This window comes from Malaclemys terrapin, chromosome 1 (genome assembly GCF_027887155.1).
Source record: "Malaclemys terrapin pileata isolate rMalTer1 chromosome 1, rMalTer1.hap1, whole genome shotgun sequence".
Lineage (NCBI taxonomy): Eukaryota > Metazoa > Chordata > Testudines > Emydidae > Malaclemys > Malaclemys terrapin.
The window spans coordinates 269,447,183-269,591,361 of record NC_071505.1 but is presented as its reverse complement, the minus strand read 5'-3'; positions in this window follow the sequence as shown (position 1 = coordinate 269,591,361).

Genomic DNA, 144,179 nt, shown 5'->3' with positions numbered 1-144,179 from the left:
TTTTGAAGATCTATTTTCCTGATTACATGTTCAACATCAAGGCCCATCTTTCCCTCTGTTGTCAGATGTTGTCAGATGTTTGGCTGTGTGTGTGTGTGTTCTTTGTGTGCTGTCCCAGCTCTGCGCAGATAGTTGGCACAGCAGACTTCAATCGAAATGCCCAATGACCACAAGACTTGGTTTAGTAGCGAAGGCGCCCGGCCAGATTTATTGTCAACGAAGCATGGTAATAGCAGCTGGCAGACTTTACGAGGATACTGAGATATGTATGCCCACGACAATGTACACAGCCCAGTCAGTGGTGGGACTTTCCATTGTCCCCTAGGCTGGATGAAGGGTTAAAGCAAGGTATTCCAACATTTATAGATGGAGACAAACAATCTAGGATAAACAGCTTATGTATCACTGTAAACATTTCATGGTATGTTTGTTACCTCTCCCCATACTTTCCTCCTGATGTTTCAGGCAAAACATTCCTATTCACCACCTGTCTTTGTACTTTCATTCTTGATGTTTCAGACAAAATATCACTATTCATCACTTTTGTGAAACCATTTTATTGTGTGCTAGGTTGGAGGTTCTTGTGCTGGCCTGCTGCAATGTGTTTACATATTCAGTGTGCTTTAGCAATGCTAGCAATACCGGTGCCGAGTTTGTGTACCAGACACTGGCTTGCAGGTAGACAGCTGCTTTTGACAGGGCCTGACTGTTGCTTATAGCATAATTTTTGCTGACTTTGGTTCAGGCTTCAGGCCTTGCACCAGGCCCATACTTCAGGCTCTTTCTTTCTATTACACCCTCCTACACCTCTTCCAACAACAGATGAGGGACAGACTGTCCTTTTGGAACTATATAACAGCTCAGAGGCCCCTTTCCTGCCCATCGGCTTGACCACTTGGTAGATGTCTGTCATTTATATCATATTTGTTCAACCTCACAGTGATTTTTTGATAGGAATTAGTTTATGTTTGGATCATAAACAATATTAAACGTTTTTTTTTCTTGTTTGGTATCGAAGGAAGGATCACACAGGTGCCCAAAACCTCCAACACTCTTTGGACCAATTCTGCTGTCCCTCCAGTATAAAGTAGGGACACATTAGGGGTACTGTTTGTGGCTTATTTTTAAATTACATCAAAGGTACCTAGAGCATAGCCATCTAAAGTACTTGTATGGTTTCCACTACCATAGTAGTGCCTCAGTCTTTACCTCTCTGAGACAGAGAAGTGCTATTATCCCCATTTTGTAGATGGGTAACTGAGGCCTAGAGGCCCAGATTTTTAAAGATATTGAGGAATTACTCCACTCAGTGTCAGAAAGCTTAATTGACTTAGGGGCCTAAGGACCAGGTTTTTAAAGGTATTTAGGTGCACAACTACCAATCTGGCCCTAAATCTCATTTTTAGAAGTGACTTATGCACTTAGAAGCCTAAATCTGATTGAACATCAATGGAAATTAATCTCCTAAATGCCTAAGTCATTTCGGAAATAGGTTCCTATGTTTGTTAGACATTGCAGCACTGAGCAAAATGATGCCTAAATATCTGGACCAGAGAGAGTGACTTACCCAAGTTACATAGGAAATCTGTAGCAGACAGGGAATTGAACTCATATGTCGTAAGTGCTAAGTTAGTGCCTTAAGCACTGGCCTACTCTTCCTCTCATATGAGTAGATATATTTTTTTTCTTTTTTAGTACAATTGTAAATAACTAAAATAAAACTATACAATTTTTTTTAAAAGCCAGCTCATTAACTGCTTTTGGAATAGTCTTCCAAATCTTATTTTGATACATGTGGCAGGAAAGGACATTTGTGATTGTTGAGACTCAGAAAATAATTTGTATGCTATCTTTTATGCTCCAGTGCAAAAACTGAGTATTAAAAAAATATTCTTCAGCACCCTTCAATTTAAAAAACTGTTGATAAGATAAAAGTGTTCAGGTAACTTGAGCTGGGGCTCTGATGGTGTGGTCGCCCTCACCTGCATACAAAAAGTCATGAATTAGCTGAAAATTTCCTCTACCTGTCACCCTTGATGGTAGGTATAAGGGGCTTGGTCTAACCTGAGATCATCTTACATGTGTCACATAGGATGTATTGTGCAGTTTCATAGACAGACGACGCCAAAGCAACACACCCTGACAGACCGATAATGGCCTCTCATATAGCAACCCCCCCTCAGAAAAAAAGCTTAAAAGCTTTTTTCTCCCTCCTGTCTCTTCCTGTCACTGAGGCATTTTCCTAAAAAACAATTCCTGACCAGTAAGTTTTTGTCAGCAAGTTTAATAGAAAGGAGTTAGTATATCAAAAAAATTTATGAAAGAAATGCAACTTTCCCCTCCAGCTCTAATTCATGACTCATTAGGTACTGTGCTCTTATCAGGGTGTCTATTTCAATTAGTCTCCTTCCTAAAGGAACTCATATCTTAATTTGTTTAGATTTTTTTTCTCTTTCCATTAATAATTTCCTAGGGACACCAAAATGGAGGCTGGTTTGTGTTAAAATGGCTTGCATAGTTTGAGCCTTCCCATTATCATAGTGTTGTGACTGCAGGTTTTCTGATCACTTTCACAGGCTGATAACAATTGGTTGCTGCCTCAAGGCACATATTTTTTGGCTGTAACAAAAAAAGAGGGGTATAGTGTTGCCAGAATCATGATAACACATTACTGAGAAAAATGCAAACATGAATTTCTAGCAACAATGAAAACTAAAGGGAGAAGAGTGAGATAAAAGACGTGGTGATATTTCGGTGGCATGCTCCACTGCAAGACTTTGAATGGATTGTGTGTTACTTCATAGGACAAAATTCAGATCCTAAGTAGAAATTAGAAACAGACTTTTCCCAACTATTTTCACAGTGCCAGGATAATAACAGATAGCGTCATATTGCCACAAACTGAAAGGAAGGGCTTTTTATTACTGTTTTTGTTAAGCATATTTAGTTTTGGATATGAAGCTGAATAAAATGTTGTATTCAGAATGTGAAAAAGGACATATGCATCTGCTAATCTGAGGTGAGTTTCTGCCACTCTTGTTCTGAGTAGTATGTGATCTAAGAAGAGATCCAGCTGGGCCATGTTGTGCAGCTATTTACCCTGGTGATCGGTTACTCACATGAGTAGTTCCATTAAAGTCAAAGGGAATAATTGAGTGAGTAAAAACTCCCTGGTGTAAATAAAGGCTCTGTCCTCTAGCCCACTGAAATCAGCAGGATCAGTCACAGAATAAGGTACTATTCAGTAGGGAGACAACATAAAGAAAAACGTCTGTGTTACTGCATATAATTAAGCTAGGCACAAAAGAAACTCAAACCAGTTTCACTGAACGACTATAATTTTAACAACAAAGAGTCTGGTGGCACCTTAAAGACTAACAGATTTATTTGGGCATAAGCTTTCGTGAGTAAAAACCTCACTTCTTCGGATGCATAGAGTGAAAGCTACAGATGCAGGCATTATATACAGACACATGGAGAGCAGGGAGTTACTTCACAAGTGGCGAACCAGTGTTGACAAGGCCAATTCAATCAGGGTGGATGTAGTCCACTCCCAATAATAGATGAGGAGGTGTCAATTCCAGGAGAGGAAAAGCTGCTTCTGTAGTGAGCCAGCCACTCCCAATCCCTATTCAAGCCCAGATTAATGGTGTTGAATTTGCAAATGAATTTTAGTTCTGCTGTTTCTCTTTGAAGTCTGTTTCTGAAGTTTTTTTGTTCAATGACAGTGACTTTTAAATCTGTGATAGAATGACCAGGGAGATTGAAGTGTTCACTTACTGGCTTGTGTATGTTACCATTCCTGATGTCCGATTTGTGTCCATTTATTCTTTTGCGGAGGGACTGTCCGGTTTGGCCAATGTACATGGCAGAGGGGCATTGCTGGCACATGATGGCATATATGACATTAGTGGATGTGCAGGTGAATGAGCCCCTGATGGTGTGGCTGATGTGGTTGGGTCCTCTGATGCTGTTGCCAGAGTAGATATGGGGACAGAGTAGGCAACGAGGTTTGCTACAGGGATAGGTTCCTGGGTTGGTGTTTCTGTGGTGTGGTGTGTAGTTGCTGGTGAGTATTTGCTTCAGGTTGGGGGGTTGTCTGTAAGCAAGGACTGGCCTGCCTCCCAAGGTCTGTGAGAGTGAGGGATCATTTTCCAGGATAGGTTGTAGGTCGTGGATAATGCGCTGGAGAGGTTTTAGCTGGGGGCTGTATGTGATGGCCAGTGGTGTTCTGTTATTGTCCTTGTTGGGCCTGTCCTGTAGTAGGTGATTTCTGGGTACCCGTCTTGCTCTGTCAATCTGTTTCCTCACTTCCCCAGGTGGGTATTGTAGTTTTACGAATGCTTGATAAAGATCTTGTAGGTGTTTGTCTCTGTCTGAGGGGTTGGAGCAAATTCGGTTGTATCTTAGGGCTTGGCTGTAGACAATGGATCGTATGATGTGTCTTGGATGGAAGCTGGAGGCATGTAGGTACGTATAGCGGTCAGTAGGTTTCCGGTATAGGGTGGTGTTTATGTGACCATCACTTATTTGTACTGTAGTGTCCAGGAAGTGGATCTATTGTGTGGACTGGTCCAGGCTGAGGTTGATGGTGGGGTGGAAATTGTTGAAGTCCAGGTGGAATTCTTCAAGGGCCTCCTTTCCGTGGGTCCATATGATGAAGATGTCATCAATGTAGCGCAAGTAGAGGAGGGGCACTAGGGGACGAGAGCTGAGGAAGCGTTGTTCTAAGTCAGCCATAAAAATGTTGGCATACTGTGGGGCCATGCGGGTACCCATAGCAGTGCCACTGACTTGAAGGTATAAGTTGTCCCCAAATCTGAAGTGGTTGTGGGTGAGGACAAAGTCACAAAGCTCAGCCACCAGGCTTGCTGTGGCCTCATCAGGGATACTGTTCCTGACAGCTTGTAGTCCATCCTCATGTGGAATATTGGTATAAAGTGCTTCTACATCCATGGTGGCCAGGATGGTGTTTTCAGGAAGAACGTCAATGCACTGTAGTTTCCTCAGGAAGTCGGTGGTGTCTCGAAGATAGCTGGGAGTGCTGGTAGCATAGGGTCTGAGGAGAGTGTCCAAATAGCCAGATAATCCTGCTGTCAGAGTACCAATGCCTGAGATGATGGGGCGTCCAGGGTTTCCGGGTTTATGGATCTTGGGTAGCAGATAGAATACCCCTGGTCGGGGTTCTGGGGGTGTGTCCATGTAGATTTGTTCCCGTACTGTAGCTGGGAGTTTCTTGAGCAGATGGTGTAGTTTCTTTTGGTATTCCTCAGTAGGATCAGAGGATAGTGGCCTGTAGAATGTGGTCTTGGAGAGTTGCCTGGCAGCCTCCTGTTCATAATCTGACCTGTTCATTATGACTACAGCACCTCCTTTGTCAGCCCCTTTGATGATAATGTCAGAGTTGTTTCTGAGGCTGTGGATGGCATTGCGTTCTGTACGGCTGAGGTTATGGGACAAGTGATGTTGTTTGTCCACAATTTCAGCCTGTGCACGTCTGCGGAAACACTCTATGTAGAGGTCCAGTCTGTCATTTCGACCATCAGGAGGAGTCCACGCAGAGTTCCTCTTCTTGTAGTGTTGGTAGGAAGGTTCCTGTGGGTCAGTGCACTGTTCAGTGGTGCGTTGAAAATATTCCTTGAGTCGGAGACGACGAAAGTAGGCTTCCAAATCACCGCAGAACTGTATCATGTTCGTGGGGATGGTGGGACAGAAAGAGAGTCCCCGAGATAGGACAGACTCTTCTGCTGGGCTAAGTGTGTGGTTGGAAAGATTGACAATGTTGTTAGATGAGTTGAGGGTACCATTGTTATAGCCCCCAGTGGCAGGTATTAGTTTAGATAGCTTACAGTCCTTTTTCCTCTGTAGAGAAGTGAAATGTGCATTGTAAATGGCTTGTCTCATTTTTGTAAAGTCCAGCCACGTTGAAGTTTGTGTAGAAGGCTGGTATTGTATGAGAGTCTCCAGTTCTGAGAGCTCATTCTTGATCTTCTCCTGTCTGCTGTACAGGATGCTGATCAGGTGGTTCCTCAGTTTCTTTGAGAGTGTGTGGCACAGTCTCTCACCATACTCAGTGTAGTATGTTGATTGCAATGGATTTTTTACCTTCAGTCCTTTTGGTATGATGTCCATCTGTTTGCATTTGGAGAGGAAGATGATGTCTGTCTGTATCTGTGCAAGTTTTTTGTTGAGGTTGATGGATTTCCACTCCATACGGCTAAATTTAGTGCCTTGCATGTTGTCAAGTATCAGGGGGTAGCCGTGTTAGTCTGTATCTACAGAAACAACAAAGAGTCTGGTGGCACCTTAAAGACTAACAGATTTATTTGGGCATAAGCTTATAATTTTAACAACATTTGGTTGTCACACAGGAGTAAAAAAGATGTTTTTTTTTTTACATGCAGTTATCGCACACTGTCCTGTAATGAAGCCAAGTCCTGGAATACACGTGAACACTGTGTGTGAGAGAAAATCATTTCCTGTGCTGTTTTGGCAGAAATAAAGATTTGTTTTGCTAGATTAGAAGTGATGTATGGTAAATTAAGTAATCTAAGGGTGACCCACTTCTCAAACATCTGGAGAGTTGCCTGCCCCAGTGATAGTTTCAAGCTTTATTCAACAGTGCATATTCTCATCATCATTATCATCAACATTCAGAACTTTATTTTCTGATTTAGGTATAACCTCATCAATCTGAATTATGTTTATGGTACATTAAACTTAAATGATAAAATAACTTCAGGTGTTTTTTTCTAATTTTTTTTTTAACCTTGCCTTTTTGAGCCTTCCTTGCTCCCCTTTTCCACAATGCTAACATAGCCTTTTCTTCCTGCCAGGGGTAGTAATTCATTTAATTTGGAAGGATGTGTTATATAGTTGCAGGAGTATGGGGACTAGGACTTCTCACTCTGAGACACTGGGCAAGTCTCTTAACATGTGGGAAGGTAACTGCAGGTTAAGAGAGATGAAGTGACTTGCCAGTTGAACCAGGCTGCCACTCAAATCTTACTTCTTAGATTAAATGTGTTATAAATTTGCAAGACTCCAAACAAACAAATGCTCTGTAATTGAAGAGCATTACTGATTTCACTTTTTTAAAGACAACAATAAGAAAATTGGCCCTCCTTTCCTTCCCCCATGTCCTGAGAAAAGAGCCACTCAGATTATCAACCATATTTACCAAGAAATTTTAGAAAATTATCACACAAGGTATATGATGATATTTGAATGGCATTTTATCCACCCACCGTGGAGGAGATCAATGTATTTAAGAAATAATAATTAATAATAAACAGTAATTTCAAACTTTCTCCTCTAAATATATGTGGTGTTGTAGCCATATTGGTCCTAGGATATTAGAGAGATAATGTGGGTGAGGTAGTATCTTTTATTGGACCAATCTCTGTTGGTGAAAAATGAGCTTTCAAAGAAGAGTTCTGTGTATTTCAAAAGTTTGTCTTTCACCAGCAGAAGTTGGTCCAATTAAAAGATATTACCTGCCTCATCTTGTCTCTCCTCTAAACATATCTATTTTCCTTCCATTCTGTTACTTTTTCTTCTTTTTTGTTTCGTTGCTGTTTTGGAGCTAATGCACATTGGATCCATCTTGTTTTCCTCAGTGCTTTGGTTTAGGATTCAAAACAATTTATATTGTTTGGCAGCAATTTTTTCAGCTATGTCAAAATGAATCATCATCCATTAATGTGAAAACTGACTTTGTCTGTAACAAGAATTTGATTTTTAGAAGCATGAAATATGTATATATGCTCCTCAGAATCACACCAGACTGAAAGAGAGTTTTATTGATGTTGGTGTTAAAGGAGAACAATATATACTGAGCCAGAAGCCAGTTATTCTCCTATCTCAGAATATATGTAGAGGGCCCCAATTATGCTGCTTTTACACACTCTGACAAATACTTTACTCCACAGATGTTTCCCTGTGACTTCAGTGGGACTGCTTGCAAATTGACAGACTGTGCAGTTGTGCTCTACAGGAACAGACCCTAAACTGAACTGTGCATCAGAGTCACAATTAGATCCCTTGTTACACCTTGCTCTATGGTGGAGGGGGTAAATAATCTGTGCCAAGTCTTTCTTAGCATTGCTTACTTCTACTTCCATGCCAGCTCAGCAGGCTAGTATGTTCTGGGTTTGGAACCAAGGCTCCACCCATTCCTCATGCCTGTCCACCCACCTCTAGGGAAGAGAGAAATAGCAGTTCCTTGGCAACTGGTTTCCCCTCAGCATTGTGACCTGCAATGCAGATAGCCACAGTGTTGCTGTATTTCCCTCAGGTCCACTCACTGCAAGACTCAGGGTAAAATACTACTCAAAAAGGGTCAGGGTGGCAGAACTGAGTCCTTAGTAGAGCTGGGTCCCACCTCAAGTCAGGATGAAAGGCTGAAACCTCAAAAATATTTGTGAACTGAAAATGACATTTTCCTCCATTTTGGGCCAATAAAATGCTTCCTTTTGATAATTTTGAGAGGTTTTGTTTTGATGTTGGCTTTTTTCAGTCTAATTAACTTAAATTTTGAAAGAAATAGTTGTTTTGACCCAGAAACCAATTTTTTTTCATTTAGAAAATCTTGAAATGATACATTGAAGATTTCAAAACCTTTTCACTCATCATTTTTTTGGAGTCAGGAAATGCGTCATATTTAACCCTGTTTCACAGACAGTTTAGATGTTGACAAATTGGCGTTTTTCAACAAAAAACTAGTTGTCAAAAAAAAAAAAATCCCAAACAGCACTAGTTCTCCCTCCTGTGCAGAAACCTTATACCTGTGTTTACAACAGGCTCCTTAATGCACCCAGAGGTTAGTCTGGCCATTTACAGTTAGGACTAGAATGTAGCTTTAGGCAGAGCCCCAAGCAAGGGATGGTACATAAAATGCAATATCCCAGATGTATCTTCAGGAGGCATTGTAGTGATTCAAAGGCTCACCCCATAATCTCAATTTCTCCCCACCTTCCTTCTTGCTCTGAGGGGGAGTAATACCCACTGCTAGCCTATACCAGCAGCAAATTATTACATCACCTGTTCCAGCTCAACTGCACTGATCGGTGAATGTGAGGCTGAAGCCAATTATCGGCCCTATCCCATTCCAGTATTTTAATTATAACACCATGCTGCTTTGCAATAACTTTCCATCAAGATTTACAAGACTTAGTCATTTTGGGGACAAAAATTCCAGGATACAAAATGGAAGTATTTGTGATACTGAGATAACACTTTGATTTTTCTGGGGTCCCAACAATATTGTCTACAGACAAGGATTATAAAGATGTACCATCATGAAAACTGAGGTCCTTATTTAATATGATTTTCGCAGAAATGCAGTGGCCCATTTTTGCAGAAATGCAGTTGATAGATTGTCCTATTCAAAACAGCTACCTTAGATTATGCTAAATAAATCCTTTAAATGATTAATAAATATTTCAAATAATTGGCTAAATCCTTTTCACTTTAAACATATTGACTTCATTGTTAGTAAGGCAAGCAGGATTTGACGCTACATGCAACTTTGGGATTCATGTCATTTATACAGATATGTCCCAGTGCCTGCCTTCAAAAATATGCTATAAATCTTTAGCAAGAATGTTAGTTTATATTATTCATTGAATTTAGAAGAACAATTTATTTATTTTTAAGAAACAACAACTTGATCAATATACCAGATATAGTGGGAGAGTGTCAATTCATTACATGGTTGATATACATAGTGACCATCTCCCTAACCACAGCAATGAAACAGTTTGAGTTGAAGATGTCACCCATTAAAAAAAAAAAAAAACAATTATAAGGCACATTTTCCAAAATGGATTCTGTTTTATAGACTGGATCATAAAATGGCTCAATTTAGGATATTCCCCTATAAATATGGAGACCATCTGTGTGAAAAAAAGTGTTTGGCCTGTCCCCAAATTGTTTAAAGATGTTAAGTAGTTTGGGTGTGCCAGTGCCAGTATGTTATTCTCCTCTCCTTAGGCCTAAAGACATGTAAAGGGAGAGCAGCAAGCATGAATCAGCCTCTGGCAACTGTGGAACAGGAGGTGAAGTAATATTGTTACAGCTACTAGGTGACCTTTGAAGTGAGAGCAGTGCTTATGATTGGATAGGCTAGTGGTTAGAGGGATTGAGTCACCCATTCCAGTTGTGAGTGAGATTAAGGCTTTAAAAAAATGCAGGCTTCCAGTGGCTGGTGAGATTAAGGCAGTTGGGAGATTTAAGACAGCTGATTTAGCCAGTGCAGGGAGGCAGGGATGTGTGTTGTTTTTTGTTTTCTTAACTTGCTGGTACTCTATAATGAAGAACCCTCCATGGGAGGAAAATGACACATTGCCAATACCACTGCTAGCTCTTTCTCTGCCTGCACCTGCCAGACAAGCATCCTGACCCTGAAGGCTTCCACCCTGCACCTAGCCTTGACTTCCTGGGAATGCAGCCTGCATATCCCCACTAATGAAAGCCAGGCAGGGGGAACCACCAGGTGTGAGAGGTGGCTGTTGATGAAGTCTTACAGAAGCAAGTAAGAGAGCAGTAGGAGGAGATGGCTCATCTGCATAGCATCTGGGAGCACAAGGATTTAATTGACAACATGGAAATATCTGGGCTGGAGGGTGCTAACTGACTACATATGATTACCACAGCACCAGAGGAGGAAGAAGAACTGGATGCTCTGTGAGGAGAAGACTGTCTACTGGCCCCCTTGAGCATTATATGGCACTCTTTCCTCCAATCAGGTCTCTTGTCCATCAGAAGAACAAGTATGCTGTACTGGCAACAGGAGATGAGGCGCAGACCTCAATGGCTGAGAAGGAGCCATTCGCCCCCAAGGCTGATAGGCTCCTGGCCACCGCACCTGAGAGGAAGAGATGTAGAGAGTGAGTGGTTGCAGATTCCCTTCTGAGGGGAATGGAAGCATCAACTGCTGACCTGACATGATGTCCCAGGAGGTGTGCTGCCTGCCTAAAGCCTGTGTCCAAGAATTACAGAAAGGTTGTCGAGGCTCCCCTTACCCTCTGATTATTATCCCATGTTGCTCATCTACATGGGCACTAATCATATTGCCAGGTCTGTCCCTGAGCAGCTCAGCAGTGACTATAGGGATCTGGAAACTAGGATGAAGGGGTAAGGGGTGCAGGTTGTGTTCTAATCCAACCTCCCTATGGAAGGTAAAGGCCCAGACAGGGATATACACCTCCTGCCGATGAATGCATGGCTGTGTAAATTATGTCAACGGAAGGATTTCAGCTTTCTTGACCATGGGATTCTGTTCTGGGAAGAAGGTGAGGTCCACCTGACCAAGAAGGGGAAGATCATCTTCATGCACTGATTCACCATCCTAGTTAGGAGGGCTTTAAACTAGTTTCAAATGGAACAGGTGACAAAAGACCATAGGTAAGTATATAAAAAAGGTGACTTTAACAGAGAGTTAGATATTGGGTGCGGAAATGGTAAATTACAATAGGGTCATACTAACAACAAGAGGGAAATCGGTGCGGGAATCTGCTTAACGTTTTAGATGTCTATGCACAAATGCAAGGAGTAAGGGGAATAAACATGAAGAACTGGAAGTATTAGTAATAAGCTAAATTATGACAATCGACATCGCAGAGACTTGGCAGAATAAGTCTCATGCTTCGAATATTGGCATGGGGGGTACAGATTGTTCAAGAAGGATGGTCAGGGTGAAAAGGGAGGAGACATTGCATTATACATCAAGAATGTATATATTTGTTTTGAGTTCCACAAAGAGGTTGGAAGCAGACCTGTTAAGTGTCATTGGGTAAAGATAAAAGGGATAGAAATAGGGCTTATGTCATGGTAGGGGTCTACTAAAGACAACCAAATGAAGAAGATGAGGTTGAGGAGTTTCTAGAATAAATAATAGACATATCCAAAACATGAGACCTGGTAGTAATGCGGGACTTTAACTACCCTGACATCTGTTATAAATGTACTATGGCAAAACAAAAAATTTCCAGTAAGTTCTTGGAATGTATTGGGAACAACTTTTTGTTCCAAAAAGTGGAGGAAGTAACCAGGGACAGCCATTTTTACTTGATTCTGACCAACAGGAAAGAATTTGTAGCGAATCTGACAGTGGAAGGCAATTTGGATAAAAGTGATCATAAAATGATAGATTTCATGTCTAAGGACAGGGTGGAGTAAGAGCAGCAGAATAAGGACAATGGACTTTTAAAAAAGCACACTTTCACAAACTCAGAGAACTGCTAGGCAAGGCCCTATTGGGGCGCGGGGGGGGGAAACTAAGGGGAAAAGGAGTTCAGGAGAATCACTAGCAATTACCTTTGAGAACTCCTAGAGGATGGATGAGTTCTCAGAAGACTGGGAAAGAGCAAAAATAGTACCTCTCTTTATGAAGAGGACCAAAAAGGACCCAGGGCTTTATAAACCATTCAGCCTAACTTTGATACCCGGAAAGACATTGAAACAAATTATTAAACAATGAATTTGTAAGCATCTGGAGTAAAATAGGGTTGTAAGAAATAGCCAGCAGGATTCTTTCCAAGAAGAAATCACACCAAACCAACAAATTTCTTTCTTGACAGGAGTTACTGGTCTCATTGATGTGGGGTGGGGGGGGGGACCAGTAGATGTGATATATTTTGATTCTTATAAGCAAACTAGGGAGATGCAGTCTAGATGGAATTACTATAACATGGGTGCACAATTATTTGAAAAAAACATACTCCAAGAGTTGTTGTCAATGTTTTGCTATCAAACTGAGAGGGAATATCTAGTGGGGACATGCAGGGGTCAGTCCTGGCCTGGTACTATTCAATATTTTCATTAAAGACTTGGACAATGGAGTGGAGAATATGCTTATAACATTTGTAGATTACACCAAGCTGGGAGGGGTGGCAAACAATTTGGAGGAAAGACTAGAATTCAAAATGACCTTGACAGATTGGAGAAATGGTGTGAATTCAACAAGATGAAATTCAATAAAGGTAAGTGCAAAGTCCTTTACTTAGGAAGAAAAAATCCAAAGTTCAAGTACAAAATGGGAATAATTGGCTAGGTGGTAACACTGCAGAAAAGGATCTGGGAATTATAATGCATCACAAATTGAATATGAGCCAACAATGTGATACAGCTGAGAAGAAGGCTAATCTCATTCTGGAGTATATTATCATATGTAAGACATGGGAAGTAATTGTCCGACTTGACACTGCTGAGGCCTCAGATGGATTCCTGTGTCCAATTGGGTTCTAAACTTAAGGAAAGATGTGGACAAATTTGAGAGAGTCTACAGGAGAGTAACAAAAATGATAAAAAGTTTAGAAAACCTGACCTAGGAGGAAAGGTTAAAAAAAACTGGACATGTTCAGTCTTGCGAAAAGACGACTGAGGGGAACCTGGTAATAGTCTTCAAATATGTTCAGGGCTGTTATAAAGAGGATGGTGAATAATTAGTCTCCATGTTTCCTGAAGGTAGGACAAGAAATCATGGGCTTAATCTGCAGCAAGGGAGATTTAGGTTAGATATTAAGAAAATCTTTCTAACTATAAGGGTAGTTGTGGAATCCCCATTATTGGAGGTTTTTAAAAACAGGTTGGACAAACACCTGTCGGGGATAGTCTAGGTTTACTTGGTCCTACCACAGTGCAGGAGGCTGGATTTGAAGACTTCTTGAGGTCTGTTCCAGCCACCCATTCCTATGTTTTTATGTGTGAAAACAGCCTGGGGAAGGAGCTGAGACAACTCAGAAGATGCAGGTGCTTCTCTTGCTACTTTGGACTGAGCAATACCTGAGATTCAGCACCTGCCTTTGGAGCTGAGACATGCCTCATGCTTCTCTCAATTTTTTACAATAGTACTTAAAAGGCAACCCATAATGTTAATCCTGGTGTGTTTCTGAGCCCAAAGACACGCACTAAGGAAGAGAAAATCCACTTCCATTGAATTAGAAGGGGACTGCTCTGCTCTCCCCTGTATTTCTCTAGGTGTACAGTCATGCATTTGGGTAGAAATAAAGGTAAAAATAAGTACCATTTAAATGACACTGAATTAGTTAATAAAGCAGAGGAAAAGGATCTGGATGGACCAATGAAACATTAGGCATTTGAATATTCTGTTCAATGTTTGCTGACAGTGAGAAAACCTAACAAGATACACCCGTCAAAATGTAAGGAGGTATTGGATACTGTATCACAAAAGAAAGTTATCATGTTACAGAGCCTGGTTATAGCACTGTGGCAACATATTCTAATCTTTGGCAACACAAAGTGTTCCAAACCCATGAGTCAGTCCCCTAAAAGAAATCACAAGCTCAGCTTAAAAATCATGAGATATTAAATAATAATAATATGTTTGATTCTTTTTGTCTTCTGACTTTTGAGCCTTTTTAAATGAAAACAAAATGAAAGCTGAGATTCTCATGCAGCATCTGGATTTCTGGATCTGGGGCTGTCAGAAAACCACCAAATATAAATGGACTTGTGATAAAATCACCAGAGTTAGCAACAGAAAGTTACTTGTACAACCATTCTTTTTTCAGTCAAGCTTAGACCACTTGGGGCTTTTCCTTGAGCAGATTCCAGAAGGGGGCTCAAACAAAGGATCAGCAGGACTTCTCTGAATAGCCCAGCAACAGTTATTATTATTTGTAGTATGGAAGAGACCAGGGAATCAATAAGGATCAGAATCTTGATACTGTAGCAGGGCCATAAGGGATGCTTTCGAAACTGGCTTTAAATTCATGAGCACTTTCAGGTAGGTGACCCAGCAGCAGTAGCAGGCTGCTCAGAACAGCTCATCATGTACTTACAGTGACGAGGAAAACTTTTAAAAATGCTTTAAAGTAATGAACCCATTAAGAGCTATGACAACTGACATGGTCCCACCCAAATTTACCATGCCATCACTCCTTATTTGAAGCTGGGGTGGAGAAAGAACTGTGTACAGCAATAAAAATCATTGATTGAATGGAGGAGACTCATGCATTATAAGAGAGGAGATTGATTAAATTGGGATTATTAGGTGATTATTTATAATTGACTATTGCAATCTTTAAACTAGCTAACAATTATGCTTGGAGATCTCTTTGAGTTTATTGGGCAAACTAGGACTAGCGGTGGTAGATACAATTAGGAAGAATACATATACAACAAGAATTCGAGAAGGTATTATTTTACAGACAGAATGGTGAATAGGTGGATATTACTACATAGGATGAATTGGAAGTTAAGTATTATTAACACTTTTTAAACAAAACCTTAAGGGCTATATGGAGTTTTTCAGATTGCTAGGCATTTTTGCATTTAGGAGTAGCCAAAAGTCATACTGATTGTTCACAAGGGAAGTTTTCACTGATTTTTGTTTTATCTCCAGATTTGATATTGGCTGTTTGCATAAAGTGATTTCCCCCCTCCTCTGGCACAATGAGGTAGAGATATATTCTCAGGACAGCATAGTTGTTATTGTTATTTAAATGTTTCACATACAATGAGACACTGGTCTGCTTCTGGTACATGACTGTGAACAGTCATTATATATTGTTCTGTATTTTTCTTTTTTTCAGAGCTTCACAAATTCTGTGATCAGGCTGATGTGGCAGAAATGCAATACCAGCATTTCATAAGATCACTGGGTGAAGTAGAGTAGTAGATGATATTACCATATTGAGGTGCTGATGGTTATTGAAGGCATGAGGAAGATAGCCATTCAAATGGGTTTAGACTTAGTATTAATTCTGAAATAGAAGCCATTCTTGTTAATTGAATTCCCACTGAAATAAATCTTAGAGAATCCAGAACCCTGTCTTCTGCAAACACAAACAGTAATAAAATAAATAAATGACTAACAAAGGTTGATGTTTTTAGGCTAACTTGGTGGCTAAATTAAAGTAGACTTTTCATGCCTTCCTAAGTGGTTTCAGATTTTCAACTAAATGCTGAGATCAGGCCTGAAACACTTAGCCTAAAACCACATAAGCCATGTCTGAGAGATTATACTATTTGGTAGATGTACTGCGTGAGAAGAGCACTTATATGGTACTTGAAGAAGACAATGTCAAACAGGAAGGCACTAATAGAAGTGTTCATCTCTTTCCAACAAAGTAGGTTAGGCACCCTGATTGTAAGCACATATTATCCAGATAGTATTGTATCATATATAAGAGAGGTTTATGTTATTCAACAAAAGACTTTTCCCTCAGGGCTATATTTTGAGGCAGAGTAAAGAGAGGCTTCTGTAGATATACTTTAGTTAACTTTTTCAGCCTTCCAAAACTTGTGTGTGTATATATATATATATATATACACACATTCCCAGCAATTTTTTCCTCAGAAGATGTTATTCAATTTTTTTTTTTAAATTTCAGGAACCATTCTGCGGAGCACTACTGTATTGAGCTGTCATAAGAGAGAGAAAGAGCATTTTACATGACAAGAATATGAATACTAGTCCATGTTATTAGATTTCTTTTATTTTATTATTTCATTTTTTGTATATAATAATGCTTAGTTCCTTATATATTTCTCATATTTCAGAACATTTCAGGGAGGGACATAAAGTATCATTGTCTCTGTTTCAGAGATAAGGCAAGTGAATGGAAGTAGGGCTGGGCAGAAAACAAGAATTCCATTTTGCAAAAGATGTCAAGGTTTTGAAATTTGTTTTTTTTCTACATGCCACCTTTCGATAATTTTTGTGTGTGAATAAACACTAGATAGAGCTCCCTGCCCAGGAATAGCCAATGTCCCATTGATTACGGCACTCACCGAAGGTGTAGGAGATCTGAGTCAAGTCTGTGCTCTGAATCAGACAGGGAATTGAACTGGATCACCCACATCCCAGTTGAGTGCCCTGCCCTGCCCTGTTCCCTAGTTTTGACCAGAAATTCCATACTACACCTGAAAAACCTGATACATTTCCACAAAAAGTTTTTGTTTGGCAAACTAGTATTTTCTGACAACAACAACAAAAAAGAATAATAATAAAAAAAACCCATTCCTGGTCAGATCTAAAAGGGAGTGACTTTCACATAGTCACACATCAAGCTCCTGGCAAAGATTTGAATTCAGATCCATTGCCTTCCAGTTCTGTTGACCTATCCAGCTGAGTACTCTGCCTTTTTTGTAGAATAACACCATACACATGTATGGAACTTTAGTGAGATTAAGGAAAAAATCTCTGCCCTGAGGTGTTTATAATTCAAGAGCCAGATCCTGCCTGTTTGACACAGCCCAGAGCAAGAGATGGTGAAGCCACACTGCCTAAGGGATGGCATAAAGTAAAATGCCTCTCTGAAGCTCAAAGAGAGCACAGCCATTAGTGTGTTCTCTTCTGGTATCCAGTCTGCTCTCCCCTGACTCCGCAGTACTGGGGCCATAGCTCCTCCTCCTCCACACTCCCTTTGGACACCCTGTGACCTGAAGGAGTAGGAACAGAGTATTTGCTGATCCATCCTGAGTATAGGAATTGCAATTTTGCCTAACCCTAATGTGGGCTAAGCAAGTGGGAAGGAAGGCTCTTTAAGGGACCTCCATAAGGTCCAGAAACAATCTGATCCAAAGTAAGATCCAACATAATTTAATACTGGGAAAGGCAGGAGGACAATAGATTTACATAAAATAAGCTTATGGCAAAGTTATCACACAACACAAATTGTATTGGTTCCTTATAGTTGTATTTCATTAGATCTTTTAAGTGTGTGTGTGTGTGTGTGTGTGTGTGTGTGTGTGTGTGTAAAGGCTCCAGTAAAAGAAGATTAAGGTTGCAAATTGAAGCACTCAAAGATTAAGTAGATTTTTACCAGCTAGACATTACTGTAAAATGAAGAGAATGATACTTGCCAGATTCCTAAGGTAGGCATATGAAGCTCTATTCAGTTAAGGCAGGGGTGGGGAACAATTTTTCTATCAGGGGCCATTGACCCACAGAAAAAATAGATCGCTGGCCACACATTGCTGCACGGTGGGGTGGGGTGGCTCCAGCCCTGCAGGGGATGGGGGGGCATGGGGCTTCAGGGTTGCCAACTTTCTAATTGCACAAAACCAAATACCCCTGCCCTGCCTCCTGCCCTGCCCCTTCCCCAATGCCCCGCCCTTCTCTGAGGCCCCACCCCCACTCACTCCAGCCCCCCTCCCTCATTCGTTCACTCTCCCCCACCCTCACTCACTTTCACTGGGCTGGAGCAGGGCTTGGAGTGTGGGAGGGGGTGAAGGCTCCAGCTGGGGGTGCGGGCTCTGGGCTGGGGCCAGAAATGAGGGGTTCAGGATGCGGGAGGGGGGTCCAGACTAGGGCAGGGGGTTGGGGTATGGGAGGGTGTGAGGGCTCTGAGGCAGGGCTTGGGATGAGGGGTTTGGGGTGCAGAAGGGAGCTCCAGGCTGTGGCAGAGTGTTGGAGTGCAGGAGCAGCTCAGTTCTGGGGCAGAGGGTTGGGGTGCCGGAGGGTTTTGGGATGCAGGATCCAGCTGGGCGGCACTTACCTCATGTGGTTCCCAGTCAGCTTCACAGCGAGGCTAAGGCAGGCTCCCTGCCTGCCTTGACTCCACACTGATCCCGGAAGTGGCCAGCATGTCCGGCTCCTAGGCAGAGACACGTCCAGGCATCTCTGCACGATGCTCGATGCCTGCAACCAATGGGAGCTGTGGAACTGGTGCTGGGGGCAGCATATGGAGCTTCCCTGATTGCCCCTGCTCCTAATGGCTGCAGGGACATGCCGGCCACTTCCAGGAGCTGTGCAGAGCCAGGGCAGGCAGGGAGCCTTCCTTAGCCCCACAGCGCTGCCAACTGGACTTTTAATGGCCCAGTCAGCAGTGCTAACTGGAGTTTCCAGGGTCCCTTTTCGACTGGGCCTTCTGGTTGAAAACTGGACACCAGGCAACCCCTGCAACCCCTGTGGAGGGATGTGGAGGATCATGGCTTCCTCCCAGGGCAGGTGCAAGGATGTTTCGTGCCCTAGGCGAAACTTCCACCTTGCGCCCCCCCTCGCCGAGCTCTGTGGCAGCTCTCTGCCTCCCCTGCAGCCCCCCCCCCTCCTCCACCCTGAGGCGCCCCCCTGCAGTAGCTCCCCCCCCCCGTCCTGAGGTGCCCCCCCCCAACGGCAGCTCTCCCTGGCCCGGGGAGCCGTGCGGTAGCTCCCTGCCCCAGCTCACCTCTGCTCCACTTCCTCCCTGAGCACGCCATCACCGCTCCACTTCTCCCGCCTCCCAGGCTTGCGGCACCAATCAGCTGTTTGGCACCGCAAGCCTGGGATGGAGAGAAGCAGAGCGGGGCGGCGTGCTCGGGGAGGAGGCGGAGCAGAGGTGAGCTGGGGCAGGGAGTTCCCCTGCGCGCTGCCCCCCGTGCCTTTACTTGCTGCAGGCAGCCCTCCCCGCGTCCCCCTTCCCCAGCTCCCTCCGCCTAAATGCCAACGATGACCGGGGCGGCCAAAGATCCGGCCGCCGCGGTCACTGCCGAAGGACCCGAAATGCCACCCCCCAAATGCTAGCGCCCTAGGCGACCGCCTAGATCGCCTAATGGGTTGCACTGGCCCTGCTTCCCTCTCCCCCCCCGCACAGCAGGGCAAGTCGGTGCTTGTGGCTCCAGCTGTGCGGGGAGATGTAGGGGGGTGCTGAGGCTAGGGGCTTCCAGCCTGTGGCGTGGAGACTTGCCATGGGCCAGTTGAAATTAAGCAAGGGGCCGGATCCAGCCCGTGGGCCGTAGGTTCCCCACCCCTGAGTTAAGGTCTATGAAGCACACAAAATTAACAGCATCAGTGGAAAAGCTAAGAGTAGAACTTATGCTTACCTCTTGACTCCCTGCGCAGTTTACTTTCTGGTAAGCCAAGGTGGGAGCTAGGTACAACTACTGCATTTCACCCATCTGAAATTCTAGTTCTCTCTCTAGCATGTATGAGGTTAAGTGAGGACTGGGACCATCTTCAGATCCATTGGCATTCCAGGAATTCTGTGCTGCTGGAGAATGCTGCATGCAGTTACCCCTTTTTCCAGTGACTTTCTAGTCTAGTAACTCTTTTCAGTGCAGGGTTGCCTTTTTATGGGAAACTTTTTCCCAGTCTGCTTTTCTGGCACTGTCCCTTTAAATTTAACAGAGTCAAGCAGCTTTAGACCTGAAGTGGCCATTTGTAACAGATACCTGCAGATGTTTGTTTTTTAGCTGGTAAGTACCTGCTATGTTTCCCCTTTCTTATGGCATGTAAATATCTTGCAACGCCAGCTACAATAGCGCCATGCGAATGCCTGCTCTCACTTTCAGATGACATTGTAAACAAGAAGCGGGCAGCATTAACTCCTGCAAATGTAAACAAACTTGTTTGTCTGAGCGATTGGCTGAACAAGAAGTAGGACTGAGTGCACTTGCAGGCTCTAAAATTTTACATTGTTTTATTTTTGAATGTAGTTTGTTTTTTACATAACTCTACATTTGTAAGTTCAACTTTCATGATAAAAAGATTGCACTACAGTACTTGTATTAGGTGAACTGAAAAATACAACATCTTTTGTTTTTTTTACAGTGCAAATACTTGTAATCAGAACTAAATATAAAGTGAGCACTGTACACTGTGTTTTAATTGAAATCAATATATTTGAAAATGTAGAAAACATCCAAAATATTTATATAAATGGTATTCTGTTATTGTTTAACAGTGTGATTAATCACATGATTAATCGCGATTAATTTTTTTAATCGCTTGTGCAGCCCTAAAAAAATCAGTTTCAGGAAAAAAAAAACAGAATAAAAAAAAAAAATCTAGGCTGGGGAGTCAGCTGTCTAACTGGTTCCCTAGCTCAGTGGTTCTCAAACTACGGCTGCTGCTTGTTCAGGGAAAGCCCCTGGCGGGCCAGGCCAGTTTGTTTACCTGCCGCGTCCACAGGTTCGGCCGATTGCGGCTCCCACTGGTCACAGTTCGCTGCTCCAGGCCAATGGGGGCTTCAGGAAGCAGCGCGGGCTGAGGGACATGCTGGCCACCCTTCCTGCAGCCCCCATTGGCCTGGAGTGGCGAACCACGGCGAGTGGGAGCCGTGATCGTCTGAACCTGTGGACGCGGCAGGTAAACAAACTGGCTTGGCCCACCAGTGGCTTTCCCTGAACAAGCAGTGGCCCTAGTTTGAGAACCACTGCCCTAGCTGACTGACTGGCTTGCCTACCAGGTGGGTTGCCTGGGGAGCTGACCAGTCAGAGAGCACTAGGAGCTTATGTACATGCATGTAAATATAGGCATGTATATAAGACTGTGCATAATCAGCAAGTTTTCTGTTGGGAGGTGAGAAGTGTCAGAGATTTAAAGAAACAGTGCTTAAGATATCAGATATGGGCACGAGGGAAGTGGGAGGAGGGGAGGAATCCCTGTAGGTTTTTTAAAGTTTGAATCACCTGTATTTCACAGATTTGATGCCACTGAAAAAATATAGCAAACTATAACGATCTGATTACACCATTTTGCTAGCTGGTAAGATGTGTGTAGCTGTATACATGAAATGTACTTTGAATGGAGCCTTGGGGTATTGCCATAATATACACAAATATATTATTAATTAAATCATATAAGATTTTAGTATCATGTTATATCCGATTAATTGGATCTTATTACCTTGGGATGTAGTGTAACATAGTAGTGTACAATAACTGAGCAACACATTAGCTGATAATTATCAAAGTATTGCCAGGGTGGGTTTAAACAACATCACTTGTATAATCCAGTTCTTATTTTTCCTGGTTTTTGGTAGAACCATCTTACCTATCATGCTTGTGAATGAGCTGACGACGTATTTCACCAATTGAAAAAGTGTTTGTACATAGATCTTAACCTTCTGCTATTTTGAAAATAGCTGAAATGAGCTATTCATTATCATTATTCATTATCTAAGGCATGTGAATATTATAGTAATGTGACTTGTTTAGAATTGTTAACCATATCAAATGCATTTACAAAAAATATCAGGAACTAATTGTGGAAGATAATCTATTTGTGTGTGTGCTGGAAACATACTTCTTCAATTCATCTGGTTTCTTTCTTTCTGCCCATAAACCTTTCTCTCTCCCTTTTCCCATGGACTACATAAGGCTGCCTCTTGATTCAGGAGCAACATATATCTTTTATCATTCTGTGGTGACCATTCAAATGACAAAAGTTAACAAACGTTAACACATGGGTTAGATCTGGGTGACATAGAATAGAAAATATTCCACATATCTCCGATTCCACTGTGTGGAAACAGTAGGTACGTATGGACTTTTAGTGTGTGACCACTGGAGTAGCAAAATTTAGATAAATCAGTCTATATCACAAAACTGCCAGTCCATGTCTATCCCAAATTCTCTCTCTGCATGAACCTATTCTGCTGTGTCATGCTAGTTTCTGATACTTCTATATGTCACATAATTTGACATCCATACTTGTTTGATATTTCATGGCTGCATCTTCTGTCATTATTTATAGCCAGCTATGGTAGCATTGTGTAATAGTTCAAAAAATGGCACTTGGATATTTTAAGATATATATATATATATATATATATAATTTCATCATCTAGAATTTAAGATGGTGTGTATTACATCAGAGTAATGGTAATGCTCTGACTCAGATTTGTTGAAATGTATTTTTTCTGTGAACTTGTTTAATGTAATTGCCCAGTTTACATTCCTGAGCAATAAATTTATTATGTGTTCTTACATGCACATACAGACACACAATAATATTTAGTTTATTATTCATTTATGTAGCAGCAAAAGGCTGAGAGGGCTTCAATTGCCCTCTTTTTTTGTAGTCAGCTTGTGACAGTAGATGCCCAAAATATTGACATTTGGCTATTATAACTATTGGTAAAATAAATTCTGATAGTGCTGGACTTCTGGTAAGTAAGCTCCAAATGCTTTTGAGAACTCCCATTCCCCACAGCATATACATCAAAGCCAACATTTTTTTTTTATTTTATTTTTTTGGCAGTACTTACAAGTTTTAGAAGGATTTCACTAACATGTAACAAACATATTTGTATTGTGTATATGTGATCTTTGTCGTTTGACTTTCATTTGCATGACAATGATCTTTTTCTCCCCACTGTTTTCTTTACTTATAACTTTCTCTTCAACTGTAAGAGGTATTGGTTCATTATTTGTGAAATGGAAAAGGCTCATTTGAAAAAAAATCCGTGTTGTGTCTTTAATTTAAAAACTGCCTCGGGGCCCTATGGGGTATATTAAATCTGTCTCATTGCCATATATCTTGGTGTACATTTTACTTGAAACCAGGTGTTTTGTATATTGAACTTTTTAACACTGCGGGGAGGTAAGTATTCACAGCTGGAGTTTTATGCTTCGCACATTTTCATGTTTCAGAACAAGAAGCAACCCCTAGGAAAAACTCCTCTAGCATGAAAAGACGCAGAACAAAGCGCTTCTGTATCTGGTGGCAGGACATGGATATGATGAAGTCACAGATATAGGACTTGCATATAAAATAGATGCTAGAAAAACTGAGACAAAAAGTTGCAAGCAATCAAAGTGTGTAGCTTTGCAGATCAATCACAACCTATGAGGTTGTCATTATAGAGTGGGATTCTAAATCTGAATCATAGGTACCAAAGAAGGGAGACAGCCTTTGTATTGTAGCCTAAGTTTTGAGTGTTTATATTCTTAAATAACATTGGAGGCTAGCCTGCATTAATTGTGAGTCACTGAGTTAATCTTTTACTAGTTAATATTGTAAAATGTTATTCACTCTCATATCATTTAAGGGAAACAAATAAGTTGATTTAAACAGAAAAAAAACACTCTTTTTTTCCAAATGTGAGAATTGTGTAAAAATTTTAAATAACAATTAACAATATAACAAAGATAACTGTCCCCCCTCTTTCCCCTCCCTCCCAAGCAGCAGTTTTATAGAATAGCACCATTTCTCCGCCTCAAATGCATAAATACATTAACTGTGTGGGTATGTTGAGATAGGTCTGTTTAAAAATCAAATAAATTATTCTTGATGGTGTTTTTGGTTTTGGTTTTGGTTTTGTTTCTGTGAAACTGGTATACTCAAATGAAAATGGATTCCCAACAGAAAATACATTCTACCAATAGTTAATGTCCTGATGGTAATATGACAGTTAAGGGAGAGGTTCTTAATTTTTGTTGGTCGGGGAGTGACTCCTGGGACCCAGTAACTGCTCAGTCAGTATTAGAATTAGTGAGCTCATTTCAGCAGTCTAAACATGGGGTGTTCTGTCCACCAAACTCAGGCAGTTTTTTCCTGTGTTTGTTATCAAATACATTTATAATGCATATCATTTTCTCATATCAAAGACCTAAGTAAATAACTTCATGCAAATTTTAACAGTGTCAGTGTCAACGAGATTTTTCTTTATCCACTGGAGTGGTAAAGGCTTCTGGTAGTGTGAAAATCAAATCTTACGAGCTTGAGTCAAATGATGGAATTCCACTCATCAGCTATAATAGTGTACTTACTGAGATTGTGAGAAGACTGCACCCCTTGTTAAAGTGTCTTGATTTGATACATGGAATAGCTGAACACTTCATGCCAGACATTAACAACAGACACTATTTGATTTCATGAAAAGAAAGCATAATAAACACTTCTTAAAGAACAGACGATCAAGTAAACATCAAGAATTAAATGTCAAGGTGCAAAAGTGATGTAGTGGCTGGTGATGGGGAATATGAGTGAGGACTGCAATGTTTGTCTTCATTTTTAATAATTTTATCAAACATTTGTCTCACAGATTCTGTGCTTGCATTTTCATTCAGAACCTGATCCAAAGCCCATTTAAGCCAAATGAGAGTTGGGTTAGGTCTCGGCTCTCAGGAGAAACTGACTTTTTATCAGTGCCAGCTCTTCTATGGAAATACCTCCAGTGGCAGTGATGCACAGCTTTGCTGCTGTCCCTGGATGTTGCAGGCACAGCAGGAAGTTGGCACAAGAGAGGGAGAGAGCAAACACAATGATAAATAGTTATGCGCGGTCAGTATTATTATTTCTGTCATGAAGTGATTTATTACCCAAAATATTTTACACAAATGGAACTTTTAAAAATAGAAATGGAGGATTTAAAATTAACAATTGGATCTTCTAATGCTAGAACAGAATTGAGTGCAACTCCACTGAGTACAATGGAGTTATACCAGAGATGAATTTGAATCCATGTATGAAAGACCCTGTTCTTCCTGCAATTCAAGTCAAAAGCAGAATTCTGTGTGTCTTGAGGTTCAAAAATAAGTGCAAGGGAAATGGACCCTGCTCCAATAAGGCACTGAAACACATGCTTAGATTTAATCACATGAGTAATCCCGTAGACTTCAATGGATACAATCTCAGTGTTTTTATTAGACGACATCTTCATACATAGGACTGTAAAAATAATAAGGAGAAATAAGAAGGTTACACAAGCATTTGGATTGATTAAAAATAACTTTTTTTGTATAACTCATAATGCCTGGATATGGTCTTAGTGTTTTGTTTTACTGTGTCTGGTTAGAGGATTTTATATCAGGATTCCCACAAATGCAAAATTTTATTAAAGATGAAAATTACCCAAGTGATAGACTCTCCATTAATATTTAACCTATGCAATTGTCTTGAAAGAGGCTTGGCAACAGTTCAGAATCAGTGGTCACTATTCCAGGCCATAGGCTGAAACAACAGCTGCAGCCTCCTTGCCTACTCTCACTGAATTATATGGAAGTTTTGCCTGCATAAGGACTATGGGATCAAGCCCAAGTTAACTTATAGTGAGTACTGAGGCAAGATAACAGCTCAGCTACACAGGTATAAATCTGGAATAATTGCATTTGCTTCAGCAGGGTTATTTCTGACTGATACCACTGAAAATGAGGGCAGAATTTGACCCACATACTTTTCTCATCACTATATTATCTGAAAGTGGCATATTTTGTAACAATTAAATGTCCTCTAGGAATAACTGAAGTCTGAGCCACAACCCATTCTAAGCTCTTTTTATAGATCACAATGATTTGTAAGGAAGTATAATGATAAGCCCAAATGTATTTGAAATTGCAGCAGACTTGTATTTGAGTGATTCTTATACACTAGACCCTTAGAGCAAAAGTACACATGGATAGGCACTTAACAAAATCCATAGCAGGAAATAAAATTGCTTCTTTCTGACATGGGTTCAGCTCATTAAATCTCCAGCAGTCTTGTTTCTGTAGCAGAGTGATATTTTATGTAAAAATTACCATCTCTACTTTGGTAAATATCATGGGTCTGTACAAAAGGACAGCTTCATCTGCATAAGACAATGGAATGTTTCCACAGCATCTGACCCAGAGAGCTCTGCATGTGGTTTTCTGAACAAACAAATGTTTGAACTGTCTGAGGAGCACCATTTATTAGACACTGAACATTCTCTGTTCAAATCTTCAGATATAAGAGCTTGTGCCAATCATTCACAACCAAGTACGATTTTACCAAGATAAGAGTCTAGAGTGCTAAAATTCTTTTTTTTTCAACTATTTTCACACATCTAAAGATGATTCCAGATCTGTCTGAAACTTGGATTCTTGCCATACATATGTTGCTTTTTTCACTGCCAACATCTTGGATTTTCTTTTAATTTGTTATGTATAATATATATCCACATCCACATATATATTAAAAATTAAAGGTAGGGCTAATAATAAAAAACAATCATGGGATCCTCATTGGGTGGGGTGCTTATATTGCTCTGATCATTTTTTACTTCAGATGGAAATCATTTGAATTTTAGCTGTAGGTTCTCAGTTTAACTGGATTTTTCATGCTTGCTTTCATTTCTGGGAAATCTGTGACATTTATAGTTCAGAGGGGCAGCCTGACCTTTTTGTATCATTGTGTCCCTTGAATTTAAGTTTTCCACTTCTTCAAAAAGGCATATTTTACCCCTGGTAAAATCTCTGTAGCTGAATGCTATCGCCTGGTAAAGTCCATAAAGATAGAATTTTAATAAGTACCAAATGGCACCTCCAAAATAACGTATTGTGAAGTTTTACATGTTTATGGTGTTGATTGCTCTATGTACAAATCTTTTTAAAACACTACAGACTGTAAACAATGTATGTAATCAGCTTGCTATCTTGTAGCTGGAGCACTTTTAAAAGGAAAAACAATTAAAATGTGCACAAGATGGGCTCTTCAACTTAATCTATTAACTACAATCTGTGCCAGACTTTGGTAGAAATGGAAGGTTCCCCAGTTAATTTCTTGACTTGGGTAAATGGGTCTGGGAACAGAGTTCATGACAACATAATGAAAGCCCGAGGGAGCTTTCCAAATAGTATATATTCCATACTGAATCTCTTTATTGTGGGCTAAAGGTCATCATTAAATATTTAGTATTGGATGCAAATGCCATCTTTTGGGGATGTGATGATTTCAACATTTCATAAATTGATTGGTGAAAGGACTGAGAAGCTATTTAATTTTTTTTAAAACACACTTTGTTTTTTAACACCAGAATAATATTTGCTTACATGGTATGTAGGAGACAAGGTGAGTGAGGTAATATCTTTTTATTGGACCAGCTTCAGTTGTTAAGAGAGACAAGGTTTCAAACTTACACTGAGCTCGTCTTCAAGTCTGGGAAATGTACACAGAATTCACTCTGAGTAGATTTCCCAGATCTGAAGATGAGCTCCATGTAAGCTTTAAAGCTTGTCTCTCTCACCAACTGAAGTTGGTTTGATTAATATATATATATATATTACCTCATCCACCTTGTCTCTCAAATATCCTGGGACCAACATGGTTACAACAAAATTGCATACATGCTATGTGATGTCTTACTGGTCCTGTAACTATACACATTGCAAAAAAGACTTCAGTTGAAATGTATTTTGAGAATCTCCATGGCTACAAATATGAAAATTCCCTAATTTAATACATTTTATGAGCTGAAAAGTCTGCTTCCCCCCTCCCCAATCTTGGAGTATGACATTGTGTTTGTTAACATGAGATATTTTCCCCCATAATGATGTGAAATCTAAAATGGGGAGCACCCACTGATTTAATCACATATCCTCTAACTTATCAATAATATAACAAAATAGGTTTGATTTGCTTCTTTCAGTACATTACACTGAATGACAGTCTGAACAACAAGAAACAACTGCTAGGGCTCTTTAAGGGAGACATTTAAAAATCTATGAAACCGAATTCTTAAATTATGGACCGGAAATAATTGTGTTTGATATGATACAATCTGTATTCTGGAGGTGGGGCACTCATGTGATCTTTCCCAATCTGAAAATGTACACTAATTTGTCCAGGTAGTTTAAGCTAATTTTGAAAATGCCTTTCACATTAAAAAAAAAAAAATCTTCTAAAGCAAAAGATTACAGGCTAAAACCTCAGTTGGTGTAAATCAGCATAGCTCTAGTGAAATCAACAAAGCTATATTGATTTATGATTCATGATCTGGTTCTATTTTGCTTATAACCATAGTTACAATATGCATCATTGTAATCATAACAGACAGTATTTATTCAGTTAAGCCAACAGCTGGTGCAAAGCACTGACTGGCAGTGGTAATTAACTCCCTTTTTTTATATTAGACTGCAGTGTGTCTTAAAAATACAGTGACAGGTTATGATGCTCTAAAGTAATTCACTGTCATTTACATTCTTAACAAGGATCAGTTAACTTCTTGTAATCATGGCTTGTTTTGCATTGGAATGACAAATATGTTAAGGTTCAATTCAGTAATGGGTTCAGCTGCCTTCCAACAAAGAGAACCTTGGTGGTGGGTTTCTGGTGGTAGAAAGACTTCCTGGAGATAAGGTGGTTGAAGGTTCCCACAACCCCTGCTCTGCTCAGTTGTTTTAGTACCAGTCAGTTCAGCACAGAAAGTAGGTGGAGCCCACCAGAGAGGAAACCTGGGTTGTGAACCTGGGAGATGTGCTATCAGTCTCCACAGGCAGACTCTCTCCATCTTTCTGTCCTTCTCTTCCACCACCACTTTACTTCAGCCCCCATCTTTCTTTCTCACCCATTTTGCCTACATGATCCCTGTCACAGTTCAGGGGACTTACATCAACACCCCCCCCCCCTTCGTGATTCAGCAAGGGTACCCACATTTAGGCTCTGGGCTCCTAATCCATCACACCTCTTAGGTGGGGACCTGAATCGATCTCCTCCTGAATGGAGGTATTCCAGGCTGCTAACCTCCACAGTTCCCTGCCTACACTTTGAGTTCCCCAGCAAGTCAGACTACAGATTGCTTTTTCTCCTCAGGGGCTATAATTACCTACAGTTATAAGGTACTGCAAAGCTTTCCTAAACAAGCATGTTTATTCTTAAGGTGAAAGCATTACAGAGAAACCATAAAAAACAATAAAAGAACCTACAGACATGCTAATAAGCTTACCAGAGATCCCCCCAACTCCAACAAGGGCTTGGATAGGAGGAATCAGTCCTTCAAACCCTACTGAGAGGTTTTTCCTGGGTTACAAGATTCTTAATTGCCTTGGCTCAGAACAAGAACACCCATGAACAGGAGAGTCTTTATACAGGTTGAGCCTCTGATCTTGTCTCATGTAAGAGGTGATCAGCAGAAATAGGTGGTCTCCTCCTCAGAGTGGAGCTTCAAAAAGCTGAGTTCTTAAATAATCAGAGGGGGGTACATTTGCCTATACATCCTCCTAGACATTTCCTTGGAAACCCACTTAATTTTAAAAGTTCATTTTTGTCTGGCATATTGTTTCAAATAGTCCTTTGGAGCTCATAACACTTCCCTGGGTTTATATTATTCAAGTCTACAGACATTACATATAATCCCATAATAACACATAAACATTTGCACTTTAAAAACAATAAACTTCTATGATACTTATACTGAATTCAGTAAGGTTTACCAGGATATTGCAGGAAATTGCCATGTCTGTCACAATCCCAGCTTTCTAAGGTCAGGTGTACACTACCACTTACTTCAGTATAATTTATGTTGCTAAGGGGTGTGAATAAGCCACTCCCCTGTATGATGTAAGTTACTCTGACCTGAGCACCATCATGGACAGCACTACGTCGGTGGGAGAGTTTCTCCCCCCGACATAGCTACTGCCTCTCACGGAGATGGATTTATTATGCTGATGGGAGAGCTCTCTCCTGTTGGCATAGAGTGTATTCACCAGATGCTCTATAGTGGCGCAGCTGCATCAGTGCAGCTGAGCCAATGTCTAGACTAGCCTTAATTCTCCATCTCTTTCCCTCCACGTGTCACAAAGATCCTCCCACACATTCCTCTCTCATTAGTTTCATGGCACGTTGGTGCGGTTCATTTTCTGCTCTTTCACCCACCCTCAACATCTCTTTCCCATCCCACTTTCAGGCATCCCAGCCTTGCCAGCATTCCCATTTTTTTTCTTACCATTCTTTCCCACTACCTTCTTGATAGACTGGATCTCTGCACTCCCTGTTTCCTGTGACATTTTTATCCTTGACTCCACTTTCATCAGAGCTGAATTGTCTGAGAAAGTAGGGGTTTCATTTAGAGAACTCTTCAGTACAGAAGGTCCTCAGCCGAGAAGGCAACGTAGAGACAATCCTAGCGATGGTGCTTGGTGTGATAGAGAGCATCACAGCCTGTCTTAAGCAGGTGGTTTGTGTTCAAAAATGGCTGTAACTACAGTCAGATTCCTTATTCTTTGAGTTTCAATCTTGTCTCCCTTGTTTACCAGGGGACACACCCTGTTTAAAATTCTAGTGGCTGAATAGTGTATTGTAAGTAAACATAGCAGTGAGTGATGACCCACAGAACAAAATTCAGAGTGAGGAGTTCTACTTCACTGTGGGTGGGACAGTGACTGAGAGAGTCCTTCATTTATTAGTGGTCCTCACAGTTATTGGTTGTGGGGGTCACCAAACAAGCACTGGCAAAAAATACCAACTTTTGTTAATAAAGATAGAAATCCTCACTGTCTCAATGAGAACATCCTCTCAGGTATACAGATTGTGGCAGATGTTTAACCAGTAAATTTCTCTCTGAAAAATGGGCCAGATTTGCCAGAATGCTGTAATTACTTTATGCTGCTGTACTACTGCAAAGCAAGCCTCCCATAAGCATAGTTTATGCTGCTTTGCCTCACCAGGGGGGCACAAAGCAGTTGGAGCATGGCACAGTAGCAACAGGATAAAAGTTCATTGTATACAGACATAACCCAATCAAATGATGACAATTGTTGTGAGAGCTGACAACTGCTGACTTCTTGGCAGAGCACATTTCATAGCTGTCCAAAGCATCAGTAGCCCATTTGACTGTAGAAATATTCACTAAGTTTGCTTGGTTGGTTATTCTAGAGTAATGAGAAAAGACTTTCTCTGAGTCTCTTTTAAAATATATATATAGTCAACAATGGTTATAAATGGCTTGAACTTTGGCTAAACAGCTATTTCTGCTGCAGCTATTGTGTTTGTTACTATAGCTGTAATCTCTTACACCATGGGCTATTCCAGAAACATTTGTATCTTTTCTTTCTGAGATGAACTTTGACTTTTAGTTGCTGGGAACAAAGGAGAAAGGAGACAAGGATGAGGATGATGGAATGTCCTCCCACACTTTTGTTTGTGATAAAATCTTTCTGACGATATATGTTCGCTCAGTGTAGAGTGTCAATTAGTAACTGAGGATGGCTGAGAAGTCTGGTTTTCTGCCAGAACAACTGAATCATTATGCAATTTTCTTGCTAGAGGTGTAAGTTCCAGATAAGTTGCAGCACAAGGCTCAGACAGTACTTGCATGCAAAGTACGATCAAGGAGAATCCGCTGTTCTCTTCCCATACATTCTCTGAAGTTGCTGGAAATAACATCTTGCTGAACAATGCTCTTGAGCCCTTGTTATCAGCCACCTTCAGGGTTGGGGGTTTGCTCTCTCAAGTGCTTCTCATTTTGCAAAGCATTCAGCATTTAGGCTGGAAAATTGTAATATTTTGTCCTGTCCTTCCTCTCCACCTCCCATGCATAGTTGCACTTAGTAGAGCCTATTCCTATGGGATAGTAGTTATGTATGGGGTTGCTCCTCCCCAGACACAAAAGTGACAGAGAGGGTGGTAAAGGAAACTTGAGATAGATTGAGGGAAGTAACTAGGCATAGGAAGGCTCTGAGGGCCAGAATTACATAGGTACTTAGGCACCTAAGTCCAATATTCAGATGCCACTGGCACATTTGCTCACCTAACCCACTAGGCACCTAAGTTTCTGCCAGGGGTATGTACTTAGCCACCTAAATCCTGACACCGCCCCACAACCAACAAGCAGCTTTGAGCCCTAGCACAAGCCAGAGCCCTAGCACCATTCTCAAACCATGTTCTCCAGTGTATTTTGCCAGTAGGGCCCAATGCAATAGGTGTGCCGAGGCCCCACATAGAAGACAGGTTAGGGTGTTTCCAGCTGTCTTCCAGAATACCCAATAGCACTGTGGTTTCAGGAACTGACCTAGCATGGGGGAAACCCAGTTTTGAATCCTTCCTCTTCCTTGATTTGGAGATTTTTTAGAAGCTATGTCTCCCCCATCTCAGCTGAGTGCTGTAACCACCACTCTATAGAGGCATTCTCCGTCTCTCTGGCCCAATGAATATTTAAGGGGGAAGACCTGAGTATAAGTCCCTGCTCCAGATTAGGTAGTCAAACCTGAGTGTTCCATCCCAGGTGAGCTCCCTAAATATTAGACTATTGAGCATAATGGATGTAGCATTCCTCCTCTTCCATGGTTTTATGAATGGCTCCTCAATGTTGGAGTTCTTTCTCTAAGTCCCCTTGAGGAACCAGCCCTTTGTTTCCAAATTTCTTTTGCATTTAGTGAAAGAAATAAAAGCTGATATGCCCAAAATGGAAATGAAATATTTCATTTTGGGTCAAATTAAATGTTTTATTTGATCCAAAACATTTTTTTCTGACTTCTCTGTTGTGGAAAATTCCAATTTTTTTCAGTTTCTGGTTGACCAGAAATATTTTGTTTTAATTTTTCAGAACTGCCAGCAAAAGAATCAATCATTTATACAGCTCTAGAGATCACTGCATCTCTTTCTTTAATTGATGTTTGGTTTCTACAGTATGCTGACATTTTGTGTAACTCTAAATTTAGGAACAGTTTGATTTTTTTTTTCTGGTGGTATCTGAAAACTGCTGTTTCTGGACATGATGCAGTATATATTTTCAGTACTTTCATTTCACTTTGGAAAACAATACTTACCAAATGAATGGAGCATGTATTAAAATACCTGGAGGTCGCTGAACTCATTTTCAGTTATAGCCAAATCTTCATTGATGTACTCTACTCCTCTTTCATTTCTAAAGGATAATTGTTCAGTAGTGTGGTCCAAATGTATTCTAATTCTTCCAGTAGGGAGATAGAATTCTCTGAACAAATAAAAAGAGCTGTCAAAAATGTGATTGCTCCCAATTTTACAGCCATATAATGGTTTGAATGAAAACATAAGTACCTGTCTATGTGAGTGGATTTTCTTTAGACACTAAAGCTGAGAGTTATTTTCTGATCATGCGAGTAATATCTCTAAGGAAGGTAATTGGCCATCAATTTCAACTTCCATAGGGAACTTTATCGACCCATTTAAGTTGTTTAAAACAAGCAGACATTTTATAAGAGTCATAGCTATAGTGCCAAAGTACATATGTGACATCTACTTACCTTAACCCTAATTTTAGAGTTAATGTGGTTATGGAGGAAACTCTTTATTTCAAATAGCACAACCTCAAAGAGACATTAGTGCAATTGGAGGTCTGCTCTCATAATGGCAGCTATCAAAAATTATCAGGAAAGGTGAACAAAGGAATCAACTGAACTTTTCATACCAGGGCAGAGAGCCACAGATGGAAAGCTCTGTCTGAAACTAGTTGGAGAAACAGAGCTACTGTACCTATGGTTTCCCTTTGCAAATCAATTTTCTTGTCAGGCACTTTTTCATTTAGTTTTTCGTATTTAGAAAGAACATTGATAGTTTACTTTTTATTTGTCCTTTGTTATCACTACATACTCAATTGACCTTATTATTCACCATTCCTGGCATTGAAAGGATGATCCTGTTATAGGACCAGATAATCCAGCTGTTTTAATACAACACATATACAAAACATTTAACTGACAATGAGGTTTTTTTCTTTTAATTAACTGTGCAATAAATCAGAAAATATATCTTGCTCTGCCTGACTGGGAATAGAACAAGAGGGCTTAATCCTGCCCTATCATTCTGAGGCAAAATTAACAATGACGTCAAAGTATTCTCACTGAGTAATGAGAATTGGAGCACCTGTGCTTTTGGGTAAAATTTGGTTTGTTTTTATGAAAAATATTATTTACAAGAACACGTTAATTCCATTGCCATAGGACTCAAACCCCTATATTATTTTAAGGGAAAATACGCCCATTGGCTGATTTTTATTCAACAGTGGATCAGAGAGGGAAGATTTAGTAGTGGTAAATATAATATACTGTATATCTTGTTTCAAATCATTTTGTTTAAGAAAGAATATAGTAATTGAAAAATAACAGGATTAATTAAAATCTACATATGTACATTTCTCTCATTGGGTTTCAGAATTGATTCCAATAGTAAACTGATTGCTTTTTTCATTGTTGTTGGGTTTTTTGTTGCTGTTGTTTTTGATGGAACAATGATATTTAAGTGAGAATATATTGATAGGAAAATCATACAGGTTGCTCTGAGGTCATGAATGTAACAAGAAAAAAACTCTTAAAATGTAAAGCAATGAAAACTGAAAAACAATAAAATCATCAGGTACATTACAAACATTAATTTATTCATGAATGAGTCAAGTGAGTTGCTCCTCGGGGCATAATTTGTGATGTCACTTTAATTCCAAAAAGCATGGAGAGAAAAGTTCAAGAAATTATGCACAGTATAACAGAAAACAAAGAATTCATTCAAAGGAAATGCTATGGGTGAAATTCATTCCAGAAGAAAGGGTTAGGACCCTGGTCAAGTATGGAATGCTCTACATACACACCAATGTTCTGTAACCAAAAATAAGTGGCTTCATGCTATATCAGAGTACTGGGGAAAGGAAACTTACTGAAAACTGAGAAGAAGGGTACATGCTGCAGGCATAAACCTCTTACCTTTAAATCTTTGTTTTCCCTACTCTTCACCGTTTACATTTTTTTTTTTTTTTTTGTATCTCCTTCCTGTCTCTGGTCTTCCATGGTTTTCTCTTCCATTCTCCACCTTGTTTTTCTTTTTCCATGTTCTGAATTGTATATTTTTACTATTTTTGTCATTTCCACTCTCACAGGTCTGTTGCCTTGTTCTCTTCCCTGTGGTGAATCTGCTCTTCTACTTGTAAATAATGATCCCGAGGAACTAAATCTAGAAACTATAGTTAAAAGGAGCAGGGCTGATTGGATCAGTGATGAGTCTCATGACCATAATTTCTCTAACTTCCTCTTAATTCCTGACTCCTGTCTCCTTTTCCAAATTTTTCATCTCTCTGAACCATACCAATAGTTATACTGTGATCTCTTCTCTTCTCCTGGCCCTTTTCCTCTTGTCAAATTTTTGCCTACACTGACCATTCCCCAGCTCTTCCTACATGCTCTCCAGAATCTATCAGCCTTCAGAATATTACCCTACCTGATACATCTTTCATCTTTATTACATTAGAGAATCAAGCTGGAGAGTATTTCTTGATCTTTACTCTGCTGCCCTATTCCCTCAAGATCCTTGTATTGACACCTACCATTTTTTCTTCTTGTCCCCCTTAGTTAATATTGCTTCCTGCATTTTAAGTTCCCCATATAAATCAGCTATGGATTCTTTATTTTGTATCTCACCAATTGTCCACCTATTTTTGCAAACTAATCGTAAAGCATCTCTCCACTTCCTATGCATATTTCCCCCATTTCTTTTTTCATTTTAACTTAAAACTGTTTACAGTTACAATGAAAGCCAGTACTCAAAATACAGTTGTATGGACTATTTTACCGAAGATACAAAATATCACTAAGTCCAATTGACTGCATAGAATTTGTGAGTTTTCAGCCACTCTGAAAATCATACTACTATTATATAATATTAAAATTGCTGCTGCACTAGCTGGCTGCAGATGTAGTATCCATTGCTTCAGTGTACCACAACCTAGTAGGAACGTTTCGGTATTCTGCATTGAAACTGTCTTCTCCATAAATTTGTTTGTATATTGCTTTTTTGCTATATCTCTTTTTCAGTGTTTCTTTTGTTATCTGTTGGAATATGGAAGGGTCATTTTCTTATAGTCCCTCTCAAATCGTTACTGACATATTATGTTGATTTCTGGAACTATTCTACCAAATATTATATTGCAGTGATAATGTAAAAGACTTAGGGTACATTTTTCCAGAGTGCCTACGTCCCATTCTCAAAAGAGATGTAGGCACTTAGCCCTAAGTCTCATTGAAGGTCACTGGGATTTAGGAGTTTAAGTGCCCAGACCACTTAAGCTGCTAACTCACTAAAGTGCTTTTGAAAATTTTACACTGAGTGATTTAATTGGAAATGTGAATATGCCATATGACAAAATCGGGGGTATTATGCTGATGATATATATAGACACTAATATAAAGAGGCCTAAAGGAAACAGAACATTTACTGTAGGCTGACAAACATCCAGCAATGAAAACACTATTTGATGACAGATTGCATATATTACCATGTTTCACCTTATAGCAGTAACAGATGTCATTTGTCATGCAATCTGAATCATTCTCAGTACCTTTTCCTGTCCAGGAAACAACAATTTATTACAAGATAAGCATCTGTATAATGGGTCTGATTCTTCTCTGATGCCAGTTTTACACTGATTTAGCTGCACTGATTTAAATGCTGTTGCTTTTGATTTTTACCATTGTGAATGAGAGGACAATCCGGTTTCATTATGTTTAAAATTACATTTATTTATTTCATCTCCACTATTTACAGTCTAACATAATGATGTTTGATTTTATCAGATAGGTACTATGCAATCTTTATTTAACTTGAATTTCACAATGGGAACAAAACCATATAGTGCCAGTATTTGTGGTCATGTTGACATAGTAATCCTCCAATAAGCCTCCCCTCTTGACCTAAAGTTTTTATTTTATTTTATTTTATTTTATTTTGTAAACCCTATTTGGAAAGAATTTCAAAGGGCAGATATAGCTCCAGGTCATTCCAATATAACCACATACTATGCATTTTATAGAAAATGTATCAGTTCAGATTTGCATTTATCATAAGACAATACATGTTTAAACAGAGCTAATCACATCCAACCCACATAAAAATACCGGTACACTTGCAATTCATTGATTCATTCATTTGACATCACAGCTTGGAATTAGGAGTTGCAGCTAATCACATCAAGCAGTTCTCAGACTGTTGTCAGTGCCTTATGCACACAGCATGGAGAGCTGCTTGGGAAACAGAAGGAGAAAGAGTTGTGAAGGTAGTACTTAAGAGGACAGACATTGGAAGTATTGGATGGCTCAGAGATATGAGAACAGGTTATAAAAATAGTGAATCTCAACTGCCCAGAACTAGTGTAGTCATTTATAGCAATGCAGAGGAAGAGTAAAATGGGTGTAAAATGCCACCATTTTGGTCTGGTAGCATTGTGCACCCACTTTACACAGGTGTAAATGACCACACAAAGTCCAAAGCAATAAAAAATGTGGCCCTCAGCCTGAGATGGATCACACATACTCATGGTGCTGTACAAATCATAGTTATAGTGAAATCTATCACCACTAGGTCACCAATATGAATTCAGTCTAGGAATATAGGGTCAATACTATCCCAAGAACTATGGTCTTAAATGGGATTCCATTCAGGGTGTCAGGGTGGCTATCCTCTCCCACCGCTCATGTCACTTTCTATTTTTACCATGCTATATGGATCAGAGCTAGCATGGGTATGTCTCCATGAGCTGAAAGTTCTAGTGTAGACATAGCCTCAGAGAGGTAAAAAATTCAATTATAGACAATGAATGATCCACCTTTTCAATCCCAGAAGAAAGAGCTTCTTCAGAAGTGGGGGGAGAGATAGCTCAGTGGTTTGAGCATTGGCCTGCTAAACCCAGGGTTGTGAGTTCAATCCTTGAGGGCCACTTGGAGATGTGGGGAAAAATCAGTACTTGGTCCTACTAGTGAAGGCAGGTGGCTGGACCTGATGACCTTTCAAGGTCCCTTCCAGTTCTAGGAGATGGGATATCTCCATTAATTAAAATAAAAGAACAAGGTTATGGGCATAGTGACATGAGAAGTTTATGCTGTTGGTGCCTCTGCTAAATCTATGGATGAGTTGGGGCCTTTGATGCATTATGCAGCACCTTTCTGAGTACTAAAATTCAATTTAAAAGTAAAAGCAGAAGCAGCATTTAATTAGGAAGGGAGGCTATTCTCAAGGGATTTGTCTAGATGAGAATTTTCCATCTTGTAACTTGAGTTAATTTACTGCCTAGGCTGAGCCATGACCAGGAACATATAAATAATTGTGTCCTGGAACAAATGTTAGTGGAGTGTCTAGAGAAGCATTTTAGTTAATTTGAGTTAATGGACAATCAATTAACTGTAATTATTATAAAGCTAAAAATGATAGACAAAGCCAAGAGGATTAAAACAGATTTGAACAGTAGTCATCATTTTTGCAGGAGGTATGGGGAGGCAGCAATTGTGAAAATAGGAATAGGAGACACTGGGAACCAACTTGAGACATACCTCTGGGGTTTACAGAACAGGATTATATAAAACTAAAAGTGCCAAAAGTGTAATTTGAAGACTCTCTAATTTTCGATTCTGGATTTTGATGATTGCATCAGAACCCTTCAGTGTAATGTTTGTACCATTATTTAGTGTTACTTATTGTTTGTGCTACAGAATTTGCTATTAAAATCTGGACAATTTTACCTTTTGCTTAATTAATGTTGCCTAAGTATGCTATGTGTAACAGCACAAATACTGTTTAATTAATTACTTGCAAACAACAATTATAAAGATTTTAATAGTAACACTGTTATCAGAAAGAGGGTCCACACAATTCACATTTAGCATAATAGATAATTTTGTAAAAATAATACTAATAATAGGTGTGTCATTTCACAATAGTACAAAAATAGAGCATAAGCAGCTATTTTATGTATCGGCCATTTGTGAGGCATTTCCTCATGGAATACAGTAAAATTAAATAAATCATAACTAATTTTAAATAAATCTTTTAGCATTATCTTTGTTGATGTCTTATTGAATTGGCAAAAAAAAAATTACCTTGTTACGATATCTGTCTTCAAATTAATGCTTAACTGCTTTGGGGTCTTGTTTTTCTTTTACCTTTGCTTTGTTTTTTGTTTGTTTGTTTGTGGTTTTTGTTGTTGTTGTTGTTATTTTGGGGTTTTCTTCCTATCTGTGTCATTTATATTTTCCTGTTAATCTCTAAGAAATGTAAGTGTTTCATGTTATTTTCTGTGTTTGTAAAATAATACTGTTTCAAGAAAGTGGTGAAATATAATCTTCCACACACAGGAAGATGATAGGCAAAATGGAAGAACTCAGTTTCTTTGTCTCAGTCATTTTGTTCTAGGTGTTAATTTGCCAAGGTATATCTAAATTACTTCTCATACTCTTAAGTATTGTATTCTGTTATTGGATAAGCATTTATGAAGAGCTTTAAAAATATCGCTAGTAAATGTTTACTCAGTGTTTCATGTTTGATCTTTTTTTGTACAATCTTTATACCAAAGCTGGAATCTATTTTCAATGACTACATATAAATGCAGCACACGCTCTGCGGCCTAACAGATGCCATCTGTAAAAGCATTTACTTTAAATTAGTGGAATAAGTAATCAAAAGGGCTTTGTACTTAATGCAGAACTTTTGGTGACTATTAAATGCTCATTAGAGGGTGTTTTTGCTGTATGACTGTCAAAATCAGCAGGACGTTTATGTTAGATTTCCTGAGTCGGTCAAGATTGAATATGATTTTACAACTTAAATAACATAAATGAATGCAGGTTATTTCAGCATATCCAGATGTTCTTTAAACTCCCTATCCCTAAAAGCAAAATTTACAGCCAATTTAAATTATGCTGCAATATTACAGTGCAGATTTTTGCTTCAAACATTTAACAACTCCCTTATAACGTTCTACTGGTTTGTACCTTGAACCATTCACAAATGAAGAAGATGAACAGTACTGTATAGTAGGCATGTTTCTTTTAAAACATATTAAAAATCTGATGGTTGAACTAATCCTGTCACAAAAAGGCTTCTGCCAGGTCTCTCTTGTTTTTTTACAGAAGCAGGGTGTCTGGCAACATGCTAAGTACTCTAAATCATCTCAACTGTGTTTCATTTAATTTCAAAAGCTAGTTAACTATTGAAAATATACTTTGAATGTATATAAGTTCGATAGTTTGTGTAGATATATATTACAACTGTGTTGTACTTCAAATGTCCTTGTAATCACTTTGACTTAAATTAAGATACAATGACTGTGTCTTCCATAAGCTATACAACCAGTTGTACACTTATATTGATTTGAACACAGTGGAAGCTGGCAACCTCTGAAAGCAGGCTCAGAAGCTGTTTATAAAGTTAAGTAAATACCACCCATTATCTGCCTTAAAACAAGGTCCACAGAGCTTGCTTCCTTGAGAAATGTCCATTGGTAAAATGATCATGGAAAAACATTTGCAACATACAGAACCTTTACAAGTATGTAAATGAAACTTCCTAAAGGACTGTTAGGAAACCTCAGTGGACGTCTTAACTGCTCTTATGAAAACATTAAAAACAGCAGGCCCCCTTGACAATGAAATAATTTTTTTCATATAACAACTTCACTCAGAGCCAAAATCTACTCTGTTACATCCATGCAACGTAACTAAAGTCAATGGTAATGGGCCAAATTCAACAGTACTATTGAAAGCCCATTGACCTCACTTAAGTGGGTGCCTTGCATCAGGGATTAATTTAGTCCAGTGCCTTTTACATAGAATCATTGCCTGTTTGCTTCTACTTATAACTATGCCTTTATATTAAGGAGACAGTTATAAATGTTAATTAAACGTCCCATGGTTATAAATACATATTTACTAAAGTTCCACATATTGGTAATGCATCTCTTTCTATGTAGACATAGTCCCTCTGGGAGCACTCTGGATTCCCAATTATGGTAAAATCTACTTCCTCCTCCTCCGTTAGTGATTCTGTATCCCACCTTGGGATCAGTGGGCCCAGTAGTCTTTGTGCTCCCTAGCCTGATTCATTACCAGAGGTAAACTGGATTCTCAGTGTGAAGTGCCTCCTCCTAGGGGCCAGGTGAATAAATTAATAATATATATCCCAACTGGTCATAAAGAATTTGCAGGATACAGAACCAACTGATTTTAAGGAGGAACAAACACTTTATTAGGGGAAAAGATCGGATTTGATTAAATTAAAAAAGGGCAAAGATAGGAATTGGGGTAAGAGGAGAAGGCAGGGGAATCAAGGGAAACAGGTAAATGAAGGATTTGGGTATATCCACACTAATGATCACACTGTCCCACAAATAACTACCCCCAGTAATAACTTGATGCAATTAAATCCCCCCGCCTCGCCCCCCTCTCCCCCCAAAAAACCAACAATAAACAATCCTAGAGTCTGTCCACATGTTCAGGCTGGTTAATATGCACACTCTTCCCTTTGTTGGAGATCTATAGGGTTGACTGAACATAGGTAAACTGGAACTATAAAATTAATCAAATTAATATGGCAGGCCTGACCATCATTTGTGTGTCATGTGGAGCCAAAACACTCCTTCAGCTGCAAGTGTGCCTTCATCTGATTGTGCACCCTCTGACTAGGACTATTCTCAAACCTAGAGGCTTTCCTAAATACCTCGCTATGGAGAGCAAATATCATTGTCTCATTGTCAAGGCATCCCACTGTAAGACAGATTTTTTTTCTGTGTGGAATAGGTCCTGGGCTGTTCAGACCCTGGACTTCCCTTAGCTTCTGAACTAAAGGAGGCCTAATGAGTGAGGCGGCAGACAATCCTCTCCCTCTGGATATGGCGTCTGGAAGCTCCTTCTCTCCTTGCTTAGTCCAGCTTGTACCTGGTGATTGTTTGGGTGCCTTCTCTTCCTCTTTGATGTTTTCAATAGCTAAGCTGTTTCAGGGACAGCGAGCTGATGGGAGCAACCTTTGAGAAGCTGGGTGCTTCTGCTGAGCTGGGCCCCTCTGGGGTAAGAGGCAAACTGGAGCTCACTCCACTATGCTGCAGACAGCAACTCAGAAGAAGCCCTCTCTCTGAAGTTCCAAGCTGACACTCTCCCCCAAATGCACTGTATGTGTCCATGCTCATTGCATGTCTCTGGGGTCTGTTGTGTTAATTTAGATGGAATATGTGGGGTAACAGTGTTAACATAACCCCGTCACTGTCCAACATTAACCAGTGTTAAACAAGGTCTGGGGTTTAGGATACAGACACCTCAGCCTGTTAGTACCCTGGCAAACAGACCAAAACATCATTTAAGCCCTTTATTAATGATACAGAGAAGAAGGGAAAACAGCTAAAATATTGGAAATGTAAAGTATTAGGTAAGGCTTTCATGTTAACAACATCCCTTTTCCCCTTTCTCTTTAGCTAGGGAGAGTTTTTAACAGGGGGAAAAAACACCCTTGTTTGACAGTCTCTTAGATGGTATTAAAATGGTAATAACTGGCCTTTTGGGGAAAAGAGAAGTTAGTTGAGATCATCTGGAACTATTGATGCTCCTGTTAAAGTCTGATGCTGTTTCCTAGAAGAGAAAACCACACAAACACAACATACAAAAGGGGAGATAAAAGTACAGCAAAGAAAATAAAGTTTCTGTCTCTGGTGTGGACTCTCACTTGCAACCTTACCGCTGAAAAACAAAGGCCCAACACACGGTCTGATCAGCCATTCTGAGACCTGGCAAACTCATACCAGCATTGGGCTGTATAGGGCATTGCTTTTAGTTGCCTCTTTCTGGTCACAGTCTTACAGTTGGGTTGCAAAACATGCAGTCTTGGCTGGCTAAGCCACTTTTGTTAGACAGAAGGAAAATAAGGAGGGATGGGAAAGAGAAGAAATAAGGTGGAAAAGCAAAAGGCCACATGGGAGGAGAGAGACAAAGTTTCACATCCCAGGTGGCAGTCAGAATTCAGCCAGAGCTGGTATAGATGGCAATATCATCTGTGTCCCGCTCTCTGGCAGGGTCTGGTCAGGACAAGACATCCCACAAAGGCCTGGAGTCCCAGGAGACAGCCAAGATAGTGAAGCTTGTTCCAATAGCCAGCTTTTCTTCCCAAAGCCTCTTTGTTTAAAAGGATCTTAAAAGGGAGTGACAGGCAAAATAGCCCATCCTCTCATTAATTTGTCCACCAATTAGGTATATTTCTGACATACCAATTTTGGTTCACTGATATCTGATTCTACACCTTCTCTTGTTTACCAGGCACGATCTTAACACAGTTCTGGAGTTATACCAGTAAATCTTTTTGCTTAGATTAATTCAGTCTTTCCATCTCCCTTTTATACCTTTTACCATCAACATTTGTAGCTGTAGATGATTGTGACATCTGATGAACTTACCTTCACGTTTTACATTTGAACTCACAATTAAGATAAATTTTTAAGGCCAGTTATCACAACAGGTCTGATTAAAGTTGGTTGGGAATTTTCCGATAAATTGTTTTTCATTGAAAAATGCTCATTTGTCAAAATTAAACCTTTTCATGGAAAGTTCCCTCAGGAAAGTTACTGAAATCTAGCATGGAACTTCTGGAAGGAGAGAGATCTGAGAATAGCCAATATCCCTGTGGTCAAGGCACTCATTTTTCTCTGTCTGATTCAGAACAGGGACATGAACCTGTCTTTCCCACGTCCCAGGTCACTGTCCTCCCTGTCAGGCTATTCTGGGGTGGGTATCTCTCATTTATGGCTTTTCTGGGGGAAAAATGAAATTTCTGTTTTTTGTTCCTATTTGGAACAGCACCTTATGGTGAAACTTTAAATATTTTAGTGAAAAATAATTTTTATTTTCTGGCCAACCCTAGTCCTGACCATGTAAGCTAGCTGGGTGTGCAATTGGCTGTATTTACACGTCAATCACATTCTGATATAGGAACTCCTCCTTTTCTTCTCAGCCCCAGACCGCACTGCTGCTCTGAATCTCAGAACCAGTGTAGGCAGTCTGTTTTCATTTTTCAGCCTCTGTCTCTCAGCTCTTCCTGGTCTGTGGGAAATGTTTTTCTCAAGCCCCCTAAATGGCAAGGGGATTACACAGGTCTTCTTAAAATGCCCACCATCATGCTGTCTGTGCACTAGTGTCTGTCAAATTATTGCCATTTAATGGTATAGTTTAGGGTAGCTGAGATCAGATTTTTTATTCTTCTAAGGCTTTGTCTGCATACAGACTTGAACCTGTTAAACTAAAAGTATGTGTTTAAGCTTATTTAGTTAAACCAGTACAAATGTATGGGTAGTCTCTCTTATTTCAGTTTAGCAATTGGCTTATTTTAATTTAACTTAATCCAGTAAGAAACAAAACCCCCAAAAAGATTAAGTTAAACTGAAATAAACCAGTCTTATTCTAAAATAAGAATGTCTAATGGGATTTTGCACTAGTTTAACTAAGTTGGTGCAACTTTTGTGTGTAGACAAGATCTAAGCAGAGGCTTACTATAACTTGGACTGTAGTTTGCACACTACAGTGTATTCAACCAGTTCAAGCCTTTTATTCTTCTTCACTATAATGATCTAAATTCACATGAAGTGAATTTATTTGAGACATATTTTCGAGTGTGTTTGGTTATTTGAACTAGGTACCATACTGTCATATGTGAAATGTTTTGTTTGGGGAGGCAAGATGGGCTTCGGCTTATGGCACTGACTTGTGAATTGGGAAAGGTGGAGTCAAGTCCTAGCTGTACTACACACCTCCTGTGCTATCTTGTGTGAGAATGCAAACCACTTAAGTCCTGATTGAAAGCCCTTTGTAGTCAATGGAAAGACTCCTGTTGACTTCAGTGGGCTTTGGATCAGGCCTTTGATATCTCTGTGCATCAGTTCCCCATCTATAAAATGGGAATAATAATGCAACCTTGCCTCACAGGGTTGTTGTGAAAATAAATTAATTTATATTTGTGAGACTTTCAGATCCTACAGTCTTGGGGAAATGAGGAGTCATATAAATATGGTAAATTGCCTATCTTTTACAAGTTTAATATGTGAATGATAAAAATGTGTGAGTTGTATGTTAGCATCAGATGCAACTTTTACATAAAGATGTGATATGGGCAACTAGAGAAGTCCTAACTGAGTATACTGTAAGAAAGAACAATTCTTGTAAAAAAACTGTTACAGGAATGTGAGCATGGAAATGGATAAAAAGACCAGAATATTTAAAACTAACACAGAGACAAACAAAAAGGGTTCTTCTGACATTTCAAATCCCTAAAATAAGGTTAGGAGTTATGTATGAGGCAGGTCTTGATCTAGTGAAATAACCAAGAGATAAAACAGCCAATTAAAATAAGACTCCAAAAAGAAAAAACACAGTAATGATGAAGTAGGGTGCAACCCTTTCTTTAAAACAGAATAAATCAAGACAGAAAAAACTTATATTTTTCACAGTAGTGGCTTTCCAAAAGTGTTAAAATGCAAAACTGTTTGTTCAAGGCTAGAAAAAGAGAAGCAGCATACTTTGAAAAGTACAGTCAGTGTCCATTAGTTCCTTGTGGGATGATTGGTTTAGATCACTTTGCCTTCATAAGCAGCTCTACAGTTTCTTATTGCCTGTCAGTTAGTTTGTCATTCAATCGTAAACACCACTGCAATGTTGATATTGTTCAATGTTCATATTGAAATGTGGGAGTATCACCACATAATTTCCTTTGCTGAATTCTTTAAATTGCATTCAGAATCTTTTAATGCTGAAAACAGGCGACAATGAGTGTTTTTATGAAATAAAGTCCTTCCATTTTATTTCACAGGTATCATAAGCAAATTCTTTATGTGCCATTTAAATTCCAGAGTGAACATTTTTAATTAGTGCAGTAAATCTCCAAACCTCATAGCCATTGTGCCTAAACCATCTCCCACTAGCAATATAATAATTACGTAGAAAGTTCAAATTTGAATGCATATACAACATAAAATTACGAGCAGGACATTTGAGTAAAATATATAATGTTTATACAGCTTAGTAGTTTTTACCTCATTATGAACCAGATTCTGATAACCTTGTTTATGTTGAATAGCACCCTTTTCCAGGACTAATCACACTAATTTCAGTGGGTCTATTTGTAGAGCAATGAATTACTCTATATGAGCAAGGGTATCAGAATCCAATACGAACTAAAGAGTATGCAATGTGCTATTCCTTATACATGGAAAAAGAGTACAACTTACATAATATTTTGAATCCCTTTTTTCCCAAAGACTTCTCAGGCCTGGCAAGGGAAAGGGGAAATTAAGACCTGATGAATACATTTCAAAAAACTGTTATTTAATTTGATTCCTATAAGTGTCACACAGTTCAGATGCTGCTCCAACTCTTCTGAACTTTTAAACCTGCCTGTAAAAAGGTAATGTTTGATATTAAATAACAAGTAATGTATGGAAGCAGGTGAGGTCTTTAAATAAATGTTCAGTCATCTCTGATATGAGGCAAGGCCTATCCAAAATCTGGATTTGTCCCTCTTGTTTTTCTTCATTGGGTTAGTGTGTGGAATACTAATGACTTTGCTATCAACCTTCAAGGTATGAAAATGGCATATTCCACTGGACAGAATGAAAAACCATGCTCTCCCTGATATCACTGAACATAATGCTCCTTTCTGACAAACATGTGTGTGATATGAAGGCTTGTTGCATACTTGCTTGCTTTTATTATGCTAGATACTAGCAAAAGTCTCTCAAATGTTGGTAAAGTAACTGAAATGGGTGACCATCCTTATCCATGCCAGGCGAATCAGCTAAGAATGAAAGTGAAGAATTAAAAACTATAGCTAAATGCAGTTAATCTGTGATTTCTACAGAGGGTAAATAAGGTGCAGTACTGGATAATACAAAAAGAATGGGGGAGGGTGGAGGTATGGGGGATGTGGGAGAGAGAGACAGACCACATCCCTGTAGTCAATAGTTCTGGCAGGTCCTAGGGGAGTGCTGGAAAGCAGAAGGGGCAGGGGGTGGAGAAGTTTGATCATGTTAAAGGTTGAGGATCCTGCATGTTTGTTTTTGTGACATACCGCAGGAGAATAAGTGTACTGTCCTCTGGGTTGGGGGGTGGCAGCATGCATCCAGGTCACTTTCCCCATCTTGACTGCGCTGTGAGGCATCAGGAGCTGCTGTTCTCCTGCCTTTATGCAGCCCAGGTAGGGAAAGTTACTTGGATGCAGAGATCCCTGACGTAGCACCTCGCTTCCCCCCTCACAGCCCTCTAAGGGGGCATGGAGGAACAGCGATTCGGGGGAGGGGAGCAGTGAGCAGCAATGCCAGCTGCTTCGTGCATCCAGGTCAGTTTACCCACATGGGAGCAGAAAGGGAATGTAGGAATTAGGGGTGGTTCAGGAGGGTGGTACAGGAGGCACAGCGCAGCAAAAAGTAAGGGTGGCAATACACCACATATCATGCTACCCTTAGTTCTCTACTGCTGCTGGCAGTGGCACTGCCTTCAGAGCTAGGTGCCCAGCTGGAAGCCGCCACTGTCTGGCCACCTGGCATTTAATTTATGCCGGGGCTTGCTGGGGCTCCTCTTTCAATACAAATTAAGCACTGGGGAGGCAGCAGGGCCCTGGGGGGATGGGGAGTTCTGGGGCCAAGGGGTGATGGATGGGGTTGGGAACTGGTAGGGGCTGGGACAATGGGGGGCTCTGTGCCTGCAAGGGCCTAAGGCACCAAAATACGAGATCACCCAATGCACCATTTTCCCTAAGGCTGGCCCTGTTGATGCACCATGGTAAGACAGCCCAAGCTTCATTCTGGGTTAGAGTATGCACAACTGAGGGCACTGTTTTTACTGTTAGTTTTATTATTTTTATGGTGTATGAGACTTGCATGGCACATTAATGAGATATAAGAAGACAAGGTCACTACACGAAGAAGATTACAATATAGTTATGATGGGTAAAGACATCAAATCACTGTGGGTGAAGGCAAAAGTGGTGTGACAAAATGTGGAAAGAGTTAGAAATATTATTCAGTATCCATTCTCTGTGTAAATAAACCCACAGGAAGCAATCACGTGACTTGTCTTAGGGTAGGTCTACACTACAGCGGGGATTGACGCTCTGAGATCAATCCACCTGCGGTTGATTTAGCAGGTCTAGTAAAGACCTGCCAAATCGACTGCACATCGCTCTCCAGTCGACCCCTGTGCTCTACCCCTGACGAGAAGAGTAAGGTAAGTCAAGGAGAGATTTTCTCCCGTCAACCCCCTGCGGTGTAGACCCCATGGTAACTCAACCTAAGGTTTGTCAACTCCAGCCATGTTATTCACATAGCTGGGGTTGCGTAGCGTAGGTTGACTTCCCTCGGTAGTGTAGACATAACCTTACTGTGTTGTTTTTTTCAATTTTCAAGGAAGAACTTACTCAGTGAAATCTAGGCAATTAATGGGGAGAGAATAAGGAGTTTTACCATTTGTAGTGGAAAAGGGAACTCACAGAGGCCAAATCCTGCCCTGATTTACAAAACATGAAAAACCACTGAATCACTGCAAATTTTGGCCCATAGCCTCTAGCCTGAGCATAAGAGAGAAAGGAAAAATTGTATTGATAGAGTTTATTTTTAGTCCTTCTGACTCTGCACATTGAAAGTTCTGAGAAGCCAATTTGGATATATTCCTCTAAAGCAGTCCGGGTCAATTTTGAGTAGAGCACAGCAGTTAGGAAAGCACTTCTCTTTTCTGGAAGCGGGGATTTCAAAGTGTGTTGAGGTGGTTACTAAATTGATCTTCTCCAGAGGAAAACAGGCTTCAATTACCAGCAAAATTGGTCCTCCAGGGCAAGATTAAGATTGTAGTTCAGGGAGTGTGGGGAAATGCTATACTTGGCCTGTATTAATGAAAGGCTTCATGTTGCACAGTTAACTGTTCTTAACCTCCATCGGGTCAAAATGACAAAGAAGGAATAACTGCAGAAAAATGACATAGTATTTAGGTTCCAGGAAAACTGAATCCAAAGAGTAATTTTACATTATTCTTCCAGTTAATGTCATTAATCTCCCATTTTTCTCTTTCTCAGCCCTCAGTGAACATTTCATCAAGTCTCATATGCAGGGAAAGTGGAGTTAGTTAAGATGAGTTTGTCACTTTAGGATGCACTTTTTTTTAGATATTACCTCAGGGCAAATTCACTTCTTGAAATAGTTTTGAAAAGGAAAAAAAGTTTCTAAAATTTTATGCCTTAAAAACTATTAATCAATTTACCTGACAGACCAGGCCATCAATGCATATAATTTCTTTGATGGGCCATTATGGCTTCTTAGGAAGTTTGACAGTCTTTCATGTAAATGCTTGTAAATCTATATTAGGAACATTTTATAGTTTGTTATTTCAATCCATTGCAAGGTGTTGTTATTAAAAAGTGGGGGGTTTCCTCAACTGACTTTCTAATGGTTCCATTATATGAATCTACAGTGTGAAGCAGCTATCCTGACAATCCACACAAGGATTTTGGGGGGGCAGGGGGTAAGTGAGGGGAAGGATTAATGAAAAACATTATGTAAACCACTTGTCATAACTATAAAGGGAAGGGTAATAGCTGTCCTGTGTACAGTACTATAAATCCCTCCTGGCCAGAGACTCCAAAATCCTTTTCCCTGTAAAGGGTTAAGAAGCTCAGGTAACCTGGCTGGCATCTGACCTAAAGGACCAATAAGGGGACAAGATACTTTCAAATCTTGGGGGGGGAAGGCTTTTGTTTGTGTTCTTTGTTTGGGAGTGTGTTCGTTCTCCGGGAATGAGAGGGACCAGACATCAATCCAGGTTCTCCACATCTTTCTAAACAAGCCTCTCCTATTTCAAACTTGTAAGTAAATAGCCAGGCAAGGCGTGTTAGTTTTCCTTTGTTTTTCTCAACTTGTAAATGTACCTTTTACTAGAGTGTTTATCTTTGTTTGCTGTACTTTGAACCTGAGACTAGAGGGGAGTCCTCTGAGCTCTTTAAGTTTGATTACCCTGTAAGGTTAATTTCCATACTGATTTTACAGAGATGATTTTTACCTTTTTCTTTAATTAAAAACCTTCTTTTTAAGAACCTGATTGATTTTTCCTTGTTTTAGATCCAAACGGGTTTTGGATCTTGATTCACCAGGAGTTGGTGGGAGGAAGGAGGGGGGATGGTTAATTTCTCCCTGTTGTAGATCCCAGGGGGGGGTTGGAACTGATTCACCAGGAGTTGGTGGGAGGAAGGAGGGGAATGGTTAATTTCTCCTTGTTTTAAGATCCAAGGGGTTTTGGATTTGTTTTCACCAGGGATTTGGTGAGGGTTTTTCAAGGCTTCCCAGGGAGGGAATCCATTGAAATGGTGGCAGCCGAACCAGAGCTAAGCTGGTAGTTAAGCTTAGAAGTTTTTCACGCAGGCCCCTACATTTGTACCCTAAAGTTCAAAGTGGGGATCTCAGTCACTATTCAGTGTTTGTTATGTGTCCTCCTCTGTGCCCAATCAACAGAGGATGGGAGTCTGTTACAGCCCCCAGTTAAAGCCAGGTTCTGCATCTCAAGCTATGGAGGCTCCTGCTCTTACCTCTGGAAGTGCTCAGGCAGCCTGTCATAATTACACATAGGTAGGAAAAAAATTAAAATGTTCTAAGCCATTTTCCATGGTGTGACCCTAACATTTCTGAATGCCAACTGGCAGGGTGTTACAAGAATATCCTGATCCTGGTATGTACATTCTGGTTCACCAAAGCCTGTTAAATAAGATCTTAAATGAAAGCCAAGTTCATGCTGGACATTAATATCACTATGAAATGTATGTACAGATGTGTCATGCTGCCTGGACCATAGGTGCTGGAACTAGGGGTGCTGCTGGCGTGAAATAGTAATAACAACCCAAATACATGGTTTCCGCCTTCAGCACCCCCACTATAAAAATTGTTCCAGCACCACTTGTCTGGAGTGTTTCATATGTGTGAAAACCAACCTCAGGGCAGACTGCTAAGAAGCAGGGCACAAACCCTAAACTGTTTGTAAATTATATACTTAGATTTCACCAACCAAGTAACAGTGTAAACTAGTGTAGGTGTAAGGCACTACACAGCCTTTTCACGGAGTCACAGGCAGTGCCCTTGGGCATTCCGATCTATCTTGCCATCCAGGCAGGGCCGGTGCAAGGAAGTTTCGCGCCCTAGGCGAAACTTCCACCTTGCGCCTCCCCCCAGCCCTGTGGCAGCTCCCCGCCCCTCCCCCCACCCTGAGGCGCCCCTCCCCCCCCCGTGGCAGCTCCCCACCCCCGGGGAGCTGTGCGGCAGCTCCCCACCCCAGCTCACCTCTGCTCTGCCTCCTCCCCGAGCACGCCGTCCCTGCTCTAATTCTCCTCCCCTCCCAGGCTTGAGGCGCCAAACAGCTGATTGGCTCTGCAAGCCTGGGAGGCGGGAGAAGTGGAGCTGTGACCGCGCGCTTGGGGAGGGGACATAGGAATACTGTAAAAAAAAATTGGGGGGCACTGCTTTTTGGCACCCCCAAATCTTGGTGTCCTAGGCAACCACCTACTTTGCCTTAATGGTAGCACCGGCCCTGGATCCAGGCAAGCTTGACTCTGGATAAATGGTCACTTTACACCAAAGATAAAATATTCAGGTTACTCCCAGTCCAAAAGGGTAAGTCACTTAACCCAGGTCAATATGCACTTAGATCTCAAATTAACAACAATGTTTGTAGCCAATCCTATAGCAAACTAACTAAGGATTTATTATCTAAGAAATAAAAGTTATTTACAAAGCTAAAACAGATAAACATACACACAAATGAGTTGCAGTTTTAGATTTTAGATGGTGATAGAGCTGATGAAATGTGATAGCTACATATATAAATTAGGGCTAACCCAGATTAGTCCTGGGGATCTCTTGCTTATGTTCAGGAATCTTTGACCCTTAGAGTCCAAACAACGTAAACACTCTAATTCATTCTGGTCAGGGATTTTTATCCCCATTTCTCTAGAGTCCAACCTGATGGGATAAGCGCTTCTGCACATAATCTCTTCACGGGTGTGTGTGGGGGGGAGGGGGAGTGGGAGTGGGGGCAAGCAATCAACAAAGTCTTTGTTCCATAATGGCCCATTTGGATTCAATAGTCCTTCCTGATGGACAGGAGATAACACCTTCTGTAGAAATCCAGCATTTTGCATTAGGTGAAGTTCCCCCCCCCCCGTTTGCTGAGTTACATAGTTTCAGAGCAAACATGTTATAGTTATAGTTATAGAGTTATAGTTATAGAGTAAACACCTTATAGCACAGGATACATATATTATAAATAGGATTAATACATGCAGCATCCCACAAGCATTCTATGAAGTCTAAACACTAAACACATTCTTATAACATTAATATCTATTTTAACTATATTAACACACAGGTAACCAGACTGGTTTCCAGCCATGCATTTGTCAGTGTTCAGTGGGGTCTAGGGCTTGGGCTGTCACAGGGTCTGCCAGTGTCACACTATGTAAGGAGTTATGTATGTCTAATGACAATATATTCCTAATGTCTGTAACAAGGCAGAGTTGACAAACATGTTTCTGCCAGGCAAAGAATGCATACACACCTGTTTCTCTCGGGCTCCATGTAAATTAATCATTGTAAGGCAAAAAATGGAAGCCCTATTTACATACAAACTGAACAGGGTGATGTGAAGTTAACAGGGAGACAGGATAACAGAGAATGAACCACAAGGGGCTGTTCTGTCTCTGGGAGCAGACAATGAAATGTGGAGACTATATGGGAAGTCAAGGAAGACACCCCTTTATCCTATACCTAGGAAGTAAACAGTGCTTTTGTATTCATGAAAATGGGATCTCAACCAGACTTGGTTGAAAATGCTGCAGAAGACATTTATGGTGAGATAAACTTATTTAAATTGAAGGTTAGCATGTTAAGTAAAGTTTAGCCTCTAGAAAGTGTGTTATCATTTTGTTATCAAGTGATATTCATACTCACTATCTCCTAAATCTTGATCTTTGATAATAAATTTATGGTAGTTTTCACTATAAATATATCTCAGTGCTGTGGTATTAAGTTAAGTGCTGATCCTGAGTTGAATCACACAAGCTGGTCTGTACACTCTCCCCTCAGGGACAGTTGGTAAGCAGTGCAGAAGAGGCTGGACACTACAGGGGAAGCTTCAAAGGTGCTTGGGGACTGAGATGCACCTTTTGTTAACCAGCAAGGCAAAGTAAGGACTGGCATAACCCAGAGAAGATTGTTTGAGTGGTTAACAGGCTGGTGGTTTCAGGGAGCTGATGCCCAATTAGGCACAAGCATGTCACACTCTTTCTGGGTGCAGATGTGTAACAAGGTGACTCACAGCCTGGGTACTCCGAGAACTGTCACACCTGGACATTGGACTGAACTACAAATTTCAGATCTTGATAAAGGAGGACATTGTGTTTGAACACCATAGCTCTGAAATTCAGAATTCATTTTTTCTTACCAATTTCTCCAAAAGCTTTGGGGATAGAGTGGAATTTGACTTTCCTGTGGTCACTTAGGCTGTGTCTACACAGGGATTAAAAATTCATGGCTGGCCATATCAGCTGACTCAAGCTTGCAGGACTTGGGCTCCAGGACTGAAAAAATCACTCAGGCTTGGGCTGGAGCTTGAGCTCTGGGACCCTGCAAGAGTGAAGACTTCCAGAGTTCGGGCTCCAGCCCAAGTCTGAAGGTCTACAGTGATTTGTAGCCCTGAGAGCCCAAGTCAGCTGACCTGGGTCAGTCACAGGTCTTTTATCCCTGTGTAGATGTATCCTAAGATGCCAAGGTCCCTGCTCAGTTTTTGGTGTAGGCTGTGGCAGGACTCAGTGCAGCTCTGCTGTCCCAGAGGCCTGATGCATCACAGGATACCTTTGGGGACACCTTCAGTCAGGATTGCTTTTGTAAAATCCATGTTCTCCCCCTGCATCTGTCGGCCAGCTGGATAATATACATCTTGCTCTGATGGTCAGAAATCAAAAGGAGTAGTTGGGTCACAGCTCCTCAGATACAGTTCTGAGTCAATCAAATCCAATGGATTTGTTAAACGAAATCCAAATGCTACTTCCCATTTGGAGAAACCCTATTCTACTTGAGGATGATGTGTTCTGTGAGAGGTCCTTTGCTTGAGATGGTAGTGACCTTTTTTGGGGAAGAGGCTGGAAGGGGAAAGAAGGATGTTGACTCTTCATTGCAACAGCAATTGATTTTATTGGGTTTTCTGTCCCTCCAGGTTTTTGAGGACATGTACATGATGAGTGCCATCCTGTCTCTGAGAGCTCTTATAGTGCACTGTATAGTTTGCAGAATGCTGCCAAAAATCAGGATGTCTACTTATTTGCATAGTTATTTACACATATGTGAAATGCAACTTGTTTCTATTATGGCAGATATTTATGTGCAACTCTGAGCAAAATCTGGCCAATGGAAATTTAAAAAAAAAAGTGGTTTGGCATTTTTTTAGCTTTTATTTTAGCTCTGTTATGGTTTTAGTTTTATGTTCTAAGGTTTTGGGGATGAGACAAGATCAAGGTAAAAAATGAAACAAAACTCTTAAAAATATAATAATCCCTCTAACCAGCTGGATTTCCTCTCATCCTGCTTATCCATGGATAGTTGCCCTGATGGTCTACTAGTGTCAAAATGTACAGTTTAGAACTAAAAAAACTATATTTTATGTGAACATTTATAGTCCTTTAAATCTACCTTACTGTGGTCCTAGGATTATGTTTGGTAGCCAAAGACAGACTGGTTAATTCTAACTGAGTTTTGCACACTCCAGGTTTACATAATTTACATGTTTATTAGAAATTAATCTGAACCTAAATGTTTGTTCTGAACATTCTTGACAACTGGAGAAATAAATCTGAAAATAACAACATAAATACTTTGCAAGTCACAATAATTATTTTTGTATCATATTAATATTATTTTTTTAAATATAGATTGTTCAAATCATATCCATACCTGTAATTTGAGATGTAATTCTTAGGTTTGATTGGCAACATAGATCATAATTTACTGTTTCTGTTCTGTGATTGGATGAATGTAACTCTAGGAATCAGATTTCTGGTGCAAATTCTTATGATTACACATTTAAAATTCACTTTCTAAAAATATTCTCTAACATTTGGTTAATACTGTATATTTGAACATATATGCAAATGAATTTGTTGTCTAGAGTTTCCATAGAAAGCAGAAACAAAATTCATGCAAACACAGGCAAAGCAAAATCAACCTTGTAATTAGGGGGGGAAATTCAGAGAAGATTTAAGTTACACTGGTCTACAATTTTTGAGAAGTCGTCTGCTTCAGAGATAAAATGTGCTATTTATTATGTATTTTGATGTGCTGAATTCAAATATGACAATTAAAACAACTGATTGGCTACTGTTTCTAAGATATTTAAGTTTTTACATTTTATGTCTATGCATATTGTGTAGATAGTAGAGTTTTAATCATAAATTGTAAACCTAGGTCTTTTCATGTGTTTATGGTTGCTTTACATGATAATATTTCACCTGTCCTGTTTATGTAACACTTTAAAAATCAGCAAAAGGGTTATATAAATAAAATTGATTATGAAACAAAAGACAAAAAACTATTATGTACATAGTTTAGTCCTATTCAGTGTCTACTTGGCGCTTCTTGGCTTGTCTCTTGTATTCATTAAATGGAGAATCTCTTGTCACTGTCCAGAAATAGTCTGCAAGCATTGATGGGCTCCATTTGCCCTGATAGCGTTTCTCCATTGTTGCAATGTCCTGGTGAAATCGCTCGCTGTGCTCGTCGCTCACTGGTCCGCAGTTCGGTGGAAAAAAATCTAGATGAGAGTGCAAAAAATGTATCATTAGTGACATGTTGCAACCAAGGCTTTTGTATGCCTTGAGGAGGTTTTCCACCAACAACCTGTAGCTGTCTGCCTTGTTGTTTCCGAGAAAATTTATTACCACTACCTGGAAGTTTTTCCATGCCGTCTTTTCCTTGCCACGCAGTGCATGGTCAAATGCATCATCTCGAAGAAGTTCACGAATCTGAGGACCAACAAAGACACCTTCCGTTATCTTAGCTTCACTTAACCTTGGGAATTTTCCACACAGGTACTTGAAAGCTGCTTGTGTTTTGTCAATGGCCTTGACAAAATTCTTCATCAGACCCAGCTTGATGTGTAAGGGTGGTAACAAAATCTTCCTTGATTCAACAAGTGGTGGATGCTGAAGACTTTTCCTCCCAGGCTCCAATGACTGTCGGAGTGGCCAATCTTTCTGATGTAGTGGGAATCTCTTGCACGACCATTCCATTCGCAGAGAAAACAGCAGTACTTTGTGTATCCAGTCTGCAGACCAAGCAAGAGAGCAACAATATTCAAATCGCCACAAAGCTGCCACTGATGTTTTATGCACCTCAAAAGTTGTTTCATATTGTCATAGGTTTCCTTCATATGGACTGCATGACCAACTGGAATTGATGGCAAAACATTGCCATTATGCAGTAAAACAGCTTTAAGACTCATCTTCGATGAATCAATGAACAGTCTCCACTCATCTGGATCGTGAACGATGTTGAGGGCTGCCATCACACCATCGATGTTGTTGCAGGCTACAAGATCACCTTCCATGAAGAAGAATGGGACAAGATCCTTTTGACGGTCACGGAACATGGAAATCCTAACATCACCTGCCAGGAGATTCCACTGCTGTAGTCTGGAGCCCAACAGCTCTGCTTTACTCTTGGGTAGTTCCAAATCCCTGACAAGGTCATTCAGTTCACCTTGTGTTATGAGGTGTGGTTCAGAGGAGGAGGATGGGAGAAAATGTGGGTCCTGTGACATTGATGGTTCAGGACCAGAAGTTTCATCCTCTTCCTCTTCCTCGTCTGACTCAAGTGAGAATGATTCTAGTGCATCAGGAACCGGCAGTCCTTCTCCGTGGGGTACTGGGCGTATAGCTGATGGAATGTTTGGATAATGCACAGTCCACTTTTTCTTCTTTGACACACCTTTCCCAACTGGAGGCACCATGCAGAAGTAACAATTGCTGGTATGATCTGTTGGCTCTCTCCAAATCATTGGCACTGCAAAAGGCATAGATTTCCTTTTCCTGTTCAACCACTGGCAAAGATTTGTTGCACAAGTGTTGCAGCATATGTGTGGGGCCCACCTGATCTCCAATTTCGCAGCCAAAATAAAGGTGATAGGCTTTCTTAACCATAGTGGTTATACTGCGCTTTTGTGATGTAAAAGTCATTTCACCACAAACATAGCAGAAGTTATCTGCACTGTTCACACAAGTACGAGGCATCTCTGCTTACTTTGGGTAAACAGAAATGTGTCCCTTTGCAAAATCAAACACTGACAAATAAGAGAGCATGACACTGTATGATTTCTAGAGCTGATATAGGGCAATTTGTTCAACAGAGTGATGTAAGCTTCGTTATGATTGCATCATTTATGACTTTTAGGAATAACATGATGCAATTCATATCATTTATGATGCATTACCAGCTTCAGATTGCATCATTCATTGTTTTGCCTAAAAGGCAAGTACTGTCCAAACCCAGTCATAGATTTATTCATAGATCCAGTCAAAGATGTATTTTAGTCATTTCTCGTTTAAATTGAGATCCCTTCCCTTTATAACTCACTTATCCGCCGCCATTCCCAAGTCAAGGGTTGTATATACTGACCCAATAGCATATCTTGAAAAGTAGAGCCAATCAACAATTTTAAGCATCATTTTTGTTCTCAGTGACCCAGAATTAGTAAAGTTTGACTACATTTATTTCAGAAGCATTTTGGCTGTAGAGCAGTGTTATTTGCCAGATTCTAATAAAGCTATTTTTATTAAAGATATATATATAAAGGAAGCTTTTTTAACATAAAGGATGTTGTTGAACTTAGAGAATTCCACTATGTTATACTTGAACATTATTTCATTCATATGTTACTGGTGATCACACTTTTAACACATGTGGTCTTGCTTTTTGATTACTGTCTGTATTTCCACAGTACAAGTTCTTTTGCATTTTTAATTTCTGTCCAATTATTTGCAGATTTTATTTAATGTCTGTCTTTAATCACTTTGAATTTAATATGCTTAGATTATAGGACCAAATTACTGATCCCTGGCAAAACTCCCATTGAATTCAAGGGAATAAGGATTTGACCCCCAATGAACAATAAAAGCCACTTCTGTAAAGGGACTCATTTAAAATGCTTTGTGAAGTAACTTTGAAACATCATATATAGAATTAGGGTATAAATTAACAAAATAGCAGTTCTTTAAAGATTTATGAGTTAGTTCAGAGGCACTGGAGAAGTAGCAGTATTGAGACTTCAATTTTCTCTCAGTGAAACACTATATTATACCTCTCACGATCATCAACATAAATGGTGCATATATACAACAATGTAATCAATTTGTAGTTTCTTATTTTATGAGAGTGCATCCCCATTTGTTTCTTTATGGGTGATATGTTCTGACCAGAGATAGGTGGTCATACCTTTCCTTTCTACAGTAATAACTTATTTATACAGTAATAATTGACCTGCCACCCCATGAAATTTCCACCATACTTCCTAGCTTTCGGTATTTAACAGATGTGCAGCATCAATTAAATAATAAATAAATAAAATCCACATTTTTTTAATCTCCTTGAATGTACTTGATTTCATGTTCCATTACCAATGTCTAACCCAGGTGTTGATTTTAAAATTCAGTGGCAACAAAAAAAAAAAAAAAAAGAAAAAAGAGAAAGAAATCTGACTATTATGCAATTCTGAATTATCTTATTTTTCGTAATTGTTGATTCTTCTCAGACAGCAGACGCCTGAATGTTTCCTTTCCAATTGACCATGCAGCACATGTAGCCTTCAAAGGCCCTAGCTTCATTTAGAATTTCATTCTAAACAAAGATTTCTAAGTGTGTGTTTCAGCAGCTGTCTTGTCAGGTTTCTGAAAGGGAAAAATTAAAGCTACTATATTTATTCCAAGTCATCTTTGCAACTGATCTTGCATGAGAGTTAATTTTATTTTCTGTTTATCCGAAATAAGGCTTATCAAAGACACCGTATGTAAGTAATTATGAGAAGCTATCACACAGATGGTGGATAATAACAAGTAGCTGTGGAAGATAATTTCTTCCTTTGATAAGCAAAGAAAAATGACATTTGACTCTTCACTTCAAAAATGATAAGACTCAGTGCTTGGCAGTTCTGTAGGCTGCTTCTACTTTCCTATGGAAAGAAGATCTAATGTCCACAATCAACTTGTCCTTCCTAACGCTATAGACTGCCCGTCTTCAATTTAATATTTTATTAACTTTTCCAAACTCCTGGATGATTCCTTTACTTTTATGACATCATCTTGTCAAGATGAGTTTGGGATAGCACTGACAATCCCTGACCTGCCAATGGGGTGGCAGGTTCATTTTGTCCATTGTTTTCACTGGGAGGGGGGAGGGAAAGAGGACATACAAACTTACCTTTGCTGTTGCTTAAAGATCTACTTTCTTATACTCAGTTTACTGAGGACCTACTGTATGATTTGCAATCCTTCAAGCTGTTTGAATATGATTTTATGTTTCCTGAATGCTATCATTGCCAAATGTCGGAAAGTTAAAACCAAGTCAGCATATGTGACCACATGTCTAAGGTAATCTATATGACTGGAGTGTGCTTAGCAATTATGGAGAGACGCTAGCCTCTTCCATAATTAAGTTTGAGACAAGCCTTCCACTGACACTCCCCCTCCACTTCACCCCCAAAAGAGCCTAATCTGGCCAAACCAAAAACAAACTGCCTAAAATTTCACATGTATCATCTTAAAACAGTACAGGAAATTCTGCCAAATTTTAAGGCAAATCAGACAAAGCATTTGGGAAATATAGGGGTTTAAAAAGAAGGTGTTCTTTTTAAAAAAAATATTCTAACTTTTTTAGATATTATAACTCAAACACAGTTTAGATATGTATTTGACTTTGATTTCCCTGGTGATAAAAGTTGCCTTTGAAATGCGGTGGGAGTTTGGGGTGGAGAATTATTTATCAGTTGTGATTTTCTCATGCATATGGAACTCCAGAGTTGCTAGATACTCATTCTAATCTTATTCTTTCTTTACAACGTTTGCATAGCCTTGATGTTGAGGGCAAACTTTACAATGTCTGTATGGCACTTTTGCGGACTGTACAAACTCCCAAATGAGCCAACTCAAAATCTGTGAAAAGTCACAAGGCACTTCATAAATTCCACATGGCCTTGATGCCTTAAGAAGACTTTAATATATTTTAAGTGATTTCCATTAATGTCAGCATGGCCCTCTTGCAAAGGGTCCCAATGGAGGCACACATATGAGGAGGGTCCATGGGCTCACTTAAAGACAGACAGGAGTGACAGAGACACATGCCCAAGAGGTTTGTTAGTGCTTTATAAACAAATAAGTGACAAGCACCTGCCTTAAAGAGCTTTCTGCATAAATCTAGAACAAATGTAATAAGGAAAGATCGTTAACAAGGGTAGGTGTATGAGTACAGTATCCTTTCTGAATTACATCACCACCTCTCCACCCATACTCCCTAAACTTGGGTTCAAACCCTATCCAGCTCTTTCTCGATTACATCTATTGTCTCTTCTTCGCTTTTCCTGATCCTTACATTGCACTGACATGCTACCACCGAAAATCTTCCTCAGCCACAGCTGTGATTATCATACATATGCCTCATGGAGTCCCTACATGGGCTTTGAGTCTCATTCTTAGCACATTTAGTATCCATATTATCACATTCAACATCTTCCACAGCTCCACACCTGCCTACATTTTTTTGTTGCTGCTTCATCTTTGTTGCTGCTTCATACCCTGGGTTTTGACAACTGAGTTTGTCTGGATAGGCCCCTTGTTTCTGCATTTTTTCCACACGGTCCTTTGCATGGGTCAATACTCCATGGCCCTGTGGCCCACACAGCTTCTCCATTTTTATTGAAATCTCTCCTCAGAATTCCTTGTATCCGTTAGTCTTCCATTAGTGACATCCACCCCAGCTCCCTTTCCAGACACGATCTGCAAATATTTGATAAAGCTTGACAAAGGTTAGGCTGTTGGTGTGCTGAGATCACTCCCTATCATGCTGCCCATTACTGTTCCATTGCTTCCTTCAACTACCCCATTTGTCAGTCTGTATCCATCTTTTGTTTCTTGTTTTATACTTAGACTTTAAGCTCATTGGGGCACAGACTGTCTTTTTTGTTCCGTGTTTGAACAGCACCTAACACAGGGGGTCATGGTCCATCACTGTGGCTCCTGGATTCTACAGTAATACAATAAATAATAATGATATCATTATAGAATTAATAATATACTTGGGAAAAAATCTACCTGCATAACAATAAGCTGATCTCATGATCTCTCACTTTTGTAATGTTTGTCCTCCCATAGCCCTGCTGTTTATTATCATCACTTTCTGTGTTAAGTCTATTTGGGACTACAATCCCTTGTGAGAGGAATTTGTCAGTTTTCAGTGCCATCCAAAATGGCACAATATGTAAATATCAGTGATTTTTATTAGAAGAAGAGATTCTGAAGTGACTCAATAGAAGGGAATTCTAAAGAAGAACAATGGAATTTGTTCATGCTGGCGATGGGTCCAAATGCCAGGACTGACAATCTCTGGTAAAACATAGTGAATTAAGAATATTCCAGAAACATAGGTAGATGTTTATTTAAAACAGCGTATAATGCACATATAGGATAAATTTCTAAGTAAGGCCATCAAAGAAAATAGTTCTGAAGAAAACACATTAATTAGTTCTGTATAATAAATATAAATAGCTCTTAGTGTGCCTGTCCTTAGAATTACTTTGACATTTTTACGTTATGGAGAGAGAACCAAATGGTAGAATAAGTAAGAGGATTGATAGGTTTGGGGGAAAAAAGGGAAGGCAAATAATATTTTCCTGATCACCAATAGCACACTGATATATATGCATAAATTAGAACATTCTTAAATGTAAAATTTTGAGGGCTGAGACCATCTTTCCATTACATATGTATGGTGCTTAGCACAATAGGAACCTGGCCCTTGTTTTGGGCCTTTAGGCACCATTGCAATACAACACAAAAATGATGAAGAACTCTATCCTGGGAAGCAATGCCTCTTAAAAAAAACTCGGGGTTATGGTGGATGATCAGCTGAATACGAGCTTCCAGTGTGATGTTGTGGACTGTAGCCACCTTCTAATAAAAATGTTTCAATATTCATCTTACTTTAAATGTTTTGAATCAGATATAAACCACAGGTACACAGCAGGGGGTCATACACAGAAATATAGAAAACTTGTGATTCACAAAAGCCTATGCATTAGGTGGGGAGCCACATAAGCTAGCCAATGGGAGATGCCAACAAGAGGGGTGTACGCTAAGCCCTGCCTCTCTCATGGCAATTTGCACCTAAATCCAGGCTGCTGGGTGGTGTCTATTATTGCTTGAGATTTGCAGCTATGAACCCTTTTATGGATTTAGGCAACCATGCTCTTTGAGGAGGAGGAGGTGGTTGTGATGCTCACCTTATAACATTTAGCCCAGTTTAGTTCCCCCTTCTTTGCCAGAGGGAAAGGTCGGATTTAAACAGGGTTCTCCCACCATGTTTCTTGTAAGTGGTATTATTTGTTCATATGCAATGCTGTGTCACATTTGCTGGTACACTACTATTACAAAAATATATTTTTCAGCCACTTCAGACATAGTCGATTTCATAATTTTACTAAGTTGTCTTTCAAACAGCCAGTAATAGATGTTTCTAACACTTTTAAAACTCATTCTCAAGTGACAACAATACCACTTTGGGCCATGACCTAGTTAGATTTCACAAACTAAGCAGCGTCCTTTTATCAGAGTAATTTTTGGGGTATTTGTTGTTGATTGGCTTTACACAGAAGAGGTATATAACGCCGAATGCCCATAGCCATGCTATATGACTTTATTCCAGGTGTTTAAAAATTCCCAAGTTTTTGATGCATCTGATCTGATGCATCCAGGTTAATCATGGACAACCATGTGACTGCCACTAGTCTGTGACCGGGCAATACCCCCTCCTGACCTCAAGTCTGATCTTCGGAGCTTAATGTGCAAGGAGACAAGGACTTTGTCTCCGAAAAGGGAAATGTGACCAAAAAGGGCCAGCCAGTGGTGGCCAATGATGTCTTCAATCTTCTCAAGGCCAGTTCTTAAAGATACATCCTGGTATTGATAAAGTCAAACCATCTTATACCAATTAGTCATGGCTGACAACACATATGGAATGCATCCAGCCACCTGATATCTTGTTTAAGCAACACTCATGTTTCAGATCCATATAATAGGAATAGGAGTACACAGGTTTAGTAAATCCATACATTTGTATACAGTTTCAACTTCTTCTAAACCAATTTTCCTTAGGATGTCTGCTTGGCTGTGCCTGATTGATGACAGTTTATTGACTAGATCAGTGGTGGGCAACCTGCAGCCCATGGGCTGCATGTGGCCCATCAGGGTAATCTGATTGTGGGACGCGAGCCATTTTGCTGACATTGACCATCTGCAGGCACAGCTCCCCGCAGCTGCCAGTGGCCACAGTTCACTGTTTCCAGCCAATGGGAGTTGCAGGAAGTGGCGGCCAGCATGTCCCTGTGGCGCACCACTTCCCGCAGCTCCCATTGGCTGGGAACGGTGAACCCTGGCCACTGGGAGCTAGCTGCGGGGGGCTGTGCCTGCAGACAGTCAACATCAGCAAAATGACTCGTGGCACACAATCAGATTACCCTGATGGGCTGCATGCTGTTCACCACTGGACTAGATAGATAAAGTCATCCATTACTTCCACAGTTTGTATGGAAGCACAAATCTCTTATAGAACATCATTTATGCCAACATTTTAGACTTTTGTTTTTGCCCAAGTAACCTTTAGCCCAAGGATAGCTGCCTCATGTTGGAAACTATAGTGCATCTTTGAGGTTGTTAGGATCCTGACTTAAGCAGACAACATCAATACACACAATGCAGTCTGGTAAAACATGTTAAACTGACCATTCTACTGATATTTGTGGAGATATGTTCAAGGAGACAATCTGTTGTGTGGTACAACAGGGAAGAGGCCAGGACATATCCCTGCTTCACCACAGATCAAGTGTGAAACCAGTCAGAACTATAGGTCCCCCAATGCATCCGTGCCCCCTGAGTCATTCTGTAAATATTGAATTAGCCTCTGGAGGATGTGAGGAGCACTGATGCCTCACAAGGCCTTCCGCAAGGCCACTCTATTGATGGAATGGAAGGCCACCTTTAAAGTCTACGTATGCTGCTGTCAATGGCTGGTTGAATTCATTAAGCATCTCAGATAAAAGACAGAGAGCAAATATGTTGCCCATTGTAAACTGTTTGGCAGTGAAGCCTGATTGCTCTGGGTTATGTTTCACAAGAAGAGGCTGGAGCCAGGTGAGTAGGACATGTGTGAAGACTATTCCAGGAACAGGGAGCAGAGTTATTGGCCTGTAGCTACTGTACTCAGTGAGTGGGCCTTTCCCATTATAGGGCAAGATAATTATACCTTCCTTCCACTCCATTGGTGCTTCACAATAGTCCAAGTCTGGACAAAGAACATGCTTAATGCTAAACATACGGGCTGTATGGAGCACCTGAGAAGTTTGGATGTTATGCTGTTGGGTCTGGCAGCATACCCACTTTGCAGTTTCTTTATGGCAGAGTGAATCTTTTCCAGCATAAGTGCATCTATACAGGTTTCAGAGTCAAGGGTTGTATCTACTTTTAATGCATCCAGATCTGGACATGTAGTCAATTCAGGATGGATAAATGTGGACTCATCATATTTTTTCCATCTTTGCAGGACTTCTTGGGTTAAGAATGTTTTACCATCAGCCTTGTTTATCAGCATAGACCCCATGTGAAGTCCAGGTTTGGATTAAAGTGATTGAATTCATTCAAGATCAATTTATTAGATTTTGCCTCCTTTGCTAAATTCTCAAAATTAGCTTCACAATCTGCTTTTGCTCTTGCTAGAAAAATATTTAATGAATATTTATGTTCAGTGTCTTCATGGTGCTGTCTGGCCTCAGATTTTTCTTGCAAAATTTGAAATGTCTCATTGGATAGCAGGACTGTTGCTTGTAGCATTTCAGTTCTGGGATGGAGTCTATGGCTTCTTCGATGACTATGCTTATGGGTTTGCAAATTAATTCTTTGTCATTGAGGAGAATACCAAGTGCATTAAATTTGTTTTGTAATGGACAGAGTACTTATTAACAAGTACTGAATTGTCACAGATGTGTTGATCCTGATGTGATACGTTAGGTACACGCTTATGTTAAAATCGGGAGTGATTGACATTTTCAGAAAAAAGAGACAATGGTCAGTATTTGCTGGGGCTTCTGTACTTCAGCAAAGTCCAGTAGTATGACCTTACTATATATTATGATTCTGGACCAATATATAGTCCAGCTCTTTCCTCATCTTCCCATTTTTGGATATCTATCTTTCCCAATAGATATCTAAAATCCTGGACCAATTGACAGTGATGGTAATGTGAGAAGCACAAAAGGAGATTAATCTCCTCACAGAATTGTCATTTACTGTTACAGAGCAAAATGGCCTGAGAATAATTTTTGAAACCATTTCTGGGACAACTTGGTGTGCAGTTCATATCTTTGTGTATAATAAATCTTTGTGTATTTTTATGAGATGGAACAGATTGGATTACTTCTGCCTGCTACTGATAAAATTAATCTTTCTTAGCATCTGTAGCTTCTTCAGCTGGAGCATAGGTTACAATAATGGACAACTGCTCATGGCAGTGCTTCAGCCTGGCATATAGCAGTCAATCAGAAATAGGGTGCCACATTGTAAGTGATTTATTAAAAGGTGGACAGAGGATGAGTGCCACCCCATTTATGTGCCTGTCTCCTCAAGAGTACAATATACATGTATCCTCCACAGAATGTTGACCATAATTCATGAGTCTCACCTCGGTTATTCTAGCAACTGCAACATTGCACCTTTCCAACTCACAGATTAGTGAAACCTTGTACCTGGGTCAGACCTTGATTAGGGTCAGTACATTCCAGGTGGCAAATCTGGTGGATTTTCTCAAATCAATAATGGGCATTATGGAGTTTGGCCTAAAGCGTGGATCATGTTTTATTGGATGTCCCATAATTCACTCTATCTCCTTGAGACAAGGAAGATGTAGAGTGGTGATTTTGGGGAGGGGGAACTCCAACCCCCTTCCTAGAAACCCTTCTGTGCATAGCAGATGGTTTCTGAGATTGTAGCTCATCAGCTTTCACCACCGTTTGGGGATATTTTCCCTTCTCCGTTAGGTCCACCATTGGCCCTCACTCATAACCCTGAACAGGGGATGCCTTGTCGGATACTACTGTTTGGAGCCAGCCAGAATCAAGGCTCACTTTGGCAGCGGTGACCACACCCTGAAGTAGCACAGCAAATACTGTTGCCGTACCTGCTACTTCAGAGGACCTACTTACACCAATAGTCCATTGTGAACCTAGAGCTCTTTATGCTGTTGGAAGTACTGTCTTTGATGAGGTATATAGCCTAGGTCCTCATCATTTTCACAAGAGTAAAGACATTATCCCCCAAATCCTGGCCAAATTTGAGAATTTAGTTTTCCTTTTTTATTACAGCTCTTTGACATCCAGCCACTTTGGGCTGGCCAGAAAACAAGCGTTCCATTTCATGAAAAATTTAGAGATTTTAAAGTTTGTTTTTGTTCAAATGCTGAACTGCCATTGAAGCCAATAGGAGTTTTCCACAAATATGAAGTAAGAATGATAAGAAGTGGCAGATGAAATACCATTACAGAACTGATTTCTCTTAATATAGCATGTCTAGTGGTTTTTTTTTTTTTTTTACTGTTCCAGTAAATTCAGAACAGTTAGCACTGTATGTTATTTGCAGCTGAGAGATGGTGCGAAGAAATTCAACACGTGCTAAAACAGAAAACTTCAGTTTATTTAAGCTGTTAGATATTTGTGATTTATCTGAGTAACACAAGCAAAAATTTCAAACAGATTTGTTTGAACTAAAGTGAAGCACCTTTCTGCTACTCATGGGCTTTTCATGGATTTGTGTTCAAGACTGCTATACTGATTCCTGACAAACAGCAACTGTGACAAGCCAAGTCACTTATATTTTGAAAACCTATCTGTTTAATAAATAGGTATTTAACTATTTATGCTTCCTAATATATGAGCCCATAGTATAATAGGATAGCCTGGCTTCTTACAACTACAAAAATCCAATTGTGAATAATCAATTTGTTACCAAACAAAACCTAAAATTGACCTTGATGGTATAATAAGCCAACCAGGCTTTGCATGCCAGTTTGCCACATAAGGAACAAGATGGAGGGAGTGGACCTAGAGCACAGTAAAGTATAAGGTTTTATGTTTTACAATTTTGATGCTATTTTTAAATGATGCAGAGCAATAGAGGAATCAATAACATGTTGGGTCACCTGATTGACTCCTTGGCAAACAATTCCCATGTGTCAAGAGAAGCTTTTATGGAAATAAATGAGGCAGTCTTACAAATGTGCAGTTTACTATTTGAATATACAATTTCTGAGATTTATTATTTCAGTTTCAAAAAGCAGCTTGTAGGACAGAAGGCAGCATTACCTATCCAAAATGCATCCTATTATTCACAGTGAAATCAATATAAGCAATAAAACAAGCAGTTTACCTTTTACACTTCAACAGCCTTCTCAATCCTAAACGTAAAAGACTTAGCAAGCAAGGGAAGTATCACTCTGACTGTACAACAGTACTTCTGATACAGACCAATGCACGGGCTGTTCAGATCATCTGCAGTGATAGTCAGAGCCATGTTTGGTTCCAACAATATAATAATAGAATAGAGTACATTAATATAGGGCCTTTCATTCTGAAGGTTGTCAATGTGTCTGACGAAGTATCAGCCTGAGGCTGTGTGGTGCTGAGTTCCTAAGGAAGAAAGTATTGTCTAGTCACGTGTATGTTAGTGACCGGGAAGTCATGACATTTGGGGGTTTATACCTGGTTCTGCCACTGACCTGCTGTGTGAGCTAGCTAGATTCACAAAGGGGACTTAGGCATTGGAATGCCTAACTTTTAGTAACCCTGCTGCCAATTGGAATTTACAACCCTGAGTTACGCTCCCAGACACCCTATACAATGCATGGGGAGAGTTAGGTGCCTAACAATGGGACTCACAAACACCAACAAGTTCAACAAGAAGCTGCATAAAAGATTTAGCAAGCCAAGGAAGTCAACAGAAAATGCCAAAGAGACGGGTGTGGTCTAAGCCTCACCCCTCAAAGGGAGTTAGGTACCTAGCTCCACGTGGGATTCATAGCTATGAATCCTTTCTTGGAGTTAGGCAGAGGCAGAGGTTATGCTTCCCCCACCCCCTTATAAATTTTATCCCATAGGTTAGGGTACTCACACAGGGTATGGGAGACGTGGATTCACTTCCTCCCTCTACCTGATGTGGAAAAGGATTTGAATGTGCGTCTTCCACCTCCCAGCCCTCTCCACTGGATTATGGGATATTCTGGGGTATGGTTTTCTCAATCTCTCCTGTTGAATGCGTTCCACTTTGCATAAATAAATACTCATTGTAGCAGGAATCTGGATCTCCTAGGTGAGTTCACTAATCATAGTGATAGAGTCATTTTAATTAACACTTTGGCCCAATTAACATTTATTTATACACAGCTTTCACTGGAGAGACTGAGAGAGTTCTGCCCCAGAATACCCCAGAACCCAGTGGTTAGGGTGCCTCCTGGGTGAGTGCGCTAACCACTTGTCTAAAAGTTATATATGGAGGGAGGGGATAGCACTACTACTACCTCTTCCGCCAGCCATTTTGTATCAGTTTAAATGTGCTCTTAGCACACTTACCAGATTGGGCCTCAAAGACAAGATAGGTAGGGAAATATCTACTTTGTGAATCCTGCTGGGACTTTGGAATGAATTAGGCAGATGGTGTCAGGACTGAGGCAACTGTACACACACCCAGCTGCCAACATTTAGGCACACTGGGGAAATTAGTGGCAGAAATATCGTTGCTTTAGGGACTTTAGGCACCTACAGGTTTAGATGGCAGCTGAGTGGGGGTTCTATGAATGCCAGTGGTGGCTAAATATTGGAGATAGGCACCTAACGTGATGTTAATTGCCTAAATCCCTTTGCAAGTTCCACCCCTAGATTGTAAAATCCTCAGGGCAGAGATTGTCTCTTACTGTATGTTTATACAACACCTAGCATAAAAAGGTCCCAATTCTCTGTGCCTCTAGGCACAATAAGTAACTCTGGATGTATGTGAGGTTCTCAGACAGAGGAATCTCTGAAACCAAACTACTTCTTGGGTGGGACACAGCAAGTCTTTAACAGTGAACAACAATAGTATGTCAAAGGAAGTAAAGAAAAATACATATTGAAACTGCTGAGAAAGTAAAATATGATCAAAGAATTTCAGGAAAATGTTAGCATTGTGATTTGGAGGTGAAAAACTCCCACTGTACTCAGTGAGTGAATAAACAAAATAGATTAAGGTAAAGATACAAATTAAGGGAAAGCATCTGCTCCATGAATGGAAATCAAGGGCCAGATTCAGCGAGAGCATCACAGGAGGCGCAGCATAGAAGTTGAAGCATATGCTGTGTGCAGAGAGGAGCAAGGTGGCTTTAAGACATAATGTATATCTACACTTAAACCACTAGAGCAGCACAGTTACAGAGCTGCAGCTACCTCGCTGTAGTGCTTCAGTGTAGACACTCTGCCATCGGCATAGGTAATCCATCTCCCCGAGGCAATAATTAGATCGATGAAAGAATTCTTCTGTTAACCTGATGCTGGTCTACGCTGGCAGTTAGGTAGCTATAGCTACATCTCTCAGGGCTGTGGATTTTTCACACCCCTGAGAGACGTAGATATGCCTCTGTAAGTTCCCAGTATAGACCAGCCCTCAGACGTGGTTCCCAGATTCTGGGCTGCTCCAGGGGCCAGTGTAGCCTCTGTGCCGTGTAAATTAGCTGCACACACACACCTTATATTCTGTGTATAGATCCTGAAGTATAAAAGAGCTACACTTGCCACACTGAAGCAGAGGGGCACAAATGGCATAGTTGGCTTTAAAGTGGCAGGTGTGGAGTCACATTGGCTTCCAGAACACGTTACAGCAGCTTTAGGGACACTCTGACTTGTGCCAGAAGTAATGGCCTTCAACAGTCAGATCCTTTACAGCCCCAAGGATGACTCCAAGGCTGGAGGCTGTTGGAGTGTGTGGCATAAAGTCAACCATCGTAGCTGACACAAGAGAAATGGACAGCTGACTATTTAATCAAACTTTTCATCCCTTTTGAATTGCCAGAGCAGGAGCCAGGATGTGGCCCATTTTGTATAAGTATAAATGGCTACACAAGATGAAAGTTACCTCTGCCGCAGGGAGGAGGGTACAGAGAGGGAATTTTCTACACCTATCAAAATTGCCGTACACAGAAAACAAATAAAAACGAATACAAGTTATAGAACATGCACCATATGAAGCAAGAGAGATGATGCTCCAATTTGATTGTCATCAAATCATTGCATTACTTATCTGTGAATGAAAAACAAAATGCTTAAGATTCTTAAAAAAAGGGGAGAGAGGTGGGAATTAATAAAGAATAGGTAGAGTATTCCTTTATAATTTTAATCTAGTCTCTATTTTTTAGCATTTGGGGTTTTAAAAGTAAAGATATACTGGACAGCCTGAAAAGGTAGCAGCATCTTTTAAGACTGCCATTAGATCGTTAAAATTAGCTCAAAATTAGTTCAAAGACTGTTAAATTCATATGCTTCTTTTGGTTCAGTTCCTTATGATCTGTAAGAGATAAAACATCTTAATTTTCTACATAGGATGGTTGACTTTATGTAAAGGATTAGAGGAAATTGTTTTCTCTTGGGGAGGGAATATTTAATAAATGTGTTTAGAGATTACTTCATGGTGTGCAATTGCAGGAAATGAGAAAGATTGAAGATATATAGTGAGATGATTGAACTGGTAGAACGAGGCATGGGATTCACCCATTTAATTGGTTATTAGAAATGTAGACGTAAGCAGCCTATAACATAACTGTGTCAATAAAACATAAAAAGGAAATAAAACATGCTCCTCTCATGTGAAACAAGAATCTGTTCAAAGTAGTTATTCAGTACTCAACTCCTGACTAGACAGTGATGGGAGGAGAAGAATACTCTCAAATATGTGTTATTTCATATCTTATTATACAGTTTGCCACTTTGATTGTGATTTGAAGTATAGTATCAAAGTGTGGCCCAGCGTAACCCAATGCAACAAAGCACAATGACAGTTTACAGTATACTCTCTTTTCACATTTTTTACCCATTATAGGTTGATAGAAATTTGCATTCATGAGCAATAGGTAATGTCTGTATTGAAGCTGCAAACAATTGACAAGTACAGATAGTATAATACCCTCAATATCTATGACTACCCAGCAATCAGTTAGTCACTAACTGACACCCAAGAGAAGGCTGCTGTAAATATGAATCAGATACTGCTATACTTAGTACATTTTCATTTTGACCACATTTTTAGAAAGTCTGGGTCTACATATAACTCTTAAATAAATTAGACTGTAAAATGTAAACAAAGAACTTTCCAATCCAAGTAATGTTAGGAGAAAAACCAGGCTTGGGAATGTGGCAGTCTTGCATGAGTACAGATGTCAGTTCTGACAAAAAGGACTTCTGTATAAGTTCCAAGCACACCAGTACTGAAGTACAAGTATGGTGCGGAATAGTACTTATGTACTTATAGGTAAAAGTAGAAGTATAAGCACAAGTACTTTCAACTCCCATATTCTCTTCAGCTGTCTGGTCAATATATGGACAATAATCTAAATAATGTAAGCAAATAGTGGAAAAGAAAGACAGAAAGAACAACAATGAAAGGCAGAAGCAGATTAAGCAATTGCTTAGGCTCTGATTTCCCAAAAGCCCCTTCACCATAGGAGTCCCGGATGACTGGAAAAAGGCTATTGTAGTGCCCATCTTTTAAAAAGGGAAGAAGGAGGATCCGGGGAACTATAGGCCAGTAAGCCTCACCTCAGTTCCTGGAAAAATCATGGAGCAAGCCCTCAAGAAATCAATTCTGAAGCACTTAGAGGAGAGGAAAGTGATCAGGAACAGTCAGCATGGATTCACCAAGGGCAAGTCGTGCCTGACTAACCTAATTGCCTTCTATGAGGAGATAACTGGGTCTGTGGATGAGGGAAAAGCAATGGATATGTTATTCCTTGACTTTAGCAAAGCTTTTGATACGGTCTCCCACAGTATTCTTGCCAGCAAATTAAAGAAGTATGGGCTGGATGAATGGACTATAAGGTGGATAGAAAACTGGCTAGATCGTCGGGCTCAATGGGTAGTGATCCATGTCTAGTTGGCAGCAGGTTTCAAGTGGAGTGCCCCAGGGGTCGGTCCTGGGGCCGGTTTTGTTCAATATCTTCATTAATGATCTGGAGGATGGCGTGGACTACACTCTCAGCAAGGTTGCAGATGACACTAAAGTAGGAGGAGTGGTAGATACGCTGGAGGGTAGGGACAGGATTCAGAGGGACCTAGACAAATTAGAGAATTGGGCCAAAAGAAACTTGATGAGGTTCAACAAGGACAAGTGCAGAGTCCTGCACTTAGGACGGAAGAATCCCATGCACTGTTACAGACTAGAGACCGAATGGCTAGGCAGCAGTTCTGCAGAAAAGGACCTAGGGGTTACAGTGGACGAGAAGCTGGATATGAGTCAACAGTGTGCCCTTGTTGCCAAGAAGGCTAATGGCATTCTGGGCTGTATAAGTAGGGGCATTGCCAGCAGATCAAGGGACGTGATTGTTCCCCTCTAATCGACATTGGTGAGGCCTCATCTGGAGTACTGTGTCCAGTTTTGGGCCCCACACTTGAAGAAGGATGTGGAAAAATTGGAAAGAGTCCAGCGGAGGGCAACAAAAATGATTAGGGGGCTGGAGCACATGATTTATGAGGAGAGGCTGAGGGAACTGGGATTGTTTAGTCTGCAGAAGAGAAGAATGAGGGGGGATTTGATAGCTGCTTTCAACTACCTGAAAGGGGGGTTCGAAAGAGGATGGATCTAGACTGTTCTCAGTGGTACCTGATAACAGAACAAGGAGTAATGGTCTCAAGTTGCAGTTGGGGAGGTTTAGGTTGGATATTAGGAAAAACTTTTTCATTAGGAGGGTGGTGAAGCACTGGAATGGGTTACCTAGGGAGGTGGTGGAATCTCCTTCCTTAGAGGTTTTTAAGGTCAGGCTTGACAAAGCCCTGGCTGGGATGATTTAGTTGGGAATTGGTCCTGCTTTGAGCAGGGGGTTGGACTAGATGACCTCCTGAGGTCCCTTCCAACCCTGATATTCTATGATTCTATGATTCTATGAGTGTGCCCAGTGACTGATAAAGTGTTTCCTACCCCAAACTTCCCCAGATGCAGCTATTGGGCTTGTTCAATGCAGGACACTGAGGGGTATGTGTCTTCCTGTTCTCCCTCCATCCCACCGCCCACTTCCCACCCCTCCACTGGGTCAGGCTGGGCAGGGAGTCTCCCCCTGGCAGTCGCAGTGACCAATCACAAGTGAAGGGGTCAGGGTAACCACCCTCCCAGGCTGGTGCAATAGCAGAGCCAACAAAAAAAAAGTCCTGAAGCTGAAACTTAGAGCCTGAAACTCTCAAGCCAGGACAGTGGGTTCCGGGGGACCAGACAGAATCCAGGACACTTGGGAGAGATGTGATAGTTTCAAAAAAACTATTTTGAAAAATAAAATACTTGCTGAAATAATAGTTACTTATGCTTTGAGTGCCTTTAAAATGTACTTAAATACAAGTACTAAGTAAGGAAAAATTCAAGTACTTAAGTACAAGTATATAGAGTGCTTCAACATCCTTAAGTACATAAGTAAATGGGATCACTGATGTGAGAGAATGCCTGGATTGGGATTTTGGCACCCAAATATGGATTTATGTGACTATGTGCAAAAGGGAATTTACAAATCCAAGCAACTTTTCAAAAGTTGATTGATCAAAGTGCCTGGTGGCTGTTGGCTTTTGGGAGGTGCACATTTTTGTGGCTATAGCCTTGGGATTAGGCACACTATGGGAATGATCAAGCTATGTAGGTAGGAGCATAAGAAATGTCGAGTAATGAAAGATTAGGACTTCACAGAGTCTGTCTAAATAAATAGGTGCAGGACTGCATTGCTCCAGACAGAGCTGGAGTCTACCTGTGAGAAACTGAACCAATGTATCTACAGATGAAGCAGAGCGTTAGAGTAAGAAGACACAGGCAAAGGTATGTGGTATAAATATTATTATTAATCTATTATAAATGGCAAAACTACAGAAAAGAAGAAAAGCAAAGTGCAACTGTAACCCACAGACCTTGTGGGTGTGGTGTTCTGTCCCATCTGGTGGCTCCAAGACCACTTAAAGAGAGAGAGATTCATGAGTCTGATCTACAACCTTAGCTGAGAGCCATATGGATTTTGGCTCATGCAGTAGAGGCTCATGCACTAAGCTCCAAAGACCCCCGGTTCAATCCCACCCGCCAAAGATCGGGGTCTTTCGGTGTTACACAACTAATTTTAATTTTTCATTGATATTAATGGGAGCTTCTGGGTGCTCAGCCCTTTAGAAAATAAGGCCATTAGCTACGACAGCCAAATAAGGAACTGAGTGACTATTTCCCCCCTCCCCCAACTTGTGCTTTTGCAGAAAAGCCACACTAATTTGGGGCCTCCACCACCCCTAATGCTTTACAGTTACACAGGTCTTGCTCACCGGTTCCTTGCTTCCATTTCTCGTGGAATATCCTCCATTTCTTCTCAGTATCCTTCAGTCCACTCTTGTATCAGCTTCTACCACAGCAAGAATTTCCATTCACAGCATCTCCTTATACTGTAACCAGACTTGTCATCAAAGCGCTCCTTGGTCATATGGGTCAGTATTTTCATCTCCCTTTGGGAAAAAAATTGCCTCCTACTTCTAGGCTGAGTCTGAAGAGTTGCCCTCCCTGAAACTTCCCCTAGCATTAGGTTCCATGAGCTGACATATCCACTGAGCATCGGCTAACAGCTTGTAAAATTCTGGGTTGGACTGACAGGTAGTTAGCATATGATAATAGCTCTAATTAAAATATGTTAATAATGACATATTGTGTTGGATCTACACTTATATCCTAGGTAGATGTGATTTCTTTAAAAAAAATATAGTAGAGACTGTATGCTGAAAGATTATGCTCCTGGATAAATACCTCTCATATCGTGTCAACCTGCTTTGAGGGATTCTTGGCTCAGTTCCTACACAGAATGGCCACAGCAACTATCATGATTGACTGGATGGAGTTGATGGAGTGCAGTTAATCTCTTGGCTTTGAAGTTTGTGTGTCCCTGAAGCCCCTTATTTATCCTGATCATCCATGATCAGTGCAGCCTCCACAAGTCCTCCCTTCCTCTGTTGGGGACTGAAACTACCTCCTCCTCCTTCCATTCCTTTTCCCTCTGGAGAGTTACCTGCTCCTGCAGTAACCTCTTTTTGCAGATGCCAGATTGAAGATGTAAAGGGCTACAGCATGTAAATGCTAAGTATTATTGTTATAGACTCACACTGTACATATACACATCTCTTCGGCATAATTACCTTTTTATGTTTATTGCTTAGGACATTAAAAGTGATGTTGACCTAGTATCAAAACAAGGAGATGCATGAACAGGGCCGAAGAGAGGGGGCCTGGGGCCCGGCTTCCCCGGCTTCCCCCCTCTCGACGGCCCTGTTTAGCCGGTCCGACCTTGCTGGGGGACCCGAAAAAAATTTTCACTGGGGCCCAAACCCGCTCTCGGTGGCCCCGTGTGTGAATACAATCTTAGCACTGAGGGGAGCACAACATAATTCTCCCTCCCAGAGGGAAACTGAAGCTTGAGAAGATGTCTTCTTATCACAATAAAAATGAGTGAGTAGGAGTTAATGATAAGGTATTTTTCCCATGAATACTTACTCATATAAACTTGCCAGAGTATTTTTTTTTTACTGAAATAGCAACACTAACAATGTTTACACATGGATACTTTGAACTGAGTCCAGTCTACACCCTATGGGTAAAAAATTAACCCTTTGAAATCAATGGGAGTATTGCCACTGACTTCAATGGAGCCAGGATTTCCAACCTATGAGTGCATTTCTGAATGCCTAAATAAATATGGTTCTCTTTGAGAGAAAGGTGGTGGGAAGCGAAACTAAAACTTTCTCTAACTGATGAAATGATTGATCACAAGTAAATTATTTTTTAGATTTTATTAAGAACATATATGCATTAAACTATTTATGAGCTTCAGTACGATTGCACAGAAGAGGATTTAGACATCCCAGTGCCATTTAAAAATATACGCTCATAAATTTCCATTAAACTAATAATTTCCATTGAAAACAACAGATTTTGACAAAGCACTGACTTTCAAAGGAACCTCATTATTATTGTGCCCATTTTACGTGTCAAATCGGCTAGTTCCTGAAATCAAAAGATAATCCATAATTTTTTTATACAATGTAAGCTTGCATTAGCTTGCCTTTTTAAATTGTAAATTTTTTTCATCTTTCTGCAATGGCGATTCATCAAAATGTTTTGTCGGAAGGTTGCTTCATAATTTGATTCTTTCCCCCTATATCTTCATCTCTTGTTATCAGTGTCTTGTGAAAAAAATGACTTTTTTTCGGTACTATAAATCATATGACACAATAGGGTGTAGAATGAGAGGTATAATCCGTTTATTGCAAGGTGCCATGACCAGTCCAGAAACATGGGCATCTCTGTGTATCAGGATACTTTGAAATGAGAGATTCATCTTGTAAAATGTATTTTAAAATAAATGTACTGGGAAGTAAATGGGTTAGTTCACCAGTTTTTCACTTCAAATGAAAAAGTATTTTGTGTTTTTTTCTAATTCATGTTACAAAATCATTATGGTCATGGTCCAAAGCTCACTGAAGTCAATGGGTGACTTTCCATACTTCAGTGGACTTTGGATCAAGCACTATATTATTTGGTGCAAGCTTCTCAGTTGAGGCCATGATTAGTGATGCAAATCAACATTACAGTGCATTGGCAGAGCTTGTATGAGGAAGCTTGTACCGTACATTACTTACTCACCTTGTATAATCATCGTCATTCCAACTAGCACTATTAGAGTCTTACCTAAAGACTCCCATTAACTTCAGCTTTGGAGCATACCTTTATTACCTCAACTTCATGAGTACTTAATTCACTAACAAGAGAAAATTAAAAATAATGTAGGAAAATTAAATCTGGTAAGTCCCTGGTAAGATTTATTTTGGCTTAGGGTTTCATAATACTCAGCATTGAATATTTTTAAGTGCTATAAATATTAACTCATACTTGTAATTTCCCTATGTTATATATGTAAATATTATTGTCCCCATTGTATAGATGGTTAACTGAGGAATAGAGAGGAAGTGATTTGCCAAGTGATGTAGTTGGCATGGATATTCGTTGGCATAATTGGGATTAACATTTGGGTGAATTAGAACATATTTTAGCCCACTCAGCCTCTCTGAGGTATTTGCATATAGCATTCAATTACTGTGCAATTACATTTACTTTACTGGGGTTTCCCAGATGTAATTGAAAGCATAAAATACCTCATTATGATAAAAGCAAAGGGCCAAATGATACACTGATTTACTCTCCATGTAATCCGTTAGGATTAACGGGATGGTGTGACGGGGTCTCTGGGCAACCTGGATTGTGGGAATGCTTAACTCTCTGTCCCACCAATCCGTGTTGCTTCTCACACTGTGATACTGTGTCAAACTACAAACCTCTGACAGGTATTGCACTTACATAGACATCCACAGGCAGGGACACACCCAACTGAGTTACATGAATGACCTCCCAGCCACTCATGAACCAACAATAGAGAAGCTCCAGCCAATTCCCCCAGCTTCCCAGTCTCGCACCCTAGAACTGTCGCATCTTACACTGCTCAAAGCTCCTTTGAGCAGTGCAAGTTTATTAAATAGTTTGCCACCCCCTCAGTGTGGAGTGGATACACACTAGCCTTTGTAAATTGAGCTGAGATTTCCCAAGCACTTCAACCAAAACACACTGTTTTAGGTAAAATATAAAACAGATTTATTATCTACAGAAAGATATATTTTAAGTGATTATAAGTGGTAGACATAAAGGTCAGAGATAGTTACCTTAAGAAAATGAAAAGTAAACACGCTTTCTAAATGACAAATTTTAGTCTAAGCAAGAGTTGAATCATACAGCTTTTCTTACCCTCACAGATGGTACAAGCAGGTTACAGTTCCTCAATACACAGCCTGGGACTACTTTCCAGCCTTGGACCAAACTTCCCCAGTTCAAAGTCTTTGTTCTCCAGACATTCTTCCAGGTGCTGAGTTGGGGGTGGGGAAGAGGCCAAATGGTGATGTCATTTCCCCTCTTTTATATTTTCTTCCAGCTTGCTGGAAAGATCTTTGCTACGAGGTGGGAATCAGGGAATCCCCATTGGTCAAGCAGTCTCCATTGCATACATGCTCTCTCTGAAAAATCTCTGGGATGGCCATTGGGAGAGTGGATTCCCTTCAATGAGCCATCAGAACATGTCTGGCTGGTCCTTTGTTGCAATTCAACAATTGGCGGTGGGCATCTCCCAACCGCACAACATATTTCAGTAACACATATAGCAATGCTTAATATCTTCACCTACAATGATAGCACATACAGTCCAACAGGATATTAATGTTCAGCATATCAAGACTTTTAAAATGATACCTCACAAGGCATACTTTGTACAAATCATCATAATCATCACTGTGGTGAATATGGGTGTCCCAGGGTGCTACTTTGAGGTACAGAATGTCACAGACTGTATGGCTGTTTCCACAAGATGTAAATTAGTTATTTGGCCCCGAAAATCTATGGGCCAGATTAAACCCATCTCTCTTACCCTCTGCTGCCTTGCAGGACCGCACTTCCAGCCACACGCTGTCTCAGACATACTGCCTTTGGTAGCTCCTGCAGGGAGCTAGTCACTAGGACTGTGATTTGAAGCCACTGTTTAGCCCCATAGCAGGCTTTCAGAAAGTCACCTCCTCATAGCAGAGTGCCAGATAACTCCCCCCACAGAAAAACCCACAAGGAGGAGTGATTATGTGGGAGGGGAGAGGAAATCCTTGAGGTTTCCCTTTTGGACTTTCCCCCAAATTGTTCATCAGAGGCTGGGATTTGTCCTCCTTTTCCCATGGTTTCCCACTCCAACATGGTAGAAGGAGCTCGGGCAGCTAGAAAGGGAGGACCGTGCTTTTAGCAGAGAGATATCCACATATAGCAATCCGTCTTGGTGCATCTCTTGGGGCCACGACTGGGGTGCCAAACATTTTGTCTATACAGGAACGTATGCATGCTAAAATGTGGGGAAAGGCCAAATGCATCTGAGCTGTGCACTTTTAACAGTATGGGAATTCTGCACCAGAGGACAGCATTTTACTGAAGTTATGAATTTTCTGAACACTATGGCTCCCCTTCCAAAATATAGTAAACTACATATCAGCTGTGCACTGAGGGCACATTCAGCTGAATAAATTGTTTTCCTTGCGTTTTCTGTGAACTTTGTTTCCTCAGTGTTTTCTTAAATAAAACAACAAGAAGTGTACAAATAAGATTTCTTTCTCACTCTCTCCCCCCCCACCACCATTCTTTCAAATTTCATTGTTTATTTACAATGTGAGTGAGATGGTCAGGGAGTCCCATGGAAATATGTTGAGTTACTTTTCAGAGGGTGGAACCAACAAGATAATTTCATCTCTTCCTCTGTACTAGTATTTTATGAAGATTCTCATGCCATTGTATAGCAGATTGATGAATGTGAAGCATGAGTCAGAAAAATAGTCCTGTTCTTCCTTCAGTGTCCTAGAACCTAGTGTCACCGAACCAAGTATACTCTTTTCAAATACAACTAGGAATGCCCTGAGGCACCTACTATAATATTAAGGTACCTTCAGTATTCCAAATGCTGATGGAATTAAGTTCTCTGGGTTGAAGCATCACTAAAATGATGAAGTAGACCTTATTATATCAGGGACATCTTTCCAGCTATATGGTGAAAAACTTGTGACCTCACAATTCTTATCAGATTACCATGTACAACTTGCCTAAAGAGGCATTTAGTTGTCGAGGCAACCAACAGGCTGATGTCTGACATTGTAAGCCCACCCTGTTAAATGTTTGTTATCATAGGCATTGTAACCAATTAGTGTCAACGCTAGTTTGCTCAAGATTAATTTATCCAAATACCTGGAGTTCATTGTCCCTTCTTCTGAAAGCAGTTCTTATGGGGTACACTTTGGCTGCTAAAACTATAAGCTTGTGGCTTTGCATCTCTTTGCATCTGGCAAATAAATACTGCTTTTACTCTATACTTGTCCTTTTGTTCTATTTAAGTAAGCAACAAGCACTGGTTAATTTATTTCTTTCAGCTAAAAATCAGATAAAAGTAATTTAAGGCTTAAGGCAAAGCTGAGAGAGCTTAAAACTAATTGATCCTCAAATAACTAATAAAAGAAAAAACAGTAATAATATCACTTTTGCTATTATAAATATATCTTTAAAAGTATAGCACTTTTACTTGGAGATTAAAGAGGTTTCTTAAGAGTTTTACAAAGACCTGTGTTGATTTGTAGGGGTAGAATTCTGGGGATTAGGATATTGTCAGTCGCTCACAATGGGAAGCATTTGATGGAAGCCAATAGCAACAATATTCATATTCAACATTATCCTACCTAGATCAAAAAGGTTGATCTTGTAATAAGTGTTTGTTACAAGTAGCAGTCCATTTTTAGGGACCATTATGGATGCCCTCACTTCATAAAGATTGTAATAATTTATACACAAACTATTGTCTAAATTTAAATTGAACAGTATAGTGTGATCACTACAGGTTGTATCAGTTATTACAGCTCAAACACATTTACACTGAATGATTGCTCATATTTGAGATATATAGAGCCAAATTCTGCCCTCAGTCAATCCCATGCAAGGGAGATTGTAGGTGATTGAACAGGGTGGAATGGGTTGTAAAGCTCTTTTTCTGGTCTGAGAGATGAGAGAGGGTTTTGTGGGACAGGAGAGGTGGGGCCAATCTTGTGGCAGATGGCACTTTAAGACTGTCTTGATGATCTAGTTGGGAATCCAGCAGAGGATGTTCTACTTTGGTAGTTACCTTTGTGTGGCCAAGGCACTTGAGCAATGTTGATGTGAACTGGGAGATGGCAGTCTTTTGGGAGAATGGTTGTAGGAGCTTGAGTCCTTCATTTCCCTGTCTAGATAAGCAGGAAAGGAGTAGGTGGAAATAGACTATTAAGATGGCATAGGCCAGCCAGGACTGTGACATTTTATAATGGTCCTATTGGTCATGCTTTCTTTCCTGAATGCTGGGATTTGTGAACGGTGATGATGAGCTCTTTAGTTCATCTAGTTGAAATCAAGGCCAGAAGTTAATGTTATGAGTTGATTAAAGAAGAGGAACATGATCTCACCTGTATAATAGAGACCAGATTGGAAGGTGTAGTAGGTCCAGTTTGGGGTCAGCGAACTACAGCTTGTAATTGGTCAGCATGAACCAAGGGAGGATTTAGGCAGGTGACATTTCCACGTTATTTATATATGTCTGTAAAGGAAGGTGATCTCCACCCCAGAACTAGAACTACTAAAGCATGACCATCTTGTGATTGAGCCCAAGTATATAGTTCATATTGGCACATTGCAAAGCTCTTCTTTTTTTCTCCCAGGCTTTCCCTGAGGTGGAGGAGGGAACTTACTAAGAGGGGACAGCCAGGTATCAAGCAGATAGCTAGAAAGTTTTTGCTAGCATTTGGCCACTGTATTTTTCTTTCATGTCTTGAGATTTTGAATATAGTTTTAGAGACTTGTGATCAGCACAGATAAGAAATTCAAAGAAACAATAAATATATCAATTTTTGCAAGTCTTTGGCAGCAACTACTGGGCAGACATCTACAAAACAAAGCCTGTAGAGTGATCATGTCCTTACAACACAGTGACTTTCTATGTAGGGAGAAGCAATCACATTAATTATAAAATGGCACTGGCCTGTGGACTCTAAAAAGTGAATAAGAAAAACATTACCTTAGTTTTGTTGAGACATGACAGGATAGATTTAATGGCTAGTATCTGACATCTGATTATATCAAAATGATCCCTCATAGAGATTTAGTTAAAATATAGATATACAATGACATCAATACAAAATGACAATGGAAAAGACCTTGCTCTAACCACTGGAGGAGTTAAGCACCTTTTTGCTATGGGTCAGAGATAGCTTGTTTAATGTGTTTTTATGATCTGCATATCACGTTCAGATTCTGGAGATTCTAAGCTTCCATTTAAAAAAAAAAAAAGTTGTGAAGATAGTTCATATTTTCAAGGTAAACTATAAACCCAAAGCTGTATGGTTTTTTTCCTGAGTCTACAACCAGTCTGAAACAATGTTTTAGGAAAGTGTTAACTACCATATCCCTAGTAGTCTCACTGGGGCATTTACTTTACAAATTAATGATAAAAAACTTTAAATGTTTGCATTAACTATTTAATTGGTGGTTGATTTAGCTGTGGAATGTAAGAGGGAATAGAGATTCAAGCACCTGAAAGTGGAAACATGGAGCTGCTGCAGAGATGCAAATGAATAGGGGAAAAAAGGAAGACGGAAACACAGAAAGGAGTTAGGGGGAGAAATAGAAAGGAGAATGGGCAAGAGGGAATGAGCAGAAATAGACATACTTCCCACTGAGTGATGCTGAATGCAGCAATAACATATAATAAATAACCGAAGTTTATTTACTATATGAAGGTCATATTCCATGTTGATATTTCTGCATTGGCATCATCGGCAGTTCAACCATGGACTGAGGGGAGTATGTAATTCTAAATATATACCCCAGTTCCAGGATTAAGATTAAAAATAGTATTTTTGGATACCCCGGGTCTATAACTTTCCAAGGTAGCCATAAATCACAAGAATCCTGAACTGGGAAATCTGTGTCAGTAGCTGTAGCTTTTGTGAGCCTTAAATTAACTAAACAAAGGAAATCTGATAAAGGACTGTATCTAGGGTCCCTCAGAAGAATGCCAGGTTTCCTTTAGGGCTTTATGACTTCAGCGAACACTGGGACTGATGCATTTCTCCTTTGGAAATGTCATTGTCATGGCTAATTGATAGCTATAACCTACTGCAGAGTAGCATATAATTTTTAATGGGAAAGTCTTAGCTAGAGACCAATTAGAACCATGGCAAATGATGAGCAATTTCAAAATCAAATGCCATTCAGAGTCTCATTATGTCCCTGTCCATTTTTTTACATGTCTTTTAATGCTATAAAAATAGCATTATTATAAAGACTTGTATATCATTAAAATAGGTTAAAATTCTGGTTATTCATATTAAGGTAGGTGAAGGGATTATTAATATCAACATGAGGCAGGACTCAATACACAATAGTGACATCACAATTACAAGTTTGCTTGGAAGTTTGTGAATTTAACAAAATAAAAAAGTATTAGGGCAACATTACCCTTCTCATAACACCTACTGAAAACTAGAAAATTGCCATTTGGGGACAAATCTTCAGCTAGTATACATTACATTAGGTGTATTGACTTCAATGACCGAACTATGGAACTGGCCTGTTGTGGAACTGCACTCTAATTAGCCATGTCTTGCAGTACTTTTTGTTGTGCAATCAGCTCCTTGTATAAGCACCCTCCTATCCATGCAGATCTCCATTGGGCTTCATGGGGTTTCTAGGATCCACTCCTGTGGATCCAGTGGTGGGATCGGGGCTCTGGCTTATAGATGTAAATTGGTGATGGTTAATAACTCACAAATAGGCATTTCACTGACATTTAATCATGCAACATGCAAGTGTTTATTAACTACCAATCAATTAAAAATACAAAAATTGTATGGTGTGTAAAATGAATAAGTGCATTTTAGATGCAATTTAATTACCGATTTCATAAACTATATATGCATGATTACTTTATTACCAATATGTTATTTTTCAAAATAAAGGTCGGATTAGCTAGAAGATTGTTACCTGTTATATGATATTAGAGAATGGGTCTGATTTTGTATTGCTGCGACACAACAAAATGCAGATGGGGGCTTGGGTAATGCAAAGAATGCCGCATTTGGCCTATGTGTTGTATTTATCTTGACTTACTTTTGGGACTGAATGCATTTTACACAACAATGAAAATCTTCATAAATCTAGAATACTGGTACTTTTTATTTCATTGCCAATTTTCCTTTCTCAGGATGTATACATTATGTTCAAATTGTGTGTTAACATTTATTATAACAAAACAAACAATAATATAGAACAGGTGGGCATAATTTAACAAAATAACTACATAAGAATGGAAGGATAGCTTATACAACTTCAACTTGGACTAACTTGATCATTGAGTATAGCTACATTTATCCTCTGGCAACTTTTATATGCACCTTGGGCCAAATTCTTCATTCATTAAGCCTCTTAACATTTATACTAAGGATACAAGGATTGACGGGTCAGGGACTGTATAGCTAGCTAAATAACACACTTCAAATTAGAAGCCAGGCAAAACAGCAGAATCCAACCTGTTCCCTATGACAACCTCTGTCATTATACCAATAAGTCACAAAAGGGTGTTTATTAGTAATCTATTGGTGTCCCTTTTATACACAGTGGAGTTTAAGGCCTCACAATACTGTTCTTCTGCCAACTCACATCTCCACTTTGGTCTTTTGGATTCCCTCCGGTGTTTGTCTGCTACAGCCCGCTGTGATACACATTAATGGGAGGTACATCTCTGTACATTCCCTCTCTGAGACCATAATTGAGGAACTTGGCTCTGGAACTCCTTATCTGTTAGATCTTCTCCTGAGAGCTTGAGGGATTTTCATCTCTTTTGAGGCAGTCTGTGTGAAATTACCCAACACAAGAATAGATTTCTTAAAAATAAAGAGAATGTTAGTAAAACAAAATAAATTGTTTTCATAACATACCCCTTCTGCATACTTTGGAAAGACGAGTGAAGTAGGCTCGCCTTACTTTCAGAGAAAAGAAAAATCTCACATCTCTAGAAATCAAGTCCCTTTCTGATTATTCCCTGGTCAATCTGACAGTTCTCTTCCACTTTCCTTCCCTGACCCAGCCTGCTTATGAAATCTGTTTTATTAGAGTTCATTTTCATATTAGAGTAAGCTTCCATCAACATTTCCACTATGTATTGTTTTATCAGCACCATCTGGAGCAAATGCCATTATCTTTGTCCTCCAGACAAGGATTAATGGCTCCAACTTAACCCTGGGAGATTTACTCACCTTCTTGTCGCCAAGTCCAGCATTTAACAGGCCATTTTGATCTCTACTTCCCTAGACACTCCTCACCAGTCCAGGAGATTGACTTCTGATATGTATGTGCATAGCTCTTAATTATAGGACTTAGATCATGCCCCCACACTGGATATATTCAGTTTCTATTTTAGTGGTTAGACAGGTAGTATAGATTCATAAGTTTTCTCTCATCATGAAACAGAAACAGTCCCCAAGCCCTCTGTCACACTTTCTACCCTTGCAGATGGCACTTGTGGGGGAAAGGGGAGCAGTCATTTTCTTTTTCAGATTCTGCCTCTTCCCCCTCCCTGAAAAACTCTGCTTCTCATCAATGTTTACCTCCACAGGCTACCCTTAATCCACTTTGTCCCTGTCTCCTCTCATTTACTTGTTTTCCTCACATGATTAATATAATACACATTGGGATTTGGTATGTGTGTGTTTCAGTGCTGAGGTCTCATTTGTTCAGTGCTGGGACTAGGTTCATCATCCAGAAAAACCTAACTACCCAGTCAGAGCAATCAGGGTTCACAGACATATTCTAATATACCTAAGTCACCCTCTTCTGGAAGTGAAAAACCTTTCAGTAAGGGGAGCTGCAGTAGGCAGGAACAAGTCAACATTTGAATGCCCTGCAAATCCTAATATAAAATAACTGATATGTAAATAAAATACACAGTTGCCCTCATTAGGATTAATTAAATACTCTTTGTAAAAACATAATGCATAATGTCAATATCTGTATATCAGACAGACAACACTGCCATATTCTATTACAGTATCCTAATTAGTCCAACATTTACATTCATTTTCCAAAAATGAATAATGAAACATCTGAAAAGCTTTAGTTACACCATTTAACTGGCTTCAAGAAAGTGTTGCATGTTCATATATAGTGTTGTGTGTACTTTTGTGACATAGCAATACATTTGAATTTATTGCCTTCATTTCAAATGGAAAGCCCACGCTAATAAGTCATTCGTTACTTTTACCTACAGATGGTGGAATAATTTCACTGGCATTGGTTTAAATTCACTGTATCCATTGGACTTTCATAAAATCACAAGGTGTCAAACAGGAATGTTTATAAACTAATTTGCATTACACATGATTTATGACTGTGTGAGAAAGAACTAATATAGCCATATTTAGTGGTAGGGTAGTAGAATGGGAAAAACTGGAAGTAGGCGTTATTATTGGCTCCATTCCATACATACCAAATGTGCATACCTATATTTTTCCCACAAAATATTAATTTCTTCACATACAGTAAACTTTATTCTTTCACCATGTTTCAAATAGCAGACAGCTCTTGTTTTTCACTTATGTTTCCCCCTTAACAACAGTCATTAATTTACTGATATGCTGTCTATCAGGCCTACATCATCTTGATTAGAGCTGTTATCCTAATCAAAAGGCTGATAATTAAGACCATCCATCTGTAGAGTTCCAAGTGCTAAGATGAGCTGAAGATCCTAATTAAGATTATTTAGGTGTTACTTAAATGCCATCATTTGATTCAGCTAATCATACCAGCAGGTACATTAGATTTGCATTAATGTGCTGCTGAAGCCAGCAGCTATTTAAGCAGATCAAAAATGTAGATTAAAGACACCATTGCAAAGATGTTTATATCAGTGAGGTACCGAGACAATGCATTCAGGTAAACTGAATGTTGGAGGAGAGAGGCTATTTCAATGTTCCTCAAGCTATGTTATGGTAATAAGAGAAATATTTAAAATAAACAGTTTATTTACTGAATTTATTCATTGTTATTACTTATTGAATTTATCATTTTTTCCTGTATGAGCCCCACACTTTGATTCTCACTGTTATTTGGAATTCTCACTTTACTGATGCTTTCCAGCATAATATATACTGTAGAATAACCACGTTCCTTATTTCCACTACAATGAAACTTTGTGTGTGCATTTGTGGGTTTGTTATCACAACTGAATTGTAATTTAAGTACTACAGGAGCACCCTACTGGAAGACTCACAATGGCCATCTCTTTGAAAATACAAGTGACCTGAAGCAACAGAAGGGTTAAAATCATAGGACTGGAAGGGACCTCGAGAGATCATCTAGTCCAGTCCCCTGTACACATGATAGGACTAAGTATTATATGTTTTATATATTATTTACTGCTTAAAGAAAAGATGTGTTTAACTCAATTAAGTTTAAATTTCAAGCTTAAACAAAAACAAAATCTCAAGGCATTACCTCTATTTGCATTGCTTTACACATCCTGGTTTCACATCCAAAACATCAGAGCTCACTAGTTTCAAATGTTGTTAACGTAGATCCATAAATCAGCGGAGGGTCTCTTGAAGCTGGGCCCGGATCAAAATGTAGCAAAAATTGCATGAAATTTGAGTTTGAAATACCAAATCTGAATTTTGAAACCGGTTTTGAGTTTGTGGGTCGAGGTTCCAGGAAGAATATTTAAAATACTTCTAATATGTGGAGTTTGAATGTGCTATATATGGTATCTATTTCATCACTGTTCTGTCCTCCCCAGTTGCCATCCATTGTAAGCTTTGAACACTTGTCTGGAAAAAGAGGGCGGTTACTTCAGACTCCACTATGGGGTAAGGCAGGTTACTGGACCAGAGGAACCTCTGATTTGTTCTGACATAGCACTGTGTTTGTTCCTTAAAAGACCATAATTCCCTCATTAAAGGCCAGGTCCAAAGCCCACTTAAGACTGTAGAAAGACTACTGACTTCAGTGGGTTTTGAATTAAGTTCCAAGTCTCTGATTCAGCAAAATACTTAAGCATGTGCCTAATTTTGAGCAATGCTTTCCATTTAAGTAAATATAGTTTAAGGATGTGCTTAAGTGCTTTATTGACTCAGGCCTAAATTTCAAATCATGAGAAGTCCTGGGGACATCTAGGACCTCCCAGGATACCTTCTATGATTATGTATGGAAAACAATAGCCCAAATGTCATTTGACTAGGTCTGGGCAAAAAAAGAAAAAAAAAAAAGCAGATTCAGGTTGACCAAAACATTTCATGAATTTATGTTGAATTCATCAAATTGTTAAGTCAGGAAAAGCAATACCAACAAACTTCAAATGTTTTGCTTTGACATTTTCACAGAAAAAATTGAAATGGCTTTTCATTTAGAATTTTGTTCAGTTTTATTTTTCAAAATAGGATCCCTCAAAAGCAATGAAATGTTTTATTTCTGGTCAGATAAAAAAATTCTTTTGCCCAGAAACATTTTTTAACCTTTTAATTTCAACAACAACAACAACTTGTTTGGATTTGAACCAAAACAATTTGTTTTATTTTTTTTCAGTTCAGCCACTGAACTAAAAAAAAAAATAAAAAAAAATCGAAATCATGTATTTGCACAGCTCCCTATTTGACTCACAGCTAGCATGTCTACAATGGAGACATGAAACCCAGTATAAACCTAAGCTCTGTGGTGCACATTTTTGATGTAGAAAGCTGTACAAACACAAACACATAAGCTGCACACTTCTTAAAGTTCTAGAAGCTTGTGATTCTAAAATAAGACATGCTACAGAGGAGCAAAAACTGTAACAAAGGAAGGAATATGGGAAGCTGGGATCTCTAAGGTGGCAGAGTTAAGGTAGTTTGGGAATTTTAACTGAGTTTTCATATTTTGAAATGTTTAGGTTTCTTGTAAGTTTAACCTTTAACACAGTACTTCCTGGCTTCCCCGCAACTACAGTGTTCTTGTAAGAAATTTTACCCTCAAGCTACTAATATGTACTGCCAACCTTAAATTCACCTTTACAGAATTTGTCTTCTGGGATATATCCTGCACCAAAACGGAAGGTGAATGGAAATGTTCATATACAAATATAGAGGTTGCATCAGAAGAACAAAGACTAATACAGCGTATTTTAGTGGTTACATTTAAAAAGTTAATCTTAAAAATGCCTCTTATTTTATAATCTAGTGTATTTGCATATCAGATATTCATACTACATTTGCATAGAAATAGGCACATTCAAAATTCCTTTGCAGCAATCATGGAATCATAGAAATCATAGAAATTTGTAATGAATCTGTAAACTCAGGGGTTATATGATATGACTGGAGAATTGCTAACATAGTTCCTATTTTTAAAAAAGGAAAAAAAAGTGATCCGGGTAACAACAGGCCTGTTAGTTTGACATCTGTAGTATGCAAGGTCTTGGAAAAAAAATTAAGGAGAAAGTAGTTAAGGACATTGAGGTCAATGGTAATTGGGACAAAATACAACATGGTTTTACAAAAGGTAGATCACACCAAACCAACCTGATCTCCTTCTTTGAGAAGGTAACAGATTTTTTAGACAAAAAACGCGGTGAATCTAATTTACCTTAATTTCAGTAAGGCATTTGATACGGTTCCACATGGGGAATTATTAGTTAAATTGGAAAAGATGGGGATCAATATGAAAATTGAAAGGTGGATAAGGAACTGGTTAAAGGAGAAACTACAATGGGTCATACTGAAAGGTGAAGTTTCAAGTTGGAGGGATGTTACTAGTGGAGTTCCTCAGGGATCGATTTTGGGACAAATCTTATTTAATCTTTTTATTACTGACCTTGGCACAAAAAGTGTGAGTGTGCTAATAAAGTTTGTGGATGACACAAAGCTGGGAGTTATTGCCAACACAGAGAAGGACCAGGATATCTTACAGGAAGATCTGGATGACCTCATAAACTGGAGTAATAGTAATAGGATGAAATTTAATAGTGAAAAGTGCAAGGTCATGCATTTAGGGATTAATAAGAATTTTTGTTATAAACTGGGGATGCATCAGTTGAAAGTAACAGAGGAGGAGAAGGACCTCGGAGTATTGATTGATCATAGGATGACTATGAGCCACCAATGTGATATGGCCATGAAAAAAAGCTACTACGGTCTTGGGATGCATCAGGCGAGGTGTTTCCAGTAGAGATAAGGAGGTATTAGTACTGTTATACAAGGCACTGGTGCGACCTCATCTGGAATACTGTGTGCAGTTCTGGTCTCCCTTGTTTTAGATGGATGAATTCAAACTGGAACGGGTACAGAGAAGGGCTACTAGGATGATCCGAGGAATGGAAAACCTGTTTTATGAAAGAAGACTCAAAGAGCTTGGCTTGTTTAGCCTAACCAAAAGAAGGCTGAGGGGAGATACGATTGCTCTCTATAAATATATCAGAGGGATAAATACCAGGAAGGGAGAGGAATTATTTAAGCTCGGTACTAATGTGAACACAAGAACAAATGGATATAAACTGGCCATCAGGAAATTTAGACTTGAAATTAGATGAAGGTTTCTAACCATCAGAGGAGTGAAGTTCTGGAACAGCCTTCCAAGGGGAGTAGTGGGGGAAAAAGACATATCTGGCTTCAAGACTAAGCTTGATAAGTTTATGGAAGGGATGGTATGATAGGATAGCCTAATTTTGGCAATTAATTGATCTTTGACTATTAGCAGTAAATATGCCCAATGGCCTGTGATGGGATGTTAGATAGGGTGGGATTTGAGTTACTACAGAGAATCCTTTCTTGGGAGTCTGGCTGGTGAGTCCTGCCGACATGCTCAGGGTTTTGCTGATCACCATATTTGGGGGCGGGAAGGAATTTTCCTCCAGGGCAGATTGGCAGAGGCCCTGTGGATTTTTCACCTTCCTCTGCAGTGTGGGGCACGGGTCACTTGCTAGAGAATTCTCTGCACCTTTAAGTCTTTAAACCATGATTTGAGGACTTCAGTAGCTCAGACATAGGATAGCGGTTTATTACAGGAGTGGGTGGGTGAGATTCTGTGGCCTGCGTTGTGCAGGAGGTCAGACTAGATGAGCATAATGGACCCTTCTGACTTTAAAGTCTATGACTCTAAATCACAGATTTAACAGACATATTTGTTCTGATTTTTCAAAGTGGCCATCCATTCTGTGAGACTGACTTTGAGCCAAAGATTTATTTCCCCCACAGTTTTACATCTGCCCCCTGGACGCGATCATTGAGATGTTTTGTTTAGATTCTGCCCATAAATTAGGTAGTTGATGACCATTTTATTAAGTGTCTATGAAGTTTTGGGTGCTTTGATTTTTGAGGTGCCCAATTTAAGATATCTAAAGTCTTAATTCCAGAATTTCTGAAAACTCTGAACTCCATGTGATGTCAATGGGAACTAGAAGCACTCAGCATCACTGTACAGCTGGGCTGTGGCTGGCTAAAAGTTGGACATCCCAAAATAAAGGCATCCAAAATTAGTAAACGCTTCTGAAAATGTTGCCTTAAATATCTGTATGGTAATATTCGCCAATCATTAGACACACACTATTGCAAGTGGATTCCTGTTCTGAAAATGAATCCAGCAATCTTCTCCCCTTACTGGCTACTTCTGTACTGAGCAGGGGCAGAGAGATGCCATCTATGCAATCAGAATTTCCCCCCCCCCAATAAAATACTTTCTAAAGTTTTCCACAATATATCTTTAAGACTTGTCGGTATTAGATGCCACAATCTGTGCTGGTTTGATATAAACTCTTGTTAACTTTTCTTCAGTGTTAGAATTTTACACACTATCTATCTTTATAATGAATGGAAGCCATGAAAGAAACATTAATTAGATGGAAGCATTTGAGAAGAAAACACTTTCCTCCAGTTTGTGATTGAGGGTGATAATGTCAGTGATTAGCTGTAAAATATTTCTGATCATGATATATTGGTCTCCGTCTCAGTTCTTACTCTTTCTTCAGACTGCATCAATTGTGAGCAATTCTTTGATTGCAGGTATAGATTCAAAGGTAGAAATCACCCTACAAACCAGATTACCAAGGAGGGGGCTCTAAAAGAATAATCTGATACTATATGACATTGCCTTGTAAGGTTTTAGGAATGTAAGTGACAACTGATAAATCATCTTATTGGCTGTAGAAGAGGTTTGATATTGTTTCAGATAAGAACTAGCTAGAAGAATGGTTAACATGCAGATGCTCCTCAGATTCAATATATTGGTCAGTGGAAATATAGTACTACAACTTATCCTACTAGCTTTACTTGTGATGATAGTAGCCAGAAGAGTATATTTACTATTGTCCTGTATCTAGGTAGATTGAGAACAGCTCAACTGAATGCCATAAGACCAACACTGCTAACAGCTGAGCATTTCATACAATTCCATTTATACTATCCATACCAACTGAGGAAGGCAATACGTTCCAGAATAGGATTGGCAATGGATAAACTATGGAATAAAAGGCATTTTCTCTACCTGTGCTTAATATCTTTGATGCTGACTAGTAGTGAGTAGTGGAAATCCATCTCTCATCATGGTTGTCTGCCAGGAATATATGGAAATATTACATAGTTAATAGATCAAGAGACGTGATTGGACACAGAGAATTGGTAAGATTTACAAGTCAGCAATCTTTACAATTGTATGTTTAATAGAAATTCTTTATTTTACTATGCAGAATGTGTTCTACAATATTACCTATAATAATACAGAAGTGCTTTAAAGTGTTGTATACATTAAAGTACTATTCTTGCACTCCAGTTACACATGACCTAAAACCAAAACAGAGCAGACTTCCTTTTCAAATAGGAAAAAGAGACAACCAGAAGATTCTATTAATAGACATTATAAAAGTTCTTAAAATAGAAAAATTATCTATCAACTGTACCTGGCTATTTCTTAGTAAATGCCTAAAATGCCTTTAATATTTCACTTTCAGGCTGTGGCTCTTGACAGCGTTTCCTATTCTGATATTTTATTCATGTTACGAGGGATCTTTTTATTGTGATTTTGTTTTAATTTTCCTCAACTTTCTTGTTTTCTTCAACTTTAGACAGTCTCAGGCCCTGAACATGCAATTTTCAATGTATGGGTGGAGTGTTGTGCCTGCTTGGAGTTCCATTGACTTCAGAGGAACTCCCCATGGGTGCAGAAGTCCATTGTAATTTTTTAAACCACAGGATCAAGGCTGTAGATTGTAAACTGTTTAAGTCAGGGATCATATATTCCTTTGTGTTTGTACAGCACCTAACCAACTGGAGGTTGAAGCGTCTCAGTGATAGCATAATTGAAGTATTTAATAATGATGAATAGAAAGTTGCAACAACACTCGAAAGCCTGGGAGAAAAGAGTGAGAGACAATCTTTGAAAAGCCAACTAGTCAAATAAGAATCAGTTCTACATGTAATTGATTTTAAACTACCATCACATGGGTACTTTCAAATTTTGAAGTAATTTATCTCTTTGTTCCTTATTAGGGACTTGAATTTCAATCTTGAATTGAGGAGGAGGAAGAATAATGTTAGATCCAAATTCCGATAGGTTCTTGATAATTCAGAAGGAGTTGAACGATAGAGTATTGACATAACATTCTATGAACTGTGAATTGATGTGAAACAGAAAAAAAGTGTGTCCATTTCTATGACTTGTTGTATGCCATAAATTTATTATCAAGTTTGGGAAAGAATAGTGAATTGAATATTTCATAATGAGTTAAATGACTAATGGAAAATATCAAAATAGTTTAAAATATATTTACTAGGATTCACAACTGTTTAAAATCATTGATTTCAGGGCAAAGTGTTGTAAAAGGAGCTTTGGACTATCATTTGAAAGCTGACAAGTGCAACTGCTTTACATACACTTTACACCTCTCCAGAGAAAAGTGAGCACACCTCTGATTACTTAGAACATAAGTCACATAGTGAGTTCAGTGGAGTCACTCAATATGTACATTGTGCAACTATGAGCAGAATTTGCCCTGTATTATCCAAGTATCCTGGGGTTAATTCTCCTTTCACTGATACTGCTGTAAATCAGGAGTAACTTTGGTGTAACTTTTGGAAGTGAGAGGAGAATTCGGCCCTCTTTATTATAACATGTGCAGCACAATTAGACTATAGTCAATCTATGACCAGCTTCATTTTGCACTTAAGCACCACATCCACTATTGATGGTCATGATTCGGACTCATTGTCTAAATCAATTCGGATGTGTGTCAGGCATCCACTGACAGCTCATGAAATTCTATGGAAGTTTAAGGTTCAAGTACAGGCATAAAAATACAGAAAAAGGTTTTGTTATTCTGATCCACACATTTGTGTCTTAGTAACAACATGCAACTCAGTATTATCATTATTATACACTCATCACACATAAGACAGATTCAATACAATTGAGATAGTTCTTTTTTCTGTTATTCAAATGCTTCTTGGCAAATATTCATAGTGCTGTTTATTCGCAGAAAGAAGAGCATCTAAATTTGAGATCTCCACTAAATGAATTCTTCCAGTACTTGGCTATCTAATTCTAACAAAGGAATGTTTGTACTGGGAGAAAAAATGCTTCAATGAGTTTGAAATAGGCTAGATTTAGGGCAGCAGGACCATCTGCACTAAACACTGACATTGCAGTGACCTGATATTTTGCAGCATTTGTGATGTGGCTTTTCCTCTGCTCTTTCTCAGGTCAAAATAAAGATAAATTTCAATATTTCACTTCCTTGCTTAATCTAGTATCGTTTTCCAGACTCTTACCTTTTCTACATGTTCCCAATTGATCTATCACTTAGCAAAATCTGGTATGTTGATATTTTTAGCATTTCAGACTTCTTCGTATGCTTCTCCATGATGGTATTGCAATTACAAAACCCATTAGAGAGAACATAATTGCTGTTAGTGCACAATATTTGTAATATATATTAGGGATCATATTATCAAAAGGCATGCATATTTAATGAACCAAGTTTGAATGCAAGGTTACTAATGTTCAAGAGCTCAAAAAGACGTGAAAAGCAACGTGCATTTTCCCCACACCATTATATACTACTGAAAATAATTAAGAAAGTATGGGGAGGGGAGGCGGAAATATCACAGGGGACAGAAAAAGAAAAAAAAAAGATAGAATCATGGCATTCTATGATATTATATACAGAAAAAGTAATTCAGTGGGGCACAGTTTCAACAATAGATTAGACCGATCCTTCCAGTAACTGCAATATAACCTTTTTAGTCATACTTGTGAGAGATGGCCCTATATTCTTAAAGAGATTTCCTTAGGGGCCTGATTGCATATCTCAATAGGTATAGAGCAGCACCAACTTTCATTATCAGTGGGATTTGAGGATACTCATCATGAGGTACTCCTTTCTTTGTAGGGTCAGTCCTGATACGATGACATTTTTATCTGAGAAGGGTTCTTTTAGAATCCCCATATTTTCCCAATCCAGAAGGCTGCATGTCAGGCCAGGCAGTCCATCTAGGCAAGGGCTGGGCTTGACTTTGCAGAGGGGTTACTCAAGTGCGATATCCTCAATTCCTAACCAGCAACAGAGCATCTTGCCTCTGAAAAACACCAACATCCTGCCAGCACTGGAGATGAGGAACCAATCTTAGACCCACATTGGGACCCCTCAGCTGCCACTAACTATTGGTACAGCCCTATAAGAGTATATTTTAATAGACATTTTTATCCTTATCCATATGTTCTACATTTGAGTTCTTGAAAAGAGTTTCAGGAAGAGATATTTACAGTGCAACAAGATCAAAATAACTTATTCCGTATGTTTTGACTAAACATGCACATTTGTGCATTAAGAACTAAGATTATCTTGAGCAGACCTAATGTTTGATGGATCATGCAGCATATTACCCTGTCAGATACTGAAATTAAAAATGAACCTTGGTTCTTACACACAAGCCCCTATTATACTGTGCTGGGCTGTGAGTGCTTCAACGTGCCTTACCACTAATACTTACCCATTAATGACTGTCTGGAGGAATCTTACCCACTGCAGCTGTGTCCAGAGTGAAGCTTTAGTAAAAGGAGGAAAAATGGTGGGCATTAAATATACAAAAAGCAACAGAGGGTCCTGTGGCACCTTTGAGACTAACAGAAGTATTGGGAGCTAAGCTTTCGTGGGTAAGAACCTGACTTCTTACCCACGAAAGCTTATGCTCCCAATACTTCTGTTAGTCTCAAAGATGCCACAGGACCCTCTGTTGCTTTTTACAGATTCAGACTAACATGGCTACCCCTCTGATATTAAATATACAGAATTGAATGAAGGCCCCATTATACCACCACTCCATTCAAACTAGCTTAAATGTTTTAAGTACATGTAATATCCCAGGCTTGCATTAAGTAGGGTGGGAGAGATCTGACATCCGAACATACAGGGATACTTCACAAAACTTTTATAAAGAAGAAAGATTTAAGATGATCTTGATACTCCTTATGAAAATGTCCATTATCCTCTAACTGCTGTCATTAATAGATTTGTTTATCTAGTTATTATAACACCCACAATGTCCAAACCCTCGAGAAGAAATTTACTTTCCAGTCTAAGGGAGAACAGCAGTACAGTATCTATCATTATCATGGAAAATCCCAAAAAGGATATGGCATCCTTCCAAATTGAGCATCACCCAAGTCAGTCTCTGGCAAGGTGCTTAATGTGGTCTGGTTTTATATTCAGTTTATGTCCACTACTGGCAATCTGGTCAAGCCACCGAAGCTTTTGGTGCCCAGGTGATTGCCAGTTTTGTAATGGCATTTCTTTGTACATATTTTGGAATTCATTGATCTTCCAGGCTTATCGTATGTTCAGATCAAGAAAGCTGCTGAAATCAAGCCACTTCTGCTGGAGGTGGTTGCTGGGTTGGGCTTCAATATTCTTGTTTCTGATCGTGCCCTGACACCTGATATGGAGCAGCTGACAAAGACAAAAAGAATTGAAAACATCAATTTAGTACTCTTCTGCCTTCTTCAGAGCCCACATGTCACTTCCATGCAATAGAGCTGGTATAACTGCAGTTCTATAAATCTGCAGCTTCAGAGCAAGCTTGATGTCACAACATCCCCACAGAGGCAGCCAAAGGTCCCGAAACATGGCAGCATCTGTTACTATTTGAACATCCACATTTTTTGGGCATCCTCCAGCACTGTCTGTAACACGACCCAAATATTCAACAGCTGCAACCTGCTGAATGTCCCATCTGGACAGATTACTACTGAGCTGGTTGTAAACTGGAACAGCCTCCAGCTCCATAGTAATGGTCAGGGACTTATTAATCTGGATAAAACTAACCAGACCAATATACTCTGTTTCTTGTCCAAACAGATTGTCCATCCGCTGCAGTGGCTCACCAAACTGGGTCAACAAGGCAATGTCGCGTATTCAACATCTCAAACCATAATGGTGTTCTGCTCAGTGTCACTTACAGCTGCCTCATCAAGCTTATCCATCCATCAATGTTCAATATTGTCCAACAATGGAGACAGAACATGAGTTTTCCAAACCTCCCTGGAGATGGGAAACCCTACTATGTATCTGCCATTGACTCAAATACAGCTTTCAGTTCCAGTATAGAACTCTATCAAAAATGCTATCTTCCCAGGGATGCCTAGATGCCTCATGAGAGCCCACAAACTTGATCAATGCACTGAATCAAAAGGCCTGATGAAAGTTTATAAAAAAAGTGCTGCACATTTCTTATTAAATTCAGACTTCTCAAAAAGCTGTGCAAGATAAAGATCTGGTTGACAGTGGAATAACCAGGTCTAAAACTGCACTTAGAGTCCAATCTTTTCCATGAAGTGAGTTGATTAGAAACTTTAACCCAGAAGCAAAGACTTTCCCTGGGACCAATAGCATAATACATTTATTGTTGCTACATTCAACCTTATCACCCTTTTTGAAAAAAAAAAAAAAAAGCAGAATAACCTCCTTCTTCCAGTTATCGGGGATGATACTAGTAAGTCAGATGATCTGGAAGAACCTATGCAGCCACCATCCAAGAATACTGTCACGTGTCTTCAGCAGGTCACAAGTAATGTTACAAACCCCTGATGCCTTCCCAGACTTCAGCCTATGAACTGCGATCCTGATCTCTTCTTGATTGAAGAAGGCTGGCTCTACCAGAACTTCCTGCCCCTCTTCAAGTAGAATAAGAACAGCAAATGATAAACACTTGAGAAGCATCTTGAAATAATTTCCCCATCGATGCAACTGATCCAGCAGGTATTGGCTGATGATGGCACCCCAACTCTTTACTGGACAAGCTGGTACTGCCTCCCCCTGCAAAGACTACAAAGTTTAATAGATGGTGTGGAGATTGTATCCGGCAGCAGCCTGCCTCGGTCAACCATCAGGATTCCATATCCACAATGACTTGACAACATTAATTTTTATTTTTTTTCTTGACAAATGTGTCTTGGAAGACTCAAATTGTAACCTCCTGTTTTTTCTTAGCTCCAACTGCCATGAGCATCTCTTCATTGATCCAAGCATGACTTTTGAAGGGCTGAGGCTTCAGCATTCAACTGGCTGTGGCCAGCACTGATAACATGAAATAACACCGTTCCTCATCAAATAACAGAGTGAGACTTCAGTCCCTAATCCTTCAATGGCCCTATGCAATTCATAAGGAAAGCCATCTGATGACTTGGTTGTAATAAGAGCTTTTGCCTGAATCAGACTAATTTTGGCCAATGAAATGGCTGTCTTTGAAGTCAAAGGTACCCTTTTACCAACATAAGCAAATGATCAGTGTCAAATTCAGCACCTATGCAAATGCATACATTCATGACTGTTGACCACCAAGGATTGTTAATGAGGACATGATCAATAGCAATCCTGGTGAAACCCTGTGAGTTGTACCAGATTGGTTTGTGAATCTTTGGCTGATGGAAGAGTGAGTCAGTGATCAGCATGTTCCACCATTCCAGCATTTGCTTTCCATTCCTGTTCTTCTGTCTGATACAAAACTTCCTGAGTATACTTGTCCAAGTGTCATTGTCCTTTCCTACCTGTGCATTAAAGTCACCCAGGATCATGATGATATCTCTTCTAAAAGTTTTATTAAACACTGAAGTTGCTGGTAAAAAATATCTTCAGCCACATTGTTGGCCATGGTGTTGGTGGGACCATAAGAATGGCCATATTGGGTCAGACCAAAGGTCCATCTAGCCTAGTATCCTGTCTTCCAACAGTGGCCAGTGCCATATAATGCAATGATGGTAAAAGGCTCATGGCTGGTATGGAATTCAACACTGAGAAGTCACTTGTTAATCTGCCACCAACTCTGCAGTGCCCGTTGGGCATTGGGTGAAAGTACAATGGCCACCCCTTGCTGGAGCAACCCACTGGGATGTCCTAAGAACAAAAATATATAGTCCTCAATTTTCTTTTCATCGCTTCCTGGCCAGCATATCTCAGATAAAGCAGGTCTCAACGTTAAGGCTTTTTAATTACTTGACAAGGAGGACAGCTTTATATCAATAGTAAAACTAAACAAGAAGTTTGGCCATTTGGTTATGTGTGCAACACTGTAACTATAGTGAGATGAAGCAAAGATTATAAAGCAATTAATAACTGTGACTTGAGAAAACAGCAGCCCAGCCAGGTTGCCAAAGCTACAAATTAGCTTTCTGCACAGGAAGGGGTTCTGTCATGTGATCTCTTAATCAAAGTGGCAGGTCCTGCTTCACTTCTCCTCATTGACATTAATGTTGATGCATTTCTATTTTGATTTTCCATGTGCTTCTGCATGCCATAGATAAGAGTTTGCCCACAAATATGGAGCTTTTCTCACATATCAACTGGGTGATAAGCAGCTAGGTTTTTGCAGGGGAGAAAGCTGGTTCTTGTTGATGGTATGTGAGCTAAATGGAAAAAAGTACACACTAGTGAAGGTTCCTTTGTTTTTAAGCAGACATTCCATTAAACATGCAGCCACATATAAATAAATAAATTGTAAATTCTTCCATTTGCCACCATGGCAGTTTTAAAGACAGAGGGATATTTAACATTTACCTTCATGTGATATCAGCATCCAATTAATCACCAACTTATTCAAAGCTGCTGTAACATTTCAAAACATAGCAATTATTATATTTTTAGGCTTTCCTATTTTATCTTAGCTCACTTATAGGTGCTCATGTACAACACACATAAGCAAGTAAGATTTAAGGGTAAGATAAAAGAGAATGAAATGTCAAAAAATGAAGTATTACAATTATTATGATGTAGGAAACTGTCTAAAGAGTCATTTATGGCAGAGCAGAACAGTAGAATACAAAGTATTATAAATTACTCTTTGAAGTATGAACATTGGAACAAAGTGTGATTATATGTGGCAGACTGTTTACATTTGCAACATGGCAGGTGTTCTGTTCTATTCTTTTTTGAGTGCTGGTTATTTAGCCAACCAATAACCACAGCTACCGACTGACTATTTCATTTGTTTCATTTTTCACATGAAAACACACACAATATAGTAAATAAAGGTCTGGGAAATGAAAATTTAACCCTAATAGCTGGCTTTGATATGTTATATGTATCATAGACCCACAGAAGTTAGAGATGGAAAAAACCTATTAGGTCAATGAATCCATTTCCTTGCAAATACATAATTGTTTCCTATTGTATATTTTGTAGTGTTTTGTCACTGTATCCTAATATAGTTCACTGTCTGGAAGTTTCAGGAAGTAAATTAAATTAGGCAAAAATAAATATGTTTTTCCAATGCATTTGCTTACACCAAAATATAATGTTTTTGCATTGATTAAGTCCCAGATCCTCAAAGGGGATTAGATGTCTGAATACCTTTGAGCATCTGAGCCTAAATCATAGAATAGAATATTAGGGTTAGAAGAGACCTTGGGAGGTCATCTAGTCCAATCCCCTACTCAAAACAGGACCAACACCAACTAAATCATCCCAGCCAAGGCTTTGTCAAGCCTGGCCTTAAAAATCTAAGGATGGAGATTCCACTACCTCCCTAGGTAACCCATTCCAGTACTTCACCACCCTCCTAGTAAAACAGTGTTTCCTAATATCCAACCTAGACCTCCCCCACTGCAACTTGAGACCATGGCTTCTTGTTCTGTCACATGTTCTGGTAAACATGTGAGAGCAGACATATTGGACATTGAACTCCTTCCAGCTGGATAGTATCTTCTGCATTTCCAAGTAACAGCTAAACCTCTGAGCAAGGGTTTTCCACAGGTCATGGCCTCCAGCTCTTATCATTTCGGTTGTTAGTCCATCTTTTTCTGGAGCTTTTCCTTTGCCTGCTAAAACCCTCAACTAAAAGAGCATTAAGAAGTAAAAATATATGAAATACATAAAAGAGCATTATGAGACAAAATATAAGATATTGCAGTCCTTACATTTGCAAAGTAAGTAGATGATGGAAGACTCGCTGACTTGATATGAGCCAGAAGTGAATAAAGTCAAAGTGAATTGTTAATCCAAAAAAATCCAATGTTCTCAAAATTTTTGATTATATGGACCCCAGTTAACTATCTGATGAACTCTTCCTTTCTCATCTGTTACCACACAAGTTTCCCGTGGGAACTGGAGTTGCTTACATATAGATAGAACTAGAACAAAATGTTCTGTATGTTCACCTCGCCTTTAAATATAGCAGCTGGAAGCAAAGAGAAGAGCCAGAACCACGTGACCTACTAGCTCTCCCCAGATCACCAAATAATATGCTGTAGACAACAGTTGGAGAACCTCTGCAATGAGATCCTAATATGAAGTGATGAAGGAATACTTAACCTCTAGCCACAGGTACATGTTAGCCAATAACACACAACAGTAAATTCAGATTATTTTTTTTTAAAAAAGGTAATATAGGAGGTGCTCTATTTCACTAATTCCATTTTCAGCTGCCCCACAGCATGGGAATAAGACTGCAGATACCATACATGGACATGTGCATGTTCTTTAGAAACGATGACCTTTCCTATTATGTAGTGCTATGTAGCCATGTCCAAGTGTGTGGGGAATCAGGCTCTGCAGAGCCCCTACACCTCTCCACTTGTGCAACTGAATAAAAAGGGGAGGAGAGTGGGTGGAGCCTTGGCAGAGTATAGCTACACCAGCACATTGGGGAGCATAAACTGCACCATGTGAAAATCTGATCTCATTTTAGACTCATGCATTCTCTCTTGTGTAGTGGGGAAAACAGCGAAGGAGATTGTGACTCCTAAAATCACAATCACTCTGTCTGCTCAAGAGGAAGAGTAACCATATTCTATTCACAAGGGGTAGACCATAATGTCACTCTACATATAGAAGTTCTACACATAACAACAATGATAATAATTGTTATTTCTTACATAGTGCTTGACATATTTTCCTCAATGTTTTACAAACTAAATCATTATGAACATTGATCCATAGAGTAGATAGAGAAAATAAAAACTTCTTAAACTGGAAAAGCTGGGTTCAAAAGGTGCTCTGCCTTCATCTCTCTTTCCACTCCAGCAAATAGCTAGTTCTCTTATCTCAATGATAGGATTTGCCTTTTTGACCTTTGTGGCAAATTATTCCATGTGTTTATTGCTATTTAAGTGAAATATTTCTGGTTCAGTCCTTTGTTTACTTTTAGTTTCCTGTTTAGACTATGTCCCCTGGATGTTTAATCCCTAACTGGTATGAGCATTTTATCTAGTTGCACTTTATAACCCCTTTATCAGACTGAATACTTCCCTCACATTCCTTCAAAGTGTTTCTCTTCTCCATTGAGATTACTTTTCATAACACAAACTCTTGACATTTGAATTCGGAATTCTTTAGTTGTCCTTGGGTCCAATCCTGTGATCTCTTATTACATGAGTAAAAGATTAGGACCTGTCTTATAGCTGCCTTTTCCTAATGGACGCAGGTTGCTCTTGCTGAACCAGTGCCCTCCCTGCGGAAATTCTGCCTGTAACCTTCCCACAGCATCAGTGAAGGTAGTTTTCAGAAAGGTCAGTTGTTGTGATTTTTATTTCAAGTCTCTTCATCAAAACAAGATCAAAACTTTCCCAAGTCTGTCCCTCACCCCCATAAATTCCTCAGCCCAAATGTACCTGGCTCTTAGCTCAGAGCCTTTGTGATAATAAGACTTCCCACTGTCTCCATTCTGTCCATTGTGTTTCTGGAAGCAGTTCCTCCCAGCAGTAATTCCAGCCTTAGGCAAGTATTGCAGCCCTCTCTCTCTCCATTTCTTGCTTCTCTTTTTATAAGATTCAGCCCCTTGAGCTGCAGGTTTTTCCCCCAGGGCAGCAGGTGGGGCTAATCAATGAGCCACTAGGTGCTGGCCTCTGATTCCAGAGAAATGCTGTCCCTTGTACCTTCATAGGATGCAATTAGTCCCATTGAAATAAATGTTTTCCTGATCAAGCCCTTAAAGACAAGGTCACCAAAACACCACAGTCTTCACATGAAAAGTGGCCAAAACTAGAGCTGTGAGAATAAATTATTTATTTCGGCTAGATGACAAATCTGAAAATTAAAAATAATATTTCAGGTTGAATGAAATGTTTCATTCCACCCAAAACACAAATTTTTCCTTTTGATTTTGAGAGGATTTAAAAAAAAATAAAACCGAAGGAAATTTCTAAACAAAAAGTTTTGAATTATCTCTCTCTCTCTCTCTTTATAGATAGATAGATAGATATGAAAATGTTGAAAAGAAGTGTTTAAACTTTTTCAGATTTCTTTTAAAAACACAAATATTTTGGTCAAACTAACACAAATTTGTGAAATGTTTGGATAGCACCAAATGTGCACATATCACCCAAAAACGTTTTGATTGAAAAATTTCACCCAGCGCTAGTCAAAACTCAGTATTTTTATTAGGTATACCAGTGCCTACAAATAATTCAGTGTTGTTTCTTTTGATTCTGCATTTGAAAGTACTGTTACTTCTAAATTAGATGGTGGAGCTCAAATCCCACATTGAAACTGTACCTTGACAGAAAGGTAAAGCACATTTTTCACAGGATGCTACATTATTCAAGTTGTAATCTTTTATACAAGACTGTAAAAGAACACCTGCTCTGTAAAAAGAAGAACAGGAGTACTTGTGGCACCTTAGAGACTAACAAATTTATTAGAGCATAAGCTTTCGTGGACTACAGCCCACTTCTTCGGATGCATATGCATCCGAAGAAGTGGGCTGTAGTCCACGAAAGCTTATGCTCTAATAAATTTGTTAGTCTCTAAGGTGCCACAAGTACTCCTGTTCTTCTTTTTGCGGATACAGACTAACACGGCTGTTACTCTGAAACCTGCTCTGTAGCTCCCTCTTCTGGCCAAGCATGCCTCTGTAGTGGCCTTGTTGCCTCATTTTCCCCACAATTTAGAGCTTCCATATCAGAAATACACCAGGATTATCTGTGTTTATGCACAGCTAGACTTCTTTACTGGCACAATGTCACCTTATCACTCCCCCAAATAGGAGTTCACCTTGCTCTAAACCCCAAAGTTCAGACACAATACCAATCTTTTCTTCTCCTTACCTTTCTTCCAGTTCACCCGTTTCTGGCATCCTCTTTCTTGAAACCTTCTTAAAACACGGTGTTCAATGTTTAGACATCCCACAGGACCCTGGGCAGGGGAGATCTCTCCAGGCTCTCTTTCTGAAGATAAACTTCTTCTCTAAGTATATTAAGTATCCTGCCATCTTTCCCCAAATGGTGCCTTCTCTGGGCTCTCTCCCTGGAGATAATCAACTTCTTCTCTAGCCCAGGACTCTGGGTGAGTTTTACCAGGCTCACCTGCTTCCTTTTCTCCTTTGTGTTTCCTGTCAGGGCCCCCCTTTATAAAGCCCAGATGGCTTCTCTTAAATCCAATTGGGCAGCAGATAATCAGTCACTGAACCCCATTCCTTCTTAAAGGGGCCAGGCACCCTATCACAGAGACATTTAAGTTAGTGAAAACTTCAAATTTCAATGACATTTTTAAAGTTGAAGAAGGGAAAATTTTACATGCCCATGATCCTCCCCGTTCCACCCTGGTTATTAAGTACGTATCTAGTAGAACCATTTGAAATTTTTCAAATTTGAAAAAAAAAAAAAAATGCAACAAACATGTCTGTTTTTCTACCAGTTCTAATTTAAACAAGGTCCCATTTCCTCATCAAAGTAGTGTGCACAAGTGTAAGTGAACAAACCCATGCCACTTTTCAGAAGTGAAAAATAACACTCACATCTTGTCTTTGTTCCGTAAATTTTGTCCGACAAGATTTGTAGATTACTATTGAGTACATAATGGCTTTTTTCCCCCACATCACAATCATTGTATTACAAGCAGTATTTAATTTATAATCTTGTAAAGTGTTTTCAAGTGCCGTAACCATGAGACTGTACTTACTCTTCCTGTAATCTCTTTTTCAGATCTGTCTCCCCTTCTTTCATCCCCATCATCCCCACCCCCCACCCCCGGCCCCCATCAAATCCTAATCCACCTAGTCCCAGTGTTCTGCTTCTGGCCAGCTCCTCATCCAAACTCAGTGTTTCCCCCAGACAACTGGTTCTCAGTCTCCCCTGTCCCCCATTTCCCTCACTGGCTTTCAGTCCCAGTCCCCTCCTCCCCTCTCAAACCTCCAGTTATCTCCCTGCCTACTCCAGTCCCCTTCTCACCAATCTATTCCTTTCCTTCTCTCCTGGTCTGGCTCTTGTCCCTTCTGTATTTGAGTCTGGTGGCTTCTGTCACAGTGACATGGTTAATTGTACCTTTGATTCAACCACATGTCCTATTTGAAGGTACCCACTTAAAGTTTCAGGTTCCCTAGCTGTTACCTCTCTTGGAAAGAGAGATTCATGTCTCTCTCCTTCTAGACAGGGGATTTAACCTTGCAGCCCGTCTGTACCTCACTGTAATTTCCCCAGCAAATGTGACCAAGGTCCAGTAACTGTGCTTCACTCTTTCTCTAGGGTTTACAGCAGTGTACACCAGCCTTCACAAAACAAAGTACATTTATTCTTAGGGCAAAAAATCACAGAAAAGCATATAAAACAATAGACAGCATACTACAAGCTTACCAGAAGTCAGCCAATCTTCCGCATAGGACTCTTGGAGGTGTCTTTCAGACCTCTCTGAACTGGGTTCATTTTTTGGTTACAAATTTATGTCAGATTTCAGATCAAGAACAAGAACCCCCTTTGGACACTTCAGTTGTTTCTTTTTAAACTTTGATCTCAGGCCTCCTGTAACAGGTAATCACCAGTCAGTGACCCCTCCCTTCCCCACCTCAGGAGTCAATGCTTTGAATGCTGTGTTTTTGCCATAACCACCCCCTCATGAAAGCAACTCAGACTGAAAACACATTTAATGCTTAATGTCCCAAAAATCTATGCCTGTCTGGCACACTTCAATATAATAGTCTTTCAAAGACTTCGATATTCCCAAGTCTCACATCTGTCACATCTTCCTTCACTGCACTGTCTGGTACCATGTAGACTGGAAACCAATGACTGCATGAAGAATATACAGGAAGTGTGGCATCTCTACATTTACAGGCACCAGCTGGGGGTCATTGGGAGCACAGGAGAGACAGACTCCCTACTCTCAAGGCCAGTGCCTCACCCTACCCTTTTCCTGGATTAGCCAGGAGCAGAAGTGTGTTTTCATCCTTGTAACTCTGGGCTGGAGCATGCTCAGCGTGGTCACCATTAGGAGCTGTGAGAGGCTGGAGCATGCTCAGTGAGGACTGAACTTTTGAAGATTTTAGCTGCTAAATTCTAAGAAGACTCTCCTGAGCATGTGCTTTTCCAGACTATATAACTTAGCCACAACAGTGGGAAAAGACACAAAGGCCATGCCCCTGCCAAATTTCAAGTTCCTGCTACAACGTGTAGGTGTACTATAATTTTTCAAAGAAAAGATCAACAACATTTTCTAATATGGGGCAAGCAATGTATTTTCCCCTAGTCTTTTTTTCAGATATGGCTAATCCATTTTGGCTGAAATTAGTATATATTGGCTGCAATTAATATAACTGTTTAGGCCAGGGGTCGGCGACATTTGGCATGCGGCTCGCCAGGGTAAGCACCCTAGCGGGCCGGGCCAGTTTATTTACCTGCTGACGCAGCAGGTTCGGCCGATTGCGGCCCCCACTGGCCGAGGTTCGCCGTCCCGGGCCAATGGGGGTGGCGGGAAGCCGTGGTCAGCACCTCCCTCACCCGGGTCACTTCCCACCACCCCCATTGGCCCGGGACGGCGAACCGTGGCCAGTGAGAGCCATGACTGGCCGAACCTGCCACGTCAGCAGATAAATAAACTGGCCCGGCCCGCCAGGGTGCTTACCCTGGCGAGCCGCATGCCAAACGTTGCCGACCCCTGGTTTAGGCTGAAATTTTCCTGCTGGGCATCGGCCTCCGAACAGTTATGCTTGGGAAGTTAAGCAACTGAAGACACAGATCCTTTTAATGGTAAGTGTCAGGCAATCTTAATAGGCAGTGTGACTGCCTATACTAATAAACCAAATCCAAGGCTAAACTCTTATTGATTTCAATAGGAGTTTTGCATGAGTAACGACTGCAGGATTTCCCCAATCAAAACACAGACTCCTCAGTTTATTCCTTTTCCACTATGTTGTTTGCCTTATTCATTCAAGTCATATACTAGGCAGACATTTTCAATACTTATTTGCACTATAAAACTGCTAAATCTAAACTCAGTATCTCTGATCATGCATGACTTTAATTTAAATAGACTAATTTAGGCTAATTACCAGTTATCTGTAAACTTAATATATTTGAGGTATATCCTATATCTGAATATCCACACATGTCATATAATGTTCCCATTCAGGTTCTTACATATATTCAGAAAGAGGAGGCTTCCAGTGTGATCCCTTGCATACACTGATAACATTTCATATATAATTAATAGCTACCATAGTGAGCACTCATTGTGGTGTTTTAAATCCATTTTATACGCTAAATTATTTTAGCTTTAGTCTGTGAATCTTCACTATGAACCTCTCTCAGATTCCTTTTTAATCTATACATATAGAATAACTGTCAGTCTTCTCTGAGATTGTTTTATTTTTTTAATTTCTTTTAATAATTTTGTTTAGTACTTGAGAAAAGTTATTGAACTCACAAGGGAAGTAGCTATATAATTTCCCCACTTTGCCCTGCCAATGTACCTCAGTCTTGACCTGGAAAGATCACCTCTACAGGGCAGAGGGAAGTTCAATCTCCAGTCCCATTCAATCCATGAACTCTGTTAAGACTGACAAAAGTGTCAATTGTGATGATGTCTTTTGTGATGTGAGCACTGTCCACTAGCACTGGAAAGAGACCCCCAACCCATTTCACATATGTCACTAACCAGCCATAAAATAGTAATAACTGTTGGTTACTGCTGACCCAAGCCAAATTTGAAATGGTGACCCAGAGGTGAAACAGTCTATATCACATTACCAATGCCCTGAGCTATTCAGAACTCTATGACAATAATATCTTTGAAGAGTATTTTAATTTGCTTGAACACAAGTTTCCTCTCCTAAACCCATGTTGACTCTCTCTAATCAAATTATGTTTATTCACGCTGTTACTTCAATAACTCCTTAAAATCTCCCAGAACTCTTTCTAATGTTTTTTCTTCCCTCTCTCCAACTAATGTTGAACTAACTAGTATATAATTGATAGCTAGATTTCTGACTCTTTTTAGAAGGATGGTATTTTGGTTTCCTATTTCTCTTCTTTGAGAATTAGACTTGTAATGGGAGAAGGTGCAAGAATATCAGTCAACTGCTAGTTTTTATTCAGAATCATTTTAATGTTTCCACGATCTGAGGCAATTAAACCACATGAATTTTATATCAACAATAGGTGGATGGGAAACCCATAAATTTTATTTTCAGTGTCTGAGTGGGTCTAGTGATGTATGGCAATTTTATTATTTTATCATATTTTAAAAAGTATTTATTCCGTGCTGTAGCTTGGATTTCATTTCTTTTGAACTTTAGGAACAAAATTAAAGTTGCTTCTAGCGGTTTAGTGAAAAATTAGAGTTTTCTGGATGTCTCAATCCATGACTCCCTGGAGCCTTATAGCAGCTGCCATTTTTTGTCACTTTTCCTTGAAATATGAAGGCCTTTGGCATCTCTCTGACAAAAAATACAGTAAGCATTCTTTTTCACAAAAAACAGACACCTTAGATGGAATCATGTTTGAGATCTCTGAGAAACAATGGCAAAACTAATCCTGATTAAGCAGTCTCCATGTGATGTCTGCAATGAGTGGTGGGGATCACCCACAACTGCAGGGCATTAAAAAAAATCCTGAAATTTACTCATCTAATAAAATATTAGAAAAAGAAAAAACAAAAAAAAAAAAACAAAAAATGAGAAAAGAGTAGGTTTCATTCCCCAATGATGTGGTGGTGGCCTGTAGCTGGGTAGAGGGAGCATTCTGGATCTGTTCTGATGCTGTGTACCTGTCCAGCCCTGCTGCAGTTGTAAGAAGTATTGGATGGCTTTCCTGTTTGAATACTAATCTGAAGGACCACATCCTATTATATAAAAAAAACAATTAAAACTAAATTATATTTAAACAAAAAACATTCAAACTTGGCTTTAATTTACTGCTGATGACAAATGGGAGGAAGCAAAAGGCAGCCTGCTTCTCTGAAAATGTTGTCAGTGAATTAAGAGCATTAGACTTAACAGCTAGTCCATCTAAAACTCTAGCTTGAGGGAGGAAATGATACTAGATGACTGCCCATAAAACACACACACAAGGTGAGCAGAGTTGCTTTCAAAAAGGCAACTTGAAAGTAAGAAATGTCTATTGCAGAGAAGAATGGTAGGAGGAAGTGCGAGTCCATGAAGCCTGCTGGGGAGAGGGAGTTTGTCTGGTAGAGCAGAGGTAAAACTTGATTTTTTGTCACAAGATCAGCCAGTTTAGCAGGGTTTGCTCCAAGTTTACTTGGAGTTTTCTGATTAATGAGAACCTTGAAACTCCAAGGGATGCAAACCTTGGCAAACAGAACCCACCAGTTTGGATTTGTCCAAACCTTGTGAATGCTCACGAGTGGGTTTCACATATCCAGAGTCAGAAGAGGAAGTGGTTCAGGCAGCCAGGCTATCCAAGGAGACAGAAACACATCCCGTCTAACTTCAGTGCTCACTTCATCCTTTTACTACATTTCCTCCCGTAATGGTTTTCTACTCACTGCTCATTACATTCACATGTTTGTCCTGTGCAGTCTCTCTTACACACTTATCCGTAACTGCATAACTGGTTCTATACTGTGCTCTATATTTTAAGTCAAAACCCAGGCATCTGTAATGAACTAACCTCTCATAGGCATTAGGTTGATGAACTCATTAAAGTTATCTCTGTAGATTTGCTAAACAATCCCTTGTCACGATGAACTGAGATAATGCATACATTTTCCTTCTCAGCAGTGACAATGACAGGTATCTTACACTCTAGTAATGTCTGCACTGATTATTAAACACTTAAGTTTGTTTCTTTAATATTAAGAGCTGGTGTTATTCTAGCTTTTCAGAAGCTAGAATAAGTCCTTGGATACATTGGTTTTTTGACTCCTGTGTATCTGCACTAGTGCAAACCCCTTACAGTCGACGCAATTTACAAGGATGCCACATGATTTCAACCAGTGCAGCTTAGCCCAGATTCAAAGAGGCACAGATGTAAATTGTGCTGCACTGAGGTAAATCACATTTACACAAGGGGTTTACACCAGTGCAGCTAAAAATGTTATTGTGGCCCTACGCCTGTGTCACAGAGAGCCCAAAAGCAGGAAGTCCACCTGAGGTGTGAGGGAGGTGTGACAGTTCAAAGTAGTCACAAAACTTTTGCTGCCATAGAGGGCTACAGGAAGCCAGCATAGGCTGAAAAGCAGATGACTGACCAGGGGGCACAGAAGGCTAAGTTAATTCAGTACATACTGACTGCTTTCTCCAGAAATGGGGAATTAATTTGGTTTACAATACCAAGTTCACTATAGCTAAGTGAAACTCTTTGCATTAAAAAAAAAAAACCAAACACATTTTTATTAAAAATCCCTCCCTACTATAGTGCCATTATTTTATATTTGGTATTAATTTCTGATTTGTCAAAGGTATCAGCTCCATTTCAGGTTTTTTTTTTTTTTTTTTTTTTTTTTTTTTAATATAATCATCAGCTCCTTTTATTGCTCCCAATCCTGAATGATCCTGGCAAAAAGATCTTCACTGTTCCATTCCCTTATAAGAGCCTCTTAGACCAGGGATCGGCAACCTTTGCCACGGTAAGCACCCTGACGGGCCAGGCTGGTTTGTTTACCTGCTGCGTCCAAAGGTTTGGCCAATTGCAGCTCCCACTGGCCGCAGTTCGCTGCTCCGGGCCAATGAGGGTGGCGGGAAGTGGAGGCCAGCACACCCCTCGGCCCGTGTCACTTCCCGCAGCCCCCATTGACCTGGAGTGGTGAACCGCGGCCAGTGGGAGCAGTGATCGGCTGAACCTGTGAACGCGGCAGGTAAACAAACTGGCCTGGCCCGCCAGGGTGCTTTCCCTGGTGGACCGCGTGCCAAAGGTTGCCGATCCCTATCTTAAACTGATTCATAAAAGCCAGCACAGTAGGCAGGGGGCCACGTAAGCTAGCCAATGGGAGATCTGATGAGAGAGGTGTGTCCCAAACCTTTCCCCTCTCACACATGTAAGCATCTCTCTCTTCTTGTGATTCACAACCAAGAACCCTCTTTAGCAATAAGCCACGAACAGGACGATCTCCCCCATAACTTTTAGCCCAGTGGTTAGGATACTCACATGGGATGTGGGAGTCATTTGGTCCACAGAGAGAGAGCACAAGTATGAGACTGTTTCTATAGCCTAGTGACACTCACTCAGAATATGGGAGATCCAGTCCCCCTGCCCCAATAACTATTTATCCAAAGTGTAACAGCTTCAACAGGATAAGTAGGGAACCCCACATATGAGAATATCCCATAATTCAGTGGTTAGGGCAGTCTCCTTAAAGATGGGAGACTCCTGTTCAAATCTTTTCTCCCTCCCAGGTGGGATTAGGCACCTAAGTACCTTTGTGAATCTAGCCCATGGTCCCTACACAGTCAAATAAAGACTACACATTTGTCCTTGTAGTAAGTAATATATTCGAGCATCATATACTTACCATTCAGTTTTTGCTGTAAAGCTGAATACATGCTTTTCCTTGTACTTCTTGTGGCTGATCCCTTCGGGTTGGAGGAATATTATTTTTGGCCCTTCTCTAATAAAGAGATCATTGGAGACATAACTGATATAGTGCTCCTACACTCATTCTGCAGCTGCATGCTTAAATACTGCTTGAGACAGTTTTCCCCAAATTCTAGTATATTTTATGTGTATTCCCTTCATTCTCATGCATGAGTGCACAGAAGAATATTTTCATCTACCCACATAGAAAAGTCACAAATATGAAAATAGGCATGGTAAAATATCTAAATAGTAAAATATTAATGAATAGAGCCCTAAATAATTGGGTTAGCACTATTTCTGGTGCAGAAGCATAATATATTTATGCAAACGTTAGGGTAACAACTTTAGATATACTTGAAAATCTGAATCCTTTAATACTGGGCAAGTGTTACTTTTCTTTACAAGAAAGATATAGTCCAAAATGACTTTAATTAAACAGAGACAGTAATGGAATGGGAAAGATTAGGATTATCTCTTTAATGGATGCATTATTTCTAATGAGATTTACACCATTATTTATTTAATTTATCAAGCCACAGTATTATTCCTTTTCAGCTAGCTGTCTAGCAGTGAGGCTTCAGACATATCAGGAACACCGGGGAGATATCACAGCCTATTTTGCACATCCATATGCACAAAGTAATAAATTGTGACAAAGTTCCTCCTCTACATTGGTGGGTCCTGCACTTATTGGCGGATTTGCTTGCCCCACAGATTCACCATGTGGGTCAGGAAACAGCCAAGAGACCTTCCCCTCTGGTAGAAGCCACAGTCCAGGTCAATTCCTCCTGTGTCTGATCAGGAGTTGGGAGGTTTGGGAGGAACCCAGGCCCACCCTCTACTCTGGGTTTCAGCCCAGGGCCCTGTGGATTGCAGCGGTCTAGAGCATCTGTCGTCCAGCTGTGCGACAGCAACAGCTACAACTCCCTGGGTTAGTTCCCCATGGCCTCCTCCTAACACCTTCTTTATCCTCACCACAGGACCTTTCTCCTGGTGTCTGATAATGATTGTACTCCTCAATCCTCCAGCAATACACCGTCTCACTCTCAGCTCCTAGTGCTTCTTACTCCCAGCTCCTTGCATTCACACTACAAATTGAAGTGAGGTCCTTTTTAACTCAGGTGCCCTGATTAGCCAGCCTGTCCTAATTGATTCTAGCAGTTTCTTCGTAATTGGCTCCAGGTGTCTTAATTAGCCTGCCTGCCTTAATGGGTTCCCGCAAGTTCCTGCTTGTTCTGGAACTGCCCCTGTTACCTTACCCAGGGAAAAGGGATCTACTTAATCTGGGACTAATATATCTGCTTTCGAACACTCTCCTATAGCCATCTGGCCTGACCCTGTCACAAAATACAGAGGCAAATGGTTCAGTAGAAGAGTTTGTCATCAATGCACCTAAGAGCTGCTGCTACTATTTCTAAAAAAAACCTGTTTTCTAAGCTCTGGCTCTTATAAGGATTTAACTAAAAGAGCTATAGGAACTATTTTTGCAACGCTTACTAATACAAGTAGTCCCACTAAAATCAATGGGACTACTTATATTAGTAAATTCTGACCAGTGTAAGCATGGGCTGTACAATCTGGTCCCAAACAGATTTGTATTTGTTCAGTCTTCTTTAAAAATGTTCTATTTTGTTATTGATTAATATGCAAAGGGTATCCCCTATTGTAGGGACATCTAATAGTTTAGTTATTTATTTTTGATGGGGAGATGGGGCATAGGTTCTATGGGATCTATGCAAGTACGAAAGAATGCATCCTCCATGTAGAATCTATTACTGAACTGGCTGCAGATCTTGGCTTAGTAGTTTTATTTCTTATAACCAGCTTTTTTCTAAGCTCCCTGGTTTTATTTTATCAACTTCACATAGTCTTTTGTGGTTAGAAGTGAGCATAATAGACACTGATATCTTGGTAGATGGAACTGCCAGTACAAGGATGCTACGCTTATGCTTTTCCACAATATTTTGTGTTGAATACAGTAAGAGAGAAAATATTAGAATGAACTCACCTTTGATTTCTCTGCCTCCTGCTTGGTATGAAAATAAAATAGAATTCAAGGTAGATGAAGGGGAATTTACATTTTGTTGTATGCATCATACTCAGAATTGACCAGATACAAAGTAGAATACATAAAAGTATTTTTCTTATTTACTTTTTTAGTGCTTGGAATGCATCAAAGTTTGTGAAATAAGGGTTGTGAATTCTAATCTGTCCAGTAGGAGTTGTATTTATTTCTGATCCAGGCATGTAAACTACACAGCATTCTTCCCACTGCAGTCAAAAGAGACAGGGGTGCTGCAGCCAGGAAGGAGAAGAGAACTGAGTAAGAAGGTTCTTCACCCCATTTCAGCTTCCGGAAGGCTTGGGGAAGGGATCTCGCTCCAGGCCAGTGAGGTAGAGCATTTGCCAAGGTCTTAAATCCTCTGACAAGGGAAAAAGGAAGCAGCTTGTTGAACTGTGGCTGTTCATTCAACTCTCTCTTGAAGATCAAAAGGAGAAGACCATTGATCCAACATCCAGACAAGAATCCATGATTCCACCCCACCCAGATTCACTGTCTGGGAAGTTCACCTCTTAACACAGTCCCCAGTGGGCCAGGTGAAAGATAGAGGAAAATTCTTAACTGCATGGAGTTATCCTTCCATCCCTGAGGTCATCTGAAGGGGATCAAACTGGGGAAGGGGAGCTAAAGGAATCACTTACTCTCTTCTCTGAGGCCAAGAAATGCAGAAAGAATAGGGGATGGCAGCTGGGTCAGGAGGACTTTTCATTCTTTTCACTTGTGGCCTTGGGGACTGCAGTGAGAGGAATATCAAGTGGTGGACGGAGTCCTTCACTTCCCTTTTAGAGCTAGAGGAGATCATCTCTGGTGGAAGGGGAAGCTGAGGAAAGATTCCTCACTTCATGTCTCATGGCTCAAATGGGAGGGAAGCTTGGGACATACTCTGCACTCTTTGGCACCCAGTGCCAGCAGGAAGGGAAATAGTTCTTCACTACCCCTCCTGGATGACTAAGGTGTAGCTAGCAAGATGCCTCACCTCTCTACATTTTAAGGGTTGTGGCTGAGAGCCCCAATTCCCCCTTCATTATTTTCAGGGAGTGGTTAGTGGTCCTGATTTCTATTAAGTCTCCTTTGCTACTACATTGTCTACGTGCTCCTCCATTCTAGAGTAATGGGTCCCAGAAACTCCCTTCCTCAACCATGTGCTATTCTGGTCCTTTGAACATATCTGCAATCAGCATATTCCAGGTTGCATTAGGTGTTACCCCCAAAAAACAGACTTGAGGGACCCCCTGAGTGGTTTGCCTAGTCTAGTAACTTAATTGTCTGTTTTGGTAGGTGAAAGGAGATGGCCTTCCCTAGAGGAATTGCCAGGATTATACCAGGGGTTCCCCTGTGCCCTTCAGGAAACTCCCCAGTACAGAATAACTCTGTGTACCCTTGGGAGGACATGGATACAACCTTTTGCTCGGAGGAGTGATACTCAGGCAGTAATTGTGACGTTGTGCAGTCTATATGGTTTTATAAAAACATGATAAGTGAATATAATGTAACTGGGATAGTTTTATAAAGATTTGATAATAAGTGAATATAATGCAACTGGGATATGCTTCGTGCAAAAGGTCTCTTGTAAGGTATCATTACAAAGCTCATAATCTACTGAGTGTGATCATCCTATTTGTAGAAATGTACCACTCTTGTATCTAAAACTAGAAATATAAAACATAACTCTGAGGGCCTATTATAATTATGTAAAGGGTGGGCTATTCATGATGGTTTGGAATCTTAATGACTCCCATTAACCAGGACATTGTCTGCAGATGGCTGTGTTTACCTGTTAGTCTTCCTGTATATGTGTGTGCTGGCAAGTGGGCAATGAAGTCTTGCAGTGACATGTGATCATGTCACCTGAACTGGAATCCATCTTTAACCTGGTGCTTTTCCAGTGGCGGGGGGCTGGGGGGGGTGGAAATCCAGAGGGACAAAGGATTCCCGCCTTATGCAAAAAATATATAAAGAGGTGGAAGAGAACAAAGGGGGCGAGGAGCCATCATGAAGAATCCCCTAGGTATCACCTGAGCTGTAACAAGAGCTGTACCAGGGGAAAGAATTGTGCCCAGGCCTGGAAGGTGTCCAGTCTGAGAAAAACTTACTGAAGCATCTCTGAGGGTGAGATTATCTGTATTTAGTTTGATTAGACAGATTTGCGCATTTTATTTTATTTTGCTTGGTGACTTACTTTGTTCTGTCTGTTACTACTTGGAACCACTTAAATCCTATTTTCTGTATTTAATAAAATCACTTTTTATTTAGTAATTTACTCAGAGTATGTATTAATACCTGGGGGAGCAAACAACTGTGCATATCTCTCTCTGAGTGTTATAGAGGGCGAACAATTTATGAGTTTATTCTGCATAAGCTTTATGCAGGGTAAAACGGATTTATCTGGGTTTAGACCCCATTGTGAGTTGGGCATCTGAGTGCCAAAGACAAGCACACTTCTGTGAGCTGTTTTCAGGTAAACTTGCAGCTTTGGGACAAGTGATTCAAATCCTGGGTCTGTGTTGGAGCAGACGGGAGTGTCTGGCTCAGCAAGACAGGGTGCTGGAATCCTGAGCTGGCAGGAAAAACAGGAGCAGGGGGGTAGTCTTTGCACATCGGGTGGCGGCTCCCAAGGGGGTTTCTGTGATCCAACCCATCACAGTAATCTTCTACAATAAAATGTTCTTTATTTAACATACCAATGTTCTTTAATACAATAGATCTTAAAAGCATACATTAAGAAACAGAAACACAAATCCTATTAGCACAAGCATACATATTAAAGTACCCAATATCATAATGTCGTACAGTTGAAGGTGGCTTAAGTGATTATGTTCTACATGCGGTGACCAATCACATACATGTAGGACACTTACAGCAATTTTAATTGAACACTAAACTTTATACATAGTAACAAATATACATACACAGACATCCAACTTTATTATCCCAAGCATACACAGTCCTGAATCTTATTTCTATTTTATTTTTTTAGTATACTTGTGATGCTTACTTTGCCCAGACATCTTTTCCCCCTGATCTGTCAGAAGGGGTTCTTCTGTTCTGCTTCAGCGCCAGGGATGATTCTCGGCTGCTGCTGCTTCTCTGCTACTGCTGCTTCAGCTTGTGGTGGTTTTTTGGTCCATCGCAACAACCTAACTCTCTTCTTCCCTTATCAGTGATTTTGCTCTTCCTTCTTTGTCTCTTGCTTCTCCTTCTATTCCAGATCTCTTCTTTCTACTGACTCAAGCCTGCCAGCTGTCTGCCTTATATAGTTTTTGGCCTATTTTGATTGGTTATTCCCTCAATCCTTATCATTAGCATACTTATCCTCCAATCATCTTTAAGCCTTCTCTGATTGGTCTGTTTTTATAAACCAATCACAGCCATTAGATCTGTCTGTCAATCAAAGCCGGACCTAGTCGAAAATCTGCGCTATGTCTGACTGACCCCTCCCTTCAGTTTTAGTGACCTCTATCTAACCTCAGTCTGCATGCTAGCCATAGGCTGAATTACTCCAAGACCACCATCTTAATGTTCCTGGCTGTGATCAACCGAGACCATCATTTTCCTATTCCTAGCTATAACTGCTTGACACATTTTATATGTTATTAAAGCCTTATCACTATAAACAATTATCTTATTTCCTTAATATATAACGTATGCATCTTAATGTTATGATTTACATCACCCTATTTCTTACCAATTTAATTAATTTTATTTCTATATTTTCCTTGCTTCAGCTAATGGTAGCAGGTCACTGTTCTTGATGCTGTATACAATATAGAGTAGAGCAGCTCAAAAATCTCTCATATCATGGAGAATACAGAAATATCTGATCCTATATGATCAAGCTGCAGAGAGTACTCACCTATGAAGAAAAGGGGTGCTGGGACACAGAGATGTGAGCCACTCCCTGGCCCACCACAAACAGGCTGAAAGCATTCCCTACATATTTATTTATATTTTTATAATGTACCGTACTTAACCATATCATCAGATTTAGTTCACTGGGATTGCTCACATGTGTTTGCATGATAGGGGCATAAGTGAAAAGTCAAACTAGTGTAAAACCTAAAAATACTTACCTGCTGGAAAGGAAGAAGATGCCATCTGCAATAGTCAGACGCAAAATGGCTACAGCGGTTGATCCTTTACACATTTAAAGGGACAGCTATTGGAAGACTGCTCTCATAAAAGTGAACCTAACTTGGAGATCTGAGCAGTCACAGGAACAATAAATTCTAGGCAGGATGACAAATTCTCATCTTTTGTGAAAGTCAGGGGTCTGCATGGAAAACATTCCTAGTGTGTTTGAGATAATGGTAATTATGTCCTTATGTTTCCTATAACATTTTGTTTCTATAAGTAAAATCTAAATTCGCTCTGGAAATCTGCTGCTTCCAGAATTCAGTTTCCCACCACTGCACTCACACTAAATCCTACATCTCCATCTGTTTTCCTCTTCAACTCCCCACCCCCTTTCACTGGTCAGGAGAAAGTCCTCGCATATATCTAAATCCAGTGTAGGAATTCAGTAAAGGGTATTTCAATCCCCAGTCCTTCAAGCTATTTCCATGTGGTAGAGCCCTGTGTCCATGCAGAACTGATTGCAGGTTTAAAGCCTTAGCTAATAACTTCTTATTAGAAGACAGACCAGACTGTTGACAGTACAAATTATTTTCTTAAAAAAATATTAAAGAACAAATGTAAAAGCAAGGAAATACGGAAGAGTTATAAGGGAGCAAGCAAGATAGGATTTAAGTGACTTGCTCTCTTTAATTAACTCAAAGCACATGGATAAAATGCTTATTCAATTCTTACTCAGACTAACTCCCACTGAATAAAATTGAATTAAAATTGAGAAAGGAGTTCAGGAGTTGGGCACATTTATTTGGGGTAGATGAGGTCTCTGTTTTCGTACAGGTCTGCTCCAAAAATCTAGAGAGAATGTATAACTTAAAAGGCTGTTTTTAACTATAACACCAAATATAAGAGGCCTGATTCTGAGCTCAGTTACCCTGGTTTTAATGAGTGTCTCTATACTGACTTCATCAGAGTTAATACTTCATAGCAGTGTAATTGGGAAGAAAATCTGTCCCTTTGTTATTGGAACCAAGAAAAACATCTACCACATTTTACCTTCAGTCTATGATAGATTCTGTATTAACATCAATGCAGATTTCATATGTGTGGATTAAGGGCAATGTGACCCTAAATTTGCAGCTGCCTGGCTTTTTGGCCGAATACAACAAATGCTATTGCAGTATCACAAGGGAAAATCTGGTTATTTTACCATCATGTTCTATTCAGATTCCCTGAATACTTCCAGTGTTTGAGGATGCTCATGAAGAGCTATGCTACATTCAACTTGTTTCACAATTTAAATTTAAAAAGCCAGAGACACATCAGACTTCAATCTGTTAATTCTAATTATTACAGAATTACACTGTTATCCTTAAACATGTAGAAAAGTGACAGAGAGAAATTCACACACTTGAAGGAAGGAAGTGTGAAATGTTTTAATCAGGTATAGTAGTCTATTTCAGTTTTTGTTAACACGATACATGAGTAATTAGTGCTGTCATAGATTATCTAGGTACACTTCTTTTGATAAAATTTACTGATGTCTCCCATGGTCTTCTAGAAGTACCCAACGTTAACATGTTAAAACAACTTTAGATTAGCTAAATAAAATAACACCAACAACAGAGTTTGCAGATTCCTTAGCTCTTAAAATATCTAATCAAGAGTCCTGCATTAATGAATTTTGGCACTAGAGTTATAAATTATACATAACGCGGCATAACATTAAACCATTAACATAATTTAACAATACCAATCTATCAATTTCTAAATAAAAAACAACGAAAGGTGCTAAATCTGAATGCCCTGATTTGGCTCACTTGGCTTGTTTAAATTCATAGTAACAAGAATAATAATTTAACCATTTTAAACCTCTCTTTCCTTTTTAAACTGTGTAATGAAATGTTTTATGAACAAACCTTCATTTTGTTTATTATTTTTGTTCCAGTGCTCCTATAGGGGATTTCCTTACTTTTCTATATGGGAGCGAAGACATAAGGCTAAAACTGGTCTCCCCAGATACAAAAGGTATCGGAAGCCGGGGACCATATCAAATTTTGCCCTGTTCTTTGTGCCTAGGGTTTGGAGCACATATAGATTGTAAAGCCAGAAGGGACCACTGTGATCATCTGGTCTGACCTCCTTTTCACATTTGTCCAACTCTAGCCATTAGTTACCAATATACCACTGGGAAAATATTTCTCTAGTATGGACTTAGACATAATAAACATGTGCATTGTTGTAGTATAGCATTATAACATACATGCAAATGATCCCTCAGGATTTGTAGTATCATCTTATGTTGTGGTACTCTCAGAAAGAGAACCATATGTATTCCTATGCCAGGAAACAGCTGGGTTGAGATGAAGTTAATATGCTTGCCTTTACCTAGAAATTCTTTGTTTCCCTGGGTGGTCCTTAATATCAGTGCTAACTGAGGGTAGTGTTATACTAAATACATACCTATCAAACAAAAGGTGTGGATTCTAATTTTAATTATGTATAATACAAATATAAGCAACCCTTGGTCATAACCCAGGATATTTTGTACTCTTATACCTGTCTATAATGACATTGATTTCAGTTGAAGGAAAACAAAAATAAACAGGGTTTATGTTTCTTCTCTGTAACAGTCTGCAGTAGCAAGGAGAACATCTCTGCAGACAGGCAGCATTAAAGGTACAGTAAATCTCAAGCTACATGCCTCACAGATATGCATTTATAATCATTAATTGGTAATGATCATGATCATTTACTCACATGTCGTTCCATTGAGTCATCTGATTATTCAGGAGGCTAAGGAATGCACATCTGGGCCATACTCCTCTATTTCATGACACAATTCTGCTGTTCTGCTTGCTATGCTCACAGACATACCTATTTTCTTTTTAAACATTGCTTAGTAAAAATACATCCGAATAGAACATATTATGCCATAACATTTCAAATAGAAATATACCTTCACAATGTTACCAAAAAAAAAAAAAAAAGAGAGAGAGAGAGAGATGAAGGTCTGAATCTTGTATACAATGGTCCAAATGCCTAAGTTCATGCACATGAGTAGTCTTGTTGACTTCATGATGTTAAGCATATGCATAGGTGCTGGCAGGACTGAGGCCTCAATTCTGTAACAAAAATCATACTAGGACATAAGAACATACATAAGAATGGCCATACTGGTCAGACCAAAGGTCCATCCAGCCCAGTATCCTGTCTGCCAACAGTGGCTAATGCCAGGTGCCTCAGAGGGAGTGAACTTAACAGGTAATCCTGCCATCCATCTCCACCTTCTGACAAACAGAGGCTAAGGACACTATTCCTTACCCATCCTGGTTAATAGCCATTAATGGACTTAACCTCCATAAATTTATCTAGTTTTTTTTTAAACTCTGTTATAGTCCTAGACTTCACAGCCTCCTCAGGCAAGGAGTTCCACAGGTTGACTGTGCACTGTGTGAAGAAGAACTTCCTTTTATTTATTTTAAACCTGCTACCCATTAATTTCATTTGGTGGCCCCTAGTTCTTATATTATGGGAACAAGTAAATAACTTTCCCTTTATTCACTTTCTCCACACCACTCATGATTTTATATACCTCTATCATATCCCCCCTCTTACTCTCCTCTTTTCCAAGCTGAAAAGTCCTAGCCTCTTTAATCTCTCCTCATATGGGATGCATTCCAAACCCCTAATCATTTTAGTTGCCCTTCTCTGAATCTTTTCTAATGCCAGTATATCTTTTTTGAGATGAGGAGACCACATCTGTACACAATATTCAAGATGTGGGTGTTCCATGGATTTATATATGGGCAATAAGATATTCTCTGTTTTATTCTCTATCCCTTTTTTCATGATTCCTAACATCCTGTTCGATTTTTTGACTGCCGCTGCACACTGCGTGAACGTCTTCAGAGAACTATCCACGATGACTCCAAGATATCCTTGCTCTGCAACACCATTCTAGGTTGGAAAGTCATTTAATGACAAAAGCAAAATTGGTAAGATTATTTAAATCAAAGATACAACTGCCACAAAAGTCAATTCTCATATAAGTACCAGGGACAATGTCTGGTGGAGTATCATGCTTATGGTAACTAACCATTTACTTTAACCGAATACAATATAGTCAATAAATGTTTGGACTGAGCATCTTAAAATTATGCAAATGTATGATAGCAAGGCTTACCTCACCCTGGCATCTAGATGGAGCTGTGCCTCAGTTTCCCTTCTTCAGTGTGTCAATATCCATCAGTTGATCAGTAAACTATTCAGGTTTAGGGTCCTATTAACAAATCAAAACTCCTCCGTTCACAGGGTAAACAGAAGACCAGTGAACAAAAAGTCCAAGGAACCAGGTCCTTCACGACAAACAATCATCTGTAATCCTCAGGCTAAACAATTCAATAGTCTTGTCTCCAAAATTCATGCTCATCTTCTTCCATGTTGCAGAGGATTAAAGGGGGCTTCCTTCTACCCTCTCCGGAAATTCTGAAATGAAGATAGGTTTAAACATCAGGTCTAGGTTGTAGTGCATTTCCTTGACTTGTTTTTTTTTTTTATATATATATATCTCCTGCCTCACGGCTTCCTTCTAGACTCTTTCATCACCCAGACTTCCCTGATGAACTCTAATAAACCCCACACAGGCCCCAGGTCTGGAAAGATCATATAGTCAGTACTGTTCATTCAGCCCTCTTCCTCCTTTCAGATTGGCCACCAAACATAGTTGTACAGGTAACATATGAAGGATTTATTTGTATGAACATGGGATGTCTGCCTTACTCTCCTGTGGCAAATCTATGAGTGAGTTTTGCATATCATTTCAAAAGAGGGTCAGTAAAAACTTTATACCACATCATCATGTACTTCATGTAGCTTCATTGATTTTGATTGAAGTTTTTTGTATGTACACAGAGAAAAATTACATATGTGTGTGTAATATGCATTTGTGCATTTATATACCTCAATAAGCATACAAAAGAATACATTAAAAGAATGTTACCATTGCAAAATCAAGCACTCAAAAGTTAGGAAATTCCAAAATTAAAATTACACATGCAACCTCAATTTTCCTATCTTAGGCGTGTACATTGTGATACAGTCTTTAACTACATGGTTATATGCTATTTTTCCATAGGACTGCTGCCTTATTCTGTGCACAGAACCGACTTGCTCTGGAGTTGAATTAGGGCTGTGTAGTGAATGAGGCTGTGGTCTATACGATTCCTGCTTCCTTTATTGCAGGCACAGGAAGGTATGTAATGAACAAGTCAGGGAACTCTAGGAAGGGAAGGAACAGTCTCAGAATTAAGGCAGTTGAATGCCACCTGAGAATTGGATTCTATCTCTGCCTCTGTCTGAAAGTTTCTGTGTGATGCCGGGCAAGTTGTATGAACCGAACTTTTCACAGGTGGCCACTAATTGTGTGCTCTTCATTTTCCAAGTACCCCAGCTTGAGACATCTAGGATCTAATTTGCAGAAGTGCTGAGGACTAAGCTGCAGCTGAGATCAATGGAAGCTGTACTCAAATAAATAAAATATGATATAGTGCTAAATACTCTGAAAAATCTGATTTTATGCCTCTCAATTTGGGCATCCCAAAATCCTTTAATTTGTTACCTCATTCCCCCATGCACAGAACATGGATGTTGTCAAGAAAAACTCATTAATGTTTGTACAGAACTAAGATACTATGATGTGAGCCTCACAGAAAAACCCATAAGGAAATGAATAATTCCATATTCAGTGAAGGGTTATATAATTATCTATCATTAAATAATTCATGGGGCCATATACTGAAAGATGAGAATAAAAACAGATAAAAATGAATATCGATTTACCCATTCAGTGAGTACTGTCCTGTGCACTGAATGAGACAATGGTCCTGTGAAAAAAATAGCATGTTACCATATAATGAAAGACTGTATCATAATGCATATTCACAAGGGGGGACAAATTAAGATTGCATGGACAACCTTTCTGGCATTTCTTAACTTTTGAGTATTTAACTTTGGAATATTAATGTTCTTTTAACATAGTTTTACTTAATGTAATAATATACACAGAGCTTTAGATAGATTACATATTGTCATTGCACACTAGCATACTAAACTGTTTTTACAAAGATTCTTGTCATATCTTTCTATATATGCTTCTGATATAAAACTTGTTTTTTTTTTTTTTTTGGAAAGAAAAAAGGCCTATTTTTTGTCAATGAATCAAGCTTGCTTAAGAAAGAATTATGGCTGGTGGGAGCTACTGTAACTGAGGCCTCAAACTGGAGAATTAAGTAATGCAATTCCTTTCCCTAAAGACAGTTTTCTGGCTGTTTCTTTAGATTCACTTGGCATGAAAACTAAACAGCATTATTAATTTTTTTCATTCTATGTTCACAGCAGCTTTTTTATCATCTTGAAATTAACTTCTAACTTAATTTTCCATTACCGATTTGGCATCCAAACCATACAATTTCAAGGAAATGTGTTTTTAGTTCAAACTCCAATTTTCTGAAATGAGTTTGATGTCCTGAGCTTACTCTTGAGTGGACAACAGTTGATGTTAAAACAGCATTGCATTATAATTCAGCATAGTCCTTTAGAAATAGAAGCCTCAACACTGGAATAAGCTGCCATGGAGACTGAATTACCTATCACTACTAGTGCTGATATTGCGGCCGTTTCCAGTATAACTTGTAATACAGAATTTAATAGGAGTTCCAAATATAGATAACTGATTTGTGGTAAAGCACAAGGACATTTGAATTGTAGCTTCTTGTCTGTACCTGGGTGTGGGGCTGATTAAGCAATGTGGATTTTTTTGTAGCTGCGCTATACTAGCTAAGTGTTATGACTAGACACTTCAGCCACCCCAATTTTTCTAGAATGTTTCTGAATTCAAAAAATGTCTTATTTTGTTTAGTCCAATAGTTTAGGGCAGAGGTGGGCAAACTTTTTGGCAGGAGGACCACATCTGGGTATGGAAATTGTATGGTGGGCCATGAATGCTCATTAAATTTGGGGTTGGGGTGCGGGAGGAGGTGAGGGCTGGGGATGAGAGATTGAGGGGCAGGAGGGTGCTCTGGGCTGGGACCAAGGGGTTTGGAGGGCAGGAGAGGGATCAGGGCTGGAGCAGGGGGTTGGGACCCAGGAGGGGGCAGGCTCCAGGCAGCGCTTACCTCAAGCAGCGCCTGGAAGCAGCAGCATGTGCCCCCTCCGGCTCCTATGCAGAGGTGTGGCCAGAGAGCTCTGAGTGTTGCCCCGTCCACAGGCGCCACCCCTGCAGCTCCCATTGGCCACGGGTCCTGGCCAATGGGAGCTGTGGGGGCCACGCTTGGGGCGGGAGCAGCATGCAGAGTCTCCTGGGTGCCCCTACACATGGGAGCCAGGGGGGGGCAACATGCCACTGCTTCCGGGAGCCGTGCAGAGCCACAGCACGAAAGGAGCGGAACCAACCCCTGACCCCGCTCCCTGACTTGAACGCTGGAACGGGGTGAGCCCCGGACCCTGCTCCCCAGTGGGAGCTCAAGGGCTGGATTAAAACATCTGAAGGGCCAGATGCGGTCCCCAGGCCCTAGTTTGCCCTTAGGAAGACAGCTCACACAAGAGCATAACTATGTACAAATCCTCAGCTTGTGTACACTGATGTAGTTTCATGGATGACAATGTATCTATTCCACTATACATCAGAAGAGGATCTGTACCAGATCGTAAACAGTATCAAAACAAAGAGTCCTGAAAGAAATACATAAACAATACATAAGACCACTGAGCCTTAGTTAACAGAACCTAAAACTGGCATTAACATACAGAGAACAGAAGGTCATTTCAAAAGAGGAAGCATGCGGGAGAGAGAGAAATGGGTAGAAAGGCTTCCGTTCTTGTAGTAACCCTAAGGCCTTCTTCACATGCTTAGACTTTCTCTACTGTAGAACTCTCTCACCTCGAGGGAGTGAGCATATATGTTAAATATGGAAAGTAGGTTATCAGTATTGGAATGCCCTCCCCTACACACACACACACACACACACACACACACACACACACACTTTAAATAAATATTAGTTGTTAATATTTATATAATGTTATGTGTTTTACAAACTCATACTGAAATACCGAAATTCTAATTATTGAAGGGAGTTAAATATAAATTAGATACTGTTCATATTTAGAGACTTCTCCAAAGCACAACAAAGCCTTAAAAAACACATTTCAACACCTTCCCCGATAAGAGAGAACTTTCAGGCATCATTATTTGGATGAAGGGAAGGATACATTTGTGGAAGGAGAAATTCAGCTCTGAGAACATTAGAACCCATATGCTTTTGCAGGCCCACTGGTAGGCCAAGGACTATCACACCCCACTTCTAGAGCTTGTGCCACGTCACACTAAATGTGATTAATAGTGGAATTACCCATCTACAAAGATACAAGGCTTCATGGCTCTACAATATGACAGAAAAAATGTTCATGAACAATTTATCCCTGTGAAATCAGGACCCTAGAAATATTGCTATGACAGCTGTAACTGAGTAATGTCATTTATGGCATGAAAATGCCTGGAGGCAGCCTTAGAATAGTAACCCAATTTTCCTCAGCCAAATCATGTGAAAATCTCAGATATATTAAGCATCTGTAAAGGTAGGCCATAGGCCTATGGGTACAAGTGCACAATGGCAGTAAGGTGTCTGAGAAAGAAAGACATTACAATATAATAATTCAATATTGCCAGTCCCAAGTGTTTGGATATCATGAGTCAGGCCCTCCAAATATCATGAGAGGGACTTAAAATCATAAATAATAATAATAAAAAAACAATAAAGTTTGTGTTCTTTTTATTTCCCTTCTGGTATGGGTGCCTTTATGAATCACGTTTTCAAGATTTCCTCCACAACCGTAAGGGTTAGAAACTTTTGTTGTTGTTGTGTTTAAATAAAAGCTGAGATCCTCACATAATTATATAACTCCAAGAGTTGGAGCTTTAAGAAGAACATGAAATATCATTGAAATTCATGATAAAATCTGGCAATACTGATCATTTTAGTTCCATTTCAGGTAAATAATGCAGATGTCCAGCATTAAAATAACCCCCCACACCTAATGTTATACGAAGTGAAATGTAAGTAAAAGTGCCAAAGCATAGCTCCTACCATCACCTCTATATAAAACTAACAGAAGCTGAGATCTAAAAGGCATATAGACCTAACTTATTGACATAAAATGAAAAGCGGGTTTTGTGCACCCTATCATGGTAGCTTACCACCCCAGGAAGCTACATGTTTAATTATTCTAATCCTTGATAGTGTGGTTCCCCAGGTGCATGGAATTGCTCAGCCTCAACAAATTTTAAAGCATGTTAGATTTTGCCCTAGTCAGTTGCTACAGCTGATAATAGTTTTCAGATTAGCATACCATGTTTTATTGTTTTCTGGTGCAAAGCTATGATTTCTTAACAAACTGCACGTAGGACATCACATTTGCATTTAGCGTTACATGTTTTTAAATATGCTTTTCATTCTCTTAGTAAACTTCTCAACTAATACATGTCTAATTGAGTTGTTACATGTTATCAGTTTCTGAGGCACTATTCAAGCTTCTGCCACATGCCAAAGCACCGGTCACTTGCAAAGCCAAGGCTGGTCCAGCCCTGGGAATTTCCTCATCAGAAAATTTTAACTGTGATTATCTGTTTTAAATAATGCAGTTATGTGGTGTCTACAACAATATGTCTCTTGTTACATATGTAGAATTTGAACCCAAGCTCACTCATTTTAATGTTTAACATGTCAATACATTATTTTAGAAGTTATTTGTTATAGCTGCAGCTCTGTTGTTTCCATTTCCAGAATAGAACATTTTTCAAAATGTAGATGGCTAGTTTCTATTCTACATCTCCTGCTTATGGGCGATCACTATAACGGCCCCTGGTGCAACCTGGAACAGTCTCCAGCTGCCCTATGAGAACACCCATTTCCTACCCCGATTCACCTGCTCAGGTTGGGGCCTGGAGTGCAGGGCAGGGTAAAGCCCCTTATATCAGCCACATAGTACTTCTTTGTCAAGAATTCTCCCCCAGACAACTGTAGCCCTTATTTATCCCATACATTGCTGGTATGTTGTGTCATTGCTAGAGTGTGGGCTAAAATCTAGTTCAGATTCTGTAGACAATTTCACCTTAGGTACAAATAATATTAGATAAACATTCTTCTTTTACACTGGTTCTGCACCAAACTCTATTGGCTTCAACGGAATTATTCCTGATTTGATTTACACCAGTGTGAGGGGGGAAATCAGGCTTCCTCTACTTCTATGTAGTTACTGTGGAAGCACTTACATCAAGAAAACAATGGACCAGATTCTGCCCTTAGATACATTGATATAAAGCTGTAATAATTCCATTGACTTCAGAGGAGTAACTCTGTGTTAACATCGATAAAGGTAAATTGGTGTCATCTTTATTTCAAATTTTACCTGTTAACTGAAAAATTAATGCTAAATTAAGGTCATCAAAATTGCTGGCAAATCATTCAGAAAGAGAAGCAGTAAGGTTTAGATGAGTTTAGTTTTGAATCTGATGCCCTCTGGTACCAACTTGTGGCCAGACAAGGGAACAGACATGATGCATTAGTAGAATCCTCAACCAGGTACCTTGACTCACTAAGGATCCAATCCGATACCCATTAAAGTCAATGGAAAAACTGCCATTGATTTCAGTGCGTGTTGTATTATGCATGGAGACCCAACCCTAAAACTCCCTCATATGAACTCTAAATTACTTCTGTGGGAAATCAGTCGGTGCAAGGGAGTGAGGAGGGGAAGGCTGCAAGATGGTGTTCTAAGTATGATTATGCCATGCCACCAAAATCAAGACTAAAATGACGATCCTCCTGGCCCCTATACTAAAGAGTTCTATTTTCAATTAGGGGCCCATCCAGGAGTTTTGACTACATAACCACAGAATTGGGAGGAAGTTGACAGTATTTGGATCAGAAGTAACTATTTCTTTGCTGGTTTTATTTTAAGAATTATGTGATCTCAGATAAAATACTGTTGACAAGGTCTAAACTATAAACAAAGAAAATAAACATTTGAAGAAACAGATTGCTTCAGTCTACAGCATGTAATGGAATAGACTTGCTCTTTAATATAAAAACAGACTCTCATAAAATATTGTTCATTACTTCCTGATTTAGGTGGGGTCTGAAATCTCACCAGAATAGCTCCTCTTGCTGCATTTCCCCTTCTGTTCCCAACTGAAATCATTAAGGAGGAGCACCAAATAAAATACATAGTGCTGTAAAAGTTTCCTAAATTGTCCAGACCATAGGAAAGGACTGAGCCAGTAACACATACACAAAAAAATCCTGGACCAGTAATAATTTATGTGCTCCTCATTTTATCTGGAGTTTTACATCTCCATTCATTTAATCTACTGTTCACGAAAAAACAAACAGACAAAAAAGGTAGCAACTGTCACATCATTTTACTTATGCTATGTATGAAAACACTGAGAAGACAGATAGGATTATGATTTTAGCATAGGTTTTTTGTGCTACTTTAAGAGAAAAGTTTGGTGATGTAACAATCATATTTTTCCAAAGTTTAATCAAATGGATTTGTGAAGTTCTAATAAGTTTTTGGCATTTAAAAATATTATTTAAAACACTTCTTAAAAAGAAAAAGTAAAAAGAACTACTGTGCCTCTGGAGGGGACCTCATGCAGCAGGTGTCTGATGGACTATTTTTTAATCTTTGCTTTGGGAAAGAGCAATCAAATGGTAGCTGTTGGTATTTGTTTAATAAAAACTCCAGATGTTGACAATGTTTCCCTATGGCTATTGCTAGATAATAATTTGCACACAGCTGCTGAACCCCACCAACATGATTCATATGTGCAGTTGACAATAGGATTCTTTTTGTGAGCAAGACTCAAAGATTTTTCAAGTATTAAAAATACATACTATTTGTTCAAGAGCCACTGGCTGCATAATCCTTGCAAAGAGCTCTAATATGTATTAATGGGTGTATTTTCAGCTAAAAGTGCAGTGCCATTATTTCAAATCTCCAGTTATTCTGAAAATGGAGCCTTATGTAAAATGTTGTTTGTGAACTTGTGGTATCAAGATTGCTTGTAACAAAGTTGATAAAAATATGAACGTAAAAATACAATGAGGTATGGAAGTATAGCTGTGCTAATTCAATTTCTGATTCATTTTTACTTTCTATTTTATCTTATTTTCTGTGCAGTATGATGGTTGCTGGCTCTGGGGTGGTCAGCATAAAGAACATCTTTGGGTCATGTCTGAGTGGAAATTCTTATTAGTAACAAAAAATCTCCTTTATTGATCATCTCATGTATCTATGCAAGTCCTAACACAGAAGGCACATTTTGTTTTATATTCTATGTACTGATGTTTTGGCAAGTAAGTATTAAAGCATTTTTGATTCCTGAAGCTCTTCTATATCCTTATCCTCTCCTGCCACTTCTTCTGTATACTCTTGGGTGACAAACAGACTCTTCCGGGGCAGATCAAATCAAGATAATTGGGCTTTGTGCCACATAGTCACAGGGGGTCCAGATGGAGTAGTGAGTCTGTGGTAGAGTAGCAGGTGGTTACGTGAGGTACAGCTGATTGATGTTGGCCAGCTGCCTGCTTGGGTGAGCCAAGCTGTGTAACCTGGAAAAAAAAAAAAATCAAGAACTTGAGAGCAGAAGGCAGACAAGAGTCTTCCTGGGAGTCATGGGAAAGAGTTTATCATAGGGGAGGGGATGTGGACAGGGGAGAGATTCTGTCTAGGGGAAATGTTTTTGGCAAAGCCTGACATTTTGCTGGATCCAAGCACCATTAACCATAATCACCCACCGGTTTCAGTATGGATGCATTTTGTCAAACCTTTCCAACAGATTCAGTTGCACAGTACTGCATTTCCTTTTTCACCAGATTCACTTTCAGTTCTGGGATTTATGGAAAACTAAGACAAAATCAGCAATTTTTGTCATAAAAATCAGTGAATTTCATTAGTTTTATATTTAAACCCTTTGACTGAAATTCATGGGTTTGGAGCAAATCTTTCTGCAAAGGCAATCTTTTTACTATGTCTGGAAAACAATGACAGCAAATATGATGAAAACATTTGGTCACTTTCATTGGTGGACCCACAACCAGGCAACTTTGTTATTTTGAGGGATCACAAATCTTTTGCAGAGGTCCACTGACAAGATACACAGTAAATATCATGACATGCTGTCAGTCTGCATGTGCAATATCTATTGATATCAATGTGTGTTGAGTATGCAGATTGAGGGAGCAATGCTATATATAGGCAAAAAACTGAACCCATTTATCCAACCTTCCTCACACTTTGGGAGTTCACATAATGGGGTGCAGATCTGCACCCCTGGCTTTCATTTTGATTTGGCTATCACTGTAAAATGGAGACAGAAAAACCTGGATTTGGATTTGACTTTGCAAACTAAGAAACAAATCAATGAGGTTTTGCAAAGCAAAACCACTCCTGCTTTGGCTTTTTCCTCCTGGCTATTTCTTCTTGATAGAGGGGTGGAATTTAAGATGACAAGAAAAGGAAACCCAATCTTGGTGCCTCAGAGGTTACTAATGAGTGCAATATCTTCTATGAGTGAGAAGTCTGAAGGAGAACCTTATTAAAAGACCTAAATAAGCCTATATTGTAATTTACATTAGGAAATATTGAGTGACTATACAGTAAGGTAGATGGAAAAGATGTGATGTAAATTGTGCCAAGTTTGGTTTCATTTGGAATATAAATCCCTTCATAATATGTAGATTAATTTTAAATTAGTTAATATGCAATTACATTCTAATTTCCAAGCAAATCAAAAGTGAAAGACGACCAGATGATTCTCATAAGAACGACCATACTAGATCAAACCATTGGTCCAACTAGCCCAGTATCCTGTCTTCTAACAGTGGCCAGAACCAGATACTTCAGAAGGAATGAACAGAACTAGGCAAGAATTGAGTAATCCATCCTATGTTGTCCAGTCCAAGCTTCTGGCAGACAGAGGTTTAGGGACACAGAAAATATAGTTGTATTCCTAACCAGCTTGGCTACTAGCCATTGAGAGACCTATCCTCCATTACAGCTTTTTTGATCAATGCTAGGACTTGCACTTAAAAGTAGAACTTCAAATGAAGAAAAAACAACAACAACAACAACAACCACCCAGCAATTAAACAATTCTGTGGATCCTAAGATATCGAAATATTCCTGAATAACATTTGAAGTATTTTAAAGTAATCTTTACATATAAGACATCTATATTTGGCTAATTAAACTATAATAGCTGCTACTAATTACCTCACTAGAATATGAGCATTAGAATGTCAGTAAAATTCAATTAAACTGCTTTGAGCTTAATTACTGTGGGTCTTCATTATATATTTTCATGTACTTCACATAGCACACTTTATGTGATTTTTTTCCCTTCAAAGACACACTAAAAGGGCAAATTCAACAGTCATATCAATGATGGGGTAAATTCCACCTTGGATGGAAAGGAGTTAGAAAATAGGTGCAAGGTGTAACTTGCATCAATTTAGCATTCTGTATGTATGTGTTTTTATATATATACACACACACACACACACACACACACAGAGAGATCAGGACTGTAATTTACATGCTGCTGCTGTATTGGGAAAAGCAGCCAAAAGGAGGTACACCTCTACCCTGATATAACGCTGTCCTCGGGAGCCAAAAAATCTTACCACTCTATAGGTGAAACCGCGTTATATCGAACTTGCTTTGATCCACCAGAGTATGAAGCCGCCCTGCTGGAGCAATGCTTTACCACGTTATATCAAAATTCGTGTTATATCGGATCGCATTATATTGGGGTAGAGGTGTATAGGGTAAAGCAGCTTCCCCTATTTGTTTTCACTCCTCACTGTTTTTCCTGTTACATCTCCTCTTCTCTTGTAAGTTACACTTGTTTGCATACATTAAATGCCAAATCAATGTAAGCTATACTTTAGCTCTGACACCAATGTACCCCTTTTTTTCCTGATCTGTTTTTATCCAAGGTGCAATTCTATTTATTTCCTTAACCATTTGTACCTGATGTTAGACAACTGTTGCCTGAAATGTTCTTAGATAGTGGGGATATTATTACTATTTTATATTACAGTAACACTTGGAAGCCTCATTGTGCTACATGCTCATAACAAGAAACTGTCTATTCCCTGAAAGATTAATAACACAAGTTAGACAAAGTAATTGTTATTATGCCCATTTTACAGTTGAGGTTAAGACACTCAAAGATCAAACTTGAAGTCTGTCTGAACCCAGAGTGCCTGAATGCTAGTCCAGCATCTGAACACAAGACCATTTTTCCTTTCTGAGAGAACAATCTCAGGTATTGTAGGTAAGCAGCAAGTAAAGGCGGATCAGCTGGCAAAACACTCTAGTTAAGTGAAAGAGTAATGCTGGCTTTGTGGGAAAAGTAAGACTGATTCCTTCATAAATTATAGTTTATGTCTTTCAGACATAAAGCATACACAGTCAGAAGTTTTTCCAAGGGAAGAAACTAAATAGCACCAGTTCACTCTCCATAGTGATTGGCAAGAGGTGTCGATTGTACAGCTGGAAAGAGCCAGACTGGTAGCAATGATAGGAAGGTCCAACAAATGCTTTCAAAAAACTAAATATTCTTGGCAATAAAAATATGACCAACTATACCAGTTTTGATCTGAAACTGGCAAGCAGTCTCAACATATTTTTTTTAAAAGGCTTTATCAATTGAAAGCCTTCCAAATGGCAATAAGCAAGAGGAAAGCACCTGTTTCTCATTGATATCTCCATGCCACTGAAGATATGAGTCCCTGGGTAAAGATACACGTCTTGTCCTTCTGTAATAACTGCTGTTCAAGAAATGCATGGGAAAAGAATGCAAAGAGCAAGTGAGATCAACAGTGCCGCATTAAAAAGAGGCTTTCACACTGGGGAGTCCGCTCAAATATATCAAGTTTAAGATAATTTCCCTTGCCATTTTTTGCTAATTATCGAAGATTGTTGTTTAAATAAAAATTTCTCTCTCAACCCAACTGTTCCTCCTCCTTGATCATGCATAAAAATCAAAATGCTGGATTTGTAACATCACAATAATTTCCATGAGAACAACCTGTGATAATGCTAATACTAAAGAGCTTTGGTGTTTAGGGAACTGAGAACTGGAACCATATCCCCCATGCCTAGGGAAATCTTGCAGAGACACACCAGGTGAGATTATGTGCATGCTTCTAAAAGCCTATGGGAGGAGGGCTAAGGTGGCTTTAAGTCACTTTTGCATTCTCTAGATCTTGGGCTACTTCTGGGGCTGGAGAAGCCACTGGCCTAACTTAGCACTGAGTTCGTCTAAATATTAACTCCTAGTGTTGACCTATAGGTCACAGTCCTGTCGAAATGATTACAGGTCTGACGTTGCCCCCCCATCTCAGACACACCCCTCCAGCCCCCCCGGACTCCCCAACATGCCCCCTCTGTCTTCCTCAGATCCTGTGCCAGGGGAATCATTCTGTTTCTAAGGCTCCTTTACACCATTCTGGCCCTTCTGCCTAATGTAAAGGGACAGGAGTGTGTGGGGGGGGAGATGAGTGCTACGTTTCACCGCATGCAAACAAAGGAGTTAGCACAGGGGTCGGCAACGTTTGGCAGAGGTGGTATGCTGCAACCTTCCTGCAAGAGTATTTGTTTTTATGCTAATTCAGGGGTCGGCAACATTTGGCACGTGGCTCGCCAGGGTAAGCACCCTGGCTGGCCGGACAGTTTTATTTACCTGCTGACGCGGCAGATTTGGCCAATCGCGGCCCCCACTGGACGCGGTTCGCCGTCCCGGGCCAATGGGGGTGGTGAGAAGCTGCGGCCAGCACATCGCTCGCCCACGCCACTTCCCGCCGCCCCCATTGGCCCGGGACGGCAAACCGCTGCCAGTGGGGGCCGCGATCGGCCGAATCTGCCGTGTCAGCGGGTAAATAAAACTGGCCCGGCCCGCCAGGGTGCTTACCCTGGCGAGCCGCGTGCCAAACGTTTCCGACCCCTGAATTAGCATAAAAACAAATACTCTTGCAGGAAGGTTGCAGCATACCACCACTGTATTTCTTATAATTCAGAACAACAACACAATAAGAACCCCATAACACAGAGACAGAGCTGTCTGCTTCCTAAAACAGAAAGATACAACTCACCCCACTTTACTCAAAGCTGGCTTGCTGCTGAACTGATTGCTGGTAGGCCCAGATTACATGCATCACTACAGAGCCCTCTAGCCTGCAAACAGAACCAGGACATTTAAATTGACAGTTTACAATTTCAATACATTCAAAACACCACAGTGAGTGTCTCAATTATTGGGTACATCTTGGTAGAGATTTTCAGTGCCTGTCTTTGAGAAGGCAGGAAGTCACTGGCTCTTGAAAGAGCAGTTGTTAGTACCCAGCTCAAGAAGCCATCTCTTGATCTTGCTTATCATTTACCACCCTGCGTTGAATCTCTATTAGATTATGAGAAAACTGTGGTCCTTTAGCTCTCACAATATCCAGAGTCCTCAGATTTCCTTGATGCTTATTATTTTGTTTTTAAAACCAGATTTTGTTTTTAACCTGATATGATTTAGAGCCTGCATATGTCTCAATAGCCAATGACTTCTTCTGGGATATTGACAAAGCTGAGGAGTTCATATTGATTGTTAGATGTAAGCATTCATTGATACTGATGACAATGAGGTGTGATTAATACGTTAATAGACCCTAACAGAGATCAGTGGAGTCATCCTTGATTGGCTTTACTTTTCTCTCTCAGCCAGGATCTAGAGAGCATAAGAACAGCCATACTGGGTCAGACCAAAGGTCCATCTAGCCCAGTATCCTGCCTTCCAACAGTGGCCAATGCCAGGTGCCCCAGAGGGAGTGAACAGAACAGGTACTCAACTGATCCATCCCCTGACATCCATTCCCAGCTTCTGGCAAACAGAGGATAGGGACACCATCCCTGCCAATCCTGGCTAATAGCCATTGATGGACCTATCCTCCATGAATTTATCTAGTTCTTTTTTGAACTGTTATAGTCTTGGCCTTCACAACATCCTCTGGCAAGGAGTTCCACAGGTTGACTGTGCATTATGTGAAAAATACTTCCTTTTGTTTGTTTTAAACCTGCTGCCTATTAATTTAATTTGGTGACCCCTAGTTCTTGTGTCATCAGAAGGAGTAAATAACACTTGCTTATTTACTTTCTTCACACCAGTCATGATTTTATAGCCCTCTATCATATCCCCCCTTAGTCATCTTTTTTCCAAGTTGAAAAGTCCCAGTCTTATTAATCTCTTCTCATATGGTAGCCATTCCATACCCCTAATAATTTTTGTTGCCTTTTTCCAACCTTTTTGCAGTATTCAAGATGTGGGTATACCATGGATTTACATAGAGACAATATGATATTTTCTGTCTTATTATTTATCCCCTTCTTAAGGATTCCCAATGTTCTGTTTGCTTTTTTGACTGCCACTGCACATTGAGTGGATGTTTTCAGAAAACTATCTGCAATGACTCCAAGATCTCTATCTTGAGTGGTAACAGATAATTTAGACTCCATCATTTCATATGTATAGTTGAGGTTATGTTTTCCAATGTGCATTACTTTGCATTTATCAACATTGAATTTCATCTGCCATTTTGTTGTCCTGTCACCCAGTTTTGAGAGATCCTTTTGTAGCTCTTCTCAGTCTGACTGGGACTTAACTATCTTGAGAAATTTTGTATCATCTTCAAATTTTGCCACCTCACTGTTTACCCTTTTTCCAGGTCATTTATGAACATGTTAAATAGGACTGGGCCCAGTACAGACCCCAGGGGAACACCACTATTTACTTCTCTCCATTCTGAAAACTGACCATTCATTCCTACCCTTTGTTTCCTCTCTTTTAACCAGTCATTGATCCATGAGAGGACCTTCCTTCTTATCCCATGACTGCTTACTTTGCTTAAGAGCCTTTGGTGAGGGACCTTGTCAAAGGATTTCTGAAAGGGTAAGTACACTGTATTCACTGGATCCAGCCTTGTCCACATGCTTGTTGACCCCCCTCAAAGAATTCTAGTAGATTGGTGAGGAATGATTTCCATTTACAAAAGCCATGTTGACTATTCCCCAACAAATTATGTTCATCTATGTGTCTGACAATTTTGTTCTTTGCTATAGTTTCAACCAGTTTGCCTGGTACTGATGTCAGGCTTACCAGTCTAATTGCTGTGGTCTCCTCTGGAGATTAGTACATAGCAATGGGCTCATCTGCCAAAGGTTTCTCTTAGATGGAGGGAGGTCTGCAAATATCTATTTTGTCACCCCTTCTGTCCAAGATATTTGTGAGGCCATTGGAGAAGATAGTTTAGACTGATTTGTCATTAGCAGAGCTGAATAAATACTTTGCATCTGTTTATGCAATTAATTGTGTGTCTTTTTTTCTGTTTTGTGAATTGTTCATGAACAGATCAATTTTCCCTCATTTATTCATCATTTCAGATTATTTGCTGAATAACATCTGTGAATAATTCTTGATCTGGAGACTGCATTTGTCGATATTTCATATGCAAAATTTGAGACTTAACTCATATGGCACATGTAAATTTTTCTGTTCCCAGCCTGATTGAAAACCTGAATCTAAAGATTACTCTCAGAGAGTATGCTCCTGGTTGCAAATTTGAAACACATTTGATGAATTTTCTTCAATATTTACTTACCATTTCACTCTCGTGATACATCCTTTGTTAGAATATACAAGGAAAGTGATTGAGAAGATGCTATGACTGCACTTGAAATTGACATTGAAATTTGCAGAAGTTGGTTTTTAATATTCATCCAGTTCTAGCATTAACTGTGAAACCAGTATAATAATTATTAGTGCAGATAAAGAGTAATCTATTCAGAGGAAATTTTCTCTGAGCAAACAATGAAAAACATCACAGTCATACAGATGTCTGTTCATTAGGCTTCCAGTGACCTTGACGATTATGTCACATAGATGCCAAGTTGCCAGAATTTTTAACTGCCTGTAGCAAGGTGAAAACTCACCAGTGGCGCCTCCTGCTGGTTATCCTGGGAATTAGCTCTGTTTCCAGCTCCAGAGCGCCCTCTGCAGGCCAGTATCTCACCTTTCGCAGGCTCTGTGTCCCTCCCAGACCCCAGTACCCTTTGCCCTGGGGTTCTGCCCCAGCAATACCCCCACAGATGTCTGGGTCTCCCCTCCCCAGGGAACCCCCAACCCTCTACCCGCACCTCACCTCAGTCTACGGTGATTGCCAGTCATCAACTAGCCCCTGTTCCCTGGGGCAGACTACAGTGTAAACACCACTCATCATAGGCAAGAAGGGTTTGAACCTGCCCCCTTTGCCTACCCTTGGGCTGCCCCTTTGCAACCCTAGTACCTGCTTGGCTTTTAGGAAGGCCACAGCCTGGGGCTTTTCTAGGCGGGAGATTCCCAACTCCTTTGCCCTATTCCCCAGCACTGCTCCACTCAGGAACCTTGCTCAGTTCCCCGACAGCCAGACTCTTCTCCCTCTATGGCTATAGAAAGACTCTCTAACATAGCTCCTGCTTAGCAGTCCCTTTATATGTCTAGCTGTGGCCTGATTGGGGAGTGGCTCCTTCTCCCTTCCTTCCCTGGACTGCTGCTGCTAGTTGGAGTGCTCTGTCCCTGGACTGCTGCTACTACCACTGCTAGTGAGCGAGGGGTAGGGGGGCCTTGCTGGCCAGCCCTCCTGCCCCACCATCTCTGGAGGGAGAAGTTGGGACCTCACCTTTACCACCGTTGCTACCACCTTTGCGGGGTCCTTCCTGCCTGGCTGTTAGGGTTGCTGGAGCTGCTGCTGCCGCTGTTGCATTTGTCCTGGGGAGCTGCTGGAGCCTGGAGGAGAAGGAAGAGGACTGTGGGGACCATTGGCTGCTGGGGGACTCTGGAGATCACTGTGAAGGGGGCCATTCAGGACTGAGTAATTTTTGAACTGTCCTCTAGTGGTGGGGGTCTAGACTGCGTTTGTGGGGAGGCAAGGGGTGTGGTGTGGAGCCTGCCCCCTGGTCCATCTGTGTCCCCCCTGAATCCCTACCACCACTGTTGTCCCATTTACTATCTGCCTCCGCTCCTGCCTCTGGGACTCTGCTGCTCTCCTGGCCTGCTGCGCCCTATTGCCATCATTTGGGCATGCAGCAGCAGGAAGCCCGCACATTGACTTTGCACAAGTGCTCGTGGGCGCACCTACCTGCCCTGGACTGACCCCTTCCCCTTTGCAACAGGCCTCCCAGCTTTGCCCCTTGCTGCCTACCCCATTTGCCCTCTGTAGCTTTTTGCCCCTCCCCAGCTTCAGTTTGTTTGCCTGCCCCGCCCTTTTCCCTCTGCAGTTTGGTTCGTTTGACCTATCCCAGCCCTACAGTTAGCCCCTTGGTTCCTCTGCCCCATTCCCAGCTTGGTTGCTCCCCTCCCTTTGCTCCCCCCTTGCCCTGATTGACCCCTCCCCTCATGTGCCCATGCCCCCCCATGCGCTTGTGCCCCCCACCCCATTTTGGTTAATCACTGCACCCCCTGATGTTGTTGTGACCTTCCCTCCCCTAGTGCAGCTAGAGGAGCCGGTATCGGTGACTGTCCCTCCCCCCAAGTCCTTGATAGTCCCTCCTACCCCCCCCCCCCGTTTCGGCGCCCTCCTCCCCTGCCTGCAGCCTAGCGGGGAGGAGTGGTTGACCTGCTTCCCCTTTACAGGCCCCCTTCTCCGGTGTGTTTTCCCCTCCTTCCCTGCTCATCATGGCGGGGAACACAGCGGGCGAGGCCCCCCCAAGTAGGCCCCGCCACCCCTCCCCCGCCTGCCCCCCCGACAACCCCCTTAGTCTCTTCCTCAACTGCCGCTGCCAAACCACCTGCCACCGCCCCCGCTGCGGTGTCGGCAGCGGCGGGCGACTAGGTGACCTCCACTGCTGCCACGTCCTCGCCTCCTCCGATTCTGGGGGAGCTGCCCCAGCCGGCAGGAAAGGCCAAGGCAAAAAGAAGGGAAAGAGCCCCACTAAGAAGACTGGGCCCTCCATGGCAGGGGCTGCCCCCACTGCTGCGGCCCCGCCACCGGCAGCGGTGTCCCTTCCCGCTGCTCCCCCCACCAGCTCTGCGGGTGCCCCTCCCCGGGCCCCCAGGACGTATGCCCAGGTGGCGGCGGCCCCCCCACCTGTGGGTACACCATCTCATCCATCCACCGCCTCTGCTTCCATCTATAGCGGCCTGGGCCCCTTCCCCACCTTGACTAGGAAGCACGGTGTCCCTTCCTCTTGGTGCCCGCCTCGCCCTACGTGGAGACCTACGTGCGGGTGTTGGCGAGGGTGGTGGGACCCACAGCCATCGTGGAGGCCTCCAAAATGTTTGGCAGGGTTGTCTTCTTCCTTGCCTCGGTGGCCGCCGCCCAGGAGGCAGTGCAGAAGGGCCTGGCGGTGGGGGGCATGTTCATCCCCCTGGAGCTGCTGGAGGATCTGGGTGTCCGTGTGGTCCTCACCTCCTTTCCTCCCCAATGTCGCCCTGCTGCCCGCCCTTTCTACCCTAGGGAAACCAATTTCCATCATCAGCCCTCTCTCGCTGGGCTGCAAAGACCCCGTCCTCTGTCACATCCTCTCGTTCCGCCGGCACGTGCAGCTCCAACTGCCGCTGGCAGCGCGTGGCGGAGAGGCGTTCGAGGGGTCTTTCCTAGTCCCCTATCAGGGGGCCCATTACCGGGTGCCCTACTCCACGGGGGAGGCCCAGTGCTACCTCTGTCAGGCGATAGGGCACGTCCAGAGGGACTGCCCCTTGGCCCGGCACGGAGGAGCGTCCGGGACCCCCGAGCCCCGGCAGGGCGCCAGCCCCACCATTGCTGGCGCCCCTGGTTGCCCGGTACCCAGAGCCACCCCTCCTCCTTCTCGGACCACAGCTGCTCCCGCTCGGGCCCAAGGGGTACCTTCCCCACCATGCCCAGACGAGTGGGAGAGCCCCGCCTCTGCTACATGCATTGTGGTGGGGCCTGTAGAGGAGGGTGTGGTGGGGGTGTTGCCGGGCGTGGGAGAGGGCCCTTCCCAGGGGGGGAATCCGCCCTCCCTCCTGCTGCCCCATTGTTACCTCCTCAGGTCCTCGAGCCATCATCTCTGCCCCCCGATCCAATCCCTGTCACCCAGCCCGCAGACAATGCCATGGCCTAGCACAGGGAAAGCAGGGCAAGCGGAAGGCTCGAGCTCCGCTCTTGCCATCCGGTGTGGAGACCCCCGGAAAACCAGGAAGGGGGGGCACCGCTGCTGAGCTTTCCGCCTTGCCCACGGGTACATTACATCAACCGTTGCCGGCTGGGGACGGTGTGGCAGCACCGGAGGATACCACCATCCATCCTCTGCGGTCCCTCCTCACGGAGGCCCCCATTGAAGCCCCTCCTGCCCCCTTGCCACCTCCACCCCCTGCAATGCCCGAGGCAAGCATCGCCTTGGGTGCTAGCGGGGAGGACCCCAGGGTGGTGGGAGATGAGCTGCCTTCTATCTATGAGGAGATCGAGGCCCTGGGTCTGACCCCGGTCATCCAGGGGGAGGACGACCCTCTGCCAGCGGGCCTCGATCTGGCCGACCTCACCCCAGCCCCCCTTTCTCCGTCTTCCATGTCCCTAACTGCTGCTCTTGCTCCTGCCTCAGAGGAGCCCCTGGACTCTTTGACCTGCCCGGATGCGGGTGACACCCCGCTGACGGCCGCCGAGCCTGTTGAGGCGACGGCCTGTGCCTCATGGCTGGGACCCGAGTTACCAGGGGTATCCCTCATTGGCGTGGGGCAACCGCGGTTCTTCCCGGGTGGGGAACCCGTTGAAGATTGTCCACCTCCTGATGCCGTGGCTGTTCCACCTGCCGTTGAGCTTGTACCCGGCATCCCTGGGGACCCCTAACCCTCAGACCCCTGAGCCCGACAGAGAGGAGCCACCTTCCAGCTGTTCAGCTCCTGGGGTCCGGGATCCCGCCTCTGTCTCTCTTCCCGACCCTACTCCTGCCCCCGGCCCTGCCCCTACTCCTGACCCCGTCCCTATTCCCTCCACCCCCCGCGATGTTATTGCCGCCCCTGGGGACGTCTCCTTCTCTTTCCCGGAGGATGACCCCCCAGGGAGTGGCCTTTGTGTTCCCCAGTCCCGACCCACTAGGGGCTGCTATCCTCCCTCCGCCGCCGCCCCCCGTTGAGCAAGGGTCTGAGGCAGGCCGTGTGGCACCAGCCCATCAGGCACCACGTCAAGGGTCTGCCCCTTGCCTGCCTGTCTTGGTGGGCCATGGGGCCGTACCGGGGCCTCAGTGGGGGATGACCAGAAGCCAGTGACCCCACCCTCCCATACGCTGTGAGAGAAGTTGCGGGAGTTTTTAGAAGACATCCATGGCTCCCGCAATAAGGTGCTGCTCGCTCTCCAGCAATGGGGGGATTTCCATCAGATCCTGTGGGCCACGAGGGCCCTTATGGGAGAGGGTAAAAGGACCGGGAAGCAGGGTGCCATAGCTTACCAGTGGGTCCGCAGCTTCCGTGATGCTTTGCTCACCTTCAGGATGGGTCACGGTTTACTGCGTGGCCCAATGGGGGCCATGAGCGTCCCTGCTGGCGAGGATCCCTCCCAACCCTCCTCATGCCACCTATCACCTTTGCGACATTGAACACCCGGGGCTGTAGGGTGGGTCTCCGCAGGTGGCAGGTGCTCTCCTTCCTTTGGGAGGGGGGGTACTCTGAGGTTTTCCTGCAGGAGACCCACACGGATCCAGCTGCCAAAGACAGCTGGTGGCTGGAGTGGCGGGACAGGGTCTATTTTAGTCATCTCACAGTTCGTACGGCTGGAGTGGCTACCCTATTCTCCCCTGACCTACGGCCCAAGGTGCTGGGGGTTGCCGAGGCTGTGCCGGCCACCTGCTGCACCTCCAGGTCCGCATGGAGGGGCTTGTGGTCAACCTTGTCAACGTCTATGCCCCGCCATCAGGCCCGGAGCGGCTGCCTTTTTATCAGCAGTAGTCCGCCTTCCTCGGCTCCTTGGATCCTTGTGAGTGCCTGGTCCTGGGCGGGGACTTTAACACCACGCTTGAGGAGCGGGACCACTCGGGGACCGAGCAGTGCCCGGCTGCCGCGGACGTCCTCCGGGAGATTGTGGAACATCACTCCCTAATGGACGTCTGGTGCGACCACCACCCGGACGATGACTCCACGTTCACTTATGTTCGGGTGGAAGCCCATCGGTCGTGCCACTCCCGGTTGGACTGCATTTACTTGTCACGCTTCCATCTATCATGGGCTCACTCCTCCAATGTCCGGCCAGCCCCCTTTTCAGATCACCATCTAGTCACCGTGACGGC